This window comes from Gasterosteus aculeatus, chromosome 4 (assembly GCF_964276395.1).
Source record: "Gasterosteus aculeatus chromosome 4, fGasAcu3.hap1.1, whole genome shotgun sequence".
Taxonomy (NCBI): domain Eukaryota; kingdom Metazoa; phylum Chordata; class Actinopteri; order Perciformes; family Gasterosteidae; genus Gasterosteus; species Gasterosteus aculeatus.
The window spans coordinates 14659665-14802455 of NC_135691.1; the positions used below are offsets into that span (position 1 = coordinate 14659665).

At 43.6% G+C, this 142791-nt stretch overlaps 6 protein-coding genes and 1 long non-coding RNA gene across 19 annotated transcripts in view; 5 read left to right on the forward strand and 2 right to left on the reverse strand.

Annotated features, from left to right (window-relative positions):
* Nucleotides 1-7356: 7356 nt before the first annotated feature.
* gria1a (glutamate receptor, ionotropic, AMPA 1a) lies at nucleotides 7357-68794 on the forward strand. 8 transcript variants are annotated; one of them, XR_013467622.1, is made up of 17 exons: nucleotides 7366-7655; nucleotides 7811-7945; nucleotides 24201-24440; nucleotides 28046-28230; nucleotides 32436-32489; nucleotides 34333-34491; nucleotides 34902-35069; nucleotides 35991-36095; nucleotides 36430-36540; nucleotides 39853-40059; nucleotides 41030-41472; nucleotides 54928-55126; nucleotides 56362-56609; nucleotides 59248-59362; nucleotides 60111-60225; nucleotides 63390-63679; nucleotides 65392-66513. XR_013467622.1 is itself a non-coding variant. In XM_040175572.2 (16 exons), the coding sequence occupies exons 1-16, from the start codon at nucleotides 7568-7570 to the stop codon at nucleotides 65557-65559; spliced, it is 2760 nt and encodes a 919-aa protein (XP_040031506.1). In that variant the 5' UTR covers nucleotides 7357-7567; the 3' UTR covers nucleotides 65560-68794. The 8 variants fall into 8 exon arrangements, 5 of the variants coding, with proteins under 5 accessions (XP_040031506.1, XP_040031508.1, XP_040031509.1 ...); XM_040175572.2 differs by lacking the exon at nucleotides 60111-60225 and having other exon boundaries at nucleotides 7357-7655; nucleotides 63390-63524; nucleotides 65392-68794; XM_040175574.2 differs by lacking the exon at nucleotides 60111-60225 and having other exon boundaries at nucleotides 7365-7655; nucleotides 65392-68794.
* Nucleotides 68795-85607: 16813 nt separating this feature from the next.
* Nucleotides 85608-97127, reverse strand: lonrf4 (LON peptidase N-terminal domain and ring finger 4). 2 transcript variants are annotated; one of them, XM_040175592.2, is made up of 12 exons: nucleotides 96018-97127; nucleotides 94961-95079; nucleotides 94323-94445; nucleotides 93579-93767; nucleotides 93367-93475; nucleotides 93138-93207; nucleotides 92815-92929; nucleotides 92132-92253; nucleotides 91858-92016; nucleotides 90069-90231; nucleotides 89794-89943; nucleotides 85608-88332 (listed from the first exon to the last, which is right to left on the reverse strand). In XM_040175592.2, exons 1-12 carry the CDS (start codon nucleotides 96313-96315, stop codon nucleotides 88183-88185), a joined length of 1767 nt encoding a protein of 588 aa, XP_040031526.2. In that variant the 5' UTR covers nucleotides 96316-97127; the 3' UTR covers nucleotides 85608-88182. The 2 variants fall into 2 exon arrangements, with proteins under 2 accessions (XP_040031526.2, XP_040031525.2); XM_040175591.2 differs by having other exon boundaries at nucleotides 93367-93478.
* A 691-nt stretch (nucleotides 97128-97818) lies between these two features.
* Nucleotides 97819-99913, reverse strand: med7 (mediator complex subunit 7). The gene is made up of 2 exons (XM_040175609.2): nucleotides 99686-99913; nucleotides 97819-98820 (listed from the first exon to the last, which is right to left on the reverse strand). Exon 2 carries the CDS (start codon nucleotides 98809-98811, stop codon nucleotides 98050-98052), a length of 762 nt encoding a protein of 253 aa, XP_040031543.2. The 5' UTR covers nucleotides 98812-98820; nucleotides 99686-99913; the 3' UTR covers nucleotides 97819-98049.
* itk (IL2 inducible T cell kinase) lies at nucleotides 98909-106699 on the forward strand. 4 transcript variants are annotated; one of them, XM_078102364.1, is made up of 18 exons: nucleotides 98912-99028; nucleotides 100879-101062; nucleotides 101194-101298; nucleotides 101427-101508; nucleotides 101633-101758; nucleotides 101992-102029; nucleotides 102475-102620; nucleotides 102736-102801; nucleotides 102884-102938; nucleotides 103353-103432; nucleotides 103862-104004; nucleotides 104166-104243; nucleotides 104504-104672; nucleotides 104760-104976; nucleotides 105064-105128; nucleotides 105253-105371; nucleotides 106018-106175; nucleotides 106288-106699. In XM_078102364.1, the coding sequence occupies exons 2-18, from the start codon at nucleotides 100925-100927 to the stop codon at nucleotides 106342-106344; spliced, it is 1842 nt and encodes a 613-aa protein (XP_077958490.1). In that variant the 5' UTR covers nucleotides 98912-99028; nucleotides 100879-100924; the 3' UTR covers nucleotides 106345-106699. The 4 variants fall into 4 exon arrangements, with proteins under 4 accessions (XP_040031518.2, XP_077958490.1, XP_077958489.1 ...); XM_040175584.2 differs by having other exon boundaries at nucleotides 98909-99028; nucleotides 104760-105128; XM_040175585.2 differs by lacking the exon at nucleotides 98912-99028 and having other exon boundaries at nucleotides 100643-101062.
* A 672-nt stretch (nucleotides 106700-107371) lies between these two features.
* Nucleotides 107372-127161, forward strand: cyfip2 (cytoplasmic FMR1 interacting protein 2). Its single transcript, XM_040175558.2, has 30 exons — nucleotides 107372-107600; nucleotides 112084-112235; nucleotides 112348-112437; nucleotides 114093-114170; nucleotides 114727-114828; nucleotides 114992-115173; nucleotides 115256-115352; nucleotides 116508-116636; nucleotides 116757-116861; nucleotides 116948-117036; nucleotides 117156-117393; nucleotides 117539-117691; nucleotides 118424-118563; nucleotides 118713-118860; nucleotides 118955-119108; nucleotides 119232-119388; nucleotides 119461-119557; nucleotides 119636-119712; nucleotides 119826-119934; nucleotides 120028-120147; nucleotides 120244-120443; nucleotides 120539-120626; nucleotides 120760-120903; nucleotides 121041-121131; nucleotides 122033-122163; nucleotides 123581-123653; nucleotides 123767-123861; nucleotides 124012-124250; nucleotides 125023-125170; nucleotides 125264-127161. The coding sequence occupies exons 2-30, from the start codon at nucleotides 112119-112121 to the stop codon at nucleotides 125429-125431; spliced, it is 3759 nt and encodes a 1252-aa protein (XP_040031492.1). The 5' UTR covers nucleotides 107372-107600; nucleotides 112084-112118; the 3' UTR covers nucleotides 125432-127161.
* Nucleotides 127162-127897: 736 nt separating this feature from the next.
* On the forward strand, nucleotides 127898-129239 carry LOC144406337 (uncharacterized). The gene is made up of 2 exons (XR_013467625.1): nucleotides 127898-128020; nucleotides 128609-129239. It is a non-coding gene; the product is annotated as an uncharacterized LOC144406337 (long non-coding RNA).
* Nucleotides 129240-132726: 3487 nt separating this feature from the next.
* The window catches only part of LOC144406338 (NXPE family member 3-like), a 10276-nt gene continuing 211 nt past the window's right edge, over nucleotides 132727-142791 (forward strand). Inside the window, exons 1-5 of one of the 2 annotated variants that reach the window (XM_078102366.1) lie at nucleotides 132727-132881; nucleotides 137904-138037; nucleotides 138877-139314; nucleotides 140588-140883; nucleotides 141485-142791. The exon at nucleotides 141485-142791 is cut by the window's right edge and continues 211 nt beyond it. In XM_078102366.1, the coding sequence (XP_077958492.1) occupies nucleotides 137939-138037; nucleotides 138877-139314; nucleotides 140588-140883; nucleotides 141485-141566 (915 nt within the window). In that variant the 5' untranslated portion in view covers nucleotides 132727-132881; nucleotides 137904-137938 and the 3' untranslated portion in view covers nucleotides 141567-142791. Of the gene's footprint in view, nucleotides 132882-133066; nucleotides 133192-137903; nucleotides 138038-138876; nucleotides 139315-140587; nucleotides 140884-141484 lie in introns of those variants that run through there. The other variant, XM_078102365.1, reaches the window with a different exon arrangement.

Sequence of the window (142791 nt, forward strand, 5' to 3'; positions counted from 1 at the left end):
CAAATGGAGGTTATCCAGTTCCATCACACACATGAGGAGGTGTGGATATAAAAGCTACACGCTTCTCTACCTTCGCTTCTAAGAACCATTGCTACTCTCCATTTTTGGTGCTTGGATACTTGGAGTGACCAGGGAATGGGTTTGGTGACTTGAAAGATAAGGGTCAATAAAACACTGGGGACAATTTTTCTCTCAATAGGAAATTGATTTTCTCGGAAGCCAGAATGTGCTTTGACCTTCATAAACCGTCAGAGGCCCTTTTCCCGTGACTTTATAGGAAATGAGCTACCTCTTGTCCCTCGTTTGTTCCAAATAAGTCCCCCTACAGCCGCCGGGGCCCTTCGGCTCTTCATAGCACATCACTATATCGTGTTATGGACTCATACCCTCATGGAGGAGCTCAATTGGTTTTACTGTAGTCAAAATGGGATCTCTGTGAGAAGCATCAGACTATTCAGAATATTGTTGGTAACACGCTGCGCTATTTTAAGTGAATACGTTGTATTCCTTGTCTTGTCGGGAGATAGAGCATATCGGTTCGTCAAAGTTATATTTGAAAATTATTCGTTTTTTTTGCACTTGGGTCTATTAATATCTATTTATCTTTATTGTTTGCATCGTCTGGTGAAGATAATTCCTTTTATGTGCAACGTTATTGGCAATAAGTGGTTCTGATTATAATTCTATATAAATGCTTTCATTGTTAGTGGAGTACAACATTCCTTGGGGTGGACTTAAATGGACTTCACAAGATACAATGCTCTATTATACGTGAAGTTACTGCAAATGTAAAGTAAACCTGGAGTCTGTTTGTGTTGCTGACAAAGTAGGAACGTTTTATGTTGTGGTAAAACACTTGCTGGTACCACCGTGGATTTTAAAGAAGCTTTCTTCATATTCTGGTCTTTTGTCTATTTGCTTGTCTTCCTATGCCCCCCCCCCCCGTCGATATCTGTGGCTGGGGTTCGGTTTATACATATGTATGTCCATACCTGCTCCCTTTTCATAAACATGATATAAGTCAGAAACGCCTGGAGGAATTTTTTTAATCTTGGCAACGTCCACCTCGACTCAAGAATTAACTGATTTAAATCCAGGCAGTCGTGGTCGCTGTGTCAAGGTCACCTATAGTTACAAACCACTTTTGTGATATCTTGGGAAGACCTCAGTGGAATTTATTTTTGGTTGTCAAAGACCAAGAGGGGACCTTTCAGACATACATTGACATGAATTGCGGCCACAAAGCGGTAATTCTAGAGGGGGATCTCATGCAAACACTTCTTAATCAAGAAGTTACATGATGCATGATGCTCTCACGGCGCAGTCTGGAAAGTGGACATCCCAACATGTTTGTGTCAGTGTACGCAGTATGTCCATGTGCAGCTGACCCAGTTACGGTGGCCATGTCCATCAATATTACTCACACTTGTTTGATCTGCACAGCTCCTGCCGGCCAACAGCAGACCAAGATATATCGGGCTCACCAGTGAATCATAACTCCATTCCAGGACACCTGGGGGGGATGCTGTTTTGAGTGTTGCTGTTAACAGTTCTGTCATGTGATCAAAGCCGAGAGATGAGCGCTGCAGAAGAGAGGCTTCCGTGATGGGTATCAAGTGTCGTGTTGTTTGATTAGGAGTCATTCATTTATGTTTTCTACTAGAAATGTTGTTGTAAATGGGCAAGAGTGCTGCGTGTGGGAGAGAGATGCCGCTTAAATGTCTCACGTTCTTCCGCTTTAATTGACTGCGTTCTCACCCCTTTCTTCTCCTCTTCCGTAACTTTCCACTTCTCACTGACCTTTACCGCCTCTGCTTCTCTCCCCAACTTTCTCTGCAAGTATCGAGTCAGTCAGACTACGTCAAGCAGCAATTGAGATCATTAGAGCTGCTGATTTAACGAGCCCATAACATCCCTGTACAGCTGCGCCAGTAAAGGTTCGCTCTGATGACAACAAATACACACACACGCATCTAAATTGATTGGACCAGCGCTGATTTCCCTGGGCGAACATGTGATACGTGGTTGCTTTCCTGAAAAGTAGCTGTCAACCCCGTCGCCACTGCAACACATGAGCCATGACATTGGACCCCGTTTATGTGTGTGTCAGTGTGCATGTGTGTGTGTTTATGTGGGTTGGTGCATGCGTGTGTGTGTAAGTGAGGGAGAGGAATAAAGAGGCACAGTGGGTGTTCAGACCAGCCTCAAAGCTTTCAGAAGGATTTACAACATTATCAATTAATGCCCAAAAAGAGTGACTACCATCATTGAGTAATGAGCCATAAACACATATAAATAAATGTATTCTGCACACAAGCAAATAACTTTTTACTGTTTACTGCATCAACTTTACAATAGCAGATGGTGGAGGGTATTATGTCTTTATGTAAATAGCAAGACGTGTATATCCTCTTCAGTAAAACAATTAAAAATACACAAGCAACCTCAGATGTCTATTTACAGCGACCATACAGTGAATACGTTAAACTGCTGCACACACAACTTGCAATATATATAGTCGGTTACAGGTGTCCGTTCAACAGGTTCAACTCAGACAATGATGATGTTCCCTGAATAGTTTGTGACGTGCACGCCAAATGAAAAATGGGTCTATTTCACTCAGGATATTTTGACCGTAGGAAGAACACAGGTGTGAAAAAGACAATTTGTTACTTTAGCTCATTCAGTTTTAGGGTACTGTGAATGTCGTGGATCGCTGTGACACTTTAACAGAACGGAGACATTGTTAATGCTAACGGTCTCACTTTTGTTTTCCCCATGACAAATCAAAATGTCCGCTGTAAAAAGTGTGTGCATTCTCAAGCATTGTCAAGATAAAAGAACTAACACATTTTAAGGTAATTATTTTTTACTTCCCGTTTAATGACATGTAGTCATTAAACAGGAATAGCAGGATTTACCAGAAATATATCATATATATATTTACATTCCTTATTTATCATTTTGTTCAGTGGCAGGCGTCATCAGGCAGCTTTAGCTAGGAATTGCACAGCTATTCAAAGAGTTAAAAGCCCCCCCCCCCCCCCCCCCATTTGCAGTTCTGTTGTACGGCTCTATGTCCTCTATGAGTTCACAGGTATTCACAATATTTCCATTTCCCTAGCGGGGATTAATCAGGCCATTATAATTTGTTCCCGGAAATTTGTCCTGTCTGAGTACGCCGATGCGCGATGTTCTGGAACCGCGCAAACATCGACTCCATCAATCAGTATTACCACGGTAACGTGGTGAGAGCTTACGGCCAGTGGAGGGGGAAGGTAATACCGTGTGAGGAGGGGGAGGCGAAGGCAGAACCGAGAGAGAAAGAACACATGAATAGCGACAAAAGGACAGACAGAAGGACAGCAAGTTTATTCATTGCATTACTGTTTTCTGTTTGTACTGGGCCTGTCTAATGATTGCCATTATCTGATCAACTGTGCTATTTTGTGCACCAAAAGCTTCCATTGGGTGTAAATATTAAGTGTGACCATCTGCAGTGTCTACCCATAATTTTGAAACTGCAACCGGCCAGTGTTTTTCCACGGGCAATGCAACAATTTACTCGTCAATCAGTACTACCACGGTAACATGGTGAGCGCTCCACCTCCCCTGCGGCCAGTGGATGGGGAAGGCAATTATGCAGGCAACGTGGCAGGAGGTGGAAATATTTAAACTTTGGGCAAATTAAATCCCCTGACGGTGTCTTGTGAAAGCCAATCAGCGTCGAGATAGGTCGCTCGTCAGCACCGCCGTCCTGCTGCCAAAGCATGAATATATTTGATAAAACTGTCACTGATGATTACACGCCCCTGTCAGTTGATGCCCCGCCCCTTATAGGGCACATCAGGGCCAAAAGTCTGAATGTGAAAAAAAGGATCCGAAAGTGAAAAAAAGATCAGAAACTTGAAAATATAATATTTGAAGCTGAAAATATTAAATATGCAACCAAAAAATGTAATATAGTAAATTTAAAAAATATGTATGTATAAGTGAAGAAAAAAATGTGTCAAAACTATACTCAACCTGGAAATTTTTGATAAACTAGCCTCACAGTGTCAATAGAGCAGGGATTATGTTACTGTAGTCATCTGTTTTTATAACAAATACAAAACATAATCATAGATTTACTTCTTTGCCAGATGAAGTTTGCTTTGTTGCTAGAGAAAATATGTAGCTCTTTGGATAACGTTAGAGACTCACAACAAGGGAGATATTAAGTATTAGAACTTTATTCACAGCAGAAGAGAACGAGAACTAGCTAAATGTTAAACAGGTTCACCAGCCAACTAGTTGCTAATTTTTTCTGCTTGTAGTCTGGCGCTATAGGCAGGTAGCTCACAGTTGGTTTATGGGAGATTTTTGGCACATTTGGTCTTGCAGAGCTAGCACTAGCGTTTTTAAGCACCATAAGCAACATAGTGTGTTTTTATTCAAACATATTGATTCGTTCAGGTTCAGTAGGTAATGGATCCCAAGATATATGACCGAATTGTTGCATGATGAATGTTGGACCATTTCATGCATACTTATGGCTTCTTAAGGTCAATAGTTCCTGTTGTTGCACTGCAACAATCTATTTTACTCCACATCAGCGTCTTTGGTTTGTTTGACATATTTACTTTGTTTGTCACCTCTGCAATGTGTTTTATTTTATTTTTTATGTAGTTTTTCCACCAGCAGTCTGACGTACGCACGTACTTGACAACACGAGTGCGCTGCCTCAATTATAGGAGTAACACGCCCTCACTCAAACTGGAGTGGAACCAGAATATTTTTGATGGATTAACCTCATTATACTCTTCACATAGATGTCTATAAAAAAAAAAACTCACAGCCACTCATGATTCATGGTGGAGACATCTTTAGGAAAAAAAAGACGGCGTATCTCCTTCTTTCCTTGATATGGTGTCTTTCTAATGGTGATGATATTTTCAATCTGGAACAGCAATCTCTGTGATTGTTATTCCTCTACTTAGTGCCACCAAATATTTAACCATCGTTACCCATGCTATTTGAAGATCTGTATTCATGAGGAGTTCAAAAAAGACTGCAGGCAAACACTCATATACACACACGCAGACACACAAGGTACACCCAAACACTGAAGTGTGCACTACACAACAGGCTGGTAAAATTGGAATAAATCAGTGAATGAAATGTAAAAAAATTGAAACACTGAAGTTTTTTAACGAACGCCAACCCAACCCGTTATGTTTAGCTGAACCCTAATCATGTGGAATAAAGGCAAATCGATCATTTTTTCTTTCTTTATTGGAAATCCATCATTCACAACCTTTTACTTCTTGCTTTTCTCTTGCTCAAGTTTGTAAAGCGCTTTGGCTAAAGTTGCAGTTTAGTTTTTATTTGGATTTAGAAATGCTTCTGCTAATTAAGAAACACTGGAAATCAACTTTACCATAATATTGTAATTTTATAAATTGTATTCTCAGGAAGAAATGTTTGGATTTCTGGCTTGTGTGGTGAAAACAATCATTTGGAAAAATGATTTCAACTTAAAACAAAGAACCGGCTCTTGGTCTGATAACTAAATTCATTCCTAATCCTTATTGTGTCTAAAGCAGGATTTACCGCTTCCTAACAAGCACCGGGGCATCACAACATTGTGTGGTTTGCGGTAAATCTCATGTGAACAATCGCCAGCGTTGATTTGTTTTTCAATGTTTACAGAAGCACAGGGGCTTATACCTTTTCTTTACAAAATAATTGGCTCTAGTTGTCTCTAAATACATGGTTTAAATCATAACCTTCCTTATCAGCTGCTCGCCAGTCCTGCACCGCTTCAGGGGGAGCGTGCAGAGCTGAAGTCCCCCTTCACATTCAGAATTCAGAAATTTGACATAAAATGGAGCCAGTTTACAGAGTATATCCCCGGCACTATGAAGCCCATTATTTTAGGGTTTACATATTTTACTTGCTATTCAATTGGTTGGCCATGTGCTTTAAGCTCTGGCGATATCAAAGTGCAGTAATACCTGGTGGAGATGTAGCTATCCATTTATAGTTGTTCCTTTGTTTCTAATCCTGTTTTACAAAGGCAGGAATGACTCATTCTCTTAACATGCTAAAACTGGAAGAATTGGAATGAAGAGCAGATTTTAAAAACAGGAAAATCATTATCAGTGTTTTACTCACATAATTTAAGGTGCAATGGTGTATACAGCAACCTGTTGATCTCCAACTTTAACAGTTGGTGGTAATCGCAAGTCAAGTCCCGATTTATGATAGAAGTGTTTAATTAAAACAGTTATCTTGTAATTTTGTGTTTGCATTTAATGCTAACATGAATTTGCACATCAGACTTGGTTTTCGTCACTGTTGGAAATAAAATTGAGTTCACACTTAATTTTGGAAGCACCATGTGAATAAATGGTCCAAGGCTTTTGTTCATGCGCTTTATCGTGGATGAAGTTTGCACTTCATATCAAATTATATCTGTATAAAAAAGATAACTCCACTGAGCATACATGTTTCTGTCCATTTTGCCTTGAACTTGAAAACATCTAAATAAAAACGTGTCAATAAGGACATTTGATATGACATCAAATTATGTTTGTATGACAAAATGTTTCTGTTGCTCTATTTGTATACTTAGTCCCTGGATTTCAACTGATTTGAATAGAGTACTGTTCAATATTACCATATACATGCAGATACAAACAAAATATGTGTTACTTATCCATGAAATGAATTCTTGCGGGAAATTCCAGAAAAAGTTAACCCATTTTTCTCTAGATTTAAAAAAGAAAATACACATGATTTACTAGAAAATAAAACCCATGTTAATATGCGCGGGATGTTAATGCGGATCCCTTTGAAGTGCAGGAATGTGAATGGATACGAAATCCCGTGCGTCTCCTGAGCGACCTGTGGGTGCGCACTGCAAAACATATTCAGCCCAAGAGTCAAACACTCGCGCTTTGAGTGTTACATTTGTTTCGAATACATCCTTCATCAAGGTGAGATAATGACACGTGCTTTCTGTGTCTTTTCCTCGATGATGGATCTTTACGAGGCTCCACCTTTGCTGTTTAACACTTCTGTCCAGACATGCAGGCAAATGACCCAAAATATCCCAGCAAGCAACAAACAAGGGAAATCTCCCCACATGGAGGAAAGAAGCACCCGTTGTTAGGTGGAGAAAACACATCGAAATTGACATTTTAGCTCAACAGCTTGTCAACACGGGGCATCTCTTCTCTCTTGTTTTTTGCAGTGCGGCGAATGCTGGAGTCCTTCTTCTCCATCTCTTACAACAGCAGCCACGCAGCATCAGCAGAGAGAGAGAGAGAGAGAGGGAGAGAGAGAGAGAGAGAGAGGGGGGGGGGGGGGGGGGGGGGGGGGGAGCGAGAGAGCGAGAGGTGCCTCCTCTCTCCATTGCCATAACTGTCTCGGTCGTTGAGTCGGTGTGCGCTGCTGCTGCTCTTCTGAACGGGGGGGGGGGGGAAGGCGACGGAGAAGCGGTGGGGTGGATTTAACTTGACACACGGACAGACCCTATGCTTGGATTTCGGATCTTTTCCCCTTCGCCAATGCAAAAGGAAATATGCAGCGAAGCCTCACCATTCTCTACACCAGTTTACTGGGGTTGTGCTTGGGATCAAGCTCAAGTTTCCCAAGTAACATCAACATAGGTGAGAGCGGCTCATGCGACCTTTTGTCTGGGCTCTGATGTCAACTTGACCCCCACCCCTCCTATTTGTTTTGTGTAGGCTGTGTATGTTTAAGTGTGTGTGCCCGATCCGATGAGTGTCCGACATTAACTCCCGCTCCCTTTGCCGCTCAACAGGAGGATTGTTCCCGATCGAATCGCACGAATATGAGGTGTTTCGGTTCGCGCTGTCTCACCACCAGGACATCCCCAAGCTGGTGCCGCAGGTGGATATGGTCAAGATGGGGAATAGCTTCTCCATGACATACGCCTGTGAGTAGCAAATCAAGCTTCTAGTCTACATGTGCCGGCATTTCCCGTAATTTATGTTCACTAGGTGTTTTTTTTCTTCTTTTCTTCAATTGCCCTCAATCTGTTAAGCGACTTCGTGAAGAGCGCGTGATAAGTCCGCGGGTGGAACAACGTGCGCGTGTTCTAATCGCATATGTGTCTATAGGTAGGAGGCTTGCTGCAGAGACCGCCGTGTGTTAGGAGGTGATCTCGGTAACTGTTGCGTTGGACCGCAATGACTTGTTTTTCTCCGCTTTCCTCTGCGTTATTGCAGCGTTATTTTTTTCCCTTCTGCGCGCGGAGGGATGGAGGGAAGGGGGGGGGGGGGCGGGGGGCACGGGAATTTATCATCAACCTCTGCGGCAGAGATGTTATATACATCAGTCATGTAACACATATTTTTGTTCTTCTTGTTGCGGTGTTAAACGTGAATATTAAAACGGCTGCCGCTGTTGGCTGTGCGCCTTTTTTTTCTTTCTCTCTTTTCGAACGAGAGCAGCGCTCCGATCGACGAAGCGAACAAAGAGACGGAAAAACGACTCTTAAGTGCTCTTCTAAGTAGCCACGCAACACAATCCGCAACAAAGACATGCGCACACGCGCGCTCAATACATCGTTCAACTTTTAGGACTTGAGGATTACCTTCCTCCCCGTGATAGTTTGCGCTATCAAGCCTCTGTTGTTGTTTTTTGCTGACAGAGCTGAGAGTATTTTTCATATCAGTGGGGTCAGCATTCTCTGTAAGCCAGCCAGAAGATGACTCTCTTAGCTGTACAAAAACAAAATGCCAGTCTATCTTGTTAACCCTGCACTTATATCCCTTTTTTGCATTGCGAATTTGTCGCCCTAGAGGCTTTTCGGTGTTTCCTTCATTCCGTCCTGGCCTCCCGTGAATTGGTGAGTGAGGGAAGTCAAACCCTTCCAGGAGATGCACCCTTTGACAGTTTTACCTTCTTGACTCTCTGCCAGGTGTGTTCCTCTGTGACAGCTGCTTCATTACCTCGTTGAGATATTGATTTGACATTTCTTATTTGCAACATGGCTGCATTAAAAATGGGTTACAAAAAAAAGGTATTTTCCTCCTTTTTCCCGGTCGGAGAGATGCCATGTGTAGCTCACAGAATGAACAGAGGAGCGGCACAAAAACATGATGCGCAAAGACATAAAATAGGAGCATGATTCAGAGATTCAGAGTGTGGGGAAGTCGAACAAACTACCTAATTAATTATTATTACTAATTACCTTTTCCTCTTCTGGTTTTCAACGTTGAATGGTTACAGATGTCTGATGAGGGAAGACGCAATCAATTTCTTTTTCAGTCAACACACTATGGTTATAAACAAACAAAAATCAAATTCAATAATTAACAAATCCCAGCAATTCTACACAAACCCGATGTAAACATTATCAGCAGTAGCAAACTAATTACCAACCGATCCTATTGGCAGCGATCAAAAACATTTTATTATTAGTTTAACAAAAAACATGAATTGTTTGTCAACTGTTTCGTTCCCGTAATATATTCGCTGCAATCGTGATATGAAACATATCTGTGATTTGTGTCCTGGTTTGGTAAACGGTCTCTACATCCTGTGCCTGTTTGCAGAAGTGTACAATGCCGAGATGTGTTTCTGCCGTCTGGCTTGGGACACCACAGAAGTTAGTTACCGTCTGGAGGATCGTTGCGTTGCTGCCACTCCTCAGGTGGCTGCTGCAGAAACACCTTGCAGGGAGTTACTTCTTGGCAGGGTCGTTCTCTGTATTCAAATGGTGCCAGTCCTCATGATTTGTCAACTCAGCCGACTGGGCGCCAACAAAAGGATCCCACCGTTCTAGCAGGAAAATTGACGGCTGTCTTTTTCGGGGGAACCCTCGATCTTTGTGAGAGAAAATCCATCGAGGCTCTCTGTGATCAGATACGCAAGCGGTATAAACCCAGTATGAACTGTCTGAAGCTCCAACACAGACTATATGGATTCATTGAAGGCCATGATTGATCCAAAGGTCGGCGCAGGTTGATCTGAGACCTGCAGGAAGGACGACTGATGAAAACCAGGTTAACTCATTTAGGTTGAAGCCAATGGGTAGGAGACAACAACATTTTACCATTGAGGTTTTGGCCTCCCCTCTGAACCGAAACAGAAGTTTTCCACATTAATGAACTTTTTATGAACCCTGTGGCCTGACTGACTGTCGTCACATCATTTTAGGCTTAGGCAACATATAGGCTGCAGGTTGCCCCAAATGTTCCCCTTGTGTGCAGATCCTAGTCCGCTACCGTGTGTGTAACTGTGGGACAGGAACCTGGGTTTGGTTTAAATCTGCTCTGTTCTTCGAACCCCTCAGCTGCTCATCAGTCTTTACTTGTCTTGTGTTGCTTCATCTTTTGCTCCATTTCTCAGTATGCCGAAAGGACCGATCTGCTGAAAGACGCAGTTCCATAATATTTCTCCTCATTTTATTGCTGCTGCTCTACTACTACTTATCTAAAACTTATACTCAACTGTCATGTGAGTATAGACGGCATCTCTGTGGCTGTTCAAACGTCGTGCGGTGGTGATGATTCTCAGAGCGTTAAGATGGCGTCCCGCTGGCTCTGCTCTGGCCAGGCGCGGAGGGCTGAGATGTTGGCAGATGGGTTGCACTGGAAACTGAAGGCTCCTCATCACCACATTCACCTGCATTACAGCGTGTGAGTGTTTGACCTGGTAGGTGACAGAGCTTTAAACCAGGAATGTTCTGGCCAAAGTAAATGAGCTAATCTCCATATGACCACATAAATACAATTTTAAGATCAAAATATATGACTCACTTTCTATCACTTTCTGTTGGAAAATGTGAAATGGTAAAATAAAAAAAGGCTTCATTTGCTCTCTTTAAAGAATACCTATGCTGTTATTTACGCAACTATACTTCTACTGGAAAGAACAGTGTGCCAAGCACTGTCGGCCGTCTTCCAAAAACCGATCATTTACCATCGAAATACTAATAAAGACGTTTACCCCTTGCAAATGCGCAACAGAAACAACCGAGAGTCCCACCAACAGTCTGACTTGATTTGTAGACTGATGGGTTATTAAGACTGATAGAGGCCTGGATTATGATTGGAAATACATTCGCATTTATGCCCATCTATTGATATTCTGCTGTGGCTGCTCAATGCTGAACACAATCACAAAAAGGAAATTTGCTCCAGTCTTTTAAGTGATTAAGGACGATACTCCCAAGACTTTACACACATTGCACATAAGCTTCCTACAATTATCCGACATGTTTTTAAAAACAGACTTCATGAAGTCCATCCTTTCCAGAGTGGCTTTGTATTGTAGTGGCTTAGTGTAATTTTGCAGGGATGCAACACCCCCCCACCCCCCTTCCTCTAGTCATTTAGGTACGGGGAGCCAGGCAGAGCTGTGTAATCAAATGTAAACACACCCGAGATGCCCTCATTAATGAGATGGTCTTCTGTTCTGGAGGGAATGTGATGTGAATATGAGGGTCAGGCTGCAGCTCAGCGTTTCCAGGGATGTTGCGCGTGAAGAGAAGAAATGCAGGGCGCCTGCAGCAGTTAGTCACAGCGTGTACTCAGTGGAGGGACAGGAGCATACATACGGTAGGCCGTTGAGGCAAGAATAAGTTGGATTTGTCGGTTGCGGTTTGTAAAGACAACATTGAGAGTGTGCCCCTCCTCCACGACTCAACGAAAGCAGAAGCGCGCCCAATTTTTCAGATCTTGTAAAAAAGAAGATCCTCGAATATCCTGGTCTAATATAATCATCAGGTCTTACCAGAGCGTAACTAGATCCAGGCGCTGTCGGCACTACATGCTATCCGCAGACTTTCCCTCCATCCAGTCATCCCCCTCTCAGTGTCCCACACGATGCCATCAAATGTGACATCTCTTCTTCGACGCGTCTATCGAATATCACTGCGGTGCATGGCTATGTTAGTGGGCTGTGGAACAAGCGTGCCAGAAAGATTCGCAGTGGAGGGAGACGGCAGAAATGGAACTGACACCTTCTTCCTGCTCTGTGTCACTCGTCCTGAAAGAGATTTTCAGATGTGGAGGCTGCAGGTTTCTAAGGAAAATAAGAAGGGCTCCGGGGCCCGCTTATAATGAGTCAGATGAGAAAAGCAGTCTATTCCTGGGTTTATATTTAGTGCAGAGGAGGGTATATGTACGTGTCTATATGTCTCCCGTTGTGGCATCTGTGTAAGATGTCTCGAGTGAGTGACAGTTGCGTGTGTGGGAACATGCTCGGGGTTCTTGGGGTCCACAAGTGTGAAAAGCAGTGGGTGAATGGGCCCTTGTGCACGTCGATGAATGGAGCTCCGGATGAGGGTGATACTCATCAGTTGGCACTTATCACCAGCCACTTCCTCAAAAAGAAAGCCATTCCAACACACACACACACACACACACACACACACAGACGCACTCGCCGGCACCTGCCTAGAGAGCAGCAGAACATGGGGCAGGAAGTTGGGTGGACCAGGGCAAAAGTGAATGAGAAAACACAGCAGAGAGAGATGGGCAAACATAATAGAGACGTTAAACGGTAATGGCGAAGTGATCCGCCCGAGGAGTCATCGGGGAAGCAATGACGATGGCAACACTGTCGGCATAATGTGAGACAGGATGCTGGAGCTCATTTGCATTTCTTCTGTCTTTCTTTGGCTCTCATAAACAAGCCACGTCATAAAAAGGAGAGTACACCTGGATTTCAGTGAAAGTGCTTGCTGGACCGGCTCATTTGACATGTTTCCAGTGGTTAAAAATAACTGCCAGGGATGTTGTGTGTACGTGTAGGATATTAGTCACTGTTCCCCTCAGTTAGATATCACATTACCATAATCTGCTATTGACTTGGTTTGTAATAAGAACGTCACTGAAACGCTATGGCTTCATGTCAAAATCCCTGCAGGCTCACGCCTATATTATCTTCTGTTCCCTTTGATGTCCTCCATGCGTGTGGTGAGATTTAGGTTAAGCGTTTGGCTATTTCTGTTTGACATCCTGTGTGCAGGATATCCAACCTGCACAACAAAATTGAACATTTCAGAGCGTTGAATTTTAAATTAGCTCTACACTTAGCCTCATGAGTATCTAACTAGTCTTTTATTATTTTGTGTCCAGATCAGCCATCCAGGTAATAAACGTTTCATTAAAACTAATTGGTGGTCATGGAATAGACAATTTGGGTTGTCGCTGCGATGCAGGCAGCAGTATTTCGCCGGGTCTCTAAGGGTCGGTTAAAGAGGACTGGAGGAAGATCTATGAGGCAGCCGTGATCAATGAACTGAGCGCAGCACCGAGGCCGGCCCCGCCGATCAATACGGCACAGACTCACACAGAGAGGGATTGAGGTGGCCAGCTTGCTTTTCTTTCGGGCAGGCGTTGATGGCGGTTTTGAATAACTGTTGGGTGATGAGGTGGAGGGAGGTCTGGTGAGAGTGTACAGATGGAGAGGTACAGAACAGGGATGGTAAAACGCGGATGGTAAATCAAGACTATAACGAGTATAGTATAACTATAAAAGTGGTACTCATTGTCTGCTATATTTTCATGGCACTAGATGTGTTTATTAAGTAATGGATGAAACTCGATGTGTAAAAGATTTGATTGCTAATTTAATCAATGCTGCATCATCCGAATTTAAAATAATACATTATTAGAAGGAACAATGTACGATTTGTGAATCAACTCCCTGTTTCAACTGGGTATATATTGTCCTTTTAGGTCAACCTTTTTTTGCAGGTTGCCCCTTAAAACAAAGCAGTGGATACCTTTGACCCATCAGCGCTTCTTTCTGATGGTTACGTTACAACCAGGTCAACCAAAGACAGACATTTGTTCAAGCTCCATTCAAATTTTTTACAGCCTCAAAGAGTTGAAGTTCTCGATTATATCAAAGCCAAAATGGAGTTCGTCTTCTGCAACAATCCCCCGACGTTTGAAGTATTCCATATGAGGGTCATTTCTCTATCTGACTACTGACTAGAAATGTGTGCGTGCATGTGAGACTGCTTTGTGAAGCCCTGTGGTTGCACACTTGCACACACACACAATCGCTAACAAGAGACTGAGCGCGAGCAGATGCATTTAAATGTATTATTCAATGCAGCACATCCAATACTATCCCTTCATGGAGAAATAAGCATTAATATGTAATAATAATTCAGCGGGGGAGAAAAGAAAATTCTCTATTGGACCTACGAGGAGAAAATAGAAAAAGCAATGTTCGTCTCCTGGATGCTGTATTCCTGCAAGTGTTGAGAACAACAGGCTGGGGGGGTCGGGGTTAATCTGCGATTTCTGAATCGGTGGCTGGTGTCACCCAGGCTCTGGGGTGTTGCATTTATTGTGTCGGTCAGTGAGAACAGCTGAGGTGACTGACTTCAACGGCGACTGACTTGACAATGTTCGGAGGGACTATCGAGTGTTCAGCGCGTTATGTGAAGAGGCAGACGAAAAGCTGATCACCGCTCCCTCCTGACGTGTTATTTGTCAAGGAGAAATCAAAGGGAACAAACTAGGGGAGGAATAAAAACAAGAGAACCAAATGGTCGTTCTCTTGGGGCAAGAGTCTGGCAGGTTCTGGTTTGATGAATGAGAAGGCTGGGATGTTTTTTTCCACCGGAGCACCAGATGTAGAGAATGGCCCGTAGCGATCAATGTAGATCAGCCAAAACCGCTCCCCCAGTAGCTGAGTGATGGAGTGTGGAGCAGAAGGGGGGACGGAGATTGTTTGGTTGAGTTATGTGTGCCGGCATTACTTTGCAAAAGAAAGGAAGATGGAAGGTGGGATGAGGGGAAACGGTTAGAAAGGAGAAAGTAAACAACCTGTCTTTTAAACTCCTCACCCGGTGAATGACCTCTTTCTGAGAACCACCCGCCACATAAAAGTTACCCGGATGGCCCTTTAGTGCCTTGAGGTTTGAGAATTGTTCTGCGCTGGAAATACACAGGTATTCCTTACACACACACACACGTCTAGCTCAGCGCATAAACTCACACACACACACACACACACACACACACACACACACACACACACACACACACACACACACACACACACACACACACACACATATTATACTATCCCGACGACTGTTTTTCTACTGGTTCCCCTCATTGTCTTTCCCAGCCTTTACCGAGTCCTTGTCCTTCATCATAGCAGACAAATCTGTTGTCTCTGGAGGTAACAGCAGCTGGGACGTGGAGGTCTGAGCTCAGACATGTGGGGCTGACAATTACAGAGCGACGTGTTCGGCGATGAGGACCGGGATGCGTGCTGCGGGGTGGAGGGACGGCCGCCGGATGGTGGCAGCTGTCGTGTTTTAGCGGCGGAGACAGGGGCGAGCTCCTCTTCTGTCACGCGGTACATCTCAGGAGCTTCCGCCTACTTTAATGAGGAGCAAAGCCTACAAGCATATCAAACACTGCGAGATACTGTAACTGCTCTTACAGTGACAGCACCAGTACTTTATAACTGCCTTGCCAGGAAACCGGACCTGCAACAGGTGCTGAGTGTTCGTTAAAGCAAACTTGAAAAGGCTGTGGGATTGTCAGAGGACAATACGACAGTGAGGCAATATGTATGTGGTTATGTTACATGGCCTCATATCTGTTAAATCGATGATTCTAATGATACAAATCACTGAGTCAGACAAATACAAGATGATATCGGATGTGAGCTGTACATAATTGTCTTGCCGCTGGAACACAGACTGGCCAATCATAGCGTAGCCTCAGCCAGCTCCTACTGGGCAGCTCCACAACAGACTCTGATGCAATTGTTTCAGGTGTTCTTCATTTTCAGGCAGTTTTCTTTGTCCAACAGCTGTACTCATTAACCTGGGAGATTATAAAGATCAACTGTATATGTTTCTACATCAAAACTTTAGCATTAGCGTTTTCCCTTCATATGGTGGCAGTATGCAACTTTCTAAGGATTAAAACGGTGATTGTTGTGTTGTTTCTTGATTTTCAGTACAATCCACAGGTTGTTGACTTCTACACTGTAACATTCAGATCATTTTTCTTCATTGATTACGGTTGTACACTGTGGGCTGGTGGACCTCCCCCCAGTTACTGTTGCTATGTTCTGTTCTTGCACAGGAGATTTTAGACGGGTGAACGATAACTGTGGCAGATTTGCATGAAATTCACAGAATAATTGAAAAGAAAGGATATTTTACTTAACAAAGATAAAGGCAGGCTGCTAAACCGTTGCTGTCGATTTTTGTTTTAAATGAAATGTGGCAATCACATTTGCATTTGGCTAGCTAATTAGCTGTTTGAAGTTTTAAATAAAAAATGTCAGCCGTACAGCTTGAATTACAGCAGATAAACACACTACAATGTTTATTTTGTATGTGGGGTGTGGGAAAGGCAAAGAGCACCTTCCAAATGTTGTAGACAAGCACCGTGCACATAATTTCATCATGAGAAGAAATACAAAGAATAAATGGTCTGGAATGCCTGGTTACAGTTGCTAGGCTATAATCCCTAGAAACACACATCAGTAAATATCAAGAACCTTTGTTAACTCATTTGTTCACTGTTTTAACCAAAATATACCCCTGTCTGCTCATTCTGGTGAAACTGTTTGATTGACAGTGCATTGACAACAAGAGTACATTATTATTTGTCATTTCTCAAAGCAAATCAGAGAGTATACTTTTTTGTCATTTATATTACAGCAGCAGGTCGTGCTCCTGCCTCCATCCTTCTCCACATAGTATCCCCATTTAATCCCTTTTCCTGTTAAATAAGGTGTGTGAGCGGGTCCCTCCCTCTGCACCTGTCGACACCGATACGCAGATGGGGAGATAATTGCAAAGGGATAATTGTTAAGGATATAATTGGAGTTTCCATGCTCCCTGACAGGAGTTGGTTTGCGCTTGAGTTTCTGACCCGCTGCCCAGGTAAGCATTCATTCAGCAGCGGCGGCGCTCCGCAGCAAGCCAGATTGAAAATGTGTCGAAAAACAGCGAGATGGAGAGACAATATCCTCTCCCAGCGTGAAAGGGTTGGAGAGGGATTTACAGGGAGAGAGAGAGAGATGTGTTCGGCGCTGAGGGGAGTGCTCTCACACCCTCGATTACCCGTTTAATGAGGCGATACGGTGCCATTGTTTTATTACTTAGAGGAAATAGGAGGAATCTGGATTCTGCTTTGTGGTCCCTGTTTCCCCACTGCTAGTCGGGCGTCTGTTCCTTTTGTTCGCAGCAGTCCCTCTATCATCTCCTCTCACACACTAATGCTTCTCTCTCTGCTCCTCTCCGGCTTGGCCTCCATGTCTGCCCTCACCTACATTTTTAAGACACGCTTGCTTTTTGGCTCATCCTTATTAACCTTCCATTACCCCCGTTTCAAACAATGTAATCTCTCAAGAACGCTTCTCGCCATTAATCTAAGATCTGTTTGGCTGGTCAGCTGCTCTGTTCTCTGTTATTCCCAGAGGTGGAAGCTTAAGCGTTTAGAGTCTTCCTGTCTGCCATCTTCCTCTGTCTTCTTTTTCACATTGACATTCTTATTTTCTCTCTCACTGTTCCTCACACACACACACACACACACACCAGTAACAGCAGTGAGATCAACACAATTTGATTGCACGTGCACAGGCAGTAAATCTCCCTTAAGCTCGAGGAGCTAAAGCTGTTTATACCGGGGAATAGCGAGCGCACCTCTCTGGAGTGCAACACTCCATGGGGCACATGATGCTCTTGGGAGGCAGAAAGGCAGTGAGGCAAAGCCCGCCCCCACCGAGAAACCTCTAAAGCCCGTTTTGCATCTCTTCTCTCGCTATTACAGAGCATGCATGAATGAATTCAACTCTTTGCCGTAGCCTCCATTGACACATGAAACGTGGAATGTATTATTTTCCCAATTTTTCGATCCATTAGAGGGAGGGATCTGGTAGAAAACCCTCCTACGCAGTCCTATCCGAGACATTCATGCAGGTCCACATCAGTTATGCCTTTCCTCTGCGTCTCTGTCCTCCTAATAGAAGCTGATTTATTGTTCTGAACCAAAAATTGCTACCAGCTTTCTGGGTAAAGTAAAGAGCCCTGACGCGTCAACGTGGGAAGTCTCCTCTATGATCCCCACTGCGGTCCGGAAGCTGGAGCTGGACAACATGTATACAACCACCAAAGTGTGGCTTTCAGATCAGTAACATCCACATTAATTATTTGTATATTAATGTCCACAACAGGCCTCTTTGTTGTTCTCTTTTTCTGATTGTATTAGTAGAGGGAGAGAGATGCCATTGAATTGCTATTGCAATAGTGCTTTATTTCAATTATTTTCCTATCTTGCTTAGCGCACCAAGCACTGTGTGAGTGATTCTGTGTCAGAGGTAGAAGTCCAACTCCACCCGTCCCCTGAGGGGTTCCTCACAAGCTTTGTGAGAGACACTCGCTTGTTAAAACCAGCAAGGGATTTTTGTTGTTGCTCAAGGCGGGTGCAGGTAGCAAATTCCGTCCCTCTAAAGCATGCGGATGTGGCCGCGTGTTAATTGGATATCGGCGACTTTTGCTCTGCCTCTCATTAACGTATCTGATTAGCTCTCCTGAAGATGGATGGGACCAGCGGGACCACAACATGCTCTCTGTTTTTATTACACACATCAGCTGACAGTTATTAGCCATGGGTGGCTGAGTGGAGGATGATTGTGTGCGTCTTCCGATGTCTGGTGTCAAATGTGTTTATCTCCCCTCAAAGTGCTCTGTGGTTGATTGAGCGACCCTTGACCCTTGTACGAGGTGGTCTCTATTACTGCCTGATGTGACAGCAACCTCACTGCTCATGCCATCCTTTCTCATCTTCTGAAGGGATACCTCACATATATATATATATATATATATATAATTATTTAAATATATGAATTACAATTATTTTGGCTTGGCATTTTATTTCTGTCCCAGATCAACAGTTCACAGATGAGAGGACATGAGGAAAAATGGAAATGGCTGCCCAACCAGACGCAAATGCTGAAACCTTCTGGTTCAGTCAGCTCCATCACCCATAAGCCCAGACCTGTTTGGCTGCACATGAATAGGTTTTATGCTGAAATCCTTTTGTGTGGAAAGATGCATGATAATAAAATCACGGTGGCCTCCAACAGAATACAAATCATCAACAAAACAATGTTTTCGCCTCACAAAAGACAGCTGAGACAACTGATTGAAGAATTTGAGCATCCCGATATCTGCTACTTAGCACTGAACACAGCTGAGGCTCATGGTAATGCAATTAGTTAGACACGTAGTTGGTGAGAATAAGCAACAATTTCACCTGCTGATGGCGCTGGAAATCTCTCCATGAAATTCAATGGCAATGATAGTAGTTGAGCTTCAGTTTGGACCACAGTGGTGGACCGACCAACAGACAACCTTAACTTTGACCTTGTTTGCTGCCACCAAAGTTCTTTGAATTCTCTGCCTCCAGCATCTCGGATGTGACAATTTGCTCCTATGATGATGATTTTATGATCGCCCTGCAGTGTGGAGCTTGTGACATACTGGGCTACACGATTAATTGAATAATAGAAGAAGTAATTAGTTTATATGATGATGATGATGGAAAATAATAGATAGATAGATGGATAGATTATAGTGTCCTTATCCCATTTTTCTGGTAGTTTTGAGAGACAAAAGAAAACAGATTTGACCTCATTTGGCAGCGGTCTGCAATCTGTGGCATAAAGGTGACATTGGATGGAAAACATAAACCCTCCTCCAGTCAATCTGGCCGGGTAGGATGGTGGATTTGGATTCAGCTGCTCACTTTTCCATTCCATGGTCTTTGTTCATAGATGGCCGGCGGGGGGGGATGTTCTTTCGCCGTCTTGCAATACAAAATAGACAGTCCTTAATCTACGTACGTTCATGAATGTAGCGTTATCAGCGCCATGGCCAACGCCATACCAGACCTGCAGTTCACCAGGAAATCAGCGCCATTCTCCGCCCACTGTACCGCACATTGCAAGCATTTAAACATGCAATTGAATGGACCTCCTTCACTTTTTCCATCATGGATCAGCCAAAACAGCCAAAACAGAAATTCAGCGACAACAAAGTTGATTGATACTGTGTTATTTGGGCATTAGTGGTGGGTAAATGTATGCAGTGACTAGTGCGCTGTTGCAAAGCGTTAAGTACTTGTGCTGTGATACGGAGTGCAGACTGCGATGTTCCCACTGCTGATGCTGTAACTTTGAAACCATCCTGATGCCAACGATTGTAATGGAGCGAGGAGTTCAACAACTGCTGGAATGGAATGTGAACGCTGAGTCGGAGATGCGATGTCATCTTTGATTTCTTCCACTAACTGTAATATTACATGGCAAGTAACACGGAATGATTTTGTGTTCACTCAACTGAAAAAGTGTGATCCTTGTGGCAAAAAGCACGTCGCCGTCTGGCTCGGATTACTGCTGCAATTTCGCCAGCAGGCGTATGTGAGGAAACGCGCATTCTGGTTACACCTGGAGGCAGAGAATTTTCACCGCAAAAAGGCGGCTTATGTTTATACTGCGCAATGCATAATTAGGCAAAGTTTACGCATCCCCCTCCATCTCTTTGCGGGAAACTCCCACTTTCCCCTTGGCCCTCCCATGAATGCATCTCCATGTCAATGAAAAGCGCAATTGGCGTTTTTCAGTTTCCGTGACAGGCAATGTGCGCTTTCACCTCCGTCCGGCATGTTTGTATGTACTTCGCCATGCTTCTACGCGCATGTTGCAAAATAAAGACGCTTGAAGTGGGTTGAAGTTATGTAGTCGATCTAGATATAGTTATTTGGATGTCTTATGTTGTAGAGTCCCCCGACATGTCAGTCAGTGAGGCTTCTTTAAAGAAAAAAAAGGTCCTTAACGGATGGCTGAACATGAAGCCTCCAATCAGTACGTTCTCTCCTGCTGTGAGATTCCGTCTGTACGGCTGACCTTAATGTTGCACAGGATAATGGGCATGCAAGTCCCAGGGGGGAAATAGCCAAAGCCCTGTGTCTTTTCCGGTTGTGTTTGTGGAGGCGTATAATTTATACAACGTTCTTATCAGAATGTGTGGTTTGTATGCGGTCACGGTAGACCCATGAGCCCAGGGTACATGTTTTCACTGAGCCAGAGACATTCCTCATATCGATTCTTTAAAAAACCCGCTTGCCACTTCCCCTGAAAATGAATTTGAGAAATCATTTTATGACTGCACCTGGTACATTTCAATCCAGGGGAATTGTTTCTTTTTTGATGGACCAAGCAATGCCGAGATATTGAAAACATGATCACACACACACACATGCATTGGAGCTGCTCTGCAATTCCACATCCCTCTACTGTACACAGGTTAGTGTGTGTAGCTCCAGTGGAGCAGCTGGGAGGCAGATACCATCCACAAGGGCACCTTGACACCTTTCACTGTGCAGTTTCTCGTCAAAAATAATCTGATGTTTACATGGTGGCCGTTAATGTGGTTTTCCTTTGATATCAGGATCATTTCTTCATTTATAGATCCTGTCGGGTAAAGATTTAGAATCCATTGTTACAAATTTCAAATTTCACATATTTTGTTAAAGCTTAATTATTAATTGAGTCATACATTCAAAGAGTGAACCAGCGATGGTCCACTAGCACTAGGTCAATTCCTCCTGGGCCGCAAACGTCGCCTTCCCTCCTCCCCTCCGTCCACAAATTCAGATGCAGGAACGACTGTCACTAACACGCCCTCTTTGTGCACAGACGGCACACAGACACGTCCGTCATTTGATATTTGGTTCATGCTAAGCAGAGGAACAGCTGCGGGGCATAGGAAACAGAGAACAGGGAAGACTGTGGCTGCGTGAGTTCTTTCTGACAGCTCCTCCTGTTGTGCGAGTGTCTGTCCCTCTGGGATTCAAGTTTTTTTCCTCTCCTCTCCTGCGGCCTCCAAACTCTTTGACTACGGCAAATGCAAATCAACTTATTGTTCACTCGTAGGAAAACTTTCAGAAGGCAGTTCCATGTGAGGGTTACCTGCAAGAGGGTTTCTGATTTGGTTTATTTTGAGAGTAAACAAAAATGTTCTGCTGTGGAAATGTGCTGCAAATCTTCCTAATATTTGAGAAATTATCTGAGGGTTTACAAAGCCGAGTCAGTTTTGCAAATTTGCTAATTCCTTGAGGGGGAACCTAATTATGACAAAATGTCCAAACACTCACAATTCACTTCATCTCCCTCAAGTCTTTTAGCAGCTCTGAGCTGGTGTAATCCCTGCCAGACACACAGACCGTTGCCCCGGCAACCTCAGTTTTGCCGCAATGGCAGCTGTAACTGTGGCGAGGCGTAACGGAGTGCCATGGTGGACAGGTGTTGCAGGGGTCTTCGAGATCACTTTGGGTCACTCGGCCCTGCCTCCGATATACAGATGTGGCGCCGCGCTAACAAGAAGCTCGCACGGCATCACCTTCGGACACGCCGCTCCCCTCCGCTGCTCGCGGCCATCAGAACAAGACCCGAGGCCACTGAGTTACACTAATGTTCTGCGTCGTGCTCCTGTCAAGTTCCACGAGCAGATGCTTCTCTTGCCAGCTCGGAGCAGGAGGTCCGTGCCACATGGCTTTGTGTTGGGGGGGGGGGGGAAGGGGGAGGTTTGCGGCGAGGGAGCTTTGTCGGACACACACATACTGTAGGTATGAGCGATGACTCATATTCAGTGAGACGCGGTCACCTCCTGTAGGGCAGAGTAATGGGACGCTGCACAAGAAGTCAAACAAGCTCTCATTACCTTTTATCCAGGCAGAACATAGAGGCCACCGCTGAAATTGGTCCTAGAAAATTGAAAGGGGAAATATAATGTGTGCTGGTGGAAAGCAATGGCTGAGAGTGTGTCTATTTAATAGCTCCGGCGTGTGCGGACCATGAAGAAAAGATAGTTCTGTTCCTGAGTCAGTGTGGCGAGGCTCAAAATGTCTATTTCAGGGCTCGCTTTAAGTAGGGTGAGTCACCAGGCTTTTGGATCAATAGAAACTGCATGTGTGTGTGTGTGCTCATGCATTTTTATGTGATACTGCTGAATTTCATGCCTCTCTTCTATCTCCGTCACACACACACACACACACACACGCGTGTGCCTGCCCGGCGGGTGCAGGTCTGTGACGGGTTAGGCGTTTTGGGTGCGGGCCATCCTCCCTCTGTCTTGCCCTCAGCTCCTAGCAGCAAGCTGGCCCTCGCGCAGGGACAGGCAGCGACTTCAATCTGTTTGGTAAATACTGAGATAAGTAAGGCCCGCCCATCGCCGGGGCAGAAAATACCCCGGGTCAGACCTGCAAAGTGCTGAAAAGCGAACGCTAGGACAGACCTTCCAGAGAGAAGACTGGGAACATAAATTGGCTGTTTTTAAGATATTGGAGGGTGTGAAGGAAGTCAGGGTGACCAACAGACAATGGGAAGAGGAGAAAAATGGAGAGGGCCGGGGAGGGAAGCAAATGAGGGATGCAAACGGCCTCCTGCAGCCAGTAAAATGTCAGTGGAACCCTGGGGATGCATTGATTAACCTCTTTCCTCCTAATCTGCCTTCAGCCTCTCTACCTCTCTCCGAAAGGAAAAACACACAGAATCGTGGCACACAGATGGACCAACGGGCCAGTTCTGCATAAAGATGTCACATGGTAGTTGAATTGAAACAGGCATGAAGCTATTAGGGCCATTCAGGTGAAAACATGAACAGATAAACGCACATACCTCCACACTACTTGGAACTAACTATGGTTTGATTTAGATGGGCTCGATTAAAATCGGTTCATCCAATAATAGTTTTATTCTATTAAGCATTGGAAAAACAGACCTTGAATATCATAATCTTCCACACTTCAAGATAATGTCTTCCAATAGATTTTTCTGCTTTTGCAAAACTCCAAAATGTTCAATCCAGTGCAAATTTTCTTGTCGGAGAAGCTGGACTCGACCGTCTAATTAAATAATTGTGCAATCCTTTCAGCTGTAATTCACTGTATTTGTCTTCCTCATATGAGGAAGCCAATGGGACCTGATTGAATGTGCTGTACAATAATTGAAAAACTCCATAGGATGTAGGTGTCATCTGATGAACATTGTATTCGTCAAGCAGTATGAATTCTTCTCGTTCAATTCTTGAAACATTTTCATTTGGGTTCACTATACCTGGCAGGCCTTTATTCCACAGACTAACTTTCTCCTCTCTCCCTGCTTTTATTCTTTTCCTTTCCCAGTTTGCTCCCAGTTCTCCAAAGGCGTGTACGCCATCATTGGCCTGTACGACAGGAAGACCGTCAACATGCTCATGTCCTTCTGCGGGGCGCTGCATGTCTGCTTCGTCACGCCGTCCTTCCCCATCGAGACGGCCAACCAGTTTGTCATCCAGCTGAGGCCTGAGCTCCAGGACGCTCTGGTGGGAGTGATCGACCACTACGGATGGACCAAGTTTGTCTACATGTACAGCTCTGACTCAGGTTGGATTGTTGCAACTCAGTTATTTCATTTCACTTCTTGCCAAGTGTATTTGGCATAATCATTTTGAGCAGACGCCTTTATGTTTGATTCACACACAGCGTTGCTACATCACGATAAGGAGATGTGACTGTAAAGTTGGCTAAGATGCAACTTACGTGGCTAAGTATATAAATCCTTCGCTACAATATTTCGATTGTTATCAATAACAATGGGATATCATTGTCATTCATCTTTTAATACAAATGTATTTAAACATTTAAAAGCACAGTCAAATGAAGACGGAAAAAGGCAAAATCAGTAATTGAAACTAACCACCATGCGTCGCCTTGATATTGCCATGGCGACAGGGATGGGGTCAGTTCTCGCCATTTTGTAGCAACGAGCCAAAATCCAAACGTCTTTTTCAGAACTACAGAACAATGAAAGAAAAAACATTGACTTCCACTGACTAGTAGATAAATCACACAATGGAACCAAAGGTGAAGCTCCTCAGCAGTTACCTGTGTTGCAACAGTCAGAAGCATGCCACAAAAAAAAGCAATTTCGCTGTAACATACGATCTAAACACCAGAAGCAGTCCTGCAGAAATATAGCAGCGCACCTGTCAGGCCCCTCCTCCTTCCCCCTTTGAGCCAATCACCTATGGCCTTCCCATTATGCCGTGCCATCTGTCCCAGGTGTTGTGGGTTTTGGAGCGAGACTGTGAAGGGTGTATATTTGTCTTAGTTTACCAAAAAGCATGCAAGCTGTTTTGTATCTGTGCACATTTTGCACATGCAAATTATTGCAATTTTTCTCAACGCTAGTGTGTGAGACATAAGCAGGCTTAAGTCAGCTTTAAAAGACGGATGCCATCACATCCCTCTGCAGAACACACTGACAAGAGAGATTTCACAGTGCTCTGAGCCCCATTGATTCATGATGGCCGGGGCGCCACACAAGTCCCACGGATCTTATTTTTATTATCTTATTTTATTACACTGTGATCCCTTCATTACCAACTCACAAACTCTGGTATCATATGTGTGTGTGGGTGTGTGCAGTGTCACTCCTGTGTGATTGAGAGGTGGGATAGAGCAGGTGGAATCTATATCAGTAGTCCGCTGTTGCCTGGATACTACGCTGCAGTCACCCTTTCTACAGCTATTTTAAGGCTTTAAGAAAAGCATTGCCTGTGTGCTTTTTAAAAAAGGTATTCATAATGACTGGCAATATTTCCCAGAAAAGATCTCTAGTGTAATACATTTTATCTACAATATGTATTTATACTTTACTTTATACTACAAATGTACCATTTGTCGGGTACTGCTGAGCTTGAATATTCATTCAAACCAGTGTGGGAGTTTCTGTCGAAACTTCCAAAGGACTGAAGAGGTCAGAACACAGACTCACTTTTAGTGTTTTAAACCATTCTCTCCACTCTTTTTCTATTAACATTATTCTTGCTGCAGTATCTGCTCATAAAAGTGCCTCTCATTTTTAGTCTCAAAACACAAGAACAGAAAAACAAATTTGATAGCCCATTAAACCTATCATAAACAATATTCAGGAAATGGGTTCTCCAGATTGTTATTTTCTCTGGTGCCCAGGTCCCTGTGTATTGCCTGTGGCCAGAAGGATGCTTATGGCAGCCAGATTCTATTATGATATTATTCCAGGATGCCTTTAGAGGAACATTTTTTACCTCAGTCTCACGCGCCTCCCTGTCAGGCTGGCTCTGATTTATAGGGGTGCGTAACCCACATAGCTACGTTTACAAAGGCGAGACGATATTCAATGTAAACACAGTGAGACTAAAAAGGAAAGAAAGCAGGGAGGAAAGGAAGAATAGATGGGAGATAAGAGGAGATAACACAATGTAATTGTGCGGCCACACTGATAACATCAAGGTTGACTCCAGATTTCTCTGCCATGCTGTGTACTATTTAACATCCAGAACACGGGACAAAATGAAGACTATGCCTGTTCTTCCTCGTGTAGCTTGAGCAATTTATACATAATGGAATACCAGATTAACAAGCAAATGGGAAGATCAAACAAACGGCTTTAGTGGGACCGGGGTCCTTCACAAACTGCTGGGTCAGCTTATGCTGCTTGATGATGTCCTCGGTGCTAAAAGTAGGACTTGACTATTCAAAGACCAGAACTAGCCTCCCCAGGACCCACTGGCCTTGATTAAGACGATTAACCGCCCCACTGTGTTGCCATGCTGTTAGTTGTCAGTTTCACAGCAACCACTGACTCCGTCGGCACCGAGGACGTTGATTATTCATGAGCCACGGTGAATGGACGGAGACACTGAGACAGGCGCTGTACGTCACCGTGTACATGTTTACACATCGTTTTTCGTGGGGGTGTCTAATTTATATTCCCGTACTCGTATGGTGGTCATATGTGGAGGTGAAACGCCATTCGTCCTTTCATTTCTTAATGACCTGGTGTCAGATAGGCGGTATGGAATGGCCTGGAGAGCAGCTGGCGTGCATTTTAATAAGGCCAGGCCGTCGTCTTTCAGAGGCTGGGACGATGCCTTTCTCATTCTTCTTTTCATGGGGTCTGCGCTGCTGCTGTTGTTGTGAATAAGCCGTGTCCACGCACGCTCAATACGCATGAAATGCATGTATGAACATGAACGAACACACATGGCAGATAACACATCACGTATAAGCCCATGGTGGCTCTACCACTGTTTGCCAGTTTAGTGGAGGGATAACAAATACAGCCACATTGAGTATTAGTTTACATTTTCAAAAAGTAGTAATTGCTGTAATTCATTTGAGTAATGTCTGCCAGTCTGCTGCGGGTGAAATTGCTTTATTTACTCTGTGGAAAAAGTGTCTGCCAGCTCGAGAGGAATCCGATTGGTCTATCGCCAGCAGCAAAGGAGAACAACACTGAGCCAGATTGTAAATCTGAGCTCAAGATCAATGTGTTCTCTAATCGCCTTTTATATTCTGTCTTAGCATGAGCCTTTAGCTCTTTGGCTGCTCTACCTCTGCCTGCGTGGTGCCGCTCAAGCGTCTGCGAGTGCGCAGTGGCGACAGTGTAATTGAGTAACATCGCCTGTAATCGGCGCTCCGAGGACGTAAAGCTGGCTGCGAGTGTGTGATGATACGCGGGCTGATTATTTGTTGGCGTGGAACTGGCGATTATTTAGCCCGGCGCTGTACGCACTGGGAAAGCACACCTGTGTGTGTCAGAGTACTTAATGGGCTGTCCCGCTCGTTATCCTCTATCACTGAAGCTACAGGGGGGGTGCTGATGGATAAGCTTATCAAGAGCAGTTTGGCTTCCTGCACGGCTTTTGTTTCTTTCCCAAATTGTTTTTAATTGATCTCTTCGCCCATAACACACACTGTGGGAATGGTTTGTGTGCTGTTTGGTGGGATTGCATAGATGCTGGATGTGAAAAACAGTTACCTTACTTTACTTTTACTTTACTTTACACTGTATAAGATTAACTTAAGCATGTAATTTATGTTGCCTAATAAATCCCAGACACTTATAGATTGCTCTCAGTAGGCTGGCCATTAATCACTTCATTTAACTTGCAAAACTTTTCCTAAAAAAGGCCCAAACACTCACTCTCCACTCTTCTATCCAGGCCTGTCAGTGCTGCAGAAGGTTCTGGACACAGCGGCGGAGAGGAACTGGCTGGTGACCTCGGTCAACGTGGAGACCATGACGGAGGCCTCCTTCTTGAAAGTGTTCCAGGACTTGGACAAGAGGAAGGAGGGCCAAATTATCATTGATTGTGAGACGGAGAGACTCACTGGGATCCTCAAAAAGGTAAAGTGCTTTTAATAAGAGGCAATAATGTTATTATGAGGCAATAGCATAATGCAATTTCAGCTGAAAGGCCTTATGATGAAGTGAAACCATAATGTATGATATGCTCTTAATGATCAGTCAGTTTTGAAGGACTTAAAAACAACTTAATGTATCTTTTTAACATATATATATATATATATATATATATATATATATATATATATATATATATATATATATATATATACATATATATATATATATATATAGAGAGAGAGAGAGAGAGAGAGAGAGATGAGGGACGAAGGAATGAAGAGCAAGGAGGGATATTTATAGAGCGGGTTGGTTGGTGGATCGCCCTGGTGTTTAGTATCCTGGACTATCAAGGGCAGCAGGGATAAATAACACAACATTCGCGGTTCTTCTGCAATAGGATCGTCACTTACTCACCTCAGCACGGTTGAAAAAAAAGGGTCTTGCCATTACAATTGATTGTCCAGTAAACTTCTCCCCAAAACACAGAATCCCACTTTAACAAGGCACGGCAGGTCCTTCAAGCATTGGATTTAGCTGAGGAGGAGTTTACATGGCGTTGTAGTAAGAGTTTTACTCAACAGTTTGTAGCCCATGTGGGATCCTTCTTTGTAGCCTTTCTAAAATCAAAAAACATGAGAACAAAACTGTTAAAAATGGCATTTAGTTTGTTGTGATGTAAACTGCGATCATTAGCATGCGTGGCTAACTAGCTTACTGGCAACAATAGTAAACAAGCATAACCTCCAAGTATTTCCCTTTATGAGTTTGTGAGGCTACAGGTTACATTATGTTAAGAAAAAGCCCAGCTTGTGCTCTATCACCGTTTGGAGACTGGTTCTGTTAAGCTTGTTAAATTGGAACATCCAACAGCCAAACAGGGTTATGTAAGGACAAATAAACAGAAACAATACATGTAGCCATAAAGAGCTTTAAAGAAAGGGCCCTAATTAGGTTTCCTGTTTCAGTGGTGCAGTTTCAGATATTTTAAAGTCACACAGAAACTGCTTTTTCAAGCTAACTAAAAAAATAAAAACAAGAAGCCGGTGTTCATATAATTACTAGAAATGAGGAGCAGTAAATGTAGCGTTACCACTGTGACTCTTGTGTCATAGCAGAAAAATAACCGGCGTAATCAATAGTGGATGCATTTGCGTCATCTCGTTCCAGGGCTCCTGTATTGTGCGTGCTGCCTCGCTGTGGCTTATTGTTAACAAAATGTGTTTCACCTGAGCTTTTCCTGCTTTCACAAGTCAAATTGTCTGCTAGGAAAAAAGGTGTCGCAAACTGCATTGTGATTTGCAATAGCCAGCAGCAGTTAATAGATGCAGATAGTTGTATCCCCACAACCATGTGACACATTTGTCATATGTAAATTGTTTTGCTTGTTGATGTCCCTTGTATGATTTATGACTTCCAGTCAGATTTCAATAGCTTTTCTTCTGTTTCAGTATATTGTTGTTTAGAAGCAAAACAAAACATTGCACACTCATGCACTTTTATGAGGATTGTAACACACACACACACACACACACACACACACACACACGCACAGTGCCCATCTATGTGTCTATGGCTGCTCGGTGTGAATGTTATTGATGGCCCGGTGTCTGCAGTTAACGTTATTGCATCAGTTCTCACCAGTTTACAGGAGCCGAGCCTGAGAAGTTCTCCATTCAGACAGCCGCCATCAATCACCCGCATCTGCTCCCTGCCTCTACGCCGCCAAACAACGGCGAACACACACACGCACACAACTCACGCCTATTTTACCCTTTAAACTCCCACCTGTGTTCATCTCATAATGTCGCCGAGGCTCAGTAGTCGCAGGCCATCGCAGAGTGTGCATCTTCCACATTGCTCATCCTCTCTTCCCCCAAGACATAATAATGAGGACTTAGATGATCAATTTACTGCACTTTAATACAATAAACACTTGCCTGTATGTGTGTGTGTTCCTGCAAGGTAAACAATGCATTGTAAATGTTAACAACAGTCCATTCATAATGAAAGCCGAGCTTCAATTGCAACATATATCCTCATAGCTACAACACCCAAAGGTGCCAACAAACAAGTAGTGAGAGTAGCTCGCTCAAAGTGGACTAATACAACCCAGAAACTCACCAGGTATTTAAATGAGCATTCAAAAAATGGTCTCTAATTGACTGTCCACTAGTTATACAAAAGTATTAATATAACCGTTTGGCACTATAAGATCTGTAGAGCCCTAAAGAACAATAATAACGACAAATGCGGTAGATAATATCCAACATTTCTCTGGACGCACAGAGGAAGTCAACTTTCAATCTGCGTAGCACGTATCAACCCAATAGACCACGATAGATGAAATAATCGCTCCCCAGTAGACCCCTGCTTGGCAGAATCTGCGGCAGCGCCCCTTGCGGCGAAGCCCTCATTCAACTCCTCCTGTTATGTCCTTCAAAACACATTTGCCGTACACAGATTCCCCTGCGATAATGTCACTGACAGATTCCTCAGGGCGACTTCTCCCATAAACTGGATGCTGATGCGCTCTCCTTAGGGAACTTTCATCGTGACGGAGGGGGCCTTTGGGAAAATGTTTCCGAGAGACGGAAATGTGACCCGTTCACTTGGGGTTGAACTGTGAGCGACTCTTCGAATCTTCCTGTATAATTAAATCCACTTTCCCTTTGGACGGTCAACTGTGGCAGTAATGTGTGTGTTTTTTCCCCTGTGTTGAGCCTACTGGTGTCAGCGCTGGTGTGTGTGTGTGTGTCTCTCCTCTTGCCTTCAGCTTTTCCTCGCCTGGGACTCAGCCGCAGGGCCCGCCTTGCGCCGGGGTTACTATTAATAACAAATGCCACCTTCTGCCATGACCTACAGCATCATTAGACACACATAACACACAAACAAAGGAGTGCACTTCCTCTAAGTATTATCGAGGGGGGGGGGGGAACTCCCAGAGAGGGAGAGGAGTGAAAACTGTGTGAGGCCATGCGTGGTGCCTGAGCAGAGACAGAGGAATGAGCCGCTTACACGCCGGCCTCAGGCTACTCATTGGACGGTGCACGGCTTTGAATAAGCGCTGCCCACTCTGCCTTATTTTATGTGGCGGCCAAGTATGTAGTGGTGACACATTTGTTGTACAGTACAGCAGGCTCTCTTTTTATTATTTGTTGAGGCCGTCGCCTTGAGTGCCACCAGCGGCGACACATTATTTATTTATTCATCTTTCTCTGTCTCCAAACATCAGTCCAGCTGGGGTCCAGTTTGCCGGTTCCTTGTATAAATAAATCGCATCTGGCGCTACTGTACACACCTCCGCCCGCGACGTTCACGCTGCTCCGACTTCTCGGTGCTCGGCTGACCTTCGACGGCCGCCGTCAGAGAGTTGCTGCGGTGGATGTAGTAGAGATGTGGAGGCGTGGGAGAAGGAGCTCGTGCGCAGTTCAGTGCTTGATAACGTTATTGGAGTTCGAGGAAGCTATTTAAATATTATTAGATCAAAGATCAAATAAGAGCACTATTGGAAACAGATGAGGATGAGGAGGATGTGCAGTATGCAGAATTATATTTAAAAATTGTTAATGTAATTTCTACCTCTTTCGCTTTTCATTTAATTATTTAAAAAAATTATAATCTATAGTAATAGTATAGTGGTCTATATTTCCTTGTTTTTCAAGTGGTGAGCTCGGGTTGTTTCAGAGTGTGATTTGCTTTTTTTTTTCTTGTGGTTACACATCATAATTATCAGTGATTTAATTAATTCAGCTTTTGTTTTGGTAAGAATAGTATCACTGGTGGGTTTTTGTGTCATACATAATATGTTTCAAAAGCAGGTGTCCGGCCGAAGGCAAAATGTTGAAATCAAAAGAGCAGAGGAGGAATCAAAAGGGCGGGAATGTGGCATTTCTTTATTCTGTTTTGTAACTGACTGCTGACGCTTTATAACATGGAGTCTTTTGGTATGTTGGAGTTCTAATGACGTATTAAAGCTGGTCTTTGTTAAGCTACTCATCTCTTATTAAAGTTGATGTTAAGTGTTTAGTCTATTTAATGTATTGTGAACCTACTCGCTGTCTGTCCTCCACAATGTCAGGTGCACTCAGCCAGGTACGCTTCTGAGAGACTGTCTAAACCTCTCTCACCGTCCGGCTTTGTATCCCAGACATTTCATTTTCCATATCTCCTGTGATCTTCTCTTGCAGATTGTTGAACAAGGCAAGAATGCAAAGAGCTATCACTACATCCTGGCTAACCTGGTAAGCACACGACATAATCCTGTATTTGGTTCGGGTGTAATTCTTTGAAATTTTCCACATACTCGCCGACGTACTTTCACGCCTCCATGAATTAATTTGCATTGCTGCTAAATGTGGCTTTGGACAGGATTCCAGGCTTTCGCTGCTTTATTGCCATTTCAATAGACGTTAGTGGGCCAAATGATTCAGCCTAAAACAGCCTTTTTTTTTTTTATGTGTGTCCTGTGCGATCCATCCTATTTCCTACTTTAGCTGCTTCATATATTCCTTCTTTCACTGGATCGTCAGACCTGCAGAGATAACAGCTGCAGAGAAGTAGACTAGACAATAAAGCCCAAGCGTGTCATGACAGCCGGTGACGGAAAAATGTCAGGCGGCGAATGAATGCAAGCTTATATCCACCGGCTTTCTTTGTCTGCTGCCAAACGGTGTGCAGACCCCTTCACCCGACGCCAGACTGAACCAAATGAAGAGAAAATTGACATCAAACGCAGCTGTAATACGGTAAAATGCATTAATATGCAGCTGCTGGCTTGCACAATTTCTTATCACTGCAGTTTTAGATTGGCTCAATCTCTCTTGTCTGCCAGATTTAATTTTGAATGATAAAGCTCAGACGGTAATAACAGCTGATACGCAAAGTGGCCGCAGTCTTTCATAATGGGCCCATTAAAAGGTTTAGGGAACAATTACTGTTCCTGTGTCCTTGTACGATTTTAGAATTTAACGTATTTGTATTGCTCGTCTGCAGCTGTGCAACGCGCGCGCGTGTGTGTGTGTCTGTGTGCGCCTGAAACCGACAGTTTGATGTGATAGAGAAAATAAATGTGGTTTTAGTGGTTCAATTGTAAAATACGTCTTGTCATGTCCTGTGCTGGCAAAGGCTTTCTCTAGTTATCTCTCCAGCTCACTACGCTGCGTTAGCTCTCACATGGAGCAGAAAAAAAGACACTTGTCTGCCTTCTCAGCTGAGAAATATGAAGCAGGAGGAGTTTGAGATTGCCTTCATTCTGTACCTGCCGCCCACTCGACCATCCCGAAAAAATGTCTTCCCTGCATGGATGGGAAGAGAGAGAAAACAAGACAAAGTTTTGGATAGACATTTAGCCAAGAGAGAGCCCGAAGCATCAAGCGACATGAAAGAAACAACACCAGTGCAGAGGAGAAAAGAGACAGAATAGAAAGTCTCGTGTAACTGGGCGAGCAGGTGAGACACACCAGAGAGGCACCTTTTTCTTTTCATCAGTCAAAACTTTGCTCTTAAATCGCCTCCCACCCGGTCCCACTCGTCTGCCTCCTCGTCTTCCCGCGCTGACAGGCTTCCTGCTCAGAGGGCGAATCCGCCTCTGTGCCTTTCTGCGGCGATGAAAAACCGCCTCTTGACAAAATAGTCAAGGGAGAAAATAAATGTAGGAGATATTATTATAGTAAATCCTTTCCTCCAGTGGCCTACAGTGTGAGGTTTTTGATCCTACCATCAAACTGCAGCCTATAAGGACTGGGCACTTCAGAGATTAACTCCGGACTGACTGCGGACATGAAATGAGGTTTTCGGGCTTCCATCTCACTTCTGTCGACCTTCAGAAAGGCCGGGGATGAGGTACGCTCAATTGGGAAACCTCTCCAAGTGAAGAAAAGAAGGATTGCCACGCTTTGTAAGCTACTGACAGGAATAAATAGAGACACAGCATCTAGCAAAAGTTCAAAGTGTCGCTCACGGCTAGTCGGCAAAACAATGTGCAAAAAATAGACAAATGAAATGAAACATTCAAATTCTGTATTTGTCAAATTCTGAAAGGGCAATAATGGTTGCATCTCTCTTCCCATCCACTTCCTGTCTCAGGGCTTCCTGGACATTGACTTGACAGACCTGAGGAAGGGTGGGGCGAACATCACCGGCTTCCAGCTCGTCAACAGCTCGGAGCCCGTGGTCAGCCGCGTGGTCCATCAGTGGATGGAGTTTGACAACAAAGACTCCAAAGTGCCCAAGAGTGGACTCAAAGTACTGCTTTGCGCTCTGTTACTTTTTTCTATTATCTGTCGAGATTAATTTGAGAGGTCGTAAAGGCACGTTAAGTAGTTACCATGTAAGGTTTTAAGTAACTGCCGACAAGGTTGTTATTTCCCCTGTCAGTCTGTCTGTTTAGCGACTGTCAGCAGCGCATTGCTACAAGCTGTGTGAGGATTTCTATTAAATTAGCTTGACAGATAATCCATGATCCTAGCTGGGCTTTCTGCTCTGAGAGGATTAATGCTTTTCAAACCATTAAAACAAGCTAATCGATGCCACATCCAAACAAGAAATAAATGTTTTCTAAATTTCTAAAGCAATACAAATGATTTCTTTTGGTGTGAACGCAAAGCTGCGCTAGACGGTTTGTAACGGCCTTCTCTCTCTCTCTCTCTTCACAGTACACTGGCGCGCTAACATATGACGGGGTGAAAGTCATGTACACGGCCTTTCAGAACTTAAGGAAGCAGAGGATAGACATCTCTCGCAGGGGCAACGCCGGAGAGTGTCTTGCCAACCCACCAGCTCCCTGGGGACAGGGCATAGACATCCAGAGAGCTCTGCAGCAGGTCTGTCTGCACACATGTGGACATGCTAATGCGTGCACGTGCATACACCCTCACATGCACGCACGAGCATACACCCTCACACACACACACACACACACACTCGCGCGTGTTTTAATTCTTGAGTGGCACATTGGCTAACGGCTGCTGAGCTGATGCTGGCTGAACAAATTAGGTCTCATTCTGTCGCGTAAAGTTCACATTAAAGCGTAGAAGAGCTCTGCAGTATCAAATGTGACATCATGGCTGGTAAACAAAACCTGCAGGCAATAACACTCAGCCACGATCATCATGGAATATGACAGTGGCAATTGAGTTTAGAAATATCCTATTCGGCAAAAGAAATAGCACTTGGTCTGGCCTTGGTACTCCACGTCGTCCCATGGAGACACTCGCCCATGTGACAGGATGTATTACGAGGAACGGAAAATATTCTATAACAGTGATTTTAAATGACTTTTTCAAAAAGGCACCATGAAATACGTGTCTCACATCCTCTGAGTTTGTGGGGGGCGGGGCCAGCCCGAGGCTGCGTCTGCAGAGTGGCTTTGCATCGGCCTGCTCGCTGTCAATCCAGCCATCTGCCCGCGTGCGGACCGGAGACTGAAGCCGCTTTTCGCTCAATTAACTCCGTCACGCAGCCAAGACAAACACGCTGCACTGTGCTCGTACACGCACACACCGTCTGTCATTCTCTTCCGCGGGGAGCGAGCACTGTGGACAAATTCACGAATGGACGCTGTACTAAATGCATGCCGGCCACGGTGAAACACGCATGCCGCGCGCAGGAGTGAAACACGCTAATGCCGGCAGCCAGCGCAGACAAAACACGGACCGCTTGAATACCATGCTTCACCGCTGCCATTATTCACCCATCTGCCGAGCCTGAGAATGACTTATTCGATGTTTGTGACTCCATTACAGGTCCGTATTGATGGATTGACCGGTCACATTCAGTTCAACGAAAAAGGTCGCAGAACCAACTACACTGTCAGCGTCATGGAACTGGCCCCCTCTGGGCCAAAGAAGGTAAGCCGGGAGCCTGCGAGCTTATCAGAGGAATAACCCAGGGTTCGTTTTTTAATCAGGTAATGAAACGGTAGTTTTAATCCCATGCATGCGTTGAGTAGAAAATAGAAGCTATTAGCATCACCAACACTATAATCTAATACATATAATAGCTCAAGGTACTCCATCCATCCATTATCACAACAACACTACATATTACATGTTAATCATAATGACTAAACGATTCTCAGAAGATGTGCGCTCACCTCTGTTTCACATGACGTGAGATAAACTACTTGGGTCAAAAAAGGTCACCTCATGCATATTTAACACGGTTACATTCTCCTCGTCTCAGGTTGGCTACTGGAACGAAGATGAGAAGTATGTGACCACTGCCAGCTTCGTGAGAGGCAGCAACGAGACGTACGGCCTGCAGAACAGAACTTACATCGTCACCACCATCTTGGTGAGTACAATAGACAAGGAAGACGTCTTCATGTTTTCCACTTATTCCACTAGACCTGGTCAGCATCCTGCCATACGAGTCGTGTGAATGAGGTTGTACATGTATAGGAGAACAGCGACGCAGTGATTCAATCTGGCCAGGTTTCATGTCAGCCAGGTTATCATGACACACTCGTGTCATCGAAAGAAAGCGCCATTCCTGGCTCATAATACAGTAGAGGAGAATAAATATATATTCCCAGGTACAGGATGTTCTCAGGGTCTGCGTCATGTTAGAAATGTAATATCAGAGGATACTCCATGTCTGTGGGGATAGGGGCCCAGATCTGCTTCTTTTTTGTACTTTTTTTTTCTCTGTAGAAATATCTTTTAGCTCGGGAATCTCTGCCACAATGTTATTTCGCTGGACTTGAAGCAGAGCTCTTGCATCCATGGATGAAATGTGTAAAAAAAAGAAGACTTCAGGTCCAGCAGGGGCCATGCGGGTGAAATGGCTGAGGGTTAATGGGGTAAAGAAGTGGTTCCCAAACTGGGGTGGGTCGACATAGGGGTCGCGGCTCCATCACCAACCCTAACACACAGCCACGGTAGGAAAAAAAAATACAAAAAAAAAAAAAAGAACGAAAGCGAAAGCGACATGAGGACTTGACATTGTTTTCAAACCACGCCCCCCCAAGAGCGGCTCAGGTTACAAGCGGAAGAGTGCAGCAGAGAGGCAGAGAGAGAAAGAGCGATAGAGATAGAGCGACAGCAGCATCAAGAAGACAGTTTTTTACAGTGCGACACAGAAAAAATGGGTTCTAACCCAAACCCTTCCTGTTAAATGTAGAAATATACATGTTTGCACTGCTTACAAAATGTAATGTAACTGTTAATATTAACAAAATATGCACTTATTATATAAATAAAAACACTTTTTATATATTATCGTTCAGTTAATAATATTTTTTATTGTTTGGGGTCGGTGGGGGCCTGTCTCTAAATCCTCAAAGGGGGCCCTGGCAGAAAAACGGAAGCACTGAACTAAAATGTCTTTCAACTGCGTGCTGAGAGACGGTGTAGGATAATAGAGAAGGGTTGTTGTTGTTCATGTCATAGCATAGCATACGCACTCCATACATACATTCCAGCACCTCCACCCTATGTTCAGGAAATGGGTCGTTTCTGACGCAAACTGTATTTCCCACGTTGGGTAAAGAATTGTTAATTTGAATGCAAAAAGAGCTTTAATAGTGCAGCATTAACGTTATTACAAGCCATTCAGCTAGCAACACAAGAGCTACATTGCTAACGCTGATCATTTTTACTAGATCTAACTGAACAACAAAGGGGAAAAAGAAACATGTTACACAAATAAAACCAATTTGGGCTTCTTTTACATAATAACTTGAATAATTCATTAATAGTCTGAAAAATAAGCAAAAAGTAGTAAATGGCAAATAATTTAAAACTCCGATAGAAAGCTTTAATCATTCTCATTTAAACCCGAAGGTTGCATTCTCCCAAGAGGACAGACCTAGAATAAGACTTGCTGACATAATCTTCTATCAGCGTCCCTTTTTCTTGGAAGATAAATTGGTCCTCTGTCTTGGAACCTGAGAGGAGAGATAAGGTGTGAACAGTTATTGGGCAGCAGTCAAGCTTTTACATCGTTTATCTTTTGTGCTCGCTGATTCGCTGCTTGAGGGAGTGTGTTGTTTTTGCCAATGTGAAGGTATCACTTTGTTCTTTCCCACATCCCGACTGTCCCAGCTTGTGAACACAGAGCAGGCCGGGGTCAACGGGAGATCTGCATGATGGAAACGGAGTACTTTTAATGGAGGACTGCACATTGGTGTTGTCTCAGTCCGTCTGGCTTTGTACAATTTTGCCAGTTGTTGGTTGTTAGCAGCGAACTCTGTGTGCGGCCATGAGAACAAATGCAGTTATTTTAATAGGGTGTTGTTTGGAAATCGTGAAGGAGCAAATAATTTAATGGTGGAAATTCCCTTGAGGTCTGTTTTTAATTGGATTCAGAGGAATGAAATAAGTTATCTTTTATTTTACTACCCAAATATACCCACGCATGTTTCATTTCCCTGCACGCTCTCATTTCAACACATCTGTGTGTTTGAAATACATTCTGCTGTATATCTGGATGAGTGACAGCTGATCCCACTGGATGTTCAAGGTCAATTACTCCAAGTCCCGGAGGACCTTCTGTACACCGTGTCATTCCGTGTCAATGCGCATGTGTGTGCGCGCCGTTGCGTGTGTGAATAAGCATCCATGTCTGTGAAGTGCAAGTGCATACCCCGTCAAAGTGCTGCACGCCAAGCCGTACTCGCCATTGTCTCCTGGCGGTGCCGTTTCTCCTCCAGCGGGCCTGGGGTTCCCATGTGTGGACAATGATTACCTCCAGCCTAAAAACAGGGGAACCCAGATAACTGTAACACGCAGAGAACCTTCCTCCCACCCGCACCCGAGCCACACATCTCTAGACCCTGATGAAATATGACTGCGGGATTTGCTCCGCTCAGCACAGCCTTAGCTAAAGGCAGGCACGCGTAACAACTTGAGGGAATTGAGGCCCGCCTGACTGCTGGCTGCACAGCTTTGACGGAGATGACTGGAATTCTATATGAAATGCCTTTTTCTGAGTGAAGCAAGGCCCCAGGTGTGTTGTCTGCTGTAACTTCTCAGGGAAGCCAATCAGTGTGAGAGGTTCTCATGTCGGAGAAATATAACAAGTAGAACAGAACTGGCCCTGGAGCAGAGGTCAGCAATGTCTGCTGCAACCATCTACACACACACACACAGATACCTCTCCCTCTCAGATCCGCTGTCTTCCAACAAGAATACCTTTCAATGTTGTCCTAATGATGATCCTTCGGCACCTTTTATGGTTGGATTACACACCAAACTTTTAAGTAACAAAGCCTAAATAATACCTGGTAATTTCATATGATTATCTGTTCTTTCGATCCTTGCAGAGAGCTTTTTTTTCCCTAAAGCCTCAGCAGTGAGCAAGCGGTTAAAAGATAAGTGCTGCACTGAAGCGTAAAATGCATTCAAAAGAAAGATTCTCCATTTTAAGTAATAGAAAACTAAATGCTTAAGCTTTATTATCAACCATAATGGACAACCGTGATACTGATCAGCTTAAAAACGTGTCCAGCTGTAAACAAAAGCTTGTGTCAAGAAATGACACACATCAGTGCACTGTCAGCAAAATGTTTCAGAGACGATTCTGTTACTACCCGTGTGTTATTTTTGACACCTGGTGCAATTGAATTCAAGTTGGTGATTGTACGCCTGCCTTTACATCCAACAGGAGTCTCCATATGTGATGCTGAAGAAAAACCATGAGCAGCTTGCGGGAAATGACAAGTACGAGGGCTACATAGTGGAGCTGGCTGCCGAGATAGCGAAACACGTGGGCTACCAGTACAAACTGAAGGTGGTTTCAGACGGAAAATACGGAGCCAGAGATCCAGAAACCAAGATGTGGAACGGCATGGTGGGAGAACTGGTGTATGGGGTGAGCGAACTAAGCACTTTCTAGCATTGTTGGATGGTAAATGGACTTGTATTCATTCTAGTCTTCTTTCAAGTCGCCTTAAATTCAACATTCAGCTGTTCACTCAACATTTATACGCAGGGGCTGCTCTGCAAGATGTTACCTACCCATTAGGAACCAAACTAATGGTCTTCTCTCCATCTCACACACACTGAGCAGTTTTGGTTGAGTGTCTTTTGAACAATAAAACATACTGGAGGAGAGCTTATCTCCTGAGTTACAGCAGGCAGCTATTAATTTCCATATAAAGCACGACAAATAGACATAGACCAATAAAAGATGCCAACTTAACATGCCACATCCAATAAATAAATGTGAATATTAGTGACATTAGTAGTCTGCTTTTATCTTTTTGCATTATCTCAAGTATGAAAATGTCAAAACACAAAAAACCTTACCTTACCTTGTATTTTAGTCGATATCGATTTACAATGCAACATGCTGCATCAAACAAAGGTGTCATTTAGGATTCAGGTTCTGGTTGTTCATTGTCTCTGATTAAAGGGTTAAAATAAAAGAGAGGGAGATAAAAAGTAGGATGTGAAAATATATTTCAATGATAATGGATCGCTAATATGAAATTAATTTATCTATGAAGGCGCAAATATAAAGCTGCAGATGAATATAACGTTGCTTAATAATCAATTAAATGTTACCATGGCCACTTGTGGTCTTCTACCCAAATAAAGATACAGATTTAGTCGGTTCAGCAGTCAGAGATAATTACGTCTCCATACACCTCTATTAGCATGTTTGCTAACTAGTACACAAAATATAGCTAAAGCCCACTGAATTGATGTAGCATAGCAGCAATGCTGCTAACTGCGGCTAGTAGTACGAGCAGTAGTTGCACGAAAGGATTAATTACACTTAAAAAAATGTCTGTCTCTGTACCCCACTGCCCCCCCTCCCCTCTGTTCCCCTCCTCCAGAAAGCAGACGTGGCTGTGGCTCCTCTGACCATCACCCTAGTTCGTGAAGAGGTGATCGACTTCTCTAAGCCCTTCATGTCCCTGGGCATCTCCATTATGATCAAGAAACCCACAAAATCCAAACCCGGCGTGTTTTCCTTCCTGGATCCGCTGGCTTACGAGATCTGGATGTGCATCGTGTTCGCCTACATTGGCGTTAGCGTTGTCCTCTTCCTCGTCAGTCGCTTCAGCCCGTACGAGTGGCACGCTGAGGACTACGAGGAGGGGGGCGAGCCGCAGACTCCCACCCAGGCGTCGGCCACCAACGGGATGCAGGGCCAGACGCAGACGCAGCAGAGCACCAACCAGCAGAGTCCCGAGCAGACCAACGAGTTTGGCATATTCAACTCTCTTTGGTTCTCCCTGGGGGCCTTCATGCAGCAGGGCTGCGACATCTCACCACGGTAGGAAAGTCACAAATGACGCACCGCTTCGATCGGCGCTTCGAGTCCCGGCTTTGTTTTGTGGATGCACAAAGAGACGCAAGGCGCCACCTACGTACGGCATATCCCTTTCTGCCACGCCAGCGCTTTGTACGCGCTCTGTTGCTTAATGTTCAGCTCACTCGGGCTACGTTTATTGAGATTTTGTTCTTTGCCAGTCACTTGTCACACGGCAGAGCGATGAAATGGTTTGATGGAGAGCAGCGGAGGTTTACAATGTGGTCATGCTGTGTTTTAGTTCTCCTTCCTGTGGTACTGTAAACATGCCACGGACTTCTTGTTACTTGTGGGTAGCTCACTTTAAAGGTTTTTTTTTTTTTAAAGTTCCCAATCCCGGATCACCTTGTGTGAGCATGGAGTGGCATGTGTCGGCTTCCGCTCTAGTGCTCTCATGAGCTATGGTATGAAACCGTTCTCAGAAGGTCACCAATTAAAAATCTCATTAAATGTCTGAATTTAGAGGCTCTGAGGTCGACTTTCTGAGCTTTCCAAGGGGACCAGCAGGAGGAGACGAGATAATGTCAGTATCATCACTGTTAGCTCTGAACCAGCAGAGAGAGGTCAGGTCATGGATAGACACTGAGCCTATTGTCTCTTTAAAAATGAAACCACATACATTATGTATATGTGCAATGTGGTGGTGCACGTATACATAAAACAGGTGTGAGGGGCGAGAAGCTGATGCCGTTGGATGAAAAGCAAGCGGGCTCGGATGATCTGCTCTTCTGAAATATCTATCTCGGGGATTTCTGCCGTAACAAAAAAGCAATGGAGATAAATGGAATTTGGTTTGCTTTGCTCAGACTATTGAAAATCCATTTGAGTAATTCAGCCACGTCTGTGTCCAGAAACAATGCGCAGTTACCCTGAATAATTGGAACACACAAAAGGCTCACACCTATTCTGATGCCTGAAGAAATACTCCTCCTGAAGAAAGTTCAAATGTAGTTCCAGTAAAAGCTCTTCATAGTCACCGCTTCTATGTGTCATTTTTTTTTAAATTATGCAATTTCCACAAGTGATGTATTGTTGGCCTCTTTCTTATTCTAGGAAGGGAAGCTTGAGCAAATTAAACCAAAACGATGAGCATGATTAGATACCATTAGAGGAAGGTTAGTAAGCAGGTGTTTTTGTATTGTAGGTTTCCTGCTCTCCGAATCTTCCAAGCTGATCCGTGAATGTGATTTATTGTGTCTAAAGAGGCGTTACTGAGAAATAGCTACATCGCTCAGTCAACCCTCCCTGATTGAGTGGCTAAAGGTTAAAGAAATTACAGCAATTTGTAACCGTCCGTTCCTATCTTGACTTCCATCCTGTGACATTTACGAGATGTTTTTTCCTGTTGCACTTCCCTTCCGCAAATATCAAAAGGGAGGAAATCTCTGCAGCGGGCCTTTGCCAGCTGCAGGTGCTCAGCTGTACATGATGTAGGTACCGGATCCTTACGCACACTGGCCCTCACCTGACATTTACCATTTTCTGCCCGGAGACCCGGCTATGTGCGCAGCGTGAAGCCCATTGTCTGAGCTTCCGTCTCTTATAGCCAGAAAAGGCATCTTCAATAACTATTGATTTCTTTGTGAGCCTCACAGAGAGAGAGAGAGAGCGAGTGGAAATGTGACTATGCATCCTCATATTGTCCGTTCCCTACGGCCTCTCTTTGTGCTCTTTTTCGTGTGTGTGCATTTGTGTGCATCTCTTTGTATTTGTGCTTGACCAGACATGAGTTCACGCATATTTGCACAGCATTTGCATTCATTTATCTGGGGGGAACAAGCTGTGCTGATGATGCAAGACGTTTCACTGAAGACAAACAGATTTTTTCTTTAGTTTACCAGCCGTTCGGCCTGGGACGGCAAATTAACCAGATCTGAGACGCGTTGTATTTCATCTCCAGCTTCAAAAACTGAAACTACTTTTGGCCGTTTGTATCATTTACCCCCTGATGAAGAGAGAAAGGAAGAAATGCACACAAACCTGCTTTTTAAAAAATTCCCTTTTAAATAGGTTTCGTGTTGAACAAAAGATTTCCTTTGTGTCTTCAGCGAGGGAGGCAGCTTTAAGGACTCCTATCCTCCGAGGACTCAAATCAAATCTCCTCCGTTCCTTACAGTGTCCTTCCAAGGTGACCCTTACTGTTCCTTCTCTGTGCCTTGGGAGTCTGTGTTGCAGCCATTTAGGAGCAGAAGAAGAAGAAGAGAAAAAGGCACAAGCCCCTCAGCGTGTTCAGCGGTCCACGGTGCCTGGCTGGTGTTTTGAAAACCAACACGGTGAATGTTTCACCCCGCTGAATGCTGCCCTGAAGGAAACATCTTCCCTTGGAATATTTGGGTGACCTAGTTGCTCCAGTTAGAACAGCCCGTGTGCACACGCGGAGGTGCATGCTGATGCATCTCCTGAAGTGCTGTGAGCTGCTGCTAGACTTAAAAGGACATGTAATGCTGTGGCGTGTGTTTTGTCAGATGAAAGCAATAGTACTTGTTACTCTCACCTATTCTGCAGTCGGGGTTTGCCATTGAATTTTTTTTTTCCCAGGGAGGATTTTGTGGGAATATTTTCTTTTTGTGCGCGTCTGCTCATTTTTTTATTTCGGGGGTGATACACTGATTTCACTTGCGTTTATGCACCTTCACTGTAAAACATTTGGAAGTCTATAAGTAGCTGTACCATAATGAGCTGTACCATCAGGTGTGTTAAAGGCTGTTTGTTGATCATTTATTTTGTCAATGTCTTCAATTTAGTGGAGTGGAAAGAAACAGCCAAACATTTTATTTTATTTATTTTCACAGTGACAGATTTCAGGAAAAATTACAAATGCACAGCACATTTAACAGTTGTGGAAGAAGTAACGGCACACAATAAATAAAAAAACAAGTTTCAGTCCTGCATCCAAAATTATAATTGATTAAAAAAAGCAGTAGCTGGTCACATAAGGGATCACATGTTTTATATGTGTATTTGGTAAAGTTTCAGCTTTCAAAATTATGTAATTGAGTACTTACCTCTGAAATGGAGGTTGAAGTAGTAGAATAAACTCATCTGAAACTGGTTCATCTGTTCATTAATATTAATGATGACCTGGAGGAGATCTAACATCTGTGATCTTTTTTACGCTGATCAACAGGTGTTAGTTTGTGTGTCCGTGTGTGTGTAACGGCAGCAGCTGGTTAGCTGGTTGTTGTTGTTCCGGCTCATACGAGGTAGCCAGCTACATTTGTTAGCACTCGTGATGGGGGGCACGTGATGGGGGGCCAGTGTATATTACACCTTCAACCACTGATCAAATATCATTGTTACAAAATATTGAAGAACAAAAAACATGAAAAAAGACATCCTGTCTGCTCTGTAGTTGCTGACATTTCTGAGCGGGTGCTTGTAACCCCCCCCCCCCCCCCCCCCTCGTCACTGAGCCATTTCCAGTGATAAGGTGAGAACAGAATGTATGAGAGGTGCTTTCAGCCCGGAGGCAGGCTGCTCAAAGCGCCTCACTCTAAACGCTCCTCCATTTAATCAGAGACGAAAGGCCAAGGAACAACACTGACAATCCTCCTCTGTCCTGGATTAATCAGTAGGCGTGTTTAATTTCCCTGCCTGCCCGTATCAATGTGTGTGTGTGTGTGTGTGTGTGCGCTGGTTCTATTAAAAGCCAGCACGCATTGCATTTCCTTTGTCTGCTGCCTGACGGTATCTTTTCGCTCCGCTCTGAAGGCATCTCCAGGTTCAATGGCAGCTCCTCGTGTGTGTACGTTTATGTGCTCATTCCGTGTGTGTGTGTGTGTGTGGGCATATATTTACACATTGATGAGACGCATTAATATGTACAGTACTTAAGTATGAGTGTATTTGCCCCCCTGCTCCCCTTGCTATTTATTCTCTGTGAGACCTTGTTTACTGTGCTCTCTCTGAATGTCACCACTGTCAGTCAGGCCTCTCCCATAAGCCCCGGTCCGTGCTGTCGGGCCCTCCCTTTATTTATCTCTGCCGACAGGTGGACTCTGAGAGGAACCCCCACCCCCAACCCCCCCCCCGCCCATCACCTCTATTCAGTCGTCCTTTCCTCTCTCCTCTCCGCTTTCCATCCTTCACAGATCCCTTTGCCTTTTCCAGTGGTTAAGAGTTTCTCGCGGGTGGCTTGACTGAAAGTTTCACTTGGCATGCCGGCTCACCCATCGGGAGCTTTGAGAGAATTTATTTTATCTTTATTTTTTTATAAATAATAGTGGCATGTGATTTTGTTTGGCTGTAGGCAGCAAAGTTTTCATGCGACTTCCTTCCTTTTTCTTTGAAAAGTTCCTGGGGAATGCTTTCAACGTGAAGCTGTTCAACGTGAAGCTGTTCAACGTGAAGCTGTTCAACATGAAGCTGTTCAACGTGAAGCTGTTCCAGGAGCAATGGTGTAAATCCAGATGTGTTAAACATTGCAAGTGAACCAAATATCAATGCAATGGGGGGCAACAGCCTAGAGATTTGGCAGAACCCGTATCATACTTTAAACGTCATTCTCTTAATTCGCTGGTTCACGTATGAAGCTCGCTTGGTCAGAGCTGAGGCCACTGGGAGAACTTGACCAACAGGGCGCCGGGGTCATGTCTATGTGTACCTAGCTGTGTGCACTTGTACGGCGCTTTTCTAGTCTTCCGACCACCCAAAGCGCTTTAACACTTCATGTCATCATTCGCCCTTTCACACCCGTTCACACACTGATGACAGGAGCTACCATACACAGAGCCACCTGCCCATCGGTGACTGGCATTCACACCATTCTGAGTCACACCTACGGGTGCCGGTTAGCAAGGCCCGGGATCGAACCGCCGGTCCTCTGATTGTAGGGCGACCCCCCCCACTCGTACGAGTGTGTCTTTGTGTGGCCGGTGGCCTCGTGCAGCAGCCTCCTCTCCTCGGCGCCCGCGTTGCTCTCGTTACATGATTGTACGCTGAAATAAATGGGCTCTGTCACTCACACCCCCCACCTGCCACAACAGCAATTTCTCCGCCGGGGCCGTCAGAATCATTCAATAATGGATCGAGTAATGTCAGTCGTTGTAACCCGGGAGCTTTTTTTTTCGTTTTTTTTCGTCACACGGTGATGCTTGTTTTCAACATGGGCTCGTAGCAATTCTGTTCCCAACATATGTTGCTTTATAAGATGTTTGCAGAATTTAATACATCACGGTATCTCTGAACCCATGGACCCGTGGGGAGCGTTCTCAGCGGTCCCTCAAAGCTCAAATCGCAAACAATTTTCCAATTCTCTTCAACATGTTATTTTTCATCCGCTCAAAGCGAAAACAAACTTGTAGCTGAACAGTGTCAAGATAAAAATTGACGTTTAAGCCTTAAATTGGCCCTGCCAATGGTGGTACTATTTAAAAATGGATTTAGTTATTTAGTTTTAAATAGTATAGTATTTAAGCCATTTCAAATAGTACCATCACTAGACTAATTAAATTCATTTAGTATTAGTACCACAATTTACATCCATTCTTTTGTTTATATTGGGATGCCCATTTTGTTTCACTGGATATTTTTTCTCTTCCTTTTACCCATATTACCCTTTTGCCAGCACAGTGCACTTTACATACCTCTGAAAAATGCCGCAATCTGTGTGTTGCAGCCAAAATCCTGCATGACAAAAATGATTTTAATGTCATAAACATTGTTATGTCTTGTACGTTGTATAATCAAATGTAACTCACCGTTCATTTTCTTATCAAACCCATTAGAAGGCGCCAAGAAACTTGTGATCAGGAATGATATTGATTTTGTTGTTTAATCCGTTTGCGTTATTGTTATTATTGCACCGTGTTACAAGCCAGGGAGTTACATAATTGTGTTAGTGAGTTGCTGTCAAAGCAGTTGGGGAACACTTGATAGGAGGCGCTGATTTATTCATAAGGAGACGGTTCAGTTTAGCTCACAGTGTCCCATATGTTTTATTTATCGGGAGATTGTATGAAGGCAACTTTTGATCATACATGCATAAGCGCTCGCCAGAAGAACCTAGTGAGATACACACACACACACACACACACACACACACACACACAGACGTAGAACCCCAGAGGATTTCACTGGGGTATCACACTCAAACAAAGACACCAGCGTGCCCTCTGGAGTCCACACTCAAAAATCTGCATTTAAAAGGCCCCGGTCACGCAGAGGCACACGTATGATCCCAGCCACAGAGAGTTTTTTTTGCTGTAAACGAGCCGTGTCCGTGCATCCACGTCTTCCATGCGCCCGTGAATTACACACCAGGGCTGAGGCCACATGGGAAATCGACCTGCTCCAAGGTAAACAGCACCACTAGTTGGTCTGGAAAGATGTGTTGTGTGATGCTCAGAGGCTCATCCGTCAGCTCTGTTTGCTACTGCGAGGTGCTGCATGGGGTTGGTCTTACAGAGAGAAAGACAGGCGCAGGAAGGGAGGAGGAGTGAGATGACTAAAGTCTCTCTCAGCTCAGCTCTACTGTTTGGAGTGCAGAGTGTGCTCCCATGGCAACCGTAAAGAGACACGGGTTCTTTTTTTGTTCAGAGCTGTGCAGCTCGGCATTTAAGTGGTCTGTGGAACTGCATATGAGTGCACGTGCATGTCATCTCTTCGTGCTGATAGGCGTGTAAATGGAATGCCTTCGGAGTCCTGTTGTTGTCGGTGTGTTTTGAAGGTATTGATTTTCAGCGAACAGTTGTGATGCATCTGTGTGACTGTGTGAGTGAGTGTGCGTAGGCGTGCAGGGAGCGTCTCCGACTTATCTCAGTTAGCATGAGACAAAGACGGCATCCATGGTATCCCCTAGCAACCCCCGTGTCTAGCCACGGATACGGCGATTACGGTCATATCTCAATCGTATTGATTCTCCACCACTCAAACGTGTCATTCTGCATCGTGCAAAGCAGCACTTAACTGTGTTGACTCTGAATTGAAGAAACATGCATTTAACAACTATATAACATTTTGGGTTGCGTACTATTAGCTCGCTGTTGGCTAGTAACAGCAGTATCATAATATACTCTTTTTAACTCAATAGAATGGTAATACTGAGAGAGAGAGAGAGAGAGAGAGAGAGAGAGAGAGAGAGAGAGAGAGAGATTAAAACGTGTTGGTTTGGCCTTGAAGATGAAAGACCTCTGAAAATATACAATCTTACAATCATCATGCGTCTATCAAAACAAGAGCAACCGAGCAAACAAAAATCTGAGGAAAACCATCTTCTTTGCAGCAGTACTGGCCGTGGCACATTATCTTTAACTTTAGCAATATCGAGATAGAGCGAGGCAGAATTAAGTATTGAAAAGACACTGTTAGCGTCAGATAACTGCATTTTCTAAAAGTGCCTTGTTTACTGGAGCCCGCCATGCACTAAAAGCATTTTCTGTTGTACATCAAACCAATTTGCAGTGTCTGCTCGCAGCTTAGTTCAATTGTGAAGTTAAATTGGAGGACCAAAAATGTACCTCTTGCGCGTGGTTTGAGTAACCACAGTGACCTATATGGCAGGGGGGTTACATAAAAAGGTAATCTTGTTCATAAATACTTTAGTGTGGTAAATTATCCAGCGATGGCCACATTATTATGCATGTTTTTATCAGGCTGTTTGGCACTGAGGAGGCTACGGGGAATCGAGAGCTTATAATAAAACTTTTATCAACTCATAACGTTTACAACCAGCTAAGGCATAGTCGAGGAAATGCTAATTAGCCGAAGCCCTGCGATACGAGTGTGAAAAGTGAAACGTCTGTTGAACCATTCGAATGCAGCTAAGACGTATGGAAGAAATGATAGTACAATAACGATAACAATAACATGATGACATGACACAATAGCTCCTCCACGTCTCAAAAAGTCTCAAAAAGATCCCTCACCGTTTTGCTACCAAAGCAGGGGCTCCATACAAGAAAAAGGTCCACGGATAATTAGTATCTTGTATTTTACCAAAGCGTGACACTTTTAAGATTCAAATGTGACAGTGCGGCCGGTTGGTGTGTGAATCACAAACCGCTTTGAACTTTTTCTGAGCTGATGGGGTTTTTTCCCTTTCTGTGTCGCACAGCGTCCCGCTGTGAAGCTGTGACGTCGCTCTGCTGGCGATTCCATGTTGCTCACTAAAAGCAACATCCCGAGTGGGCCCCTTGACACACATCACATATCACATATTGCTTTTTGTTTTGGAGTCGTAGCAGTGCGGTGTCTCTCTTTACTCGTTACGGCTCCACGCCGTTCCAGTGTGAGACGAGCGTGGGCGGCGATGGGGGAAGAAGAAGGGATGAAAACGTTCTTTGTTTTGCTGGGATTTGGTACGCACACTTTGCTGTGACTCCAATGAATTGACGCCATTCCGTTGTGGAGGGTAAAAAAAGCCATTTAATCCTGCGTGCGTACGACAGTGACCAAACACCAGCGGTTTGTACGATAACACAGAGAAAAATAAGAGATGCTTTTAAAATGGGATGTTTTGTATTGACAATAATGCATTGTGAATACGAACTCTGTTGAACACTAAATGTTTCTGTTGACCACCAGTTTGACTTTAGGGAAGTCATTAAGGGACACTCAGTATTTTGAATTTCTCTGCTGTGCTCATGCAGAGATGAATGAGGCAAATGAATAGCAAAACACCGCCGGTTGTCTTTGTTTTTTACTACTTGCCAAAATAACTTTGCTTTTTAATTCTTTCAAAACAATCTTGGACAATTTGATCAACCGAGTCGATGGAGGAGGTTCTGACAACTTGAAGTAGTTTTCACAGCTTGGATCTCTTTTTTGTCAGAGCCCACGTGGTTTCCAAAGTTTCAGTGTCTAAAGCCTCGCTTGGATGAGAAATGACATTTAATAGCAAGGCAGGCATCTTTGTACCAATAAAACATTGTTATTTAGTTCCCACGGGGGAGAGAGAAAGTACATTTAAATACAACATCGCGTGGGAATTATTTAAAAAAAGTTTTTCAAATCAAAAACCACAGCTCGCACATCTACTCATACGGGAGGCTGAAGAATCACATTGTTAAAGAGGAGTTCTTACTGTCCACCCCTGCCACAGCTCAGACCTTCTCTACGGGAAGCCGAAGCCGCTGTGCTCCTTATGACCGACCGGTTTGACATTGGGGAGGCTTTGGGTCTCGTCAAAATCCAAAAAACATTAACATTCTGAAGTGATTGCATATTATTGTAACTTACAACCTACTACCAGGAATCACACCAGTGTTTGAGAAGAGCCTAAATGAAGAGGACCAGTCATGGATTGTCTTTCCTCTAAAACAGCTCAGCCACGTAGTGTTTTCGTGAGAAGTGTCTCAGAGGAATGCTGTTTTTGTGGAGATGCTCAGAACCGAGGGACGTGTTTAGAGTGCGTGTGAAACACCTGCGTGAACCCCAACAACCTAATGACAGACTGTTGGACTGCGAGACAACGTCCATATCGAGAGATTCTCACCAAAGATTTTTTTTGTTTGAGGTTGTATCAAAGCCAATTTTAGGACAAAAAATGTATTTCTTGCAAAACCACAAAGTCCCCGTCAGGTGCCGCCAAGGGGGCGTGGGAGCGGAGCTCTAATGAAGAGCACTCTGATGAATGGTATTCATTTGGATGATAAATTAATGCGAGGCACATACACACCCTCTCATTTCATCTGCCGTGATCTCGCCGTGTTTATGAGATGCTCTCTGATGTGGTCTTGATATACATTACGCTGCGGTTATATGTTTTATTTTATTTTTTATTCTTATCTCAGGCGTCATTGGCATTTCTCAGAACGTTTCCTGCCACAGCAGTGGCCAATTAGTGTGTGTGTGTGTGTGTGTGTGTGTGTGTGTGTGTGTGTGTGTGTGTGTGTGTGTGTGTGTGCGCGTGTGTGTGTGTGGGTCTCTGGCTTTCAGCTTTCTCTGGCTCCACTTTGCCGGCCCATCACACTCTTTCTGTCCATTCCATTCAACTTTCTTCTTTTCAACAAGTCTCATCCGTCCAGTGACCAGATATCGGCAGTCATTAAGAGCACACAGCTGTCTGGCTAATTTTTAAGAAGCAAAAAAAAAAAAAGGAATGTAGCAGAAAACTCCTTTTCCATCCCTGATTTGTCTTAGAATCACTTTATAATTAGAGACCATTTTCTTTCTCATTTAAACCTCTGTAATTCCTAATCCATTGTAATGTGGCCATTAATGACTCATTTTTTACACTTGCTAAAGTCATTAGTCATTGCTAATTACCATATCGAATAGAGGAGGCCAGCTGGGGGAATTCTAATGAGAGTTTAGTGCTTTTTAAGCAGCTGTGGGTGGAGATCTGGATCTGACATACTGTAGTGAGATGGTCCAATTCGTTTTGCCATCCATCATAACAACGGAAAGAATGGTGGTCTCTCTCATGTGGAAGCTCAAAAGCACGCAGTACCCACGGTGGTGATAATATTGTACAACGTGCTACCGCACACTTTTGGATTTAGATTCCAATTTGGGGAAATAGAACCTGGAATCATTAAAGCCGCTGTAATAAAAAAATGGATGAGATGGCCAAGAAGACGGGAAAACGTGACAAGATAAAAAAAAACCTCATTATCTGGTCTTTCAGCTTGCAGCTGTATTGTTTGGATTCAGTCAAATGAACAACATGTCCACACCTGTTTGTCTCTTGTACGGTGCTCACACCTGACTCTAAAATTATTTTTCCGAATCCATTTCACAAGGTTTTACTTGTTCATCAATTGCTCTGGTACCCATTCAAGTTAGCTAACATTTATCGTTTTTGAAGCTCTACATTGTTGGTATCGTTTGCTCCAGCTGTAGTGACACAGTTTTGTTGCATTCATTTACATCACTGCTGAGGAGCTACTGCTGGGGCCGCTCCTTTAACTCCTTTAACACTCCTTTTCTTAGCGTAGCGCAATAAAAGGAGCAGAGTGAATAATTGATTAATCATCGCCTGAACAAGACGCTGAAATTACAGTGCTTGGAAAGATTTGCATTACTTTAATAAGACAGCTTGGTTAATGTTTTACCCAGGCACCAAGGTTGGCTGCTGTGCAATAATGCACGAGGAGCGGGGAGGACGCTCAAAGGAGGCGAGTTCAAAAGGAGGCAAACAGAGACAAACAGGTCTGTGTTTGCCAGTCGCTCTGCTCGGCTTGGGAGGAGGACTGCTGCAGGAGAGCCAACACACACACACAAATCTGTCTTTCATTCAGTCACACAGTAAATTTTACCTGTTTCTTCTCTTGCACAGACAAACTCACACTTTGTCTTTAGGAAGAAAGAGTACGCATGTGTGCGTGCGCGTGTTTGTGCGCATGCATACTTGAATGCATCAGTGTCGGTGCCAAAGCGCCATTGTTCAAACGAGCTCCTGTCGGCCGCCTGCCCCTTCCAGCACATGAGGAGGCCGACGGGGAGCCCAGTGGTCACGCCGGCTGGATGGAGGAGAAAAGGAAAAGAGAAAGGAGAGGAAGAGAGGAGAAGAGGGAAGAGATGGAGAGAAAGCAACAAAGGAAAAAGGACAATTGAATGAGAAGGACTTGACAGCTGTTGACTGCCATCTCTGGAGGCCAGCAGCAGTCAAAGCCAAAGAGTTTGTCGGCCTCTGGTGCTACTGTCCAGCTTACTTTTCATCTCTGCCGTTTCTCTCACTCTCGTTCTTTCCCCTTCTCCCTCCCTTGTGTTGCCCCCCCCCCTACTTCCGCCTCGACACACACAATCATGGTCCTTTGTTTGTCAATGCCGTGCCGAAAAAGCGTCTTCAGGTGAACTGCTCCTGAAAGCCCCAAAAGCAATCAGGACAGATGGGCCCTCCTGTCCCTTCTCTCTCTCAAAGGGGATTCTGGGGAATTGATTCAGGCGAGATGAACAATAGTTCATTCTTATGTTAAGATGATTGATTGGCAAGTCTTTGGGTGATCCAGTAATGATTTCATTCTTTTTGTATTGAACAAATGATAGCAGCTCCGAAATTACATTGATAAAGAAAACCCTTGTTGGGCGCAACTCCCACTTTGATCATTATGTTCTTTGGGTAATGTTGTTCTCACTCTTCTTTTTTAAACAATATGTTAACCCATACTAATAACTAATAACATAAACATATGAAACTCAGCCGTCTATGATCCTTTACGTAATTCTGACAAAATGGTCCCGAAATGTTTTGATATTTACACATTTGCTCCATCTTTTAAGGTTTAAATTCCCCACTGGATGATTTCTATCTACCTTACCGATTAGACCCTGTATTTAAATGGTATCAGTATTTATTTTCAATGCAATGTAGAAAAGAGTAGAAATATAAGTAGTACCAGTACTGCAGACCTGAGGGTGGATTTTTGTGTACAAATATTTCAGCTCATTCACCTTAATTTGTTCCAAGGATGTGCTGCTGGCACGGCTTTGTCGGTTTTTCTTGAGCTATGTTCACATAATCGTATATAAAACCAGTTTTAACCAAGTGGACACGGACCTGATGTTTTGATGTCATGAGCATCAACTGTGTTTTCACGCCTTTTCTTTTTAAAACCCAGTTGCTGCACAGAGATGAAATTGAGAGTTTTGAAGCAGGACAACTGATAACTATGCAATGAGGTATCAGAAACAGCATGTTGCATTTCCCACTGCGCTCAAAAAAAGCTTAACCTCACACAGCCCCCTTTGAGCAGTGATCAGTGAACAAGTGAAGACACACACACACACACACACACACAGAGGAGAGACACCCTGCAGACAGCTCTGTGCTCTCCCGGCAAATTTTCAAAGGCTCTGCATCCATTCTATTTGCTCTCGACTCGCTTTCTGACTGCTCTTTCATCATCCACCCATCATCTGAAAAGCATCTTAAATGATTATTTTTGTAGCCCCCCCAGATCCTCCCACCCACCCCTCCTATTTTTTTTAAACTCTCGCCTCCACGTTCATGCTCCATTCCGAATGACGGCACAAAGGTGATTCATGAAAGCCTTTTTTTGTTTCCGATTTGTGTCATTTTCATTACGTAAGTAGCTTTGTCACTTGTCGGGGGACCTGATATGTTATTTTGAAAGTGCAATTAGAGCAGTGGCTAAGTGTTCCTCCTCTGCCTATCAGTCCCCAACAATGAATGCGCGTAGTTCCATCAAACATACTGGCAACTTTCTTAAAGTGAGATTAATTTGGCAGGCGGGAAGCTGAGTGGTCCTTTGTGGAACTGGTTATCTTTCCTTAGCACATTGGTCTAAGCTCTCCAAGCCTGGTGGAATGATGAGTGTGTGAGTGCAGTGGGAGCATGAAGCAATGTAGGTCATTTGGATGGTGTGAACGTAGCAAGGGGTTCTTAAGATTGCTCTTCCTGATTGCGTGGAAGAAATGCGTTTTCCGGCTCGGTGCATTAACATGCCATCGACTCGGCGCTCGTCTTCTCTGCACCTTTTCTGTCACCAAACAAAGATCCTGCCCCTCTGTTTCTAGCTCGCTGTCCGGCCGTATTGTTGGAGGCGTCTGGTGGTTCTTCACCCTCATCATCATCTCATCCTATACTGCCAACCTGGCGGCCTTCCTGACCGTGGAGAGGATGGTGTCTCCCATAGAGAGTGCCGAGGATTTGGCCAAGCAGACGGAGATCGCCTATGGAACCCTGGATGCCGGATCCACCAAAGAATTCTTCAGGGTGAGAGACAAAGAATCAAACCTTTATTCTTACACCTGTGACAAGGGAAAGTAGAGAAAGCTCATCACTAACTGAATACAGCTCTGCTACAGTGCTGGGAGAGTAAACAGTGAGACAGGACAGGCAAGGCAGGCACTTCAAACATAAAAATGTTTAATAAATAATTGTGTTTAATAAACTTGTAATGGTATTTTGACTGTTTATTCTTATAGTTATATATACGATATGTGTGTTATTCTAATGGTTTAGACGGTACGATGACAAATGTAGATGTTCTGTGTAATCAAATACAAAATAAGCGGTAGAGTAAGCAGCGCTTTTACCGTCCGTTCATTGCAGACGACGAGCTAAAAACTCATCTTGCGCATGCGCACTTCGATCTTGTATTCTACAACATGGACATCAAAAAGTCAAAATGACAGCAGTCCGCCGATATCACAGATTTTAGACGAGTTTTACAGCGCTGTGTTTGATGTCTTCATGAGGCAGCGGGTGGATTTATGTACAAATAATCTACCAATTGGTGAGTCAGAAACCATTTTGGGCGTAATATTGAATTAAAAGTGTGGTTGAATGAATGCCGACTACAAGCCATTTGTGTTTTTGTTGTTGCTGACTGGCAAAAATAATTGGCCGCTGTGCAATAATTACACAATAATGTCCGAGAGGCCGGACTTTGTCATCAATAATGTAACAGTCGGTTGGAAAGCTAGCACTGCCCCAAATAGAGGCTCTTTTTCCGGCGCGTGTGCGCCGCGCTCATGCGTAACGTTTACTGTTTTGACGTGTTAGCCGAAACAACAAATCAGGTACTATGACTTTCATACCATCTTACTGACATTAAATTGCAATCAGTAAACCGTTACATTATGTATGCATCATTCCCTGGTGGATCCAGCATGGCAGACTCTACAGTAGACCAGCTTTTCAACCACATTTTCTCCCTTTTTTGTCATACAATTATTTCCTTCTCATTCATATTAATTAACTTATCTATTTATTTTTAACAAGTGGACCTTAAACTGCAAAAGGTTGAGGACATCTTGCTGTAGAGTTTTAAATAAATAGTGTTGAATGCCTACTGATTAGAAATACCAATTACCAACGACATTTAGAATTTATTTTACAACAACAGCTTGTGGAACAAGTGGAACGAAATGAGCAGATAAAGTATTCACACTAACGCCGCCACTCTGTCTCCCCATCTCGGGTCGTGAAACCGCTGTGGCTTTCAGAGGTCAAAGATCGCCGTGTTTGAGAAGATGTGGTCCTACATGAAGGCAGCCGACCCGTCCGTGTTCGTCAAGACCACGGACGAGGGCGTGATGAGGGTCAGGAAGTCCAAGGGCAAGTATGCCTACCTGTTGGAGTCCACAATGAACGAATACATAGAGCAGAGGAAACCGTGCGATACTATGAAGGTGGGAGGAAACCTGGACTCTAAAGGTTATGGCATCGCCACACCCAAGGGCTCCCCTCTCAGGTAAACTCCTGCCACCGCGGCGCAGCTGGATAAAAGCCACCGAGTGCTTTTATTGGAGCCTTTGCATGAGCATCAACTCTGTTCATTTGTCCATTTAGCTCAGTTCTTGCAGAGTTTATCATTTTATTGTGCATACTAGCATAGGTTCTGCATACTTTAAATTGCATTCCAATCAGACATGGCATGGCATCCATTTCACGTTGTTTTGCACATTGTCGTCATGCCCACGTCTGCATATGTATGTATGCAGCTGGCCCTTTCATAGCTGACTCGTGAGCACTAGCAGAAGTGCAAAGTTGAAGAGTAGGTCCTCTTGAAGCAACCCTTGTGTCCCTGCTGCCCTCTCATCACATTCTGAACCCTCTTCTTGAGCATTTCTGGTGGCTGGTTTCACATCTGTTTTGAAAGTGAAGCACAGAAATGCTCATAAACGAACGCAAATCTATCTTTACCGTACAACAGGGCCCTTAAAAGCAGAACTACAGCTTAAGGGACCCACATCTCATGATGCTACTTTTGCCAAGGCTCGCACCTTGAATGTGAAGTCAGCAGAGTTTAATTTATGTTTCCCACCTTCAATGCAATAACTGACAATTCATGCTTTTCTGCCGTCGATTTCCAAAACCAGCTGCTGTCTTTTCATTTTCCATTAACACCCTTTACCAATTTCCCATTTATCATTTTTACCTTGCTACTGCAGAGGGAGAGAGCAGGAGCTGGGAGCTCCTGAAGCTTTTAATCTATCTCCAATAGGCCTCATTCATTTTAATGAAAGGGGCCATATGGGGAGATTTCGTTCAATCTCGCTGTGGATTAATTTGGTGTTCCACCTTGGTTAACAGCCAAAGGTCAGAAGACGCTGACAAGAAATGTCCCACATGTTTTTTTCTCCCAGGCTCCACTTTAGATTTAGTTCAAATTACATTTTCAACAGCGAGTGGGTGCTGTGTGACAAGACACCAGGCTAAACCACATCTGCTCCCGAGTCGTGAAGCCTTCAACACGCAGAACCAACTGCTGCTCATGGCCCCATTCCCTGTCTCTCTCTCGCTGTCTTTGTGATACTTACAAACAGCGTGATGTACAGTATGTTATTCTCTGGCTATTCACAGATGTCTGATACGCAGTTTCATCAAAAAATAATATTGGGAACGGGAAGTCTTGTCGTCATTTTTGAATTGTTGGAATACTTTCATTGTTGGAGCAGTAATTGAAGATGTGTGCTGCCCACATTGAATCAGACATCAGTGTCCAGAAGATTCAAAGAGTTGAGTTCAATCATACCTGCAATGCATTGTTAATTTGATACCATTGCTCTAGTTTTTCTTATGTCTTTTATTTTGTTGTTGTCCCAAGTCAATGATTTGACACACAAAGTTCTTACTCTTGAGAGTAACAGTCGCTCTAGTAGTTTTCATATTGCAGTGCAGGCCTAATTGAAAGTAGCGCTTTGAAAGTAAATACACTAAAATGACATAACTCTTCATCTTTCAGGATGTACTGACGGTCTTCAAACTACCCTCTGTGATCAGTCTGTGAAATGTTCTGTATATATTCCCCTTGCTTTACTCCTGACATGTATGACGTCCAGCCACCACCATGCCTGCCTGACTGTTTGCGCCATCCCACCTAACATACAGTGCAGGAGCCTGACATGCACTCACCTCGACCCGACTGACCAAACTAACCAATGACCAGCAGGTCACCATGTCCACACACTTTATGCCTGCTCCCACTGGGCTGAGTGAAATAAATCAGAGGTTTTACGCAGCTCTGAGGATACCTGTGTTCCCTACAGCTGTTTTGTGCGCTCATGTTGGGGGATGAAGACCGGAAAAAAAGGCCCAATATCACCAAACTAAATTGTCACTGGTCGGCAGAATTGACACTAATTTGGTAGAAAAGACGATCCAAAAGACAAGGCCGTCCTCTTTGCTTCTTTTATGCATGTTCCGATTGCAGATTGTGCCTTTCCGTGATTCACGGACGAAGAGTCTTTGTCCAACGCCTGTCAGCTATAGGAAACACACACACAGTCACCAGAGAGAGAGAGAGCCTCGGGGAGATGCTTTGGATGAGCTGATTCATATAGATCTGTCATCAGGACTATGTCTATAGTTCATCACACCGTTTCATTTAAGCCTGTTTGAGAAACAGAGTTGTTGAATCGAACCTGACAGTTAAAACATTGAAAGCCTATTTCTCACTTTGTCCCTGCTGATATTTCTAAATGAATCAAAACAGGCTTCTACGCACCACGACAGTTATTGGTTGTATATTGATAGGTTAGTTACTACAGCAATCTGTATGCCGCTGAAAGGAAATTACCTTCCCTGGACAGACTTCCACATCCAATGCATCTCCGTTTTTTAGGTGTCACCTCTGCCTCCTTCTGAGGCCCCTGCTTGGTAAAAACCTGACTCTACTGCTGCATGGGCTCTCAGCTCTTCAGCCCCATTGCAGATACACAACTAACACATGCATCAAAAACCAGCACTCCTGCTTCATATCAGTAGTTACATGCAGGAGCTTCTAATATTAAGTCAATGTTTTCATAATCACCACCACCATGCGACCAATCTCTTTATATCTGTCCCATAGTGTCTCCTAATGGCTATCGTTTTACATTATTTTCAAGAAACCCAGTAAACCTGGCAGTGTTAAAACTGAACGAGCAGGGCCTCTTGGACAAATTGAAAAACAAGTGGTGGTACGACAAGGGAGAGTGCGGCAGCGGGGGCGGGGACTCCAAGGTCAGAGCCAGTTTGATAAACCCGGCGGGTAACCCACCATCACTGGGAGTGGAGGGTTGTGGGAAATGGGGGTAACCGGCACGCCACATGCAGCACTACCACTCCAGCAGCACTTTGCCTCTGCGGTGTGGCAAAGGGCAGCGCAGCAGTGCCTGCAGCAGGGGGACGGGGGGATTATAGACTATTTGGGAAGCGGTAGCTGAATTTGGGGGGGAATTCTGTATCATTCGCCCTGATATAAGATTGAGCAGCATGTCAAACCTGCTGCATCCCTAGTTCTCAATTATATTATGGGAGCCCCGCTGGGCTTTGGGATTGGCTCATTTTTAGTTGTTAAATTTGTCCAAGTACACCTTAAATTTTGACCAAAAAAAACAATTGTGGCATCCGTGCTGCATAAGTGAGAGTGAGCAGTGTGCCGGTTACCCAAAGTGATATAGTAATACACATCTACTGCCTTAGGAAGCAGGCCAACTAAGATAGATGGAGTATTAATTTTATATCACTCTGTTTCTAATGATGTTTAAGCTGCATATTTATGCGTGTGTGTGGTGTGTGTGTGTGTGTGTGTGTGTGTGTGTAGGTCTGTGTGTGTGTGTGTGGAAAATGGTTTAATTTTATTTTAATCTTTGAGCTTTAACCTCAAGCAACAACGTGTGTATGTATTTGCTGCTCTGTGTCTCTGAATGAATAACATAAAATAACATGGTATAATATGTTATTTATGTTATTTCCTTATGGTTGGAAGAATCCCAGTAAACCTAGCGGTGTTGAAACTCAGTGAGCAAGCCGTCTTAGACAAACTGAAAAACAAATGGTGGTACGATAAAGGGGAGTGTGGCAGCAAGGACTCCGGAAGAAAGGTTAGTCTCCAACCCAAACCCGAACCCTCACAGCACCTCCCAGCATAACCCTGATCCTAGACCAGCTCCCAAGTCCAGCCCTCAGCCTCCATTAAACTGAACAATACTCCCATGTGGTGTCACGAGCACCACTGCAGCGGCCCGAACATAAGTTACAGAACGATTTTTAAATGTGAGACGCACGCAATTAAAATACAGACACAGCATGTCGAACGTACCTCAGATGTGTTGCTGCAATTTTTTATTTCTAATGATAGTGACGGTACTATTGACATCACTATTACTTCTCCCCTATAGCCATGACTGTCAAATCCATGTCCGCTGTCACATTAACATGGGGCAGCAGGAAACCTTTATAGGTTAAAATGGCCTGTGAGCCTTTTGCTGAACTGCAGCCTCTGTGACCAGTGACATAGAAGACAAATGGGAACGCTACAGCGTAACAGGAGTAAAGATAAAATCAGCAAACTGACTCAATAATGTCAACGACACGGCGATGTCTGTCCAGGGCCCGCTAACAATAACTAACATTAGCCATGAAAAGCTAAAAGCATTCTTATATTCGGGCCGGTACTCTGGTGGTGCTCTTGTGTCTATTTATCCCCACTGAGTCTGTGTTTTCAGATATTTCAATTGTTACAATGTTCTATATACAGATATCTATATTAATATATCCATATATGTAGAAAATAAAGTCACTGTTTATGTCACTTCCAAAAAAAGACTTCCCTAACACAAATAGACACGCGGGTGTGATGATAACCTTGGGCACAGATGATGACATTCGGCCATTGGACTTTGCCGAACCCCCCCCCCCCCCCCCCCCCTGAAAACACATTAATCTGCAACCATTGCATTTTGGCTCTCATAATAATCATGCCCCCTAATTCTGTCAGCTCCTGCTCTTTGGCTCAGGTGTGTCTGTATGCACATGGCAGCTGGCCTTCTGGTCAAAATACTCCTTTGCCTCCTGTCCCTCACCCGTATTTTAATACTTTAGCTCAAGAGTGTCAAACCATGTGCCATGATGGGCCGAGTGTCCGGGGGAAAGCAGCGCTTTTAACTTCGTCGATTCAAAGAAAGGAGTTCCATTTCAGTAGAGATTTAGCAAAATGCACCGGCATTGGTGAGTCTGGAACATCCTCGCAGTGCTCTCGCATAATTCTATATTTAATAATAACTTGGCTTTAAAGGAATAATTTGACATTTTGGGATATATGCTTATTCACTTTCATGCACAAACTTTGATGAGAAGATGCCAGGCACTCTCAGCACCTACGCTTGACAGCGCCCTCAACCTTTTCCTGTAACTCTCGAAAAGGAGCGAATAAGCTCTTCCGTGAATATTGGGGACGCACTTACAACCTGAATATGTGATGCTTTTTATTTGCAGCAATTTTCGCATCCGCCTGAAAATCTCCACAGCTCTCAGAAACCCCTCTAAGCACTTATTGGCTGTGTGAAGGGCTACGACTCTTCATTAGTGGCTTTTTTTATTGGTTGGTTTTAATGGGTTTTGACACATGCACAGCACACACATGCACACAGACACAGCCTGTTTATTCCAAAGGATTTATTTGGTTTTGGCCCCGAGGACAAAACCAGGAAGCCTCAGTCATTTAGACGGAAATGTTTTTAGAATTCACCTTGTCTTGGATGCGTTTGATGGGAGAACCTGCCAACTTCTCAGTCCTTCATAGCACATAGTCAGACACGCTTGAGGATATAAAAATGAATTAATTAACATTAGAAAATGCTTCTAAATGACCGGGGGTGTCGCATAAGAATGTGGCTAAAATGCAGACCAAATTAATTCAAATACAATTTCCCCTTAGGGTTAAAGTATGTATTTAAATGAAAGAATAAATAAAACCCTTAAACATAATGAAGAGTAAACCATCCGCACAGAAAAACAGCTTGTCCAAGACAGATGAAATAGCACCATAATTAGACAGCGATTGTTCCCTGAGAGCCCTTTAAGTCGACTGATTTAAGTCTGAATAATTCCATTTAATTACACTCTATAAAAAGGCATGAATGTAAGTTAGTGCAGTTAAGATAGAGAATTGCAATGTGTGATATGGAGCAAGCTAAAAGATTTGTTTGTGCTGTTGCTGCATGAATGCATGCGTTGTAGGGTGTGAACACACTGTATCTCTCCCCTCACAAAATGTGATTTGAGAAATCAGCCATGTGTACCAGTTAAGAGTTAAGAGGTTAATATAGGCCTATTTGTAGTGTTTTAAATGTATAATCAAGTCATAGGAACCCTGGATCAGTGTCTTTGTTCATAATCTTGGGCCTGTCTCACAAGTGAGTTAGTCGAGCTTTTACATATTCTTCAATTATACAGCTGACATTTTAATATGCTAAGTAGCCGGGAATAGGGAAATAAATTGTTATGTTTGTCTTTTTCTCTAATGAATGACAAAAAAAAAAAAAAATAAACGGACCATTGGAACTGTTTTATTAATGTTGCTTAAGTTGCTGTGCAGAATAGCACAGCAGGAGTGAGATTTGGTAACAAAAAAGTAAAAACCTGATACAACATTCTTATATTTTTCTCAATTAAAAAGTCTGATCGCTGAGTCCAAAAACGTTTATAGAGTATAATTTATGTCAGTGTCACCGTGTTGCCTCATATTCTCCGTTCCCGCAATGATGGAACGTGAATCTGACATTTACATCTACATTTAACCAAATGAATATGATGCAAAATCTAGCTCTTTTTGTAAAACTATAAGCCAGAGTTTCATCGAGAATTATCTGGCTAACATATTAAATCCTACTTTGTGAGACAGGCCTCAACAATTATTTTTATTGATGATGTTTTATACTGTGGCATTGTGTGTGTGTGTGTGTCCTGCTCTGTTGTCGTTGTATCTACTAATTTTGTGTCCAATTAGCCAGAGTGGCCTGTGTGCTCTGTGTGTTTGTGTGATTATACGTGTGTGTGTGTGTGTGTGTGTGTGTGTCTGCCATTGAGCCCTTGTACTTCTACTTTCCTGTCTGTGAAACTAATGTGTGTGAATCAGTGTGTCGGTCCTTGTTTCTCCCGTCCTATGTGTGTGTGTGCGTGTGTGTGTGTGTGAAGCCGAGTCTGCCACTATCGCTCCTCACCGCCGCTCTCTTGCCCCCCCCCCCATCCCTCCCCCTCCCTCCAGGACAAGACGAGCGCTCTGAGCCTCAGCAATGTGGCGGGAGTCTTCTACATCCTGATCGGCGGCCTGGGCCTGGCCATGCTGGTGGCGCTGGTGGAGTTCTGCTACAAGTCCCGGACCGAGTCGCGCCGAATGAAGGTGTCCACCGCGCGAGCCGCTGCCGCCTCAGCCGCTCAGGCCTTTCACTGCTCCGCCTTAGACAGTGGTGCTAGCGCCCCCTACACAGAGCTGCAGAGCTACGGCCTGTACGCCAACAACACTGTTAAGATATAAGGGCAGAGCACAGCCACGGGGTAGGAAACGCTGCGAACCATGTTGATGATGATGATGATGATGATGATGACAATGATGACATCTGCCTCTTCACCTTCCCGCCCATCCAACCGTGATCACAGCAGGGCCTCTCACGGCTTCCACCGCAGTGCCACCGCTGTCCTGTGCCTCTCTCTACCTCTGCAGCTCCCTCGCTCAGTGCTCACGTCAGTAGTTGCATCACTGGATTCAAAAATTGCCCTTGTGCCTTTTTTTTCCTGATATACTGTATACCATTACTACATTTTTTTTTCACTCTGTAGCTAATATGGTAACTTTTTTCTTGCATTACAAACGCAGGCTTAGCATATAGCATCCTCTTTTTACCTTTTGATAGCAACCCGAAATACTGTATTATTTTGACTTATCACTCACTTTTAATGGTGCATAATATAACATATAACAAGTCAGTAGTCAAAGTCCCATTGCACTCTTTTTTACCAAAATGTACAATATTGCTCTCTGTACCTATTTAGTCCACATTCACAAATGAAGGCATCCCACTTTGCCGCACAGGTATGAAGGCAATTTGAATTACAGTGGTACATCTGCTTCTGTCGCTCTGAGCTCACCTCTCCCCTGCTCCCTCTCCTCTTTTTGCTGATTGTCTCACAAACGCAGGGCTCATTGTAGTGAACATCTTTTATATGTATACCATAAGGCAGGCCCGGCGCGGCTCACATGTGCTCCATCTCTGCTTCGACCCCCAAACAGTTGTAACTGTTGTGTGTGCACACAACTCTGTCGTAAAGGACTTGCTGCTTGTACTCCCCTCCTCCGACGGCAGCAATTCTGTGGCTGTTAGTCATCGTCTACGTGGATCAATTTGCAACAAAACCACCTTTGATTTATTCGTCGACATCAAAGCCTCTAGACGAAACACTCTTTGTGTGAACAGGAAAAAGGGAAAAAAAAAAAAAATCAAAGCAGGCCCGAGACAAGGCGGGATCTTAGACGTGGAATCTCTTATGTTTTAATCAGCCCACTAAAAGGCACCTGATCAGTATGCTGATGAGACTTGCGAGCAGCCTATTAGTGCCACAGCGCCTTTATCCTGGGTGGCTTGGAAGAAACAACAACAACGCCGTTGCAATTAGCGTCCGGCGTGGTCACTCCAGATCTTGCACGCTTTGTCCAGTTTAATCAACAATGGAATAGGAGTCCAGGGCAGATACCAGAGAGGCTCTCACACACACACACACACACATCCTTACGTCGCCTTTCGAGCCCACTGGCGTTTATTGCGCTAGACTGGAGAATGGAGCTATTAAACCAGTGAGTGAAGCGTCAGCGCCCCTCTTACTGCCCACACTTGGGTTCCGCTCCTCCCGTCACAGGGTGCGACACTGATGCACATCAGCCAGCACCACGGTTTACCACCCGCCAACATCACTGGTGGCCCAGATGGAGAGGGTGAAAAACAAGCACCCTTTGACTCCTAACAGCCCATTCTGCTCACGGGTCTTCTTGCCGTGCCAGCATCACATTGAGATAGTGGCATGAACAGATGCTAACGCGGATACAGTCGCGTCGTAAAGAGAGAGTTATCCTACAGCGTAGCTCAAAGGCCCTTTTCAAGCACATGGCTCCACACGGCTCCTCCGCCCCCGACGAGGACGTCATGCATGCGTGCGCGCGAGACGGAAACCCGGCGCGTAGGCTAATTGTCGCCCCCTTTGTCTTCTCCTGACAGCAATCCATCAACGACGCCATGCGCTGCTCCACCCTGACCAGGATGAGTGGCAACGGGAGCGGCGGAGAGAACGGGCGCATCCTCACCCACGACTTCCCCAAGACCGTTCAGACGCTGCCCTGCATGAGCCACACCGCCAGCATGGGACTGGGTGCCTCCGGCATGTGACCGTCACGTGACTGTGCTGGCGGCGGGGAATAGCCAGGGTGGGGCAGAAGAAGAGCACAGGACTCTTAAATGACCTCAAATATCATGGCTGTCTGGTTTGACCCATCCACCCGACTGGCTGTCATCTGCGCCCGACTTGAACAAGACTTAACCTACTGCCAAAATGCACTCACGGACCGCTCAGTACCAACTACGAACTGACTCGCGACGTTTTTTTTAATAAGTGGATGTTTGAAAAAGAAATATGGGGGGGGTGGGGGAAAAAAAGAAGTGTGCTGCAATAAAGAAGCCGTCAACGGAGCGCGTTTTTTGGATTTTTTACAGTGTTCCATTGTGTGAGGAAAAAAAAAAAAGAACTTTATTCTTCAGTGTGACGCCTGCGCTGTGCCATTCCACTGGAGCTGTCGACGTTAGTCTACGTGTGCAATATCTCCACCTCCTCCGCTGACCTCGTACTACCTAGATGCTTTCTGATGGCGGGCGCGACGTGTCTTTGCACGGATGTGACAGCAGGACAAACACTTGTGACTGTGCTGCAAGATAGCGTGATTATTATTTTGGGACACATCCTGCTCTCTTTCACTCACATTTACACGGCGTTTCGGAAGGACCAAGTGCTTCGTGTGGCACAGACAGTTTTTATGACGATGTGATTCACACTGATTTGAAAAGTCAAAAATAGTTTGATTCGATTTCTCCTCAATTCAAGGTCAGCGGCGTTTAAATCAGAGGTTAACCGGACCAGAACAAAACACGCGTTATTGCTACACATCATTTAACACATCATGCCTTGTATTTGTTTCACACATCCGCCCTCACAAATGCACACAGACAGTACACTTATTGCTGCTGGGTCATGTGTTTGACTAAAAATAAGATGGAGAGTTTAATGGTTTAAAAAAAAAAAAAATGTCAGAGGGTGGATTTAAAAATGAGAATATAAAATGGAGGAAACACACTAACGCATTATTCAGTTGCTACGTACTGAGTGACCTTACACTGTATTCTACTGTTGTGACATTCATAGCATATCCATCGATATACTACGGGGTATATGTGCGGCACCGTTAAAGAAAAGAGATCAATTCAGATATAATCGGGAGGAAATATTGCTCAAACTGTTGTTGGACGTGGTGCTGCATATTTCACTCCCCCTCGTGATATATTTTCCCAACTTGTTGAGCTCGACCTGTAGGTGCGTGGCCTATAAAAGGAAAGTTAACCTCTTCTGGTGATTGAAACAGTGAGTGTCCGCCCCAGAATTGCGGGGCACAGCTGACAAAGTGCAGACAGTCCTGGTTTGACATGCAGGCCGCAAAAGAAAACACCCCCCAAAAACATTTCAATACTCGCAAACTGATACAAATACAGTACAAAATGACCATTGATGGTGTGCTTTGCATTTCTTTGTCGGTTAGTGGTTTATTTTATACTCCCACGCGTTCAACATTGACAATGAAGGTATTCCTTTCGGTCATTTTGGGATTCAGATTAAAAAGGAAAGAAAAAAAGATAAATTAATAAGGCTAGCATGATTTTATATGTAGATATATTTTCGATGCTATAAGACCCTCATAATCCAATCCGATCTAACAGCATCGTGTTACGGGGGATTTGCTTTCGATTGTTATACTTTAATGAAGGACACTAAACCTTGAATTGGCATTTCATGTTTTCAGGAGATTTAATACTTGTTCTCCCTACACTGTCTGTGACACTCACCCCTAACCCTATTAAAAACAACTGGCAGCTTTAGTTTTCATAAAATATTGCTTAAACAGAAGTAAATAGGAACGATTTTAGTCTGGGGAAAAGGCAAAAATATCCTCATCATAATAAAGTAATAAAGTTATCAGTCTTACGGGGGGAAACTGTACGAATAATCCAGTAATAGTTTTCCACTATGCATCAGAGTAAAGGGTCCATTCTATGCCTTCTTAAACACAAGCATCTCACTGCTCACTTTCCCACTTTTAACTTTCAAAAATAAAAAGTAAAGCCATTTGATCTCCTGTGGGGACAGAAAGCCTGTAAAATATAGGAAATCATCATCTTAAATCCAAGCAGGTGACATATGTCAAAAGGGGTAAAATAGCCAATTGCAGTAATTCATCACAGAATAAGTCCTGAAACGCACTGAACATCATCATCACACCAGGGGTCCAACTGTGTCCAAAGGTGTGATTTTATTTTAAGGTGACTTGAAGGTTGTTGCTTGAAATGAGACTATGCGTGCTGCCGGAGGCCAGAGGTCAGCTTTAGATTAGGTACCACACAGTCTCACAGCCGAGGCCAAGCGCCTGTACACAGGCCGCACTCATCCTCCGCTTCCACCGCTGGTTGTGTATTATTTTTCTTCTCCGAGTTTCTTCTTTAAAGAATATGGTACCAAATCTGATAAATGATCTCTTTCTCTACGTCCTCATAGGCACAGTCAGAGTTTACTGAAATCATACATATCTCCACATACCGTGTATATAAAAGGCTTTTCCTCTTCCCGTAGTGAAACTATTCGTTCCGCTCCCTCATCGCGCCTCAGTGGACCTGAATTAGTTCCCTTCCGCGTGAGTACGTTTCCGCCCCCAAACTATGTCTTCTTTTTTTGTTGATGTTGTATTGATTATAGGACACGCCACAGCACTCTTCAGTGAAGGCTCTACCCTCAGACAGATGTTTTATATGCCATAAAAGATTTGTACAAAATTACAATTCTAAAAAAAATAAAAAATAAAAAAGACGCTCAATGTTTGTATTATAAAGGAGGGTTGGGGTGCTGGGGAAAGTGTTACACTTTGAATTGTGTAAAGAATATAACACTCACACACTGATGTTGAATAATCTGTGACGCTAATGCTGTTTAAAGACAGTTTTCAGTTTGTTTTAATTTAAATTTCATTTTGCAATTTCAAAAAGGATTTCCTGTTGGTGTTTTTTAAGTGCTTGAGATTTAACACCATTTGAGTATTTCTTTGTTGTTTTCCTTTTTCACAGTATTTTACTACTGGAATCAAATCAACAGTTTGTTCCCCAGAAACATCATTAATGTTGTTTTTTAGACTATGGAAAGGGTGTTACTGAGTTGCAAAATTTAAACACTGGTCAATAAAAAAAAAGTAAATGAATAGAACTACAGTATTATGATTCAGTCTTTTGAGAAATAATCTTTTTTTTCTAACCAAAGTGTCCTGGAAGGAAGTCATCATGCTTTTGTAACAGAATAAAGATATAAACTATTTTTTTGTTCAGTTTTATTTCCATAAACGTCACATATCTGACTCCTTGCCTCGAGCGTGTGGGATATGACTTTAGATATGTCAAGCAGAGAAAAATAATGTGGTGCATGGGCTACGAAGAGTGCAGTGATCCACAAGTAATCTGTTATTATTTTACTAGGAACTAACATTGAGAACAGAAATCTCTTTTTTAAACTGGCCAAGATAGCAACCGTGCAAAATCACATGTAACATACACAACATATACACGCAACAACAAGACTGAAGACCCGCTGTTTAACACAGTTGCCTCTGAATAAAAACAACCACGTTGCACCATCACTTCCTTCTTTATCATGGGATTAAATACATCAATGGACATAAATTTTATCATTTGTCTTGTTGTGTGAACAAAGCTTTTGAAAGGTTGCATTGCATGACAATCAAAAAGACCTGTGTGGACTTCATTGGTTCTCGTTGGGGTCGTTGAGGTTAGAACGCCTAAGGAGCACCTTCACATGCCTTCGACTGATTGGCATCAGTATGTACACTTTATCTGCATAAAAACAGGTAAATAGATCTGCACAGTCAATATATCTACAAGAAGAAAACAGAGCGGATCTCTCAGTAGATTATTTTATAGTTTTTGCCACTTTTAGCTAAGAGAGATGTAGAGAGAGAAAGAGGATGAAGACATACAACAAACGTCCTATGACCTTTCATGCGTTTGTGAATACGCGGTTGAAAGCGTTTGTTCCAGCCGCCCCTCCAGCCAACCATTAGTGGTCTTTTTAAATATCCTCATCGACGACACCATTGTCATTGTTTTTTGGCCGATTTGTGTCTCTTTAACCAAATGATCTATTTTGTGACCCGCCATCAGAATGGACTGTTTTAGATTTTTCTCCTACAAACAAGCTGTAAACATTTAGCACTGATAATGTTTAAATAGTTGCCTTTGAACTAGAAAAACATTCAAAGGTTAAAACGCATTTTACAGGATTCGAAACATTCCCCGCAACAATTATTCCTTGTATTGTTCAGCGTGAAAGGAGAAATGATCATTGTTGCAATGAAGATACAAATATAGAATGTGCCATTGTGTGGTGTGTTGCCTGTGTGTGTCTGTGTGTGAGTGTTGTACATAAATAGCAGGGTGTCATGCCGTGTCACACCCCATTATTAGTGACATCAACAACCGGAGATGCCCCGCTCTTCTTCTCACTGACAACCAAAGGCCTGCTGTATAATTATCGTCTCTTTCGTCCTTACCCAGTTCTGAAGATTTACGATTTAGAGACGAGGTGTCATGCACTTGTGATATCCAGCACAACTTTTTCATCTCACATCAGACATATGGTCCTCACTACACGTCTAGATTGAAATTTCCAGTCTCTGGCACTCTGAGCGAGCACCTCAGACAAAATTAAACTCTGAGAACGATACCACGTCCCAGGGTTTTAAGTAATCAGTCCTTATCTAAAATTAAATCTGGACGTGTCACCTCTCCTGGATCATTTGAACACCATTAAATCACATCATCAAGTCGAAATGTATTTGTGGAATGTCTTCAGTATTACAATTAAAAAGAGGCGCTTTTCACCAGTGAGATAATGAGGATGTTCAGAAACAACTGCAGGTGCTGTGATTGTGAGCAGCAGATATTGCACGTTGGGGGTGAACAGAAGCATTTTGGATGAGAAAACAGAAATGCAAACAAAGAGGCGGAAAGTGCAAGGAGACACCTCGTTCCAGCCTGTAGAGTCATCGTAAGTGGCGGTTAATTGAGTCCAGGTGCAGATATCTCTCATGGCACAGGGGACACACACAAACACACAAACTCACACAAGTAATGAGCATATGATTCCCTGACAGGGACAGATGACGAGCAAATGGCTTTGCAGTAGACAAAAGCATTGTGTACATTTCTGACAACAATTTTGCAAATGATTAGATTACATCATCCGTAGCTGGCTAGCTAATTAAGCTAATGTTAGCCAAATTAGTTGGCTGTCTTAATTTAAAATGAGTCCCTTGGCTACATGCAGTCATGAAACCGTGCTAACAGACAAAGGTAGAGCGAGTGCGGGCTAATTCACAAAACGTGGAACGACATGCTAACACGTTTAGCGAACATCAGGGCAGGTAAACACGGTTTGATTTTTGGGGAGGAAGGGAGGAGGTCGGTGTTTTGGGGAATTGGAAAGACTCAAAAAAGAACCGCAGGAACTATTGCAAAAACCTGAACCAGAACCCTGGACTGTGATTTAGTTGCATAAGGATGCTTTATAGACCGCCCTAAACTTTGTTGCCAAATACATAGGCCTAATGTTTTTTAAAATTCCTTTGTGACCGTAAGTTATTCTATGGTTGTGTCTGGGCTTGTGAGAATATTTGTACGTCTTTGTTTTGGTTGGCTTTACTTCAGTTGAAGATCGTGCCTGCTATTGATTTTTGCTGTGGCCGTTTTGTTTCTAAATGAGGTCCGAAACCAAACTATCTTCCCGTCTTCCTTTGCATTTCAATAATACTGTCATAAAGAGAGGACGTCTAACTGGTTTCCTGGCATGTGAGCCAGCTTCATCCAAATGGAGGAGGAAAGGAAATCAATAGCGGGGAAGACGCTGCTGCCAGCTCGTGTTGGGACGGAGTTAAGTCCTGCAGTCATCAGGGAGGTAATTCTTGCTCCTCTTTGGAACAACTTAAGTTAACTGCCTCAGCCAAAAGGGCAGAGACACACATATCTTTGTGGATGTTGACTTTTCCTCACTACTATTTCTGTGTTTCCCTTGTCCCTGTTCCCTCTGTGTGTGCTGCATACACCCACAATCAGCTGGAGGCAGTGGCTGTACACGTCTTTCTGTGTGGGAGTTTTCTTCCCGCACATATATACATGAGCAGAGACATAGAAGGAGAAACGGACATGGGTGCACATAAGCCCAAGCACACACTCTGCGCCCACGAAGATGCTGCAAGACTGAGATCAACGGCTTGTAGCACTTCATCAATTCAGTCCTTGGGCTGTTTCTCTTATCGAAGGGCACATTGCCAACACGGGGAAATTGCCTCAGGACCCTCTTAATGCTTGCTTGATTTTTAAACACATGCATCTACACACATTCTTCTTTTACTGGCCAAGGATGGTTATCGCAAAATAATTCCCCTGACTTTGTTTAGACTGAACAGGCGTTTTTCACAATAGACCTTACATCATGGCTTGAAGTTCTGTATTTCCGTCCCCTCTAAGTGAAAGATATGGATAAAAAGAGCCACACTATAATGTGGATGTGAAAAGCTCCCTATCAAGCTAAAAGTGCCTGGAACCGAAACTCCATTTTCATTGTTTCAATTCCAATTAACTGCGCAGCAGTACAGAACCAACACTACTGAAGTCCCTTGCAATCCACACATACAGGTGGATAGAGACGGATATTACTGTGGCCTGAGGCAGGACGCTCAATTAAATATTGCTTTAGCACTTCAGTGGTCAGTACACATATCAAGGCTCACAGCTTGAAGCTCCACGTATCCTATTAGCTGCTGATTTATAACTCATAATGTCGTTCTATTGCTCTGTAAATGAAAAAGTATGAGGCTATGATGAGTTATCATTCAGTAGGAGTTTTATGGGTCCCCTACTCCCGCCTCTGTGGTGTTGAGGGTCACCCAGGGACCCACTGAAAGGGACAGTCCATCAGGAGACAGAGCCTGTTAGTCCGATCCTCTCAAGATTAACTGTCCCTGTTTGAAATATGTGCTTTCTCATTGCTCATTGTTGGGGAGGGGGAGGGGCGAAAAGTTGCTCTGCTGCCAGCTGCCATGAGGGTAAGGGGAAGCCGACATCTCTTCCTCTGTTTGCCATCTGTCCATCTCAGTGGGCGCAGGCAGGCGACGGCCTTGAGGGGAAGATGAATGGGGGTTATAAATGGCCGCTGGATAAAGAAAGAACTGGCGAGCGAGTGAGGGAGAGATGTATGGCAGCCCACATCGCCTCCGACACAATGACAGATGAGGGGATTATGGAACACGGCCTCTTTCCACAGTGATCAAAGTTGGGGAGGCTCCCTGCTCAACCCAGGTGGACTGAAAGCCAATCTTTCTGCGTGATGTGGTCAAAATCCGGGCGGCAGGAAACACCATCCACTTCAATGAAATGTTTGACTCAATCGGCCAGAATTCCCGCCTTAAATCCCTTCACTGCAAAGCAATGTTTCAGCAACACAACAGGAGACATTTCTACCAGTGCATGGGCATGTTTTGCTGGGAGCTGTGAGTGGGCAATCTCTTCAGTTTAAGCGGAGCAGAGGGGGGGGGGGGGTTGTTCTCGTTCTCAATGTCAGAGTTCACTTGACAGACACTCACATCACTATGGAAACATTCCTAACTCTAAATTCCAGCCCTCCCCTCCAATGCCCAATGCAAATTTGCAGGCGCACAAATCAAATTTGCCAAGACAGTGACATTACCTACAACGTCTCTCTGCGGTAATGACGCATTCCGACTAATGACTTTATCTGCAGTTGTGTCACTGCAGTTGTGTGTGAGTGTCCAGAGGGACCTCGCATATATGCATGAGTGCAGGTGTATTTGCGTCCAGGAGAGAAGTGTGCAGGTGCGATTGTGATTTTGGTAAACACACAGAGTGAAGTAATCCCTGAATAATGGATTCAGCCCCAGTAAGAGTAATCAGTGAACCCTGAGCTCAGCCTATTGAAGTTTAATAACATTCTGAATGTCAGAACACATGACAGCAGAGAAACATAATCCCCTCTCCCTGTAGAGAGAGAGAGAGAGGCTACAAACTTACTCACCCCCGCTCTTTCTATCCTTCTCCCACCTCTCCCTCTCTCTCCCTCGCTGTCGCTCTCTGTCGCAAACTGTACACACACACACATCAACATTGGTAAAGCCTTTCAGATTAGCCGGTGTGATTTAAACAGCATTTAGAGAGCAGTAAATAAGAGAGAGTTCCAGTCGAGCAGAGCTCACATATCCCTATTCCCTGCAGGGATGGAATCAAAGTAACACAACGCACTTTTTGTGTTACGGGCTGTGTGTCTATGTGGACCGTATCAATGTTAAACACCTTTCCTCTGTGAAGTCACGACTTGCTTGTAGCCAACGCTTTGAAATCCCTGTAAGATTTTGGCTCAGGTGGCTAATGATATAAACTAATAAAGGACAACGATCAAATGAGATCAAGTGAAATCAAATGTTACACTTCCTGATTGTTCACTCCCTCACACACACGCACACACACACACACACACACACACACACACAAACACAAGGCAATCACATAATGATATTCACAAACTTAATCCCACACAAACCCAAATTGTGGCGGTCCAACTGCTTCTCACTATTTTGGTTTTTTTTACACTCTCCACCCCAGTTTGACTCACTGCTTTCTGCATTTTACTGATTTTAGCACTTTCATTAATTTAATTTCAAGTAGCTCGCAGCTGCGTTCAGCTAGGAAGTGCTCCTAAACCAAACACAAACACCAAAGCTGAATGGTCCAAATGGTAGAAAGACAAAATTATTAAGTTGGACACGCATTTAGAGCTAAAGAGCTATAGATTATTCCAAAATTGGAGTTATGTTCATCTGTTGGGGAAAAACACAACTATAAATCATGCTGACATTGCTCCTCATCTGCTATATGTGTAAATAATTAAAACTGTGCACGCAATTTGCCATATTTATATCACTTTGCTTTTACAGCTTGTTTCTGCTGCCTCTGAGTAGCAAAACAAATAAATAATGTACGTTTTTTGCTTGAGCAAAATCATAAGCTGATGTACCGCAGTGGATAAACTCCATAATCCTCCTGGTACAATACACACAAAGTACTCAGCCAAGAAGATGCGCAATGCCATTGTGTCACATTCCAAGCCTTAATGTCACATTAACATGTGACTTTTATAAGTAACCTATATTGATAAGCGCCTTGATATTTATCCTTGTGACACTGATGATTTACATAATGAAATGCTAGAAGCTGATTGTTGACTGAAGAGGGAACATGTAAATAAAGTTACACGGAAAAGAAAGGACACAGGAATACTGAAACCATGGCGGCTAATGATGCCGCTGTATTCGAATGGCTCATCAGTATGAGTTTGCATTAATTAAGCACTTGAATGCCTGTTTATCTCTCCCCATCTCATCTTCTCTCTCTCTCTCTCTCACACTGGGCCCCCTCGCTTTCTCGCATCTGTCTCATCTTCTCTCCACAACGTCACATTTTCTCACCGTCCCCTCGTCTAATCTGTAAAACCTCACATTCGGCTCGGTACGGAGGGTAATGGGAGGAAATGTCACATCGCAAGCAGACGACCATCGCGCTGGAATGTCAATTGGCTGACTGGTGTCCGGGTGGAGGGATGGAGAGACGGAGGGATGAATGGGCGGAGGAGCCATTGTGTGTTTTTTTAAAGACGTGGCGTTTTTTGATGATTATTCTAATCCCACGAGGACCTCTCAGCCCGAACTCGGTGCCTTATCTCTCCTCCGCAGTAATTCTCTCATTAAAACACAATCACAGGCCACCAACTCTAATAAACCTCCAACTTCCTCTTTGAAAGGGGGTGGCGGAAGGTGGTGGTGAAAATGCAGATTACCGCAGGTCTGTCTGTCAGTCCCTCTGTACGTGACATGGGGAACAGGAATGCTTTTTATAATCACTTCTACTGCAAAAGGGCCGTTTAAAAATCATTGGATTTGGATATTTTTTTTCTTTTTAATCCATGCTGAAAAAGGTCACTCTTTATTAAAGGCTGTGGATTATAGAGTGCCCAGTGGGTTTTGGGCTGTATGCACCTTGATTGTTTTTGGTTGCCTTGAATAAGTGACTTGAAGTCACTGCTCTTGGGTTAAGTTGTTAAAATCAAGGCTAACAAACTAGCAGACATGCAGCCTGCAATACTTTTTCATTAACCTTCTCTCGCCGTGACGTACACGCACAGACACACACACAGACAGAATTTTAAACCCTCTTTGATCGTGAGCTAAAGTAAATAAAGTAAATAAATTCAACGCCTGCAGCTTGGCTTTAATTCAAACATGGTGCCGTGAAGTGGGCCAGTTTGTAGCCCTTCTCTAAACATGTGGGGATATCTTATGTCTCTATGTACTGGGACTAAACGATGAAGAAAGTTTCTCTAACAGATCTAAATTTGCTCTCATGGCAAATTTCAAATGACAATTAGTCTGTCAACTAACCAGAGAATCATAACAAATCAATCAAATATAGTCATGAAGTCAAATCTATAACTCATACTGTGATTAATAAAATAAACAAAATATTTTGTATATGTTTAAGTATTGTATTAAATACGTTGCCTGGATGTGGTCTCTGTAAGACAAGTACGTTTTGCTGCAGAGTTGCTAAGTACCCCCCCTCCTTCCGAAAAAAAAGACATGATGAACAAAGCTATTGTTCCTAAATTGAGAATATTATGCGAATGTGACTAAGATTCAACTTAACTACAACAAGCCTTTCTTTTTTTCTCTCTAATGAAAACATGACGTTGATGTCAGTATGAGATGTGAAAGTGGTGAAAAATCTGGAGTTCTGACAACATCTGCTTCTTTAAAGGGTTGAACCATGCTGATGTGGGGGGGTTCTGACTGACACTGGACAGACGCAATGCAGCAACTCGTTTTTAGACATTTTCCATCAGCTTTCACTACCTTCTCCCACTCCAGACCTTTTTTTCCCCCTCCTCCTGCTTCTGAAATCAACAAGTCCACTGATCAACATCCCACAATTATATCTGAGAAAACTGCAAATCCTGAAGCCCGTCGGCCCTTTACAAAGTGCTGATGATTTAAATGTGGATCGTTTAGAGATAATTATGTGTTTGATCATCTGTACCTTTGCAGGGATATCTCCAACACAGGTCCTCTACACACTCCTCTTTAACCAAGGAGGTGAGCCACTTTGGGTTTAATCCCTTCAAGTAAACTACGAGTGAGGTCTTTATTATTTCTATAAGTCACATTACTTTGTCCCTCAGGACCACAGTCAGAGACTCACCGCGGTGCAATTCGCGTCCAGACGCAGCTTAGCGATGTAAGGAGAGGAATTTATGGAAATAATATGCATTAAAAAGATGAGCGAAGAGTCAAAGTCAGAGCAGGCATCTGTCATTGGTAGTGATTCAGAGGTCTATGAGGCCTCTCACTTTGTTCCTAAATTATTCATACAATCTGTCAATGCCGCTGTCTAGGCAGACTCTTCTCCCCATGTGTTCAATGATGACAGAAATCCTGCGCTACGTTCACTGCTATCTTCTGCAAATCCCCCACAGGAGGCTCACACACGGCACTCGCATGGCTCCGGCATATGTTCTTGTGTGTGAGGGTATAAATGTATACCTATATAAAGTCTCATCTTGTGTTGTTTTCACTGGGATTAGAATCATTCTATATCTTTATGGGGAGGGTTGTCATATAGCTGCGCAAGTGCTCCCTCATGCACAACAGATGAAAAACACAAATTTGCAAATTAATATATAGACACACAGTGACACACTCACACACACACACCAAACTACAAACAGTGTGTTTGCTCTTTCTCTCTCATCCCAGGGAGAAGTTGCTTTGCTGCAGTTCCTCTTTGTGAGAGACTATAAAAGACAAGATATTCCTCAGATGTTGGAAAGCATGTATTATTGATACTCTCCTCAAAATAGCATATTCAAGTCCCTTAGTGATAAAACTACTGATGCACACAAATATATGTACTATACACATAGAGAGAGAGAGAGAGATACCTATATTTCTATATGTCCTGTCCTATATAGGATACTTCATGTACCAAACCTTCCTGCTGAGTACACTGTGGTCACTTGTCAAGACGTGAGATTTGATGAAGTATATCCAAACTTCTAACTTTGTGCCTGCTGTGTTTTGGGACCACGCAGCTCAGACAGACAGTGGTGATCCTCGCCTCTGTCCCTCGGCATTAAGAAGCGGTCTCATCTACTAACCATTTTTCCTTAAAACCTTTTTTTTTTATATTGATTGTTGAATGAATGAAAAAACTTTACATGAACTCAAGAACTTAATGAAGAGTTTATTGCTTCACAATGTATGAGGCCTTTTAAGCATTGCATGAGCATTCTTTCAGCACTAAGAGCCTATTTATGGAAGCAATGTATGTTTCTATAGATGCTGATGTCAAGACACTGAATACAAACGCTTGCAGGTTCCCACTGATTGATATGTACAGATTTAGAGACACACTGTAATGTATTTGCGTGCACACACACACACACACACACACACACAGCATCAAATATTGTCTCTGAATACACAGGATGTCTGCGTTCAACACTGATCTAATTAAGAAATGCCCAGTGAGCAGATTATCGATGTAATGGTAACCAAGGCCGGCCGCCTCGCCCCCATGACAAAATCTGAGAAGGTTTCTGTGCTCAGTGATGCAGAGCTGCTTCAAATGAAAGCAGTTAGACACTTGGGACGGTTGTGTCTAATTTGCGTTTCATTGGGCAAAAACGCTTATTTTCTGTTGGGAAAACTGGATGCAAGCACAAGCACTATGGATATGTAGTTGGGCTTTAAGATCGACACTTTATTCTATATTGCAGGAAATGGAAGAAATGTCATAAGAGTTGAGAAGACAGGGAATCATAATGACATATTGCAAGGATATAGCAACCGCTATTGAACCCTGAAGGGCAACGTATGAAGGCCTACAAAGAGGTGTGGTTGGATTGTTAAGAAGAAGGCTTGGATTTGGGACACTGCAGTTGTATCCAACTGCCAGCTGTTCCTCCTTGACTATTAACACAGCCAGACATGGATCTTGACCTCATTAAGCTGTTAAAAGATTGACTGGGGGGAAAAACATAAGATCTTCAATTTACACATCAGAGGGAATTATTGCGGTTATTTGCAGTTTTATGCAGTCAGATGTTGAATTCCATTATTCAATGTTTAGTGGGGGAAGAGGCGTGATGATGAGAATTTTGCATGTGAGATAATGGCCATATAGTTATTGCCTTAGAATGGGTAGATGGCATCAGGACAAAGAGAGTGGTAATTGCATCTAATTCAAGTGCACTGTTAATGGGTTTTAAATGTTGCCACTTGAGTAGCAGAAACTGTAGACAAGGTTGCACCTGTCCATCCATATCCATTGTTAATATAATATGGAACAAAGGTTCTAGTGACAAATGTTGGTAAATTCTACAGTCTTGAGGGCCGATAATAGAATTTTTGATTTTCAATGTTTCTAGTGGGCTAATGCACCCCGAAGCTGTTTATCAGCTATCTTTACCACCAAAAGAAGGTCCGTCATTCCTATGATTTGCGTTGTACACCTGTAACCATGGTGGTTGATGGTTACATGATGTAGACTGATGATTTTTTACTTTTGGTTCGCAACAAAGAAGGGGATTATTTAGAAAAAGTTTCAAGTGATTTATCAGTTGAATTATAGCCAGAATATATGGAAGATGTGGAACATTTTATTGTTTTAGTATAAGTTTCTGTGTAAATGTTTGAGTGAACTATTAGCAGTTGATAAGTATAAAAAAAAGGATTTGTGTCATATTTCAACGTTGAGCGTTTACAAAGTGAAATCCATATTTCAACATCATTCGCAACGTTGCATCATTCTCTTTTCCTTTAATCTGAGATTGGGAGCCTGCCGTGTGTATTTTCTCCAGTCCTTTTTTTTGGTTGGGTTTTTCTAACAAAATTTAGTTTTCCGACTGTAAAAAGCAAAAGGGTTCAGTGCTGCCTTCTGAGAAATGACGTGTGGAGACTTGTCCCCAGCGTTGACCTCTCCTTATTTTCCACACACACCTTTGCTTTGTGACTTGCCGTTGGGGAAATTATGACCACTAGACGATGAGATGAAATAAAGGGGATCACTTGTTCGGTTGCTCTCTGTATCACTGTCATCTCATCTAGTTTTCCAGCCTGAATGCCTTCATCATCCTCTCAGAGACTTCATCATCTTTATCACCATTATCGTCTTCAATGTCTTAGATATGATCTTCCACGCTGTATTTCATTATTTAGATTGCCATTATACAAAGCTTCTTGCCATGCTTTTTTATTTGAGTTTTAGTCTTGGCCGCTTGAGGGCAGTCGTGTTTGTGGCCAGCGGATAATTGCGAGTCCAACATTAGGTTTGTCGATCTGACTTCATGCACTCGCATCATGCGTTCAGGCCCTCCACTGACTGCATGTCCCAGGGCATGATGGGAAACGTCACGTTTAGTAGAAAATGCAAATTTCCTGTGTGATTGTGATATTTAATGCTGGATCAGTCTCATGTTGTGCTATGAAGGTTTAATCTTAAAACATATCCTGGCGATAATAACAACGTTTAAATATTGTAACGCGTTTCACAGGCAGACATGAAAAGAATAAAGACAAACATACAATGCAGATACACGTACATGTTCACAGGTATGTACTGTATACTTACAAAAACCTGAATAAATCTGTCTCTAAAGTACCTACAAAAAGTAGATACAGTTTGGATCCAACAGGAAGTAAATCTTTCTTTCAACTCCTGTTGATTCTTTGAAGGCGGCTGAAAACTGTCTCTCTTTTACCGCAGTTCTTTGTCGAGCTCCCTGCTGCTGACCCCTGATCTCATCTACTTTTCTAAAGGTTTGACATTAAAATGGTTGCCTGTGTTCCACCCCTGGGGAGTAATGGGGAGAAATAATTACAAAAGGGATTTTTTGGTATTTCCTCAGTAAAAGTATTTACCAGAATGAATAACATTCATTTACAATATAAACCTTAACAGAATAATCAGCATCTTTACATACATGCATTATTTACAGGTGAATTCCTGCAGGCAGAGACCAAAGCAATCAATCTTAGGGTAGCTGATCAGGCTACTTGGTAGATAAAAGATTAATGACTAATGACAGTAGAGCTGCTAACCATGAAACAATTGTCTGAAAGATGCTTAAAGCTATGTGAACGGAATTAGGAAGTTGGTATGTACTCTATCTCTCTACCTTCAATGTTAAGAAAGTAATCTCGTTGTACGGCAGCTCAACATATACATCATTTCCATCAACTTCTTCCAACTCTTTATTGAAATATATGTTTCCACTACAGCTCCATGAACTGAAAATATGTTGTACTTGTTTATGTCCTTTGGCCCGGAGCAAACAGCTGTACTCGGACACACTTGAATACACACCTCCAAATGGTGTCTCTTGCACAACGCAGCTTCCACAATCTGGCTTTTTAAGAAAGGTTTTCCTATTGTTACACCTGTCTCTGTCTTTCTCTCCCTCCTTTAGATGCATAAATGTGCACAACACACCATGCACATGGTCTCTATGATAGCACTGTGAGGTGCATCCAGGTGTGCTTCTCAGCAGGCTGCGACTACGAGTCAGTGAGCAAGTTGGGTATCATCATGTTCCCCGCAGCTCCTCCACTGCTTCCTGCTCCTCCTGTCCTTCATCTCTCGGCATGCCATCCCTATCTGCTTCATTTGTTTTTACTATCTTTTTTTCAAGGAATCACCCAGCATTTTAAAGGCCATTTCTTCTTTCACTCTAACCTTGCAGTGTTGTGGTTATCTGTCTTTTCTGAGGTGTTAAACAGTCAGTCATGTCAGCGTGGAAGGTCAAATCCTTCTTCTTCTTCGCCTTACCACTCATACGTCTATGACTTGAATCATCCAGCGTCTTCTCTGGAAGGAAAGCAGAGATCTTTAAGCTGAAGAAAGGAAGGCGCTTTGTTGGCGACACCTATGCTCCTGCCTGGCCCTTTTTTGTTTCTGTCCGCAACTGTGTTCCTTTTTGTGTCGGAATATTTTTGAGGCGTCCCATGGTGCTGGAGGAGGCCAGTGACCCACTGTGTTTACCTTGGCTCTTTGAGGCACCGACACACAAGAGCGTACTGATGGGTCAGTCATTGCAGTGACACTCGATGGGATTAGACAAAGACAGAAACAAGCAGTTTATTGTTGTCACACCTGCAGGAGAACACGTACCAATACAAGCAAAAATACTTTGTAACAAAACTACAATCCTTTGGCAACTTGAGCTTTTTCCCACTATCTCCTTCTCCACTTCACTTCAATTCACTACACTTATCTTTGGGGGGAATTAACCCCAGGCATGTACGTCTTTCAAGCTAGCTAAGGTAAACAATATGCCTTTCACTTGAAGGTTTCTAAATTTTCCTTAATATTGTTTTGTATTGCACAGACTCTATTTTAGTGCAGAATAGGTGAGTTGTTCGGAATCACACTCATGGGAAACTGTAACGGTCCGGGTTTCCCAGACTGGAAGCAGCGTTGGGCTGTCTGGCAAAGAGTACTTGGGGCATTGGATAGACCAGCGGTTCCCAAACTCAAGAATGGCGCGGCCCAATTTGACATCTGAAAATCTTTCCCGGCCCATCCAAACCTCTAATCACAACTCTGATCAAAACATAATGATTAAATGGCCGTGAGAATTTAACCAAAATCAAACATCCGCGAGCAAAAGTCTGTCTCGCGTGAGCAAAAAGTCCGCCTCCGCGAGGTATTTGCTCGCTTGCGAAACGTGAACTTCGTTGCTCGCGAGGAGAATCTCTGCTCGCGCTCGAAGGAGTTTTCTACGCGCTCGCTGTTGTTCTTTTTGACAGTAAAGTGGAGACGGTGCTTTCAAGGTCCGATCGATGCCGCGAGGTGCGTCCGCTCCCGCCGCCCCCCTCGCCATCCACGCCTTAAATCTTCGGCTGCTTTTAGAATAACTTATTTCCCCGTTAAGATGGTTCAGCTACTGTAGAGAAAAGGGCGCCGTCTCTCGCTCTTTATCTCATGAAGTGCTCGGCAAGAACGACAGCTTTGTTTCTCCGACGCGCCGTGAAACAAGCTCCATATCTCACGCGCTTGAGCGCCCGCTCAGCATCTCGCCGCCGTAGACCGAGCTTTGGCATGTTTGGCAGAGCGCCTTGAGCGCCGTGTACAACCAGTATGGATCAACCGATTAAACAACTGATCCATATATAAGGCGCTCCGGATTATAAGGCGCACTGTCATTTTTTGAGGAAATTAAAGCCTTTTAAGTGCGCCTTTAAGTGCGGAAAATGCGGTATATTGACTTTAATACTACAAGAGGGCGCCCCGTTTGTTGAACAACGACAGGCGGACAAGAGCAGCCGTTTCGAGCGAGATCCTTTTTGTTTTATTAATCTGTCCGTTTAAATTGTTTGTGCTTCATCAACTAATGTTTCACATAACTAATGTGCCGCATCATAAATATTTTTATATTAATTTCAAACTTTTAAAATTTTAAAATTAAAAAACTTTTTTTATTGTAAATGACCTCTCGTGGCCCACCTGCAGTACCTTCGCGGCCCACACTTTTGGAATCGCTGGGATAGATCATGAAGGCCTACACCCCACACAACAAAAGTGGAGTGAGAAAATTATCTATATGGACGCAAATGTATTCTCTTCACTGATCACAAGCCCTTACTGGCTACTGGGACCAAAGTCAGCAGTGCCTACATTGGCAGCCATTGCTACCCTGATGTCTTACCGTTGCCATGTGTGTGTCCAGACCTCCTGTGACTGAGTCAGACAAGACAGCACAGGAATCCAACATAAGATCTGCCAATATCAGCTCATGACATCAAAGTAGGCACAAGCAGAGATCCGTTGCTGAGTGAAGTTTGGAGCAATACCATGAATGGATGGCCTGCTTACATGAATGATGAAGAGAAGAGGTCGTGTCTGATGATGGACCCCAGTTCGCCTCCTCAGAGTTCAAGCAGTTTCTATCCAAAAATGAAATAAAATAAACGCTGGTCCCACCGTATCATCCAGCTTCAAACGGAGCTGCTGAGAGGTGTGTGCAAATATTGAGGCGCGCTCTGGTGAAGTCAGCACAGCATCACACTGCAACACAGGCTGTCAAACTTTCTGCTCATGTATCGGGTTCACGCCTCACTCAGTCACAGGTCGCTCTCCAGCTGAGCTGTTCTTAAAGCGAAAGAGATACGCACCCGCTTCAGTCGGTTGAGACCAGACCCGTCCCACACTGTAGGCAAAACAGAAACCGTATCATGATAAAGAGAGAGTTTCATGAGAATGACCCAAGTCAGAGTAAAGAAATGGGCTGCCAGTCGTGAAGCGCTTGGGTCCTGTGACATGGGAAAGAGGGAGGCAACGGTCCGTCCATGTTGATCATATGCTGGGGAAAAAAGAGGAGAACTCAAGAAACTGGAGCCGTACACACATTTTGAGGAGCAGGACTTAACATTAGTTGCTCCACCTCCACCAGTGGAGAAAAACCGCCTGACACCGACACCTCAGAGAAGTAGCATTCATCTGAGTCCTGCAGTGCCAGGAAATGTTATTCCTCCTCCACCCAGCAGTGTACCGTCAGGGGTGCCCCAAAGGAGAAATCCAGAAAGACCCAGAAGTGCTCCCAAAAGACTGGATTTGTAATGAGTTCAAATGAGGGGTCTTCTGGACATTAAAAACAGTAATGTCCAGAAGACCTAAGTTTAAGAGAATGATTGTTAGTGTAGACGGGTGTCAAATGTGAAGGGGAGAAATGTAATAGACCGGGTTTCTCATGTTGAGTAACAGTAATGTGATTGGTTCTAGAAGTCACATGACTAAAGAGTAAGCTAGTCAGTTCCGGAGCAGGAGACTTGTGTGTAGGCTGGTGTATTCTTGCAGTCTTCGGTAAACATGCTCAGTCATACCAGCCGCCACCTGAAGTGCTTAATATACACCCACGGAGATATCACAGAAACCATCCTGGTAATGCATCTCTGCTGCACGCCTCCCTCTCTGACTCTCCCCTAACATAAACCAACAACCTGCATCCCTGTTGAGGATTTTCCTCACCCGTCTATCCTTGCGAGGGAACTTGGCCTTCTTACCAGCAGAAGTGTAAGAACACGCACACATCCAGACGCCCCCCCCCCCCCTAGTGAGAACTCCTACAAAACGCCTGTCATCCTTATTCCGTCATGCGAACGCGGGGAGTCAGCACAAGGCGATGGATGAATTTAGTACAGGAAAGCTGTGGCATTCTTCGAATGTAATGGGCTTTGATGTAGACGCTGAGCTGCATTACAGAGGGCCCCGCTGAAGCCAACTGAAGCCTCTTTTCATCTGCCTGCTTCCCATGCAGAGGAAAGAAGCTGGCAGGAAACGTTCCTCACTTCTGCCACGCTGTGTTTTTTTCTGTGTGGGTCTGTCTTCCCGTGCATTAGAGGAGCGCACGCCCTCTTTTACTTTCACTCATTTCTGTTCCTTTCAGCTTGCATGGGGAAATAGCTACTTCCTCCCAGCTTGTTCCGTGTGGGTGGTTCTCTCTGTCAGCCAAAAATCTTGCTCTGTGCCCCATTGGTGACACTAATGTGATCATTCTGAGCCTTTTTGTTTTGAAAAATAAGCCATACTCTTGTGAGATGTCTTGTTTATACAGTGTGATTCCATCTGTGTGACACCACGCTATTCCTCCACAGTTGTAGAGTGCCCCCTTGTGGACGGTTTATTCGTAGCATGCGAATTCAGTGTGCTGTTTTTCTCTAGGGATCTTATTGACATTGCTTTGATTGTGTTGTTGTTATTCACGACAACATATGACCAACTGACAAGTCTGCGTCCACATGTGGCACATGATGGTTCTCGCTATCAGCATCTGAGACACGTTCCCCGTCCATCAACCCTCCTTTGACAATTTCCGTAGGGCGGTAAATTGCAATAGATCCCCCGCCCCGCTTACAGTAGCTGGAAAAGCCTCCTTAACGACCGAAGAATCGGTCGCATGAGGTTCAACGGGAACACAATAAGGATAAAGCAGAATGTGTGTTTGAAAAGCTTTATTCATAATAACATTTAGAAAGTCATCCAGGGGACAAGTGAATAAACATGAACCGGTCAAGAGATCTCAATGCCCTTGGCTTTGAGGTGGAGGATTAAATACAAATGAATCAGATAGAAACTGCTTCACTTTCAGGGTGTTTAAATAGTGATTTGAGCGCAGACTGAAGGTAGCAACAACTCGTGTCTCTACTTCCTACCGTCTACTGAGGTTGACATTGTTTCAGCTGTGTTCAAGGGCATTTTCTGATCGCCCAATTATACGGGAGGACATTGAATGTCACATTAGTTTTAAAAACGTTTCATGACAGTCAGACATTTCATTGGCCATTGGTTGGATCAAAACCCTGTGGTATACAATCATTTATTTCTCAAATGGATTTAGCATTTCATCGTGGTATAAGAAATTGCACATTGGCGCCGGGATCAGTTTGAAGCTAAGTAAGACAAATATGAAACCAATCTCTGTGGCCCACGTACATCCCCATTCCCCGTTCAATGGAGGGCGGCATCAATGATAACCAAAACGAGACGTGGTTTGATAAAGAGAGAGAGCACCAAAATTATTTCACCGGGCAAAAGATTCTCTCTATAGAGATGTTCAACAGGAGGCGTGGAAGCCCCTCAACAACCCCCTCGTCAGCTGTGGGTTCGTAGTCATGTGTTTATCACAAATAGTTGATGAGTCATTCAGCACCATTCTATAAGAATCACGATCCCTTTTTATTTGTGAGTGAGCTATAATCATGTCATGTAGCAGCAAGAAACTGACCTTAATTGATGGTGTCTTTAATGAAATCAACCAAACTAGCTTTGGAGCCATGTTGTGATAACTGGCACATTTAAGCCGATTTCAATCACGGATGACTTCATTTACAGCATGTTAGCTAAACCTGATTAACCGATCTTAGAGGGTGGGGAAGAAGATGGCTTATTTGCCCTCAAGTAGATTGTAAATTCCCGGGTCAGTGTTCAGTGGGTTGTCTGTCACCCATCCAATGCTGCCATCAGCCCATCCATTGGCTGGCCCGTTATGGGACATTTTTTTGTGCGTATGAAGTCTCAAGTTTAACCCTTTTATTCGAAACAATATCATGCTGTTCCGTATCACACAAACTGCATCTATTAGGGTGTTTGCTGGACTACTTCTGACTGTTTCAAGTCATATGCTGGCCGTGAGAAATGGTAGTTTAATGTCCACTATACAGAAGGCATGAGGGCCAAGGACCAATGTCAGATTCCATGACGAACATAAATGCAGTGCCTGTTTAACTTACTATTCCTTGAAAACACACAACATAGAAATATTGATGGCACATTTATTTAAGTAAAAAAAAACAAAAAATCGTTTATGTTTCACCCAGTTTGTATATGTTCGTAAATTAAGTATACGTAACATTGCAGCTTCAACATTCCATGGAATGTAGCACTATTATCAACAAATATCAATGGCAAAGATAAGAGGGAAAAAAAGTGCGTCACAGATGTGGTGTAGAAAACGCTAAGACTTGGAGGTCTCCTGGTGGAGTTGGCCCAGGCACTCAAAAGGGTCCGCGACCGGCGGCACAGGGGCCGGACAGACGGAGAGACGTGTGGGGGCCCGACGCAGGTGATGCGACCTACGCAGACGCCCCGCAGGCTGACCCGAGCTAAATTACACCACTCGCCTCATGATGTTTTAAACATAGTGATTCTCTTATGGAGATAGCAACAGAGCAAAAGAGAACGACTCTTTATCTACAGCCGACTACGTCCATCGCCTCGCATCATCCCACGGGTTTTGTGTTGTAAAACCGAGGCGTTTTCTGCGTCTCGTCATTGTCGTGGGTTCACTTTACGTCAGAAGATGACAAACAGCGTCAACAGCCGGTCATTCATTTAAAAAAAAAAAAAGGTACTCCAGTTGCAGCCATTCTGTGTGAAAATATAAATTATTATTGCAATATTTTATACTAAATAGGGACCAGGAGTCCCTCGAAGCCTTCGATCCTGTGATGTGCATCGTCCTGAAAAAAACCTTGACCAATTGTGTGCGCTATTGTTTCGTCTCACTCCAAACAAAGCTCCGTTCATGCAAAGAGTCGGTCGAGGCAACACACGGCGGTGCAGCACACCGTACAAGCTTGGCTGATGCCGCACGTTCTTCATGTTTAGAATTGGAGACACAACAGTGACGCCTGCTGCCTGTTTTCAGCAGTACCATTTAAGCTGATTCACTTGATGCCACGAATAACAATTTGTTTGGCCTACCAAATGAGTATCTCTGCTCAACCCTGTGGTGTGTATCAAAGTGTATTAAGAAAGAACTCTGAACCCTTGAACTCCTCGGGAAAGAAAACAGTGAGAAAGAGAAGACATGCAAACAGCAAAAAACCCAACTCTGCACAACTGCACTGTGTTTTGTAATAGAATCCCTCCCTCTGCTATAGACCCTTTTACAGCAGTCTTCATCAGGAGAATGCTCGCGCATGTTTGCGACGGAAATGGCTCTGTGGTGTGGATGCATTCAGTGGTTTCCACGGACTCTCACGTTGTCACAATACCACGGAGCGGTGTGGCCTAGCTCTGAGAGAAGTACTCCAGGACGAGGCGAAGGTGTCCTAAGCGGTCTTTGAGCGAGCTCAGGGACAGGACAGTGGTTTGATAGGCAGGGTCCAGCTGGAGGACAGACAGCATCCACCAGCACCAGGCCGGACCGTTGGACGAGGCCTAGAGGGAAGTAAGCCACTGGTTAGAAAAGGAAACGTGTTTATCGGGGAAACTCGTCAGAACTTCAGCCTTTTGGGTGAAATCTGAGCCACGTGGCAACGGGCTGCGAGTCACTAATGGAAGTCGTTGACATGGAGCCACAGATTGTTGCTGTGTGACGCACGCAACCAGATTCAAGGATGTTGTCAAGTCAAGTGGATGCTTTTTGCTGTTTATTTCACTGCACTGCAACCTTTATTCTAATTTAGCTAGTCTATTGTTTTAATATTTCAATCAAGGCTCTTGATTGTGTTTAAATTTTCCTTTCCTTTATTTTTATGTTTTAATGGTTTTACGTGAAGCACTTTAAATCACTTTATTTTTTTAATCTGCTATACAATTTAACTTGCCTTGTATTTCAAAATAAGTTGAGCTGGTTCCAACTTTTTTCACGCTCCGATGACGCAAAGAAGCGTCTGCCGTTTTTTACATTTACATTTTACATTTCATTAACCAGGGAATTTGGAACGGTGTAGGGGCAAATACAATATATATTAAGTAGAAATGGGAGAAAGAATTATAGGAAAAAACACCCAATCAGAGATGGGAACCAATGTGTGAAACAGCATTTTCGACCTCCTGTTCCATGTAGTGGGGTGAATTTGGCTGGAAGAACCTTGTTTGTTCTTTTATCTCACCAAAAAAAAAGACATACTCATCTACAATAAACCAAACGTGCTGGAGAAGATGTGGGGGAAAAAGAGCAAACCACCACCATATATTTTGGGGCTGGCCCAAGATATTAATAATAGTATAATAATATATTATAATATTCTGGGAAAATATTTAGAGAACTAAGCAGCATATCTGTGGGCGGCAGAACTTGTACTTATGAAAGTCACTCTATTAAGACAATTAACAGGAAATGACATATAACTCTTGAAAATACTAATAATAGTTGCAACCTTCTGTAGAAAACTGGACTGAAATCATGAAAGAAATCCACGACATGGAAAAATTGACTTTCCTTCTGAAAAAGTGGGCAAGGTTCATCCAATATATGGAAAAACAAGATTTTGTCTGCAAGAGCTGTTCAATATCTTTAAAAGTAAAACAATCACACTTAACCAAGATGCGACCCTTTGCTTATGATCCTAAACCACAGGTGATCCAACCAAGACTTAGAAATGTTCTGTCCAGAACAGCAGAATAAAATACCCACTATCTGTCAGTTGCATGAAATATACGGCCTGACATTGTTTTTATAAGTGTATATGTATGTTTTTTCCTGTTGTAATACCTATGTAGGCTAGTCTCTGCCACTGTGCATTATTTTCTCTTGATTCCTTTTCTTTGTTGTTTTTTTTCCCTGTCAAGTATTGTTTTCCATTGATAAAAAATACCCTTATAAAAATTATCCAAACAAAAGTTGAATTGCAGAATTACCGTAAAAAAAAAACACACTTATTTTAAAGCCCCAACCTGAATGTTTTCGTCCTTTTCGGGCATGTTGCCGTACTGTCTGTTGATCTGCTCGCGAATGCGGCTGCCAAGCCGCTGGTACCAGTCCTGTGCCTGCTGGTACACACTGTCATGGAGATGCTCCAGAAGCTCCAACTCACTACCATCAACCTGCACGAGAGAGGACGCATAGACCGATATGAATGCAAAAAAAGGTCAAGAGACAGGAGGTGCAGCTTGTGGTCTTCTTCTTCTTGTGTTCATCCTGGAATGCTGCTGTAAAAGGTGCTGCTGACCTTGAGGTCTTCCAGGTACTCGATATCAGCAGTGTGGTAGCCGTCTCGCTGACTTCTCTTCAGCACTTTGAATCTGCTGCCGCCCACTGCGTCCACAAAGGACCGGCCGTCAGCCAGCAGCTCCAGACTGTGGATTTCTAGCATGCACCCGTAGTCTGCAAACCTGGGGCAGAACCAAGAGAGTCTTAACTCCACAGTACCGTCATTTATTCATTCACGTGTTTATTAAGGTGTTTGTTCATGTTTTAGTCAAAACAGTAATTGGGTGGAATGTTTAAATATCCATCTTACTGCAAAAACAGTTGAACAAAATCATGATCATTTTGGGCCAAAATGGATTCAGACATGATATATTACGCACCCTTTTTAGACATCTACGGTATGAAAGAATAGAATGATGTACATTTTGTCGAGTTATTTGCAAAATTCTTACACAAACATGATTTCTTATTTTTTTAGACAGTTTACTTAGTTTATATAACCTGAATTGATCAAAGATAGATACAACTGCCTGCAAATTACTAAGGCGATTAATCCCTCCAACACCAAACAATGACTGTGGGCTGTGCCGTTTTTATCCTTTTAGTCTTTTACTGCATTTGGAATGTGCTTCTCACGAGGAGTTTTTACCTTACTTTGGCCTCATTCCTGTTTACCACGTTCTCTGTGTTGTGCACAAACTCGACAGTTTACAAAGCTGGAGTAGAGATGGATGCCCAAAAGAAAAGCCCACATTTCTGGTCGGAAAGAGATTTTCACATTAAATAGAATGTGCACTGCTGCATCTAATTGGGATATTAGTAGTATATTAGTTTTCATTAACCATATAAACAGCTTTTGGGGAATGTTGTCATTTTTGGAATGAGGGTAGAATCAGGGATTTTTTGCTGAATGTTAACATGGTTAATAAAGCAGGGCTTTGTGCACTTTGAAAGGCTATGAGAAGTACTCGTTGTGGTAGAAGATCAGCAAAGTGTTGTGTTCCCTCAATTCATGTTAAAGAGGCAGGAGGAACTAATCTCACAAGAACTACTGAAATGTAGTAAGAGTCATTCTTTCAGTCCAAATGTTTAGATAAAAATAATTCAACTTCCATATGGAATACAAAGAGTTTTAGCAACAAAACACCCTCATACATTATTATTTGGCATATTTCAATATCAGTTAAGCTAAGAGGATATTTATCAGAAAATGCACTGCCGTATTACAACATACGTACAGTGGAGCTATGATCAAATCTCTGGAGGGTCATGAAAACATCCAGCCTATCTCAGCCCAGATTGGTCACGAGCTGCTATTTGCCACCCACTCAGGGTCACCTATGACTGAGCTTTACTTTGCCCATTGGGCTGTCTGCTTCTGCTAGCCTTGCTGACCATTGCATCGGGTTCCACCGAGCCTGCTGCGAGCTTCACAGCGAGGAACACATCAAACACGTGCTCTCCATTCCCCGACAGTTGTGAGCTTGCTCTTGTCGTTGAGTTGGTTACATTGATTTGATATGTGCATTGTCCATTCATGTATCTGCAGTTAGCGTATTTGTAGGTGTTGAGCTTCATGTTACAGTTTTATATAGGAGGTGTTTGATGATAACCTGTAACTGTGGGGTCATGAGGAGGTTCTTGGGTTATTCACCCATAGTAACATGTCAGAAGGCCCAGGTAGAAGATGCACAGGCCGCCTCTGATTTTGATGCAGTTAACATTTGTACATTATCAACCCAAGTCCCAATATTTTCAAATAAATAGGTTGCCATGGATAATCAAAACAAAAAAAGTAGATAGCATACCCCTTGCCATGCTCATAGCAGCACATGCCAAATTTTTTGGTGCCAGTCTCCATGCAGCGGCGCATCATCAGACGATATCGAGGCTCAAAGATGTGCAGGGGGCACGGGACTCCGGGGTAGGCCACCGTGCAAACAAATATAGGGATGTCCGTAGTCAGACTACAAAAGGAGGAGACAAAACATAAAAATAAATGGAGGGATAGAACAGTGAGGAAAAGGCACGATATAAGTTGTACAAATGAATCACAAGCGTCGACCGATGACAGGTGCGTACTTGGACAGTTCCGCCATCTCCGCGTCATGGACCTGCTTCCTCTCCGCCAACGGCGAGGGGAAAAGTCGGGTCATGATGTCCTGCAGCAGAACTGTGGGGTTGTACTTCCTGTTTTTAAAGTACTGGCAAGAGAAGAGAGATCTACGGCTTAATAGCAACATTATGATGCTCAAGACGGCTGCTCGGGGGGAAGGGTTCTTTAGAAGTTGATTTTGATAAAAGTACCATAAAATATGTGCAGATCTGTGATATCAAAGTAACGTTGTTGACCAATTTATGTAACAGACTTAAGAAACATAAACTGATCACTTTTTAAGCAATTATGCATTAACATATGTTGAAGTTGTCACTAAGTTCTAAAGTGAGCCTGTTGTCAGCCGCATATGCCAGGAGATAAATGCATAAACACAGCTGTTACGACAGTGAGGTTTATTATAGGTGTAATCAGACATCACATGAAAGGAACCAGGAACTTCTCTCAACATTAACCTTCATGTGAATTATCTGATTAGTTATATAAAAATCAAGTATGACTATTGGAAAAGATCTTACCCCGCTGGAGCTGGATTTGTGTCATTGCCACAACACAAAAGGCAAAATCAAAACTTTTTAAAAAGTGCTCTTAACGGGATCGGGGCAAGTTAGAAACAGGTGCATGTGTGCGAGTGTCTGTAGGTGGTTACTTCCTGTAGCGGCTGTTTGCAGAGCGGACAGCGCAGGTTGTGGTCCAGACTCCTCTCGATGCAGTTCTTGCAGAAGGTGTGACCGCAGGGCGTCGTGACCGGCTCAAAGAACAACCTTCAGACGACAGACACAGGACGTTAACGCGGCCTCGGGGAAGGACCTCCACGCCTTCTGCTGTGCATCTGCCGTCCGCTTGTGCGGCGTGGCGTCAGCTTGATTAAACATTAACCAACCATCAAACTGATATACGACACTCCGGCAGAAGACGTAAGGACCAGAAAAGCCTTACTGATTAGAGATTACAATGCTGCGGGGCACCGACCTAATGCAGAGAGGGCACTCAAAGTCCGACACGCTGAGAACTTCCAGAGTTTCTTGATGTTTTCGCCCCGCTGAGAAAGAACCAGCAATTATTATGCATTTCCAAACCATCTGGTGGGTGTTTGTGGTAAAGCTGTTCGTAGCGACAGTGACAGAGAGGATTCAGATTGAGGAAAGTTTTTTTTAAATAAAATCGTTGTCCGTGTGCACTGGTGTGTGCGCGTGCGTACCCGTGCCGTGCCCATCGCCCCTCCTCATTGTCATCTCCTCGTCCTCTTCGGCCGCGGGGAGGAAGGAAACCGCTTGGCAGAGGCTGAGGCAGCACTCGGTACCCATGTCCTGCTTCACCGAGGAGCCCGAAAGACAAACTTACGGTTGATTATGGTTGCATTGGAAAACCTCGTACCCGAACCATAACGCTGAAGCGCGCGCGAGGGCTCACCTGGTGTGCCGCTCGCCCCTCTTTTCCCTCTACGCCTTCCCCGCGTGGATGTTTGAGGCCCTTGGGTTGAGATGGCCCCTGGGAGCCACTGAGGCTGGTAATGGGGCACGGCCCTCTCAAGTACTCGGACACCACTTGCAAGATGCAGGACACCTCGTCCGGCACGGCCATGCCCTCCACCTCCAGAATCTGCCATTTGAATTCATGACAAGATGCAAATACAAAGGGATTTTGGAATGAAGGTGTAAGGTAAATGAGGAGGTAAACATTGGAGATTAAACTAATTTATAATAGCAATGAGGTATTAGTTGAATGACATGCCCGTCCCAGTTAAAACACGTTATCTAAAGTTAATTAATATCAATACTACTATCAGCATCAATAAGAAGAAGAAATTACGACATTAGTATTAATATTAAAAGACATTTAGTAAGAACAATAACCACCGACAACCGTAAAGTGACCTATATAAAATCAATCAGACAATAGTGCTACCATTCATATTCCATCTACTCAGGCTCGTTGTTTATGGAATAGAGTTTATTGATCAACTCATATATGTGTACATGATACGTGCAGGTCTGATACCACTGCTGTGAGGCGATTCATTTCTGCTGCAGCTTTAACTCTAAAAAGTATAAAGTATCTAAGATAAACTACAGTCTTGTCAGTTTGCAGGAGAAATGTCCTTATTTATGTTTTTTTTTTAAATCAATTTAACACGAATAATACCCTCAGACCAACCTTCTTGATCTGGCTCTTTGCAGGTGCAAAGTCAGCTTGAAGTTTTAGGCAACGGTGGAACTGGATGAGGGCGTCTGTCTGCTGACCCATTTCCAGCAGTACACTCCCTTTACGGAAGAAGCCCTGCAACGATGGAGAGCGTCAGCACATCAACGCCGTTACGGGTGAGCCAACCTGCACTCGGACAACATAACAGAACTATCTGAACTGCATTGTAGTATTCTAACGCTTTTCATATTTGTACCTTTGAATAACATAATGCGAAGGTGAAATCTGTAAGTAATCCTGTAACACGTCTCTTGAACAAAAATAATTATATTCAAACTATTCTATCCAGTAGGTATTTTTGAATCACAGCACCACCCACCAGCTAAATGGCGTAACAAAATAAGTAGCTGTTTGCATAACTTTGCAAACGACATAACACCAGTACAAGCAGAGAAAATGTCTCCAAAGCCTCAGCTCTGCACACTGACACAAGGTGCCTGCTGTTCACACGCATGTCAAAAAACCGACCGGCGGAGTTCAGGGTTCAAATCGGCAGAGAAACAGAAGGGGGAACTGAAGTGAACATTTGGCGCCCTTAACGGACGACTTTAACCGATTGGTTTGTGTTGACCTCTGCCAATATCTCTCACCTCAGTCCAGTTAGGACGAAGGCAGCAGAGGTCGTCGAGGTCCGTCAGAGCGTCGGAAAAACGCATCAGGCCCCCGTTAGCTTCGGCTCTATACAGCTTCAAACTCTGATCGTTGGGGGCTAAAGACACAAAAGAAATGAAGGGCGGAGAGGAGAGTAAGGACAAGAGAAAAGGCAGGAGATGCAATCCACACGTTATTGGCAGGAGGGTGGGCTTCAATGCTTCAAATCTGTTTACACGCCTGTTGACACAAAATCGGCATGGCAGGTAGGGGGCCGCCTGCGCACTGTGGCTCTGCTCAGACAATGCACAGCAGGGCGGTGCTGTACTTTAACACAACTGCGACACCAACAATTAGCGTTAGGTAAAGTTATATAAACAAAGCCGCCCTGACATTCTTACACAAGAACAAAAAGCTAGGGGAGCAGCAGTGTTTCTCTGGGTTACCTGTAGGTAATTCCTCAAGGCGATTCACTGTCCCGCTAAAACCACTCCCACGATCCCCTGGACACCTAGTGACCAGATAAAACTCAACTAGGCACCTTGTGTATTAGCCTTCTCACTGCTGCATGGAGAAAATAAGGCCAGTCGCACATACAGAGGGTGCAAAGATAAGGTATTGGAGAAGATCTGTTTGCAAGGGTGTTTCGTCTTTTGACTGCAGGAGTCGGTTTTGGCGTTTTTGCTGTGTTGCCCTAAAAGATTCAGCGTGCCCTGAAGACAGTTTAGCGTAGCGAGTTATATAGTCAGGTCATCGATGGCCTTGGACAGGGAATATGGTGAGTCCCACATCTGCACTGGCTGCTGCGCACGCTGTGACTGAGTTCTAGGGAGCAGATGAGGACGCGCCATCAGCCACCGTTGCCGGGGCAACGGCCCAAACGGTTCGAGCGGTGCGTAAAAGTGGGACACCAGACTGCCTGCCCCGTTTTTATGGAAATGTGACCTTAGGTAATCCAAGCTGCCCCCCTCCCCTCCCCCCCTTTTTAGCCCCGGATCTTGCTTGACCGCTCCTCATAAACAAGCGTCTAGTGACGTCATGAAGGTGATTCCTTACCTAAGTGCAGCCCCTCGTTTGCGATGCGTAAAGCTTCCGGGAACTCGTTGGCTTTGAGCTTCTCCTGTAAATGGCACTTGGTCTTTGTCTCCTCCGGGCAGCACTTCTCCACGATGCCGATGAGCAAAACGTTGTTCTTCATGCTTTTTACCTCTTTTTGTTTTAACCTCTCTTTGCACGACGGGCATTTGGATGGGAGGTAGCCCCCCGCGCACCTCCTGCAGAACGTGTGTCCGCAGGACATGGTCACCGGCTCGCACATCAGGAAGAGACAGAGGGGACACTCCAGCAGATCCATGGTGGATGGGTTATGTCACCAGAAGAAGAAGGAAAAAAAAAAAAACGTCCCACGAGGGCAAGTGTGTGTGTGTGTGTTTTCGTCAAAGCAATGCGGACGGAGAACGCGAGTGTGTGTTAGAGCATTGCGTGGACCATTGACATAACACACTGACAGCCAGAGCGATAAAGTAAATGGGTCTTTTCCCATCAGCTCGAAGCCGACCGGTTTTTTGTTTTTTTTTCCTGCTAAATTTGAGCAATTGTCCTCACCTTAATAATTTCCTTTGCAGATAAAAAAAATAGTATCCATTGACACTGTCCAATTCCAACTTCGTCTTCGGTTTGGGACACCTAACGTCCTCCCCTTTGACGCACGGAGAATAAAACGGAACTCAGCTTTCGATTCAACGCGCGGCTCTGATCTCGATAAAGGCCACACGAACCACACCGGAATATTCCCCCATTGGCACTGTTCCTTGAAGTCGTTTTAACCCCCGTTTCGACGTATCCACGGCCACAAAGGTGGGTTACTGTGTAACACCATTACGTTACATAAATAAAGACCACGTGACGCAGCAGCGCGCAATCCCATTGGCCGAACGGATGGCTTTCCGCCCTGTTGTGAAAGCGAAGGATGGCGAGTTTCGTAACATAATTCCTGCGACTAAAGTTTCATGCTATGGAGTGCAAACATCTGATATGTGGGACGAACGAGTCGTTGGGCTTATGCCTCGTGCAGTGGGCAGGACAAAAGAGTCCACTCACGTCTGCAGAATATGGAAATGTCGCTGTCGCGGTAAAAGGGAATCCCAGCCGGGGATAACAACAGTCGGGGGAGGGGGGCGGGGCTGCAAGATCTTAACGTGCACCCAGTTGGTTTACTTACATATCCGGGGAAAAGCCACGTGCAAACATGTCCAAATTGTGTAATGCGCCTTCGTGTAGGTGCAAACTGCATGAGTGGGCTAAGTTTCGGTTACACAAGTCGGTTTGTGTCAGTTGGAATCTGTCTCATGGAAGTCAGTGAGGGTGAAATGAGTCCTGAGCCTGTGGCCGGCCAAACACCGGAGCCTCTTACATTCATAGGGTCGTAGCCCGTGGCATCAGAGGGCCACAAAGACACCCAGACCCCTGCGAGATGCCATGCTTATATATGGAAACTCCCTCCCAAAGGGGTAATCCAATTTGGTACATTTCTTTTAAGTTTACTCCGTGTTGCATTAAGGGAATTTAGATCGGTGTCACCAGATGTTTTGCCAGTAAAGACTTCCTGAACTTTTAATGAGTGAAGCTGCTGGAACAATGCAGCACAAAACGTGTTACACTGGTCTATGTTTCTACAAAACGTTTGTGCAAAGCGACCTGCCCATGGCCACAGCCAGATAGCATGCAGGGTGTGTGACAGCTCCTACGCGATTTGTGAACATGAAGGAATGTCAACACATAACGGGTTGAAATACATTAAAGTCTCTTTGATATGAAGCAGGTTCCATTAAAAAAAAGAATGAATTACTTCTACTGAAATTGGAAATGTCTTTATTCTGGGGGGTTTTCAGTTGATCCGTGTGATTTCTACATGCTTCGAATATCTTCACAGGGAATGGTAATATCTGCTAAATGGCTTTTGAATAAAACACCATCCTACTCCAAGTAAGAATTCAGGCCCGAGTTCAGGTGAAAACATAGCCAGCATTTTCATTTTTGCTTTATGTATATACAACAACGTTTAGGTCAAAGAAAAAAGAAAAACAACTTAAGCAATTTCATCAATAATACTGCACATGGCAGCGTCGTTGTCCAACATTTTGTCCCGCTTTGAAATGGGGATAATCTTGTCCTGGTGCCCCGCTGCCATACAGCTGGCACCCGCCTCCTCAACATCCATCGGTTCCGTATTCAACCAGGGGGCCTGTCCAGATGAACCGACACCAGCTCCTTCAGACACGCTCCTTGGAACTTCACCAGCAACATCCCGACCCTCCATCTGTGGCAAGTCATCAGGGAGAGAGGCAAGGCAGCCCTGGATCATCTCCACCACCCTCTCCAGATGTTTGTGGAACCTCTCAGCGGTCTCTAGCCTCTGTCTCTTCTGCACCTCCATCATCACCCTCAATGTCTCCCTGGCTTGATGTGGCCTGTACTCATTTATCAGGTGATGCATGTGTACAAACAGAAGCTTCAAGTCCTCCAGCTTCTCCTCGCGCTTTATACTACCAGGGCTCTTGATAAGGATGTCCAGCAGGTCAAGAAAGTTCACAAGAATCGACATATTGAGCTTCTTAAGCTCCCGTTTGTGGTCAAATTGCATGGGATGGAGCCTCTCTATGCCTTGGCTCTCCAGTGGCCGGATTATGAGTTCATCACACTGGAACTGGTTGCCAAACATCATGTAGCTGTCTCTGATGGGTGGAGGTGGCTTAGGTACCAGACCCTTGCGGATGTTTTCATCCGTGTATTCTTTGATGTACTGCATAGGTGGAGGAGGCAGGGCACTGACCTGCTGTGGTTCACCCATGATGCTGACCTGAAACAGAAACAAAAATCTTCAGTCGGGTTTTCCTTACCAAGCAATGCAAACCAAGTTGGGAATTTAAATCTATAGCCGTTTTAAGGCAAAGAAGAGCACACACGTTGTGCAACACTATAATATGTTGTGTCAAGAGAACAAGTACTCGTTACAAAGGAGGGCGTCAGTACTGAAAACTACATTGAATAAAAGGCAGTAATGTTTGGTAAGTTCAACTTGTACTGCTGAGATAAGTCCAATGGTCAGAGTTAATATCAGCTACGACTAAAATACGACGAGTAGATCCACTCACAGTGATCGCAAATTTCATCTAACGTTATTTTGTTTGGAAAATATTCATCCACAAACCAGTATGTGTTTGCAGCTGTCACAAAACCACAGAAAAGTTTAGGAATGCATGGCTAAAACGCTGGACTATTAGAGCATGCATTGTAATCGATAGACAGTTTCCACCTTTGGGAGAAAACCGAGGCACATTCTTTTACATAAGAAGTAACTTATGCAAGAGCACGGTTAGCATGCTAGTTGTCAGAACGGGCGGAGGCTAACACGCGAGCGATGCTAGTTACGTTGGTACCTAAATGACCGAAGAAGATTAATGAGCACGTTCCATCCATAACGTACTTAAAACGTATTCACGTTTTCAAGTGTGTATTTTAGTCTACGACTGGACATAACATAACATTGTGAGCAGAACACTGCGGTTCGGAGAGAAATGTTGCTAAGTCAAATAGCTATGTGGCTAATATTGGACTAGCAGTGTATCTGCTAGCTTCCGCTAACTAGTGAGCGTCGTTCCGCTGGTAACATTCTCACAAACTAAGCGAATGAAATGAACGACAGTGATGATTCTTCTACGCACCTCTCAAAGGGACTCCTTGGTTGCTGAATGTGCACCTTAATAATAGAATGTCATACAAGTATTTAAGCTCATGGCTAGCCTAGCTCCTTCCTTTCATTGACGTGACCGTCTCTGCCCCGATCCCATTGGCTGATCTACCCTCGTGACGTGTGGTGGTCGTGCTGATTGGACTTTACCTGAAGAGCATGTTCAACTCTGGGTTATTCCAAAAATATGGCAGCATGACATCTGGGGAGCCGGATGAACAGATGTTTTTGTTGATTGTTTTATCACAATTATTATTGTAAAAGAATTTTCACCATAGTTCATCACAAGTTGCTTGAGGTATAAAATTAATCAGCATTGTATGAGGTTCCAAAAACACAGAAATTTGCTTTCCAAATGGGCATTGCACAATAAAAAACTGAAAATGTATTAGTTTTTAAGATGTTTGTATCAGTCATGATAAAGCCTAAATCAGATCAGATATTTTTACACCTAACAAATATTAGCATTTTTTAACATTAAGCCTGATTTTTGTGCATTTCTTTTTTCTATTCCCTTTTACCTTTCTTAATTTTATCTATAGAAATTGCCTTACCTTCAGGGGAAATCGAGCCAGACAAGTTGGTCCATACTCATCCAAAATGTACATGCAGGCTAAGATGTAGAAACAATTTTCCTGATGGTGGTGCTATTCCATTCCATTTAGTGATCACCTTGCATATCTCAAAACCTCAGTTTGAAAACATTGTAGTTAACCTTGTTTTTAGGTCGGTTCAAAGTTTTCAATAGGTGTCGTTTTGATATTGAGTTTCAATTCATACCCTCAATATTTTGTTAAATTAAGAATAACGCTTTAAACTATTGCCTGGGTACTATAATACTAGACTATATTTTAAAAAAACATAATAACCTGACGATTTCTATATCACCATGCTATTGGTGGAAAATGTGCAAAAATGGAGAGATTAAAGAATCACCATCCTATTGCTGCACACACTTATTGCAACATAGCTGGAAAAAGTGCGTGTGAGTGCTTGTATAGTTTGTGTGTGTTCTGTACAGGAGTGTAAGCACAACCCACTTTATGCCGTAAGGATGTGGTTTACCGAGTGCAACAACTTTATACAGGAAGCTGCACGGCTTTTGTTGGGTTATCATCCACTAGCTTTTTTTCTGTCACTGAGAGGTACTCATTCTCTCTCCATTAGGCAAGAGGCACCAGAGTTATTCTTTGCGTTACTCAGAACTGCCACCATGTTCCCCAGGGTGATTTTGAAGGGAACTTTGATAAAAAAATCTCAACAAAAGAAGAGAACATCACCGTGCAACTACAAAGAGAGGTTTTTTGTATTGGACACACAAGATCTGAAATACTCTGAACGCCGCCCTGGAGTAAGTATCTGCATATATTTATACACAATGTTTAAATTGAAATGATGCAATCTATAGGCTGATTCTGTAAGCCATTGAATCACATCCACAGTGCGTTTAGCAGACATAAAGTTAAGATAATGTTCTTTCAGAGAAAGCCCATGCAGAAAGGTTGCATCGAGCTCTCCAGAATCAAATGTGTGGAGATTGTGTGTAGCGATCTTCCAATACCATGCGACTACAAGTACCCGTTTCAGGTGAGGTCATGCAATCCAATACAACGTTGCATGCTGTAATTATAATTTTTCTCATGACATAACACATAGTGCAATTGCATCATAACACAACAACGGAAGCATGTTCTCAAATGCAAACTTCTCTACAGGTTTTTCACAACAACTACTACCTGTACATTTTCGCCCCAGACAATGATTGCCGTCTGAGATGGGTCAGAGCTCTGAAAGAGGGTGAGCTATTTGACCCCATCGTATTTATAAACGGCGGTAGTGCAAGAAATTATTTTGCAACAGTGATTTTGATTCATGAGCTCAATATTTCAAACTATATTTTAATTTATTATGCCTGATGTAGAGACAAAGTCTAACGATTTGGCCACCAAATACCACCCAAACTTCTGGACGGATGGAAAATGGAGATGCTGTCAACAAACAGGGAAACTGGCCACAGGTTGTCATTTGTATGACCCAGTGGGTTATGGTTGGTATAGTTTCTTCTCTTCTCCTTGTTTCTGACATATTCACATCAAGTCTAATTTGTGTATTTGATTTAGTGTGACATGAGTCATGTGCTCATGGAAAAAAACAAAAAAAATCTTTTTTCTAATAACTAAACATAACTAAACAATCTTCAAAAACCAGTGTGAAGTTGCTGTTTTGTACATTTCGGGTGATTCAAAATCAACTGCTGATTGCATGTTTCTCATTCCACAGCTTCTAAAAAGCCACTTCCTCAACTCCCAGATAAAGAGGTATCACTTTCAAAAGCACATATAACAAGCTGATGAAATTGTTTTGTTTTGTTAGTCAACACTGTTGAATTTGCAAGGTGTACAAAATGATTATCCTGTTTGCTTGTATGGTATGCTGCTTTGCTTTCGGCACAAATACGATTTCACAGCTCAAATTGTTTTGCTCGTAAACAGCAATTATTGGCACTCATCTATAGCTGATGATTTACTATTACTTAAATATCATTGTGATTTAGTTTGTTAAGGTCAAGTACATATCTTTGAGGTGTATACATCTGTTTTGGGTTGCTTCTCTTCCAGGTCTGTCTCTCACTGCCGTGAGGCATTTTGTGTTCATCAAAATGTTACTCACAGAATATAAATCACCAAAGAGTTTGATGGAATTTATTTAGCAAAATAAAATTCACATTATCACATGCAATTTTCTTTTTCCCATCCCTGAAAGATGGAACTGCACGATACAGGTACGGTCATCGCCCTGCAGGACTACACGCCCCCTGGAGGCGCTGACTTGCCCCTTCGGAAAGACCAGGAGTACACCCTGGTCAACAAAGGCCACTGCGACTGGTGGGCCGTGCGGGATGACAGAGGGTAAGCCCCAGAAGGAGCCCGCACTTTGTAACAGAAAATCATTCTTAATTGTTGTACTTAATAGTAAGGATGATTATGAGTATGCTGTTAATTCATATTCCTGACCGCTCATCAGAAACACGGGCTTTGTGCCCAGTACGTATGTAGCCGAAAAATCCGGAGCCAACTTCCAGAGATTTAAGTGAGTTGTAGTTTCTTTGTTCTTTTCCTTCTCCCTGAATCTGTTCTGCCCACTTATTTGTGGTTAATATGTCTCCCCCCAGATGGTACAACAAAAACATAACCAGGGGCATGGCAGAGGATTTGCTAATGAAACAGGTAAAACAAATATCAGTATTTAAGGATCCAGTGATTATTCCATCTTCCATCTGCGTTTCAACAGAAAACCTCCTCCACATAATAATTTTGAAGTTAATTATCAGGACGTTTCTGCATTTTTGACTCTCCCACCTCCAGCAGTCACACATTTGCAAAGTGAATGCGAATGCACCTGCTGAACACTATTGTGAGGTGTCATTGGCCACAAGAACATTTCTCACAACCACAGTGTTTTCTCCAACGTTGAATTTCCTGCTGATAAGTGTTTTGCTCGGTTTTACAAGTGAAAGGTGGACCAGTAATCCATCATCAACTAGTCAATATGAATACTAATAAAAACACAAGCACAAAATCACAAAAGGATTGTTTCATGGTGATAATTGTGATTTATATGATACTCGTTTCCACCTTTAGGGAAAAGAAGGCGCCTTTATGGTGCGTGACTCAAGACAAGCGGGAGTCTACACAGTGTCCGTCTTCACCAAAGCCCCGGGGTGATTTGACTTCCTTCCCATGTATTTAGGGTTTATTTGATAATGCTGTATGATTAGTAGAAAATATGGTGCTGGACATGAATACATCTGATGTACTTGATGACTTCTTTATTGTTCATTTGTAACCACGGTTTGTTCAAAAAAAGCCTTATATACACTGTTTCTTTCACATTCTTGGATACAGAGAGACACATATTAAAAGAACCTTTGCCCTACCCTTTCCAATTTAAAACTGTATAAACATTTACATAATACACCCACATTAACAACTAGGTTGTCATGCCTGTGTTTAAATGTGACTCAATCTCTGACATTTTTCTCACGTCATATACTGCTTGTTGATATTTAATGATATTCAACACTTCAAATGCTCCTTTTTGCCAACGAGTGTGATTGGTCGCATAAAAAGCATATGTTTGCCATCTTAAGCTCTAACGGGGAGAAGAATCCAAGAGTCAAACATTACCAAATTCGACAGACGGAAACTGCAGAGTCCAAGTTCTACCTAGCAGAGAAGTACCTGTTCAGCACCATTCCTGAGCTCGTCCATTACCATCAACACAACGCTGCGGGTAAGTTCACTGGCTTAGCGCATGCCACTGCATGAACACACACACAGAAACAACTGGTTGCCAAGAGGAAGTTCTGCTGATTAAACAGCTGCACCGTGTAACAAAGGGCTATTGTCATTTATTGAAAATGATAAAATAGGGACATGTTGTCTGTGCTGCAGGCCTGATAACTCGTTTGCGACACCCAGTATCTCAAGACGGGGGCTGCTGCTCTAAGGACATCGCCGGCCCCTCAACAGGTCAGAGGATGTGCTGTTGTGTACATGGGTCAAACCTGTTGAACTGGAGTTGAAAACCATAATAACCTGACGATTTCTTTCTGACAACTACACGCAGGGTGCGTTCAGCGCTCCATGACAATCACGTGACCGGTTTGGCGTTGTGTCAAAAAACCTGTGACTTTCATAATGTTTTTAATGATTTATTGATGAAGCTAATTATTATAATTTAAGTTATCCTTCCTTCAACAAAAGATTACCCCGTGTTGGCTGCTTAACAGATCAGTGGGAGCTGGACCCAGAGGAGCTGACCTTCGGTCGGGAGTTGGGCAGCGGCCAGTTTGGTCTCGTGCTGGAAGGGAGATGGAGGGACAGCAAGGTGGCAGTGAAGACGATACGAGAAGAGTGCATGTCAGACGAGGATTTTAAAGAAGAGGCGAGAGTCATGATGTAAGTGCAGTTCATGGAGTTGCCTCGGGTCGGTCGTGCCGTACGGGGCCGGTCTGCTAACAAGTGGGTCTGCGTGCATTTTGACAGGAGGCTGTCTCATTGTAAGCTGGTCCAGCTCTACGCCGTGCACACCCAGCGCTCCCCCATGTGTCTGGTGTTTGAGTTCATGGACAACGGCTGTCTGTCGGACTACCTGCGAGCCAGGAAGGGGCACTTCTCTCAGGACACCATGTTGAGTATGTGCATGGATGTCAGTGAGGGGATGGCGTACCTGGAGAACTCCAACTTCATCCACAGAGATCTGGTAAACCAAAAGATAAGCTATTGTCACGATGCATTCATGGATCTGCAGTCTGTTGGAATCTTTCCTCGGTTTCCTTTTCTTCTGCAGGCTGCCAGGAACTGTCTAGTTTCAAAGAACAATGAGGTGAAGGTGTCCGACTTCGGCATGACCAGGTATGCGCCTCACCGAGTCGAATCACTAATGTCCACCGTGTTGTGTTAATCATATCTTTATCGTGTTTATGCTATGGCTCAAAGTCAGCTTATATTTACTGCCATGCCATGATGTCTCCTGTAGATTTGTGCTTGATGATCAGTACACAAGCTCCCAGTGCTCCAAGTTCCCCGTCAGGTGGTCGGCGCCAGAGGTCATCAAGTTCTCCAAGTTCAGCAGCAAGTCTGACATCTGGTCATTTGGTGTGTTTATGCTTCCATCTCTGTTCCTTTCACTTGTTATGTGCATGTTGAGCGTTAGACTTGTTGTCTTTGGAGCCGATAACAATCAGTCTTTTGATGCACGCTTTCAAGATAATCGAATCTGAATATGTTGTTTTCAACTAGTTATATATTTGGTGAGTCGATGTGTATCCATCACATTAAAACATCAGGTTTCTGTTGGCTAGTTGAGTACAAATCAAAATCAATTGACTTTTAATGATAGCATATTGGCTCGACCACTTTACGCGAAAAATTAAGTGATTAAGTCATTTCTGAACAAAGGAACGCTAAATGTTAAAGAGCATTGGTTTATTTTTTAAATGTAATATATTTCATTAGTTTGAGTCCTTGTATATGTCTGCACAAAAGTATTAATAGTACATTTCTTGGAGTGATGCAAAGGAGTATCGTAAAAATAAATAGCTCTTATTACAACTTTTTCAAATGGATTTGGACATCCATCCATTTGGTCAATCAACAGTGCGTTTTTATGTAGCAGGGATAGCATCTTGATTTTTTTTATGAAGTAAGTCTGTCGGTGAGGCATGATTGCGTGTAGTTTTGATGAACACTAACTTTGTGATGGTCATTCAAAACAATTGGAGTCTCCCCCCCCCCCGCCCAGGTGTGCTCATGTGGGAGGTGTACAACGAGGGCCGACTTCCTTACGAGAACCACTCCAATGTCGAAGTGGTGGAGTCCCTGAACAAAGGCCTGAGGCTCCTGAAGCCACGCTTGGCCCCGGAAGCCATCCACCGGCTCATGGAGTGGTGCTGGAAGGAGGTGGGCCCAAGAAATGACTAAAGCGGGGCAACTGCTGACGTAGACAAAAAAAAAAACCCAATGCGCCAAACGCTGAGCAATGACACTTTTGTTTCCACGTTCTCATTCTCAGAAACCAGAAGACCGTCCGTCCTTTGCTCTCCTCCTGCGTGAGCTGCCCTCCCTCTAAGACCTGTGGGGATAAGATTTGAAAAGGATGAACGAAGCTATTTATTTTATTTATTGATGTACTACCAATGTCTTGTCTAAGCTTTTACTGTTTTTTAGTTCCGATGATTCCAATCACAATTTAGAATTTGACAATTTAGCACTTTATCTGTTTCTCTATACAGTTTATTCCTGAGAAGGCTCACACAGCTATTTCTGCTTGCTGCACGTTTGGGTTTCAAGTATACTAAGGTTGGCGAATGTGTGAAACCATTGACAATTAAATGGATCCATTGACATGAAATGTTCCAATTTATTTCGGGATGCATAATTTCAGCAGTGCAATAAAGAAACTCTTTAAACTGCTGAACAACAAAGTCCTCTTCTTTTCTCAGCAAGGGATGTCATGGCAGATAAATGAGCGTTCTGCTCTGCAGGTGCAGTGGCCATAGATAGAGCTACAGGCCGTGTTGTGATCTCTGGCCCAGAAAGATACGCAACATAATATCCACTTCAAGAGATGACAAATAAAATGTTCTAATCCTGATTCATCTGCCAGTCATTTAGCAGCCCCTTAACCAACAACATCTTAATAATGATATCATTTCACGTGTGGGTTAGTCCTACAGCACGTGTTTATTGCACATAGATTGTTTGCTAATTAGGGTTCATTCCAGCATAATGCTTCTATTTTCCACATTTGAAATGATTAAATGATTTTCTTTTTCTTTGAAAAAAAAAAATCATGATGTATTAGGACTAAAAGGACAAGTAGGGAACTATGTAACCATTGACATCTTGCCACCAGGGGTCTGCGATGACTATTCAGTCCTGTCCGGTATCATCATCACGTTCTGCAAACGAAAGGTGCAAAATAACAAAAGGTAGAAAACTCACTATCACAAGGACCACAAATGACCTACATTACATTAAACACAATGCATTTAAAACGAACTAACAACTACTTGTAGGTTCTACGTGTGTGTGTGTGTGTGTGTGTGGGTGTGGGTGGGTGTGGGGGGGGGGGGGCACACTGTGACTGTCCCTTTAAGAAAATGCACTTGCAGCCATTTTCTACTCTTTGTGTGGGGTGGATTAGCTCTCTGGGTTGGAGCGGGGAGAAACTAGAGCATCAATCGGCACAGAAGCAGAAGAGGAGCAAAAAAATAAATAAAAAACATATGTATAAAAAATCAGAATAAATAAAGAGATCAGCAGACATCGGATCGCCGTCGCAGCGCGTCTCTGGATTCCGCCGGACGGACATGCGATTTACAGGTAACGTAGCGGCGGATGGAGCCGCAGGAGCCGCGCGGGGCTGCTGATGCGCGCTGGGCGGTGATGATGGCTGGGAGACGCCGGAGGGCTGGGGCTCTTCTTTGTGTGTGTGTGTGTGTGTGTGTTGTTTTTCTTCTTCCACCTCGCACCGTGCATCAACCCCGTTACCGATCTGTCCGTGCACGAGTGACATATTAACGCGCGATCGCTATTGAATCGAGCCGAATTGAGCGTCCCGTTTTTCTTTCTTTTTGTGTCAACGGATTATTGTGACACATGAATGGGATCCTCGTTAGCAAACCGCGGCGCACACTACGATGGGTGGGGTGAGGAGAGGGTTCATCCCCGGGAAACGCTGCAGAAACGCTGCGACCCCATCACGGCGTTTTCCCTTTTTCTATTTTTTTTAATGCATTTCCGCTGCACGTAGGAAAGAGATGCGACGAGGAGAGGAGGGAATGGGATGCTTCACAACACCGCTTTCATTCTCTCTCTCTCTCTCTCTCTCTCTCTCTCTCTCTCTCTCTCTCTCTCTCTCTCTCTCTCTCTCTCTCTCTCGCCGCTTTCTCCCCCCCTCGTCACCCCCTCTGACCCAGCGGGCAGCGAGGCCCGCCGGCCCGCTGCTGGATGCACGGATGACAGGTTCACCCACTTCCGTTTCACACGGATGTTCGATGCACGGTCCTGTCATTGAATGCAACCCCCCCCCCCTCTCTCCCTCTCCGTTATGTCTCATTCCGATCCTGCATAGCATCCACCCGTCCGCTGATTTAGAGTAGCAACGTGAAACGTGCTGCTGCAGACTCGCTGAGATCTTTACGCCCCCCCCCCCTCTCATCCCCCCTCCTCCCCTCTCATCTCCCCTCCCCAACTGGCCGTGCGGTCATGACTTGCTGTGGAGGGTCGCATGATGCTTGTACTCATCCATAGTAAATAATAATAAAAAACTATTTCCCAGTCAAGTCATTTCTCGTTGTGTTGTCCAAACGAGTGAGAGAGATGTGCAACACATGTGGAATATCTGAATGATTGTTAAAGTGTAGATTATTGGTTACCCGCTCGTGCCCATTCAGTCATCTGGCTATTCCCACCTCTCCGTTATTTGATTCAATTGGCGAGCCGAACTATGCGCGTATTCACCACAAATTGTATCCTATGCGATCGATAAAATATTCCCCGGCTCCGGGTTGCCGGTTCTGTGTCATTGTAACTCGTCGGCCTTCGGGTTTCGGACTGTTGGTTTGAGGTGGACCAATTTTGTGTGGATCAATAATGGAAATGACAATTAGTTTAACCTACTGGAACTCATTTAATGGTAGCGGCCTTGTGTTTACCATCATCAGCGCAGCTATTGCCTCACAGGCGGCGGTTAGCAGCTGATGCTGCTGCTGCTGTTTTCAGTCGAGCACATTGGCAGACAAAGACAGAAAGACAACGGCCTGGTAGACAGAAATATCCAGCCAACCAAAGAAAGAAAACGAGAAGTAGTGGTGAGCTGTGAGAACAGAAACCAGTGTGATCCGGCACGCTAACCTTGAGGGCCACAGATCTGCAAAACACAAAACTTTTCATTCAAAAGCCCCCAAAAAAAGAATAGTTTGTACCTCCGAACGCGGGTGATGTTAGTTTAGCTTTTTGTTTTTTGTTTTGTTTATCGCCCCCCACACCTGTCTGTCAAGCCCACGTGAGCCAGGCTTCTGCCCCCCTTCTCCCTCATTGCATATTTGTGCGTGATGTTCATTGTGTCATGGATCATGAGACAACAGCAGTTTTGCAGAGTTTGTCTCCCTAAAAAAAAAATGCACGTCGAGCGCGCAGCCGTCCGGCGTGGTGCACATGACACAGACGCACTACACACGGGTGCATCTGGAATACACACACGTGACCGGTGTTGACGGTGTGTGTGTGTGTGTGTGTGTGTGTGTGTGTGTGTGTGTGTGTGTGTGTGTGTGTGTGTGTGTGTGTGTGTGTGTGTGTGTGCGCCGTGTGTGAGCGCTTGTCTTCTTCTTCTTCTTCTTCCACGCTGATCGGGTCTCGTCTTATTGTGAGGACAAATATATATTACAAAACCAGCCTGGAGGGGGACATCCCTCTGAGTAGTGTGACCCTAGAGTTGACACACTTCCTCCCTCTCTCTCTCTCTCTCTCTCCCCCCCACAAGATGTATTACACACACGCCTCGCAGCACATACTGGTCGAGCTCTTCTTCTACACACGCTGCTCTTTGCTATTTTGGTACTTTTCCTACTCTTCCTCATTGTCCATTCTTCTTTTTAGGTGTAATATTTTGAGCACTTCCTCAAAGCATCGTGACCCTCTTTGGTAGAATGCTGCTCCGAGATCATGCCTAGGCCTTCGTGGTGGCTTTAGCTAGATCGGCCTGAGGGACGTTCGCTCATCATGAATGTTCAAGTGCTACTGTATGTTTGTTTTGTTTTTTTTGTTTTTGGGAAAGCTTCACTTCCGGTGTGAAGCGGGCTCACGTCTCGGTTACCAAGTGTCTAGAAGGGAACGATGGGGCCCTTTTTGCTTTGTGTAGATACACACACACACTCACACAGACACACCAACTGTTGGACAGAGACGTGTACAGGGTGGGAAAGTTGATTCAGCCAACCAGGGCCTCAGTCCCCGTCTGTATTCCCAAGCACAGATGGGAGTTTAGTGGCGCTGGGCCTGGTTGTCTGCCTGACAGAAGCCCTTTTCTATAAGCTGAACTGTTAAAAATATCCATAACGGTCTTATGCTTCGAGGCATCAGAGGGTGTGAGAGATCCAGGTGGTAGAGTCACAGCAGTGGAAAGAATACAGGAAGCAACTTTAGAAATAAATGAGTTAACGCACACATTGCAAAGTGGCAGTGGCACGCGGGGCCGAAAGTCTCCTTCTGGTCCACGAAAATCAAATGATCAAAAAGACGTTGAATCTGCTTATTTGACTTGAAATTGAGTCCCATCTTCATTGCTATTGGGCCAAAATAAAATGTTTGTGCAAAGGATCTTACAGGCCCGAAGGAGACATGATAACATGAATTGGACATTAGAAGGTTCACTCTAAATGAATTCAGCGAATTACGTATTGTCTATACGCAACTAACTTTTCCTTTGCCAATACACGGACGCGTCGCTCGAGTTTAATAAGAAGGTTGATAACTCGACCTTCTGTATGAACTCGGGCTTCAAAACCGGGCGTTTACCTCATGCAAATATATTCTCCGTGTTTGGTAATTTTCACAGTTTGATGCGACAGGAAACTAGCAGGGCGCTTCCACGCCGTCCGCGAGACGACTCCTGTCATTGTGATAGTGAGCAAATTTGAGTCATCCTCTTTTTAAAAGTACAGCATTATATTTGGCTTTGGCTCTGCATTGAGACATGTGTCAGCATGCAGCCGCGTTGACATTTACACTACACGCGGTGACTTGTGTTTGTGTGCGCGAGAGAAAGCATTCTGGTCGACCTAGAAGTTCATTTATTTATATATATATATATATATATATATATATATATATATATATATATATATATTACACGTTGGCCTCCTCCCTGCCTGGACCCCCGGCCCTCGCTGGCCGAAGCCGCGCTCTCTGGCTGTGAATATTAAACTGATTATCGGCCCTGTCAGCGCTGCCTGCCAGGTCAGACGTAAAACACACATTACCAACAGGCGCGTAAGACACGGGTGGACTCATACACACAGCTTCCACCCATTGGCTGGTGTTTTATGATGAAGAGGAAGAGCGGCACAGCAATGGCGGTTCTGTCTCAAAGGGGTTTGCCCGTTTATTTTCCAAAGACGGAGGACAGTAATTAGTAGTAGCTGTAGATTTTTAAGCCTAACGAATGCGCTGTAAATGCATCCTGTGCTCGTATACAGCGATCCACGGTGTATTGATTTGAATTATCACAAGTACAAAATGTCAGCTCGCCTAACGCCTACTGCCTTTTGCAGCGCTGAACATGTTGCGTTTGTCGAATGTCAGTCACTGCCAGACTCCCTCAATGAGATATCCAGGCCATGACTTTTCACAGAATTAAACACTTGATTGCAAATGAAACGGTATTTTGCAAACCGTGAGTCTAATAGAGTCTATAGTTCCCAATAAGAGCAGAGGGGAGAGGATACAGGTGCAGGGCGAACAGACATGTAGCTCCACCGCACAGCACCAACGGGGCTCCACAAGAGGAAGTGGGGTCGAGACGCGTCACGACAATAACAACGATCTCGTTGCGTCGACTGGCTGCAGTTATCCAACACCTTTTACTCCTCATTCGACTTTCAACCATATCCACGCACCTTCAGCTCACACTTCCAGCACTCTGTGCATATACTGCTCATCCATTCAACCTAATCCTATTCTCTCTTTTCAATAAATAGACCACACAATCTTTCCTTGTACCCCCCCAGATAGCGACCATAACGGTCCTCCTGTCTGTCGCCTCGTCTCCTCACTCTCTTTCTCTTCATTTTCTGCCTTCTCTCAGACCGGGGTGTTGTGTGTGAGTGACGCCTTGTTGCCATGACGACCCACGTGACCCTGGAGGATGCCCTGTCCAATGTGGACCTGCTGGAGGAGCTGCCCCTCCCGGACCAGCAGCCATGCATCGAGCCCCCTCCCTCCTCCATCATGTACCAGGTACACGCTCACACAGGCCGCCGCCCGCCGTCGTCCCCCCCCCAGCGGCTCAGACGTGTTCATTGCACCGCGTTTAACCCTTTAATCCGCCCCCTGCCCCCTCTCTCTACAGGCCAACTTTGACACCAACTTTGAAGACAGGAATGCATTTGTGACCGGCATCGCCCGTTATATCGAGCAAGCTACAGTCCACTCCAGCATGGTGAGAAATGTGCCTCAAATGTCATGGCTATACACCTATCAGGGGTGCAAACTTGTCACCTTTCCGTGAAATTCGCTGTTTTTGTTTCAAAATAGGTCATTTGTGTGATTCATGTAGATCAGCAATAATAATATTTTGGGGGGGGGGGTCCGGTCCGGTCCTCCAAGTAATCTGCGAACGCAAGCTGTCATGAATATTTTTTTTCAAGCTTGTTCGTTTGGCCAACTCGTGTCATCATGTCATCTTCGGGTCTATAGCTGCCTAGATGCCGTAATAGACAGGAGTGACGTTGGTACGCTGCAAGAACGTCAGTCTTTCTAACGTAGGCTAACGTGCTAATGTCAGACAGTTGGCTGACAGACGCCTCGCAAATCACATCAACCATTTTTGCTGGTTACAATAACGGTGTTATCAGATAGTACAGTGTCTGTTTCTCGGGAACTTTTGAAAAATCTAAGCGAGAAAAAAAATGTACCTACCTTACCTTCACATTAAATTACCCTCCCTCCCTCTTGCTAATATTTATTCTGTTCGTTTCAAAGCGAAATCTATTCTTGAGGTTCCAAACATTTCCAAAGCAATTTGAAGCATATGCAAAAAAAAAAAATATATATATATATATATATTCCCCGAGGGGGTTCGGATCTGTCACCTTTTTCATCCCTGATGAGTTTGCACCCCTGACTATATATATATAACTACTTTTTTTCCACATCTGATTGGTTGAATCAATATTTGTTTGTGTCCTGAATAGTTGATGTTCTCCTCTTTGAGAACACTGAGCCAACTGTGGGAAGCAGCCTCCCTCCTTAAAGCAAGCCTTGTTTCCTGTGAATTGATTATCATTCGGCTCTTTTGTTAGGATTTGGCGAGGCCCAAAGCCGGGCATGCGCACACACACACGCGCACGCACGCACGCATGCACGCACACGCACACACACTGGTGGATCAGCCAGGCAACGGTCCATCCCCTGATGGTGAAGAGTGTGATCTGACTGGCAAAGAGGGGAAGTCGGGCATTACTTCATCAGGAAGTGCGATTGATGTTTGAGTCGGTCTGCTTGAGGTCACTGCTCTCTTTCAGCCGGAGTAATGGAGAAATCTTCCTCACCTACTTATGAATGAGAAAGAATGGTGCCCTGCTAAAATATTTACCGAGCCCCATTCATCCTGGAACATGTGACTCGTCTGAGAAGTTTGACATTTTTTTTTTCTTTCTTTCAAGTGCCTTTTAAAGGGCCAGTTCATCACAGTCAACGTTTCGGTGTGAGTCTGCAGAGTTTTGGGGATGTCAGCCTGCGCTTGAATATCATGGGACCGTTTGCCACTCGGCTTGTAGTAGTATACATTTAGACCATGACGGGCTAGTCAAGATCCTTGTTCTATGCAGCTTTGTGGACAGCTTTGTTAGCAAACTATTTCTTCCAAACATTGTTCCCATATTATATCTCATTACCAAGCAACTCACACCAAAACAAACTAATAAAACGCACTACAGGTAAGATTCTGGGGTGAATTGTTATTTTTAAGTAAGAGATGCAAATAATTAAAGCAATCCAGGTGAATATATCTATATATCTATATATCTATATATATATATATATCCTGTTCCTATGCTTTCAATTTGTTTTATTGTATCTGTATTATTTTTTCAGAATGAGATGCTGGAGGAAGGGCATGAGTATGCGGTGATGCTTTACACTTGGAGAAGCTGCTCCAGAGCCATTCCCCAGGTATCCCCCCCCCCCCCCCCCCCCCACACACACACACACACACTCATACACTTGTTCTTTAATAGCTAGGGAATTGTTCCTTCCTTTCTTGATGGGATCTTACTCGGCATACTCGCACTGAGAAAAGTTTATGGCTTTTATTTCTGGTAAAGTTCTCACTGTGTTTGTCAAACTGGAACGTTCGGCCTGAAAGTATCTCATCATGGAACACTTTTCACTAAGAAGACAGACAAACCTCCATGGAAAGTGGTTGCAAAATGTGTCTGTTCTCAAACCAAACGTAATGTCATTCAGCCACCAAATTAGAAGCTTAGGTGTCAGGCTTTTCCCCCACACTCAAGATAAATATTAGATCACCCTCGGTTACCACTTCATTATTGCAGATGATGTCATTTCCCCACACTATATTTCTTTACTGTGGGGAAACACCCCCTCTTGTTATAAACCACGTCGATCTGCAAACAAACTACAAAGTTGAGTAAATCAGCTGTACTAAACAAACTGTACCGCTGCTGCCAAATCAAGCTGCTCGATGGCGCCCTCTTGTGTTTGCCAGGTGAAATGCAACGAGCAGCCCAACCGGGTTGAGATCTATGAGAAAACAGTGGAGGTCTTGGAACCTGAAGTCACCAAGCTCATGAAGTTCATGTACTTCCAGGTAAGACCCGGCTTTCTGACCAAAAAACACCCTAATCCAAAAATGAGATTCATGCAATAACAGATGTAATAATTTCAGAGTTTGCATGTTTGGTGTCTTTCGCGATACATATATTTTTTTCAATGCTAACAATTCCATCTATCTGATTTCTTTGTCTTTACAGCGGAAAGCCATTGAACGTTTCTGTAGCGAAGTAAAGCGTCTCTGCCACGCCGAGAGAAGGAAGGACTTTGTGTCCGAGGCCTACCTACTCACTCTGGGCAAATTCATAAACATGTTTGCAGTGCTGGACGAACTGAAGAACATGAAGTGCAGCGTGAAGAACGACCACTCTGCCTACAAAAGGTAGTGAAGCACAAATGGAGGAACCCTAATGTAGAACCGTTTAGTCAGAGCCAGGTTCTAACTTGCCTCCTCTGACCTCCAGGGCTGCTCAATTCTTGAGGAAGATGGCCGACCCGCAGTCCATCCAGGAGTCCCAGAACCTCTCCATGTTTTTAGCCAACCACAACAGGATCACCCAGGTTGGTGCACAGACTCTTTACAACATGCGGTGTAAAAACATGTCACCGCGTAAGGACACGGAGGACGGAAGGCTGATCTATTTAGTCAACTGGACTCCTTGTGCGCTGTTCCGCTGTCGTAAAGGGTTTCAAAGCTGCTTTTTCAGCGTATCTTTGGAGGAAAAAGTGGCGTTTAGTTTGTAATGATACAGACTTACAGCAACAATCTGATTTAATGCTCCACACTTTCTACACAAACTGAGCAGATGTCTGATTTGCATTTGTGCTCTTCAAAGGTGACGTGAGATTGTGCAGTCTGGACAAAGGCGTTTTATGGAGCAATTAACCCCAACATGAATATGTGACTGTTGTATTCAAGCTGCAGATTTGCTTTTTAACATTAGACAGTGATGGCAAGGAGAGAGAATGAGACTATTTGTAAGATTTTTGTGTGTTTTATGTTTTGTGTGTTTTCAACTTGCAGTTTCAATATTAAGAGCCTTATTATAGCGACTATTTGCTACGTGATTAATACTACGTGAGTGGTGGAGGTATGACATATTTTTGTCGGCCAATCCCGTAATTTAGCATCACACTTGTTCCCTGATCAAAGATAGGGATTTGGAAAGTTAATGGTACACGGTTTGTTCACTAAAATATTCTTCCCAAATGAAAACCTTGTTTGTCATTTTAAAGCATAAAATACAGGAGAAAAGTCAGCAGGAGAAAAAAACATTGAGATATGGACAACAAGTCTGCGAAGCTGTGATGATGTTTTTGTGGTCTCTTTAATCCACCATTTATTAAGACACAAAAAAGCCTAGAAATCAACATTATGTCCATTTGAGGAAACCACTCAACCGAAAGGCCTTCAGGTTCCTGTTTTTACTACTCGCGGGTTGTGAACGGCACATCTGTGCCATACAAAGAGAGGAGGGCGATTAGTATTATTTTGAGAGATAAAATCTAGATGAAATCTAGACGGATGCGGCTTGTCGTAGGATGTAGTTACGTATGATGAGCCACAAGATGACACTGCGTTCGATGCTCTGAAGGTACTTGAAGCTTTTTGTGCCCCAAAAGCCTCATCAGACTCCATACGCCCCGTCACCACTGTAGATGAACCCCTGTGATTTGCCCTGTTCTGTCTGTTTGTGTGTGCGTGTGTGTGTGTAGTGCCTGCACCAACAGTTGGAGGTGATACCGGGCTACGAGGAGCTTCTGGCCGACATTGTCAACATCTGTGTGGACTATTATGAGAATAAGATGTATTTAACACCCAGCGAGAAGCACATGCTGCTAAAGGTAAACCCACCTTTTCCTGCTGCGCACCCAGCACGGTCAACGGAGATGATCTTCAGCCGGCTTAAGGCTGAAGGTCCGTTGCTGGTGTAAAAACGGCCCGTCTCTCTCTCCGTGTGTCAGGTGATGGGCTTTGGTCTGTACCTGATGGACGGGAACGTCAGTAATATCTACAAACTCGACGCCAAAAAGAGGATCAACCTGAGCAAAATCGACAAGTTCTTCAAAGTAAGGCTTTTGTATTCAGCATATTTCATATTCCGGATGTTGTGTCCTTTTTGAGTCTGACACCCCCTCCTCGCCGTGTTTTTCAGCTTCAAGTGGTGCCGTTATTCGGAGACATGCAGATTGAGCTGTCCCGCTACATCGAGACCAGTGCCCACTACGAAGAAAACAAGTCCAAGTAAGAGGACGTGTTCAGCAGTCTGCATACGTAGTGCACAGAAACGCAATTCCTTCCCTGATGCGCGGTCGTCTCCCCCTTCCCCCCCTGAAAAAAACTCGTTTCCATTTTGTGCCCAGGTGGACGTGCACCCAGAGCAGCATCTCGCCGCAGTACAACCTGTGCGAGCAGATGGTGCAGATCAGGGAGGACCACATCCGCTTCATCTCGGAGCTGGCGCGCTACAGCAACAGCGAAGTGGTGACGGGCTCGGGCCTGGACAGCCAGAAGTCCGACGAGGAGTACAGGGAGCTGTTCGACCTCGCTCTGAGGGGTCTGCAGCTGCTGTCTAAGTGGAGCACGCACGTCATGGAAGTTGTGAGTGAAAGCAGCGGGTTGTTTTAGGGGGGAGGGGGGTTAACAATGAAATGTGTTTGTGGTTTTGAAATTCGAAGGTTGTCCGTTTTTAAATTTAAAAAAAAAAAAAAAAAAATCTATTCATAGCTCTCGCTGTCTATTTCAGTACTCTTGGAAGCTGGTCCATCCCACAGATAAATTCTGTAACAAGGACTGCCCGGGCACAGCGGAGGAGTACGAACGAGCCACGCGATACAATTACACCAGTGAGGAGAAGTTTGCCCTGGTGGAAGTCATTGCCATGATCAAAGGCCTGCAGGTACCAGCGACCGTGACGCGTGTCCAGCAGCTCTTTTTATTAACGCATTCAACATTGCTGTACATATTTTCAGCTCATCCAGCCAGAGGGCTGTGTGTGTGTGTGTGTGTGTGTGTGTGTGTGTGTGTGTGTGTGTGTGTGTGTGTGTGTGTGTGTGTGTGTGTGTGTGTGTGTGTGTGTGTGTGTGTGTGTGTGTGTGTGTGTGTGTGTGTGACAAGTGATGCGGCAAACGCCTTTAATGTCCTTATCCTTTACTTAAATAGAATAGATTGTCATTTAGGGAAATGCACTTATTTTCTGTACAGCTCGGTGTTCAATTAGAAGACCAATGGCGCACTTTTAAATATGAAGCAACAGTGAGAAGCCGGATTGCTCAGTTTAGCTTAAAGAATAGACACAGAGGGAATTGTGGAGGGCGGGGGGGCTTTATTCTTAGATTCCTCATTTCTGAACAAGGTAGACCCAGTTGATTTAATAAAGCTACGTACATGTCGGCATTTTAAAGAGGTGAGCAGAGGGGTTTTATATCTGCAGACAGTGTCTGCGCAGCGGCTTTAATGGACAGATATCAGAGGGGCATTTGGCTGCTCATCTAACTGTGCAGTAAAGTCAACAAGTGAATGTCTCATAATGTCAAATCATTCCTCCAACACGGAGTTGATGGTCGGTAACCTTTGTGACCAAGATGATGATGTTGATGATGATCCCAGTGCTTTGTAATGGACTGTGTAGGTTCTGATGGGCCGAATGGAGTCTGTGTTTAACCAAGCCATCAGGAATACCATCTACGCAGCGCTGCAGGACTTTGCCCAGATGACCCTCAGAGAGCCTCTGCGCCAGGCTGTGCGCAAGAAGAAGAATGTCCTCATTAGGTAAACGCACACACACACACACACACACACACACACAGTGATGATCTGATCAAATGAAGATTAAAGCTAATCTTAAGGCTCTGTTTTTTTTTTTTTTACAACTTAACGCTCTAATGCACTTGAGTAATCCTATTTTTATTCTTCGGTAGTGTCCTCCAGGCCATTCGTAAGACTGTGTGTGACTGGGACGGGGTGAGGGAACCCCCAAATGACCCCTGCCTGAGGGGTGAGAAGGACCCAAAAGGTGGATTTGACATCAAAGTTCCCCGCAGGGCTGTAGGACCCTCCAGCACACAGGTAAGACCTTACTGAATACATCGATTCATGTTCAATGCTTATATTCTGAAGGTTGTAAATGATCATTTTTGCATTCCTCCTCGTCCCTCTGCAGCTGTACATGGTGCGCACCATGCTGGAGTCCCTGATAGCAGATAAGAGCGGCTCTAAGAAGACTCTCCGCAGCTGCCTGGATGGACCCATAGTGGTGGCCATAGAAGACTTCCACAAACATTCCTTCTTCTTCACTCACCTGCTCAACTTCAGCGGTAAGTAGAAAGCTTCCGCGGACATAAAAAAAGAAGGTCTCATTGAAGTAGCTCTTGTAAAAATGAGCCCCACTGCCTGCGGGCATTTTCAAGTAACTTCTTCCCTCCTCTCCCACCGTCCAGAGGCCCTGCAGCAGTGCTGCGACCTGTCCCAGCTCTGGTTCAGAGAGTTCTTCTTGGAGCTCACCATGGGTCGCAGGATCCAGTTCCCCATCGAGATGTCCATGCCCTGGATCCTCACTGACCACATCCTGGAGACCAAGGAGCCCTCCATGATGGAGTAAGACAAAACGCCTGTTTTGCAATTCGATAAAACCGCAGCGCATTATAACCCCCGGTCTCCCTCCCACAGATACGTGCTGTATCCCTTGGACCTGTACAACGACAGTGGCTACTACGCTCTCACCAAGTTCAAAAAGCAGTTCCTCTATGATGAAATTGAGGCCGAGGTACGGTGTTAAGACCCTCCGTGGAATTCAAATGCAGAGGTCTTTACGGCGCCTTCACGACCTTCTTCTCGTTCTCAGGTAAACCTCTGCTTTGACCAGTTTGTCTACAAGTTGGCGGATCAGATATTCGCCTACTACAAAGCAATGGCTGGAAGGTACGGTAGAACGCGGCGTCTCCTTCTCTCTGCGTCACCGGTCATGATTTGCCGACGTGGTGGCAGTCCTCCCGGCCCGCTTCTAACGAATCACCATGCCACGTGTTTCACAGCGTCCTCCTGGACAAGCGCTTCAGAGCCGAGTGTAAAAACTACGGCGTGATCATCCCGTACCCGCCGTCAAACCGCTACGAGACGCTGCTCAAACAGAGACACGTGCAGGTACTGAGGAAACACTCCTCCGTCACTCGCACGCCTTTTTTGGGCCACCTGTTCGACCTGTATCTCTCAAGCACTCCTCCTTTTTCCTGCCAGCTGCTCGGTCGCTCCATCGACCTGAACCGCCTGATCACCCAGAGGATCTCGGCAGCGATGTACAAGTCCCTGGACCACGCCATCAGCCGCTTCGAGAGCGAGGACCTCACCTCCATAGTGGTGAGACGATCCGATGACGGTCTTAAAAACCCAACGGGGCTGTTAGAACCAAACTTGTACGTAACTCGTACGTGTCCTGCGTCCCTCCTTTACCAGGAGCTGGAGTGGCTGCTGGAGATCAACAGACTAACCCACCGGCTCCTGTGCAAGCACATGACCCTGGACAGCTTCGACGCCATGTTCCGCGAGGCCAACCACAATGTCTCCGCCCCCTACGGGCGAATCACGCTGCACGTCTTCTGGGAGCTGAACTTCGATTTCCTGCCCAACTACTGCTACAACGGATCCACAAACCGGTCAGTTCGCCGGTGGACGGTCTCAGAGAGCTTTGTTGCTTTTTTTTTCTTGTTTCTTGTTTTCGGTATAGAATTGAGTTTTTTTTTCTTTTCAGCTTTGTACGTACAGCAATTCCCTTCACCCAGGAGCCTCAAAGGGACAAGCCAGCTAATGTGCAGCCTTACTACTTGTACGGGTCCAAGGTATAGTCGCGCTGATGAATTGGCTCTTATATTACAGAGCATATTCCCGAATTAGTGTGTAAAGGAAAGCCGTCTTCCCACTGAGCCAGATTAAAACCGTTTCTGTTTCTCTCGTCTCTTCCTTTCTTCTCAGCCTCTCAACATTGCCTACTCCCACATATACAGCTCCTACAGAAACTTTGTCGGCCCGCCCCACTTCAAGACCATCTGCCGTCTCCTTGGTTACCAAGGCATTGCTGTGGTGATGGAGGAGCTGCTCAAGATTGTCAAGAGCCTGGTATTTATCTTCATTTTCCATCAATGTGTACTTCTCCGGTTTGATGGATTCTTACTGTGTGTAAAAAAAAAAAATAGTTTATGCCCTTTCTTCCCTTTGCCTGCTGTGTTGTATTTATCTTCTGTGTCACTTTGCAGTTACAGGGCACCATCCTGCAGTACGTGAAAACCCTGATCGAAGTCATGCCCAAGATCTGCCGCCTGCCGCGCCACGAGTACGGCTCTCCAGGTGAGCAGGTGTCCACTCTCCGAGTGGGGTTTAGTCCGTCCAAGACATCCGTTTTCATCCTGTTACATTTTAGAAACATAGGAGCGTGGCGGACACATTGAACAACCATTAATGAGCAATTGGGTCTATTTATTTTTTTGCTACAGTCAGTAATTCCTTCCCACACATTCTAGCTCATTCTAGCCCCCCCCCGTTGCCAAACACTCCGGAGTTTTGTGCTAATGCTGCCTCTTTGAGTTTAGACAGGACTCTGAGCATTACTGAGATAAAAAGGTGACCTGGAGCCGCAGTTAAACATCTGCAGCACAGATCCAGCAGTAGAAAATGCTGACAAGGTATAAACCACTACCACGACGAACAGCCGGCCTTGTGAAGCAGGGAGGAGGGCTGTAAAATGAGCCGATAGGGGACACAGTCCGGGTAAAATAGCAACTCTGCTACAATGGTAATGACGTTTTGTATAGGTGTTATATTGTTATAGCCGGGAGCTATAAAGTGTCTATTTGTCAAAAGGACTGCTTTAAAAATCAAATCAATCCCACAGGAATGACCTATTTCAAATGGGAAAAGATCACTCGGCTCACCTGCCTCCGTGCACACTGGGCGCTGGGAGTGCAGTTACATGGGATTTCCTTTTATGAGGAGTAATCTGTACATTACTGATGTTCCGTACACTAATTTCTGCGCCTGGCTCACTGCCTGTCGGCAGTTAATGATGTGGGTCAGAACAGACCCGCTGACCTCCCACAGATTCATGCTGGTAGCGATAGATTATCAGTGACATAATGAGGTATTAGCGGACGCTTTCTGCTTGGCTGCTTGCTTTTTTCTTTTTTTTTCTTTTTTTACAGAAATGTCTAATTAACGAAGTAACATGGCTGTTCTATTTCTGCCACTGCAGGTATCTTGGAGTTCTTCCACCATCAGCTCAAGGATATCATTGAATACGCTGAGCTGAAAACCGACGTCTTCCAGAGTTTAAGGGAGGTGGGAAACGCCATCCTCTTCTGCCTGCTCATCGAGCAAGCTCTGGTAAGACGCTTCCTTTAGTTATACATCACTGTATGAAACCCCTGACACTTCCTACCTTCTTTGTTGCTTTAACGTGTTATTTGTGTATTATGAATCCCTGCCATATTAGCTGCCCCTACTTTTTATTCCCCTGCGTTCCCAGTGTCTCAGGGCCCACTGATGTGTAGCTGTCCTGACTGCCATGTTTTTGTGGGTGACCAGTAATCTGGGCGCCTGGAAGTTTCTGCCCATCTTCTGATTCCGTTGGTTCCCGCCCGTAATGAAATGGGAAGGGCAGAAACTGTCAGGCGCCCAGTCCTCGTGGCCCTGAGTATATTTGATCTTTTGATGGGTTCTTTTCTGAAATGCAACTCTATTTTTCATTACACGCTGGAAACAACCACAGGTGGTAAGGATTTAGGTTTTTATTTTGAAATAACAGTCTGAATGTCTATTTCTCTTCTATTTCTTGTTTCTTTAGGCTGCTGTGTTTCTGTTTCTTCTTCTTCTAGCATGCTACTTTAGCATAAACTGTTTCACCTCCAACCAGCCATGGAAGCAAAGAGACCGTTTCGCTGTCCTTTTATTTTGATCAAGAATTAAATCAAAGTATATTTTTTTTAACAGAAACAATTAAGACATGTCATTTAATATATATGAAAAAACATCTGGCTGCTGCAGTATTGCATCTTGTATGTCCTTGTCTTCCATGCGACAGTTGATATTCTATTTCTGGTTGGTTGGTTGGTGATACGTTCTTCTGATGCGCTGCACCTCTTCCTCCGTACTCTCTTCTGCTGGGGGCATTTGCTGCTTATCTGCTAAACACTGCTGACACCTTTTAAACTTTTCTTTGACTGACCAGTGTGCATATTGGTTTGCGTTACCTGTGCGTGCGTGTGTGTGTTGTTCATTTTTGTCTCTGCATGGCTTTTTTTTTTCATTCATCACCCTTTTAGATCTTGTTGTCTCGACTAACCAACTGTCACCATGACAACCACCGAGATAATAAAGCATGGCCTGACGTAGCTAGAACAACACTAACACACTGACATTTGACCTGTAAGTGTTTTGGGTTTATTAAGGTGGATGTAGACTTCTGAAGCAGGTTAGAGGGGATGTGTTGACGAACGTATAATCCTGCTGTCACCATGGCTTGATTAACAAAAACACCCTCATGCTTTTTTCTTGTGTCCTTATCTGTATAATAAGCTGACAGTAATCCTTAATGTTATAACTGTAAACATATAAAATAGGCTTCAAACGTTGTTATTCCTTTGATACAACATTTTGAGTCCAGCTTAGAGTATTCGGGGATGGGTGGGTTCTTAATAAAGCAACATTGCTTTATGGTTGCCTGCATGCGCTAAAGGTGTTCTTGAAATTAAAAATGACCTTTTTTAATGCTTTTTTTTGTTTTGTTGTGCTTCAATTTTAGTCTCAGGAGGAAGTGTGCGACCTGCTCCATGCCGCCCCCTTCCAGAACATTCTGCCCCGAGTCTACATTAAAGGTATACAAAGGGGTTGGAAGCGCTAAATACGTGGCAGAAAAAAAGACTCGTCTTTTGGTTTATTTATTTGTCGGTTCTGAACAATCCGTCCTTGTGTGTTGTGTGTCATGCAGAGGGAGAGCGTCTGGAGGTGAGGATGAAAAGGCTGGAAGCCAAGTACGCCCCTCTCCACCTTGTGCCTCTAATCGAGAGGTTGGGAACGCCACAGGTGAGATAAACATGAACGTCTTTAAGAAGGCAGACAGATGGGGAACCAACTACTTATGTGTATTTCGAATAAAACTCGTTTGTCCTCCGTAAAATGTAAATATTAAGGATAATAAGTATTAGTAAGTGCCACTGCTTTTCCTGTTACCAGCAAATCGCCATTGCCCGCGAGGGGGACCTGCTGACCAAAGAGCGTCTGTGCTGCGGCCTTTCCATGTTCGAGGTCATCCTAACGCGCATCCGCAGCTTCCTGCAGGACGGCGTGTGGCGCGGCCCTCCTCCCACCAACGGCGTGATGCACGTCGACGAGTGTATGGAGTTTCACCGCCTGTGGAGCGCCATGCAGTTTGTCTACTGTATCCCTGTGGGCACACATGAGTTCACAGCGGAGTAAGTGGCACCTGGCTGGTTTGTGTACAGTGGGAGTGTATTCGTAGTGGCTCAGGCATCTGTTTCAGCTAACTAACGCTACATACAGTGAGCGCAAAACGAATGGATATAAACGTCTCATCCGTCAGAAGCGAGGGAACCCGTCACAACCATTCAATACATTCTCGGTCATTACCTCACTCGATGACTTGGGGTCAGCCGCGGTTGCTTTTGAGTGAAATTAAATGTGTCCGTTAGTAGGCATCCAAGGATCGCTAATCAGCCTTACCAAGTTTTCCATTAGCTCCCGGTAGACGATCTCCCGGCATTGCCCTGGTGATCGACCTATTGGCTTCCCCTAGTTTAAGGATTTTAATTAATTTATTGAAAATGGTAAAAAAAAAAAAAATTGTGTATAAAAAAAAAAAAAAAAAAAAAAAAGATTGCAAAAGTTTTTAGCCAGAACTTTGGTGGAAAAGTAGACATGTTTAGAAGAAGAAGATGTCAGAATGCTTAAGGGGAACTGTTTCGATGCAGCTTGATGTTCCTTCTGAGCCTTCTGCTTTAGGCAAAGCATTCATCACGCTGTTGCTTACGACACGGCTCCACTTCAGAAAGAGCAAGAAAAAAAGAAGTAAAATGGCAGACATTGTCAACCTGCTCTCCGTCACCATCAGCAGCTGATAAAAACAATAAGGCAGACTTCAAAAGAGATGAGATAATGTTGCCTTTGCTGATTTGAAGTTGTCTTCAATGGGGAAAAACCAACTGAGTTACTTGCTTTGCCTATTAGGCAGTGCTTCGGCGACGGGCTGAACTGGGCCGGCTGTGCCATCATCGTGCTGTTGGGACAGCAGCGTCGCTTTGACCTCTTCGACTTCTGCTACCATCTGCTCAAAGTCCAAAGACAGGACGGCAAGGATGAGATCATCAAAAATGTGGTGGGTACACTCAAACCTTCACCCACTGCATCTACCCCCGCCGCTTAATATTGTCCGACTTATTCCCTTTTTCTGTGGTCATTTTCTCGACAGCCCTTGAAGAAGATGGCAGACCGCATTAGGAAGTACCAGATCCTCAACAATGAGATCTTTGCCATTCTCAACAAGTACATGAAGGCGGTGGAGACGGACAGTTCCACTGTGGAGCATGTTCGCTGTTTCCAGCCTCCTATACACCAATCCCTGGCTACCACCTGTTGAGATAGACCCTACACACACACACACACACACACACACACACACTTAGCTATGATTTGAATGTCTGCCTCTCCCTGGTCTCGTAGTGGTGTAGATTACCACGGCGGCTTCACACTGGCTTTAAGAACCCAAAGACAGATCTTTCCAAACTAGGCCTCTATTTAAAACATAGCTGTCTTTGATGCCTTGAAGCATTCGACCAGGCCGGAGGTGGAAGTGTATATTCACACCTGTTCTTTTTTTATTTCACTGTCTGTGTGGCTCACTCAGACTCATGCATGCCTCCTTTTATTCCTTCCGCTGCGCACCGGCGGATCGGACCACCGATACAAACGCCAAACGAGTATCTCATATTTCAAAACTTGTTTGAAATCTCCACCACTGGGACTCATAAATGCCTTTCAGAATTTTCAATCGAGACTTGAGACAAACGTAAATCTAACAGCGTTTCAATAAAAGTATTGCTAGAAAATAGCTCATTTTTGAAGTTACATAAAGCACTTTAATATGGTGCTGTTAAATGCTACTACTGCTACTAATCCGTACAGCAGGCGCCAGTAAAGCCTGTGCTACCATTATGCACCTTTATGCGTGTCCTCTGTTACGACCCAAACCTGTTTATCGTGATGCATTGGAAACTCTTCACTCATTTGTATGAAAATCTGGTCATCCTGACGCATTTCATTACGTATTCACCTGCTTGCTTTTAAAGGAATGAAAGTACATTGCATTCTTGATTTGATCTTATTTATCCTGACAACTTTTTTTTTTTTTGGCTTCTTCTTGACACATTTTTATTCTGTACAAGTTCCGCTGTAAATTTCACTGTTGAACCAAGTGAAGTGTTGTGTGTTGTAATGCTTTTAATTATTAATATTTTTATTTACACATCCGTGGTATACTTGCGTCTCTACTGGCTGTACACCTCATCAACTTTATTTATTTCTCTTTTGTCCGTCGGATAGATTTTTTTAATATTCTGTACATGATTACAGTGATATTATTTACAATTCTGGAAATACACATTGCATCTGGGTATATGTCTTTGCGTTTTCAAGAGTGAAAAAAACAAAACAAGATCAGAAAATACTTAGGTTGTGTAAAGACAGTGCTGTACTAGATTAACCTGTTCTGAGTGTGAATGGACGATGTTGGTCCAGCAGACCTATGAAATACTCTGCACATAAAGGAAAAAAAACATAAAACATAACTAAAATGTCAGTCATAATTAAAGTGCAGTTTAATAAATATAGTCGGTATTTACTATTGTTGAACTTTTGCTTTAGATTTAGCAGTGTTGTTAAAACATGCTAAATTTGTCCCTATTTTATTTCTTATGACGGAAGGAAAATTAATTATTAACAAGTAACCCTCCTCAAACTGCCCTGTAACCTTTTTATGCTTTGTTTTTAAATGAACGGACTTTCTTTTGTAACTGTCTTTTTAATATATTTATTCAACTCCGACGTATTGTTCAATTTAAAGGTTAATCTGGTTGAAATAGAGGTACCGATGTATCATCTCGAAACCTTAGCATGGCAAGTGTAATTTATTGTCATCAATTGCTCCATTTGTGACATGAGGCTTTGTTTATGATATTGTTGTACAAGTGACCATGTTTTGAAGTTAAAAAAAAGTGAAGAAAAAGAATATAACGTGTACAACAATGGTCCTGCAAAGGATTTGAAATGATGTTGTATTTCCATGAAATAAAAAATGTTTAACTGAAAAAAGGAAGTTGTTTTTCTCTTCAAAGGGTTTTTACTTTGCAAGTGGTAAACTTGTTCCTTTTATTTTTGGTTCTTTTAAAATACCTAAAGGCTTGGTTGTCAGTTCCTCAAAAAAAGGTCTCTGATTGTCTTTGCTTTGCTAAATGAAGAGTCGTGACCGCAGCATTTGTGTACCAAGTGAGCACAAGACGTATTTTCAACGTTGAAATATTACATTTTTACATTACATTACAGGTCATTTAGCAGACGCTTTTATCCAAAGCGACTTACATTACACATTACATAAACCCATGGCTTTTTCACATTTTTGCCTGGGGAGCAATTAGGGGTTAGGTGTCTTGCTCAGGGACACTTGGTACACCCCGAACATATGGTTGAAAACGAGTTGAAATGAGGTCTGAACGTCTAAGACCTCATTTCAACGTCTTTTCAACCGGCTAAAAATTGGATAAAACATCAACGTGCCAGAAAACGTCAATTTGTTGACAAATGTCTCATGATGTAACGTAAGGTTGAACGATAGACGATATTAACGTTAAGATTTTCATAATAATTAATGAACTGGTCGGCGAAATTTGGTCTACGCGAAGACGCAATTTCATCGTATTTAATATTTCACTTAAAACGTCATAAATATGAAACTACGGACTGCGTGCTGTTAATAAGATGCGTTTAAGGCATAATAATGCGGGCAGGTTCAAACATTACTTGTAAACACGTAACTCCGCTGACATCTGTAACGCGCATGCGCGAGTTCTTAGACGCCTGCAGAGCTCCGAGCGGACGCGACACGAGGCGAAGTTACGGCAGCAGAGCGACATGAACGGGCTGATAGAACCACGACTACCGGCTCCACTACTCTGTAAGTACGGGAGTGTTTGAATGAAGCACACCTGGAACTATAACCGGGTGTTTTACTTCTGCTGCCCACCCGACGGGAAAGACGGTCCTTTTTGTTAAGCTAGTTAGCGTTAGCGCAGGTAGTTAGGTAGTTTGCTAGTTAGCATGCTAGCGTGCAGCATGATGACCTGGACCAAAAGTAAACATCCCAGAATATTTTCCGTGTGTTTGGTGTTGCTAATGCGTTAGGTTGTTGCTGTACCCATAAATGTTATTGCATTTCACATTGAAAATACGTTTTTAAAGCAATGGGGCTAAACACAGATTGCAAGGGTGAAGGCCTGAATTCAACAAGTAGCTCTGTAAACAAGAGGGCCAACACATTGTAAGTTACTGCTGCTTAAAGCATGATACTGTGTAATATACCTGGAAATGTTACTCCAGATATACCATAAGTTGCAGATGAATTGTTATCTTGTTGATAATGTAATAAGTGAATAATCTATAAATTAGGGTTCTAACACACCAGCTGCTGTTGTTATTATTAGTTTATTACTGTCATCATAAAGCCAAATGACCAACTTTGCCTTTGTGCTTTCCCACCTCACAGGTTTCTGCGGGTGGTGGTTGCATCTGATGGAGGTTACGTCTGATGATGGTTGTCCCTGCACTGGTCCTGCCTTACCCCTGGCTTAGTAATCCACAATATTAGAATCATTTCTGTCGTAGGAATTGGATGTACTGTACATCTTTAAATTGTTCATACTCTACACACCTACTGCCTTGCTGTTTTCTCCTCAGGTTTCTCCCGGTTGAAGGTTTTTTACATTTTGGGGGTTTTGGGACAAGATGTTGCATGTTTTCAGATTGCAAAGCTGAACAAAATAAAATGGTTTGAATTGAATAAACACGTTGACCAGAGAAATCTGCAATTGAGGGGTGTCCTCTGCACTCTGACTCCCTTTACACAAAGAATCCTCAGGTGAGGATGAGGGAGATGCAGCTGATTTCAGGTATACTATCCCAACTCAAGTGACTCAGACCCACATCTTGTTACAGAATCTAAAAATGAAGTTCAAATGATTCAGAAAAAGGGTCTTCAAACACAGAATTGTTGTTTCTGCACCTTTAAATCCATAGTTCATTTCCCTGAAATATATATTTTATTTTTGTATTGTTTTTAATTAGGAAAAGTGTTATATGTATAGTGTTATATTTATAATAAATGCAATTGAACAAAATAATGTGTTTGTCCTTGTTAAGGGCTGTTAACATGACAACTGTGACTAAGTATGTAACTTGTAAGTTTCCAGCGAGCAATTTATCCGATGAAACAACGTTTAAAAGACGTCTATGGCCTTGACGTTGAAAAGACGTTGCAAATTGGTTCAAAAGTGAAAGTTGTTTCAACGTCTATTCATAGACGTTGAAAAGACGTTTACGTTTAGACCACATTTCAACCAGCAAGCATTTCAACGTTGAAAAGACGTTTAAAAGACGTCTATGTCCCGACGTTGAAAACACGTTGCAAAATGGTTTAAAAGTGAAAGTTGTTTCAACGTCTATTCGTAGACGTTGAAAAGACGTTCGCGTATAGACCCGTTTTCAACGTGATTTATAATATCGGTGGTAAACTTACAAATGTGGACGTAGTTTCTTTTTAAACCTCTAAAATAATGATATAGCACGCAAGAGAGGATGAAATATTACCGTATTCTAAAATCACGTTGAAATGTGGTCTAAACATAGACGTCTTTTCAACGTCTACGAATCGTCAAATTGCCTGGTGAAGGTCACTGAGGTAGTCAAACAAATCTGCAGAGGCAAGGCCCCATGAGATCCATCCAGAGATGCTGAGGGTAGTAGTTTTTCCAGGGCTGTCTTGATGACACGGCTCTTCAACATTGCATGGAAGTCTGGGACAGTGCCTAAGGAGTGGTAGACCTGGGTCATAGTACCTCTCATCAAAAAGGGGGACCAGAGAGTGTATGCCAATTACAGAGGTATCACACTACTCAGCCTCCCTGCTAAAGCTTTTTGCCGATAGTCAAACCACGGATTGAAGAGGAACAATGTAGATTTCATCAACGGACCAGCTGATCATGGAGGGGGTGTATGCTAATCTGGTCTACATGTATTTTTTGGACCTGGAGAAATCTTACCACCAGGCCCCCTGCAATATACTGGGGGATATGCTGCAGGAGTACAGGGTGAGGGGCTCCCTACTTGGGGCCATCCAATCTGTCTTCAGGTTCTCTGCAGTAAGTCGCTTGTTTGTGGTGCGGGTTGGCCTTCGCCAGGGCTGCACCTTGTCACCAATCCTGTTTGTGGTATTCATGGACAGGATATATAGGCGTAGGTCTCACTGTAATTTACAAGATGAGGCATAATTGCTGAGGGTTTCACCCTTGAACAATGACAGACTGACAACAGGCTGGTTTGTCAAACTGGTTTGTAACTTCTTTGAATCAAGCCACCGAATCCCTGGTTACAGGTTTATGTTTGTAAAAAAAAAAGGATTAAAGGACAATGGATTAAAGAAACCCTTTATTCTGATCTTTGATGTCTTATATTTGCCAGTTGCAGATTTTAGTTTTTCAAGTTTACTAAATTTTCATATACAGACTTTCCGGCTTTGATCCGTCTTGATTCACTGAGATGGATGTCTAATTATCAGTGACAGCTTAACAAAGAAGGCTAAAAACCTCCTCAACCGAAAGTATTGCAACTGAAAAATATAAGACCTTAATATCAAAAACTGAAGAATGAAAAAATGTGAATTTGTCCCATAAATACTTTTTTCAATTATTTTTAATTTGAATATATTGCGCTTATTAACAAATGTACCTCTTCTCTTTTCCAATCAAGTGAAGTCCAGTCTAGTCAAAGGGTAGCTTTGGCCAATTGTGACACGTTTTAAATGCTGGATCCCTTTGACATCCTGATATAGCCTTCAATAACATATTGTAAAAAAAAATATTACGTATTCAGCGAGTGTGGGCTTCAGGGTATCCGTGGAGGATGGGGCTAAGTGAATGATACACTACCCTACCAAACCCTAAACAGTCAACTGCTAGTGTGTTGAATATAGCGGCAAATTAGATAAAGGAAGATATTCCCTCTGGCATTGATCAAGAACAAAATAGAGCTAAAAAGGAAAATAAATATTAAACACAACTCTAAATGAATGAACATATCTTGGTGTCAATTGGTATAAAAAAGGGGCTGACTTTTGAAACATTCCACCAGGAGACCATAGACATGCCAGGATGTATGTATTTAGAAGCCGCACACCTGTAAAAGAGCTTCTCCTCATTGGCTCTGATGTGGTTTCATTTCTCCCATGACGTGGTTGATCCTTGTATCACAGCTCAGGAACCAAGGCTTGCCTGTACGAAGGTCAGTGTAGTTTTACAGCGGCTGTTTTGTTGGCCGCAGGCAGACGTTACAGATGGTGGTTTCAGAGAGAGAGCCTCAGTCTGTCCAGCACTGACAAGGCCTCACCAGGGGGAACCAGAGTCACCTGATTGAGATATTTTTGTTAAATCACATCAAAGCTCCTCAAATCATTAAAGATGTCTTCAAGTTCTCCACCAGATCCTTTCTATAAATGTTTCTCCTAAACACTTCCCTAATTAGCAATTGTCAAATCAAAGCTCATCAACAGTATGTGTAAATGTTGTTTTGGTATGCATGGAACTGTAGGAGTGAGACTGCCTTTTAGGATAGTGGGTTGTCCTTTTTTGAACCTGTTAAAAAGCAAAAGGAGCTGTTGGAGATGTTAACTTGGTTGTTAGTGTATTGAAAACAGGCTACTGTAGAGTGTAGCCTACCCCAAAACAAAACACTGCTAAAGGCTCTCTCATGTCTTCAATTGTCATTGCCAATCTGAGGTGCCTTGACTTGTTCAATCTCTCGAATTACCTTCCAATTGTCTTTGAATTGTAAAAGCGAACCCGCCCAGAAAGAAAGACTGCAGAATGTTGTGCTTTGTTTTATTAATCACGGCCAAACCCATCTGAACAATGACAAACAGACAGACATCAAGCTGTTTGAGGTCAACCCTGTAACCGGTAATCCCAGGTTTATTATGTTTACAAATAATAAAGATTAAAGAACTATGGATTAAAGAAAACAGACATATGTTTCCACCAGACAAATGTTGGACCGTTTGAGTTAATATTTTTGATGCCAGACATTCCTTTACTTTCGGCGTTGTGGAATCTTTCAGAAGTCACTTGGAATAACGAGATAACATTACATTACATTACATGTCATTTAGCGGACGCTTTTATCCAAAGCGACGTACAATAAGTGCATTCAACCATAGGGTACAAACTCAGGAGAACAAGAAACAAGAAAGTGCAATTTCCTCAAATAAGCCAATTTACAATTTGCTATAGATGAGTGACGTTACAAGTACAATTTAAGTGCTACAATTTGTTAGTCTTTAGTCGAGATAGAGTCTGAAGAGGTGTGTCTTGAGTTTAGGACGGAAGATGTGAAGGCTCTCTGCGGTCCTGGTGTCTTCAGAGAGCTCGTTTCACCATTTCGGCGCAAGGACAGCAAAGAGTCGTGACCTAGTCGAGTGTTTTGCTGTGTTTGCAGTGTTACGCGCCTTGTTTGTGTTTGCGCGTGTCTGTGCGAGTGGGTGTGATTCTCTTCAGGTGTGCTGGCGACGTCACTCCTGTAGCTGATCAGCATGGGATTAAATGGATGTGCCAACCCAGAGTGGGGTGTTGCTTCAGTGGAAGCCAGAGCGGAACCAGAGAGGTGTTAAGGCTGGCGCATGCTTCTGCGTCGTTGCATCGACGCACTCGTTTCAATTCATGGTTCTAAAAGTCTTGCGTGTGTTGCAGAGCAATTCACCGCCAGAACAACAGGTGGAGTATCGTGTTTTTGTCGCAGCTTTTAGAAACTTGCACTGTACATAACTATTGTGGTTTAAATAACGACGTATTGCTGTCTGGAGTCATGATTGCTATTGCAAAAGGTTTCTTTAACATGAAACATGACCCTCCATTGTTCCTGCATTTTTAATTGACTGTGACGTAGATTCAGAATGCAAATCTGTTTGAAGTCACTAACAAAGCCTGAAAGTCACGCACAGAGTACGTTGAGTCGGTCAACCGGTTAAAACAAGTGACTATTCACATCCTGTCAGTTAGAATCTCCAAAGGAATATTTGCTCAGGTAAGTCACGTGAAATGCTTAAACAAATGAAATATGGAGCCAATTTTCAGTTATATTGTAACTTATGTGTTCGTTTGACATTGCATTTGACTTCTACTACATTTATCCAATTGTGTTATTTAACTGTGTTATTTGGATACTTTCTCAGTTTGATATTTACATAGTTAAAAATATGGCCGTGTTCATAGAATCAAACTTGATGTTAGTAAAAGTATCAGGATTAAAATACACCAGAAAAGAAGCAAGAAGCTGATTATTTACTACGAACAAAGTTTTGTTACAAGAAAAAGGTGTTCTTACAAAAAAAATATTAGACATACTGTCTATTAGAACAGTTATACTTGACACAGGTGTAAAATCATTAATCAGGCTCTAATGTTTGCAAACAGAAGACAGAATTTAAAGACATACAAGTCATGCATGCATGTCAGGCTGACATGATACAATATCCTGACATTAATACAAGAAAAGCGACTGAAAAAGGTGTCTCTGCTTCCTTTTAGTGCCCCTTTGTCACTGGAAAGTCAAGCCAGATCTAGCTTTGTCATTTCAGTCAAAAAAATTGCAATTCAATACCAGAATTATGTGCCGTTTGTAGTGGAAATGCCATTTTAAGCACTAAAGGCAGGGGATCTAATAGATTTTACAGTTTATTTTGTATTATTAATCAACTCAGTTACCCACAATACACAAGTCTTCATCTTAAATGTGAACTTCCTCAACCTTTTATAAAATCAAAATGCCTTCCATCACTCCAAAGATGAATGAGGAACTTTTTTCTTTTTTAAAGACATATTTGGATTATGGTGTGTAAACAAACAGTTGCAAGTTGTGGTGGAAATTTGTGGATTTAGCCCATGTGAGAAATCAAAAGTATCTTGAACTTGCTTTGTGATTAAGTATTTATTACTAACTAGGATATAGAAAAATGATAAAGAATACAGAGATCAGCACAAGCCGTAAGCACAGACCGAAGTCAAATGACTACAATTCAGCTGAAAAGGGGCAGAAAGTTCCTTCCCCCAAAAGGAGCAGGAAGATCTGACAAAGTTTCTATGGGGGACAAGGAGCTTTTATACATCTCCTGAAGGTTCGAGGAATGCTAACCAGATGTTGTTTTGGGAACCTCCACGACCCTCTTAGTGGGACCAAGTCAATCATTTTGACAGACAGGAAAACACAGGAGAAAGGTAAATAGAAGAACATGATATGGTCTGTCCAAGCCACATATGGCTTTCATCGTAGACTAGGTCAGGTCACGAGTTTCCCAAGAAAGGTCACATATGAGTTCTTGAGACTCTCACAATATGCACCTCAACAAATTCTCCCCCGACACAAGTCAACTGGACTGCATGACAAAATAAACAACTTTAATAGGAAACGGTTCAATTGGAGATAAAAGACTCAAATTATCCGGTTCGACCAAGCATATTACATACAATGCACAGCTTCAAGAAAGGTCAAATACCTTCGACAAATAGTAATGATGCTACAAGGGAAAGTTCCGCAAATTGTTACGTTGAGACTTTTTTTTTTTTGCAATAGTAGATATAAGTAGAACCCTTCTATGATGCAGATGTGTGAGGGGGTAAATATCCTCATTTGTTGTCAAATTCTTTTTTTTTTTTTTCCTTGAAGGCATTTTGTTTTATGTGGAATATTTGGACAGACAATGGGAGAAGAGGAATGACGTCTCTCAAACCAAATATGTCTTTCTCTGTTCATTTCCTCTTAACAGCTACGTACTCAATATATGGAACCGCTTTCATTTTACAAACAGGCCGGACCAGTTCTTTCATCAGATCAGTTACGGGTGGTTTCAACAGATGCTTGCTTACGTCAAACACGTCAATGTGAACCAACTTATTGCTGCCCTACTGCAGCAGATGACAGCAACATGTGGGATCGGTCACTCTTGTTCTTAAGGCCTGAGCTGACTGAAAGTCGGGCGAGGCCCTAACGTGTTTCAAAGAATTATTATTATTATTATTATTATTAGGGGAGAGCGGGGTAATGGAAGACACTTTTTCCATTTGCTCTTCTCTAGGCGAGCTACAATGGTATATCAGTAAAATTGACACATTTCCCATTAATTCAGGATGTTTCCAAGCAAAGGAAATTGCAGAATGTCTTCAGGACAGAGGGCAGTGAAAATTATTGTTTTTTAACAAGTGGTCTTGTGTCTCACTTTACCCCAGCTTAGCGGTAAATCACTATTGCCATGTAATGTTATAAAAAACTTGCACGAGTGTCAGAAAAATTCACTCGACACCGCCGTAAAATCATCAAAACAGGTTATTTAATGTTCGCAAACAGGAGACCGAGTTGACACACATACAAGTCATGCGCCAAGCCTGCTCAAAGGTTTTCATCTTTGGAGCAGGAATATATACTGCAGGTATGTCATCAAAACATAGGGATGGTTACGCACGTACAGAGGACTTATTGTTTACCCTCACGGGACAGAACGTCCGTCCCGAGGCCAGCGCCCCTAATCTCGGCAGACAATATGTCTGCCAGCTGAGAGTAGCAAAAACCTTGTGTAGTCTAGCCCTATTGATATGACACACATTATTTGCAGTTTTTCCAACAACGAGTTTTACATTTCAAAATGTCTATAGCGTAGAAATTTGAAAATAACTACGTTAACCTCTGATGCCCAATTGACATTAAATTTGCCAGACATGTGCTACAAAAAAAGTAAATCATGGTATTTAAATTCGCCTACTTAGCTTTTTTACCATTTTCAATTTAGTAAAAACAAACTTGGCTCCCAGGTCTCCTAAACGCTGATTCAAATACTCGCAGGATTTTCTGTGGATAAATATTGGTTCTATGTCATCAGAAATCATATAAAGCTTGTTGATATCTCATTGTTTTCAGACGTATGGAACAATGATCTTCTATGGGGAGTGGCTTAATATGTCAAAACATAGTGCACCCCTAAACCTATGATATTTAAAGACCAGGGGACACTGTAGTTAATCGTTTTTAGTTAAAACCATTTCCATTGTTTTTTAGAGTTTTAAAAGACCGAACTCCTCCCACCTGATTCTTTTCTAATTTGAGCAGTGTGATCTTGAACTTTGCCTTCTAAAGATTGCATAAAACTAAGAAATATGAAACTATGTCACCGGAATCTGCTCCACATTTCTCATGTGACATGACATCCTTAGCGTGTTCCTCGCAAATTATTCAGATCCCTCCCAAATGTTGACAGAAAAGACTTAAGACCATGATAATATTAACGATAAAGTTTGCAAAGTTTCATGCTCGGCGTCTCTCCACGCGGTTAATGACAACTGACTTGCGGACGCTTTGTCCGACGGCCTCAGGCATTCTCTGCCGCGTTTGTAGCCGCTTGACCGGTGCCCCAATGTGCGCGGTAGCAAGGACTTGAAGGTCTAGCCATCAAGTATCATCTCAAGGTTATTCAACATACGTACGTCAGTAAAAATGGTTTATTTCAGTATGGTGAACAAAGTAAGCAGAAATGAGTTGGTTTTTTTTGGTAAAGGGTCATCAACTACATTTGATCTTATAACAGTATTTGTAGTAAGATATTAACATTTAAACATTGACAACAGTATGTTCATAAGATTTGGGAGTTAGTCTATTAGATCAGATTTAATCCATGGTTACCCTTTTTGTTATGACTATAAACATGTATGAGACTCAAGGTTCTCGAAGTATGAAAATAAGAAGAAAGTATCCTTTTTTTATTCCTCGAAAGGGAAAGTATTGTCTGCATGTAACTCATGCCACACAGAGGGAGTAGTGTCCTGCTATAAAGGTGCCACCGGGGAGCAGTTAGGGGTATTGCTCAAGGACACTTCGACACAGGACATGGAGCAGCTGGATATGGAATCGCTAACCCTGCACAGTCTTCTCCATGCGCAACAGTCACAACTTTTCAATTTAAAGTATATCGGGATGATATGGTTTGCCATTAACATGCGCTGAGATTGGTCCGTGGGCCAGCGTGACCTTTGTCAAACAGAAGTCTAGATAGCAGATATTAGAGTTCAGCTGGAACTTTGTAAATGGTAAACATGTGATAAAATATTTTAACGCAGTTATTGCAAATTTGATTACTTCCGGTGTAAGTTGATCTGACCCCTGAAACCACCAGGTGATTCATTCAGATAGTTCAAGATGTAGAGAGCTTTTTACATTAGAAGTAAAAACAGGTGCGACAAACTGCTGAGGAATTCCACGACGTATCAAACAGAAGGGGAGGTGAGTGGCAAACGGACCACTTTAGGACTGATAGTGCCCCAGAACATGTTGGTAGCTGCTAGACTACTTCCAGCTCAACATTAATCCTGCGTGGCACAGTCTGCAGAGGATCACCACAGTGTCCCTAAAAGACAATGGTTTGAAAAACATCCTGGCTAAATGTGATATTGTTGGCACTTCAAAACACAGCAGTCAAATGACAGAAAGTTGAGAACACAGCAAAGTGTACAAGGACGACAGCAAGAAGAGTCGCTGGTCAAGATGTTGCACCAGGTGGAATTCTGCCTTGGCGATGATCAGATGTGTAGTTTTGAGTTTAAAAATACAAAAAAATAAAGGCTTTCCCAAAAAAGTGATTACCCATTCATTTATAATATTTAGTCATCAGAAGAAAACCAATGATTTAAAAATGTTAGATTATATCTATTGAGAGCCCTGTTCTTTTATAGATCTTTCTTTATACTCTGTTCCAGAGTAAGTGCTACACTGAAGGTGAAGACTTCTCACCATGAAGACATTTTGTACAAGAAAAGCTTTTGGCGCCATCGTCCTCTTTCTGATGGCATTTACCTTGATCTTTGTGCTTCGTCACATGGACATTCTGCAAGTAAGAACTTGTTTATATTTTGTAATTATTTATTATTCAGGTTTTGTGGCAGTTTTAAAATGTGTTTCAATGTCCTTCATTGCAAATATTTGGATTTTTATTAAAATTGTATTTTCCCTCAATCCTGCACCTTGACTTGCTGACAGCAGCAGCTCTAGTCAAAGGATGAAACTAGTCAAAGGATGAAACTAGCACTACTCCAACTGACAAGCATAGCCACAGGATGTAGAAGTCACAGAAGGTTCTATTCATAAATTCAATGACAGGCAAGGTCCGGTACACAAAAATAGTTTAATGCAGAAGTTTAAAAGGCTCAGACAGAGCCGGAATCCGGACAATGTCGTAAACTTCAAACTATTAGTAAATCACTTACTAGGCATTGGGATATTGACGTCCTGAGAACCTGTACAGTCGGTATGAGACAAACTTGCAACGAACAACAGAGTACTTCCTTTATGTACACAACGGGAGGGCGCTTCAACCAGACACAGATGGACACAATCTGCAATCATCTGGGAAGATATAAGGGCGGGGTAGTCAAGAGAGAGACATGGTCAGTGTGAAAGTTAAACTGGGATCATTGTAAAAAATGTGATAATAGTGGATTATAAAAGTATATAATTGCCTAGATATCTACAGACAAAAACGTTGCCCAACCTACTGGTTTTCATTTGTTCTTACTGAAGTATAAATCTTGGCCCAACTGTCCCAAACACCTGCAGTATGGAGAAGCAGACCATACTAATAGAGCACTATCCAACAACCCAACCCTTGCAACTCAAAAGGCCATGCAATGTTTGATGTATTTTGACATCTTCTCTCTTTCGACCCCCTTTCAGCCGAAAGTCAAGTCCACCATCATCAAGCCGAGCGTCTCCCCTCATCATATTGTTAATCGCAGCTTCTGCACCTTCCAGCCGCTGTCCCCCCAGGACGCTTTGGAGGAACGTCTCATACTAGACTCCATTGCTTGGCCTGAAACTCCACTTTTACCATCTCCTATTTCCTTGGAGCAGACCACTGATCCAGCCCACAGCACCTTCACCATTCTCCCAGGAAGGAAAGGGGGGCAGTGGCATGTCGGGGACCAGCTGGAGGTTATGATACAAACCTTTGACTTCCAGGGTCGTCCCAAGAAGTCTGGGGGGGACTTCATAACCGCCCGTCTGCATAACCGGAAGCTTGAAGCAGGTGTGGTCGGGCAAGTTGTGGATCATCTGAATGGGAGCTACTCTGCTGTGTTCTCTTTACTCTGGGAAGGAGACGCACTGGTTGAGGTGATGCTAAAACCATGATATTCAATGAATCGGTACATAAAGTGTTTTTACTATCATAATACATTGTTCACAAAGTTTTGCCTCTTCTAATTTTCTATTATTACAGAGTCCCTATGGAGTTTAAGGTAACAGGTAATGATTTATTAACCTGAGACTTTTCGTACAGCAGGTTTTCATGTGTATAGTACTGTCAGTAGAAGATTTATTTAACTGCTAGTTAGTTGGTCTTAGTGTTAATAGCATGATTAGAAAGCCTGTAAGATACTGCCAACAAAATGCTGTTTGGCTGATGTGGATGGTGCTTATCATATTTCTCATCTTAACTTTGCCCGGGGTTTTAAATATGATGAAACAAGACGGTGCTGCCAACGTTAAATCTCGAGAAGCAGCTTGGCATATAAAAGTAACTTCACATTTGCATACACCTTAGTCTTGGAAGTAAGGTAATGTTATTATCTCATGTAAGTAGTTAGGTGACATAGAAAGCAACATGGTAAGTTCATACCAAAACAAAACATTTACTCAATTTTTAGGACTTTGCTCTTGTCATGAGACAAAGGCTCAAAGGAGATTACAAATTCGGGAGAGACACAGTGCAAAGCCGAGTGGCAAACTGACCACTTTAGGACTGAAAGTGCACTGGAACATGTTGGTAGCTGCTAGACTACTGCCGACTACAAAGCCGATATAAAAGTATATTTATTTAAGTAAAGTAGCAAAACCAAAAGTAAAGCAAATATGAGGTGTGTGTGCGTCAGTAGTTTCAGTCATATCAGTGTGGGTGCTTGATCATGCAAGGTAGAGTGTTGTGAACATAAATGAAACGCCAAGAGACCCAAACAAAGATGCAGATGCTGGCCAGGGAAACCAGCGACGCTGGCAGGCAGCAACCATGCGCTTTTATACCGCCGGAACCCCCAGCTGCTCTCAATCAGGTTGATGGAATCACCTCGGAGAAACGGACAATGACATCACAGACACACACTCTTGATTTTTTTTTTTTAACAAGTTCAAATAAGGTCAACCAACTCTCAAAAAAATGTTTTCATATGAGAATGCACAGCCTCCATCCTACGGTCAAAATTTATAGCTTGACAGACCTTTCTAAATACTGTTGTTGAGCTTTGATTTGACAATCAGGGAAGTGTTTAGGGGAATAATTGGACTGCAATCAGGTGGCGATCTTGAAGACATAAATCTTTATCAATTTTATTTGAGGAGCTTCAATGCGATTTAACTTCGTGAAAGTGATTGTGGTTCTCTTTCCAATCAGGTGACTCTGGTTCACCCTGGTGAGGCCTTCTCAGTGCTGGACAGGCTGAACAAAGAACAGCCCGACAGGATTTACTTCAAGAGCGTCTTCCGCTCAGGCTCTCTCTCTGAAACCACCATTTGCGATGTCTGCCTTCGGCCAACAAATCAGCCGCTGTGTAACTTTACTGACCTGCGTACAGGCGAGCCTTGGTTCTGCTACAAGCCAAAGAACCTGGGCTGTGATACGAGGATCAACCACTTCATGGGAGGAGCGATACAAAACATCAGCGCCAATGAGGAGAAGCTCTTTCACAGGTGAGGTAGTAGACACACTTTTGTGCGGCTTCTAAATATACACATCCTGGGTTTCCTATGTATCTCCTTTGTGGAATGTTTCAAAAGGTAAAATGTATTTAAATGTAAGGCCAAAGAGTCAGTCATACCGGTTGACATTTCTTTGGAACATAATATTATTTTTGCTCTGATATTTTTCTTTATCGCGTTTAGCAATGTTTACTGTTGTTTTGGGCTACAGCCTGCAGGAGCCTGTTTTCAATACGCTAATAAACTTGAAGTTAACGTTAAGCTTTCATTATTGAGAGTTGTTATAATATGTTGATAAGAGAGGCAGCATTCTCATTAATTCAACTAGTTACTGACATATGTTCTATAGATAGTGATCATCATCTCTGGCTCCCTCCTTGTGAGTGGCACATTTCACATTACTTAGTCATTGGATCCATGGATTCTGTGAAATATGAACTTCCATTGAAATTACAAAGTGGTTTTGTGGTTGAGGTTTCCGTTATCTTACTTGCGGTTTCCCATAGTTGTGCTTGAATGTTTGTCATTTTTCCATCTATGCCCTCAATGTTTGAGCATATTTGAGATGTACATTTTGTGTGCTTTCCTTCAGTGGTGTTAACCTGAAAGTCAACATTCGGGCTTCAGGACCTGCAAGTGTGACTTTGTTGCCAGAAAAAATAGGTAAATATTGATATTTGCATTAATGCCACCACTACCTTAATAACTTTAATACCCCTTTTACAAAACGTAATTGCTCTTAAGGAGCTTGTTTTGGTTATTTAGGAGTGCTCTCTTTTTTTAAAAAATTTGTATTTCTTACAGCATAACTATATCCTTATTATTTTATTGTAGTTGTTCGTCCTTATGACCATCTCATACTGTTTAACAACTTATTCAACTCCTCCTTGCTGCATGTTTCATTTGCGACACAGCAATATTCCATCTTTGTTGGAGCGATAATGCAGTTTCTCTGTTTGATTCCCTCTTTGATGGAAACACTGAATTTATTTTACTTTTGTATAAACCAAAATTGCTAATTCAAAATTTGCCTCAGAGAGCTTTATAGTCACATTCAACATCCCCGCTTCCAAAACCCTTCCATCGGCACAGAAGAAACTCCCCTAAACCTCTTGATGGGGAGAAAAAAGGGAAGAAGCCTTTGGGTGAACGGCAGAGAAGGATCCTTTCCCTGAATGGAGAGACTGCAATGGATGTTATGTGTACAGAATGAACAACGTAGTTTAGAGAGGTAGTTTTTCTACACACAGGGAGAAATTATGAGAGAGTGCATTTTGGGAAGGGCTTAGTGATGGATCACGGGTGTGTGTGGATGGGAAGCCAATTGTTTTATGACCATGTCTCGAACAGACTGATCTGGACCTGCACTGGTTGAACCCGATAAGACTTCTCTCGCTGTATAGTATCCTGTTACGTTACAAGTAATGAATGAAACATGCGAGAAGTAGTGGGATCATTGCTGTTTCTTATTTTTATTGTTTTCACGATATTCAGCCCACTTTTAAAAGATTGATGGCAGCATAGAGCACAAAGCTAACGTGTTTAAATCTGGCTTCCTGGCTTAGTAATCCACAATATTAGAATCATTTCTGTCGTAGGAATTGGATGTACTGTACATCTTTAAATTGTTCATACTCTACACACCTACTGCCTTGCTGTTTTCTCCTCAGGTTTCTCCCGGTTGAAGGTTTTTTACATTTTGGGGGTTTTGGGACAAGATGTTGCATGTTTTCAGATTGCAAAGCTGAACAAAATAAAATGGTTTGAATTGAATAAACACGTTGACCAGAGAAATCTGCAATTGAGGGGTGTCCTCTGCACTCTGACTCCCTTTACACAAAGAATCCTCAGGTGAGGATGAGGGAGATGCAGCTGATTTCAGGTATACTATCCCAACTC

Coding starts and splice junctions, on each gene's coding strand:
- gria1a (XM_040175572.2), top strand. CDS start 7,568: ATGCAGCGAAGCCTCACCATTCTCTACACCAGTTTACTGGGGTTGTGC. Junction 32,490..34,332: donor ACTACATCCTGGCTAACCTG/GTAAGCACACGA, acceptor TTCCTGTCTCAG/GGCTTCCTGGACATTGACTT. Junction 41,473..54,927: donor GGCTGCGACATCTCACCACG/GTAGGAAAGTCA, acceptor CTCTGTTTCTAG/CTCGCTGTCCGGCCGTATTG.
- lonrf4 (XM_040175591.2), bottom strand. CDS start 96,315: ATGGATCTGCTGGAGTGTCCCCTCTGTCTCTTCCTGATGTGCGAGCCG. Junction 95,080..96,017: donor AAACGAGGGGCTGCACTTAG/GTAAGGAATCAC, acceptor TTGTGTCTTTAG/CCCCCAACGATCAGAGTTTG. Junction 89,944..90,068: donor AGTACCTGGAAGACCTCAAG/GTCAGCAGCACC, acceptor TCTCTCGTGCAG/GTTGATGGTAGTGAGTTGGA.
- med7 (XM_040175609.2), bottom strand. CDS start 98,811: ATGGGTGAACCACAGCAGGTCAGTGCCCTGCCTCCTCCACCTATGCAG.
- itk (XM_078102363.1), top strand. CDS start 100,766: ATGTGGTTTACCGAGTGCAACAACTTTATACAGGAAGCTGCACGGCTT. Junction 101,759..101,991: donor GTATGACCCAGTGGGTTATG/GTTGGTATAGTT, acceptor CTCATTCCACAG/CTTCTAAAAAGCCACTTCCT. Junction 106,176..106,287: donor TGGAGTGGTGCTGGAAGGAG/GTGGGCCCAAGA, acceptor TCTCATTCTCAG/AAACCAGAAGACCGTCCGTC.
- cyfip2 (XM_040175558.2), top strand. CDS start 112,119: ATGACGACCCACGTGACCCTGGAGGATGCCCTGTCCAATGTGGACCTG. Junction 115,353..116,507: donor ACCACAACAGGATCACCCAG/GTTGGTGCACAG, acceptor GTGTGTGTGTAG/TGCCTGCACCAACAGTTGGA. Junction 116,637..116,756: donor AGAAGCACATGCTGCTAAAG/GTAAACCCACCT, acceptor TCCGTGTGTCAG/GTGATGGGCTTTGGTCTGTA.